General features: G+C 40.1%; 1 protein-coding gene across 1 annotated transcript; it reads left to right on the forward strand.

Annotated features, from left to right (window-relative positions):
• The first annotated feature begins 22,897 nt into the window (after positions 1-22,897).
• On the forward strand, positions 22,898-111,621 carry LOC114651767 (hepatocyte growth factor activator). The gene is made up of 15 exons (XM_028801723.2): positions 22,898-23,163; positions 37,981-38,053; positions 44,065-44,161; positions 52,657-52,730; positions 59,808-59,921; positions 63,801-63,932; positions 71,481-71,591; positions 73,920-74,088; positions 79,568-79,665; positions 80,737-80,793; positions 80,876-81,122; positions 82,001-82,140; positions 88,512-88,652; positions 109,382-109,530; positions 111,062-111,621. Exons 1-15 carry the CDS (start codon positions 23,098-23,100, stop codon positions 111,263-111,265), a joined length of 1,872 nt encoding a protein of 623 aa, XP_028657556.1. The 5' UTR covers positions 22,898-23,097; the 3' UTR covers positions 111,266-111,621.
• Positions 111,622-121,896: the final 10,275 nt, after the last annotated feature.

Here is a 121,896-nt window from a genome sequence, read left to right on the forward strand (position 1 = left end):
TGTCTGTGTCAGTTGGTTAACTAGCACTTGTGTGTGTGTGTGTGTGTGTGTGACAGTGGTGGTGTGCAGATGAGTGGGCCCTCCAGTGGACTGGTTGTCTCACCAGTGTTGTTTTCCTGCCTTGCTGGTGTATCTTTTGGTTTATGGCCCCTGAAATATATTAAGTGGGGCCAAGCATGTCATATTATGTTATGTTATTTTATGATTTAATTGCTCGTTAATAAAGACCTGATCAGAAAAAATGGAGCTGTCATCAACACACACACATACACAGGTATAAAGTAATTGAAGTGTGAACACTCTGTGCCTTAGGTATCATTATCCTCATGTTGACATATAATGTGTTACGTTTCACCATGCCATGAGCTTCAGTGAAGTGTAGCTTGCAGCCTTAAAAGGGAGCAATTGATAACAAAAGAGTAAAAATGGTTCAATGTGATGAGCAAAACAACGGAGGATCATTTTACTCACTCTTTCTCGTAATTGCCCATATTCTCTTTGTGTGTAATTTCACAATTGTGAAATGTGATGATGGCACGAATTTCACTGGTTGCAAAACACAATCTGTTTCACAAATTTTTTTTTAAACGGAAGCTCAGTGTTTTTGCAGCAGATTCAGTTTAGTACGAATTGTTTCAATCATCACTACTCAGTACAATGGGAATGTTTCTGAGTATGATGTTCACAGTTTAAGTCACTTTTAAATAACATTGTTGTTTATTAATTACATTTGTTGCTTTGGCATGGAACCCTGGGTAATGAGCACGTTAAAAAAGTCCCTAATAGTAGTAGAGCAAAAAAAAAATCTCATCATTCAAATATTTAATGGAAAACCCCAGCTAGTCAGTAGAAATATGCATTAGCTCAGCTCAGATAGTCTCAGAACACTGCCACAGATTTACAAATATTAAACAATAACCAAAATGTACAAAACCAAACTGAGCAATCTTTACATGCATAAGCATAGCCATTTAAATAAATATAATAGTGCTTTGTCTCAGCTGCTCCCAATGGAAGAATTTATGAAATGTCTTTGTAGTGAAGACGAGCACAGTTTAGCTGTATAACAGAATATGAAGTAACAGAAAACAAGGAAAGTCAGAACACAATAGCTGGAGATTCACAATCCTTTAGAACAAAGAGAGTCATAGTTCACTTGGTGGCCACCCTCACTTCATGGTGTTCTCCATCACAAGCCCAGAGCTGTAGAGTAGAGTATTTGTCACCATTGATGATCTTGTATGGTGGTCAGTTTGATCAAGTTAAAGAGAAGAAGACCAGAATGGAAAAGGCCAGTGAGAGATGGTAAGGATATCACCGCAGCCCTAATAAGGATACACTACACTAAATTAGTGTGTCTTCATCCTGGATATAAAAGTCTGGGACCAAAGTGGCCTCTTCTTGCTGGCCGTTGACCTCCACTAAAACTTTCCTCCACCCGTCTCAATTGACCGTCCATATACTTCGGCCTGCAACATCTGCAGCCACACCACCAGACCACCTCACCCACGGTCTCCTTGTTCATCTCCTGGGCTACAGTTTTTCTATTACCACTCTTTAGCAGTCCCTTTATAAAAATAAAAATGATGTGGATGCCTTCATACAGCAAGTCTGATGTACTCTTAATGTGTTGATTTGTGAGTCTAAAGCACTCTAGTGGTTGTCTTGGAAGTGAAGCAAGGAGTTTGTGGGAATCTGAATTTTAACAACTTCGGCTAGCTAGTGATTCTGAAAGACCCCACGTGGGTGTGGCTGTGCATGAGTTGGCCCTACAATAGATGTCTGTCTCGTCCTGAGTTCATTTGGGTAGGCTGCAGCGCCCCTCAGCACTGAACTGGATAGTTTCAAACAACCCCCTTGTCTTAATTCATTACATTTTTCTATATCAATTTTTTTCTGTCAGTATTTTGTGGCTTGCTATGTTTTAGCATCCTAGAATAGAATGCAAATTTCACAATTTTGTTTTCAGGTAAAAAGTTGGAATTATTTATCGTTATGTTTTTGTTTACCGCAATATCGTCTTGTTTTGATTGCCGTACGCATCGCTTTATAAGTCATTACTGCCTGGAGATCAGTGACTTGAAAATACTTTACATGCAAATTCTTTATGTTTCCAGTTAATAACTTAGTGATTTGTTTCTTCGATTTAGTTTCTTGATTTACTCATTGGGTTTTGTGGCAAGTTCCATGTTGCTCTTCCAGTCTGCAAGTACTTAGGATTAAATTTCATCCCTTGATCCTTCTCTTGCCATTTGGCCTGCCAAATTCCAGCTTCTGGCAGATCAGCACTGACCTCAGGGGCTTCACTGAACGCAGAGCTTCTCATTCAACTTCATGAATTTTTAATGCAGGCCAAAAGCCGCAGACTCACAAGAACGGGTGTATAATATTCTGGGAAATTTCAGTTACTTAAGAGGATCTTTAGACACACATAAACACTACTATTAAACTGATTTACTATTATTAAGGGTTGTGTTGGCAGAGAATGTGGTGCCAGTCCATCTTATTAGTTATTTCAAATTATTTTTTATGATCCTTTGTTGATGAAATCACGGTGAAAGCAAGAAGACACAGTAACAGAGGTAAAACATGACCTGTTTTGGGCTGATTGATTGATGAACTGTCAGTCATTTCATTGATTATTAGTTTTGCCCTTGGCAATGGCAGTAATTAAATGAATAATCTGATGAGGCTTTATTTACCTTACTTTTCTTTGCTGTAGTAGGGGGTCTCCAGCTGCTAGACTTATTTCATGGTAACTGAAGCACACTTGTTTTAAGAAATAGAATAATGCAATTTATTGATAAACACCCGGGTTACAAGTATATGATTAAATGCATTTATAGAAGATGGATGCAAGGCAGTCGAGACAGACAAACATATCACATAGGCAAGGCTGGCTGTCTACTGGCTAGTGAGATTGCTAATTTATGGAAACACTTTTATGATACCAAGTCTTTAAAGATGATATCTGATGTGTGGTGTGGAAGATAGGGGCATCACTGAGCCTCAAACCCTGGACACAACTGACACAGACGCCGTCACGGGTTCAAATATAATGATTTTAGTATATCCAGTACCTTTACAGGTCCTTCTGGAATCCTCAGCAGCACAATAAAGACCCCCTCCCTCCCTCCTTCTCTGTCCTACTCCTCTTCCTCCAACCAAGTGCTGTCCTCTGCCTCCTGACTCCGACTCCCTGAGGTGAGGTGGAGAGCTCCTTTTGCGCCAGATCCTTGAAGTACTTTTGGTGTTTGGACAAAGTCCAGAGGAGATACTTCCAGGCCAGGAAGAAGTGTCATAAAGTAGGGCTGGTCCATCAACAACACCCAGCAGGGCTATCCCACTGGACTATGATTCTCTGCCTACCCCATGCTCTGGAAAATGTGAGCAGTGACACATAGGTGCTGCCCTCTAGCGTATCAGGGGACTATATATTCCATACAGGCTAACCCCCCAACTGTCCTTCCATTTCTCTGGCCTCCCTTCCTGACAATGGACCGAATCCCTACCTGGTTGGGATGCCAGTGCATTGTTGCCCTTCTACTCCAGAAACCCTTCCTGGTAAGGTGCCACCTTTCCTCCTGGATGGGATGCCAGACAATCCCATATGGCACTTACAATGAACTTGTGTGTCCTTGCTCTGGGTTCAAGTGGAGGTCTCTGCCCTGCGTTGGACTGCAGTCTTTGTGTTTGGTACATGGTCCTTTGTCCCTGGAGTGGTGTGATGTTGCCTTTCTCAGCTCCGTGTTAGGCTCTTTGCTATGTCCTATGCAACTTCCTAGGGAAAAACGTTACTCTTTCTGGCACAAGAGTTCCCTTCTTGATGTAATGCTTCTCAGTCGGTGGCACCGAGCTTTGCTTGAAAGATCTTAGAGCTCGTTCAGGGTATCCAGCTCCAAGGCTCTTTGGAGAATACAGAGTAGTACCCAGGCCAAAGAAAATGTGTGAGCTTTTTTGATTTGCAGACAGTGGGTGCCTTCCCACCCCAAAGCGTGCGGATTGTCAGCTTTCAGTTTTCCCAAAGTGACAGAAAAGATGAATGTAGTTTTGAAGGAAGGTGTAACCAGTTCCAGTTCTCTTCCAGTTGCAGATCCAGTGCCTGCTTATAGGTGTGTTATTTTGTTCATCACATCCAGCCAGAGTTCAGCCTAAAATGAGTGTCCATCAGGGCACCTCTTCGTCTCAAGAAGTCCCTGCAGAGGTGTCCGCTCAACTCTGATTGGTCAGCCATCTGATAACAAAAGTGTCAAAGTGCTGCAGTTCATGCTGGACTCCAGGTAGGGTGCAGCTGCATCCCTGATAAATTTGTTATCTTAATGTGAAATTTGTGTCACTAAAAGCCTAGTAAAATGAGCAATGCCCACTTTGTCCTACACTGTGTCTAACCCGGGCTTCCCAGGTGGGGTGTGAAGATACCCAGAGAAGGCGCTGGGCACCCTGATCTCACCACAGCACACTCTCATTGTTTATTAAACATCTTACAGTTATCCGCCTAATTGTATCAGTCATTAAAACCCTAATTACATCTTTTTCCAATCACCCTTCATGAGGGTAAAGCAAAGCAAGTCATCTTCAGCTTTAGCGACATTAGGAGACAATTTGGTCATTGTGCTAAAGAATCCATTTTTTTACCTTGCAATTTATTGAACATGTGAAAAAGCAGATGTACAGAGAGAGATGTCAAGTCCAGCGTTACCGTGCATTATTTGAGCGCTGATGTCAGTGGGCTGCACTTTTTAATGTATGTTCCTCCTTCATCCAGACCCTTTTGGAGTGTCAATTTCTGTTGAGTTTGATTGTTAACAGATTTGCCCTTCTAGCTAAAGTCATTTTCTGCACATTTGGCAGGCAGTGCCTGATGTCTACTTTTATGTAGCTTATTAATCGGACGTTGTCCACGTCTAACTAGCTATTACCAATAGCTGATATCTTCCTGGTTTAATGTCATTCTGAATCTACTTTTTCCAGTTCATTGCAGCTGCAGGGTGGTGAAGGCAATGGCAGCAGCACAGATCTCGAGATGGAATAGAAGTCCACCTGAGGGCAGCGCACCCGCATGGACCTCCACTCACTGATACCGAACGAAGCGGCCTGACCGGCATGTCTTTGGTTTGTGGAAAGAGCTCTGGAGAAACCTGCACAGAGAGAGAACATGATGGCAGAGAGAGACTTCATGGTGGCAGTGACCGGGCTGAGATTCTAACCAGGCCATGATGACCAAAGGCAGTAACGCTGTTTAATGTGCCATCAGCCCCCAAGGCAGTCAGCTCGAGTAAGCAGGTATGAAAACAGAGGAATGAGGGTCTAAGCAATGTCTTGATAGTAAATACTGTCTAATAAAGACAGACAGAGCTCTACAATTCCTGGATAAAACAAGTGCTGCTGGGGCAAGCAGCACATGAAGATCATGATTAGCCAATTGACTCAGATAAAACCTGACATATTTTTGAGTGCTATTTGCATTTTTAATGTTTTACATTCCAAATGTTCTGATTTATATCACTAACAAGGCCTAAATAGCTCACTGTAAGTGTCACGGAGAGAGTGTTTGCTCAGCCGTCTGCTGGTATTCATAAAATGCGAGATCCCATCAGGCAGTGAGAAGCCAAAGCGGGCAGTTGGTTTGAAAACAGTTGGCCTGTTGTGAGACAAGAACGTGCAGTAGTAGTGTGCTTTGTAATTTGAACATTAGAGAAACTGTGACGAGAGCCATTCAAGTGTAACAGTCCTCCAAAATAATGTCAAGTTGAGATCTGAAAGAGTCCAAAGTCCTGTTTTCTATCTCACTACTTGATAATTTATTCCAATGTGTCTGCGTGCAGCATAGCAGTTAAAGCACTGGATTTCAAACCCTGAGGTCCCACTACTGACACTGTGACACCGAGCCAGTCACTTCACCTGCCTGTGCTCCAAATGTCCCAGATTGCGTCTCAAATGTTGTAAGTCGACTTGGATAATGGTGTCAGCCAAGTAAGTAAATGTAAATGGTTCTATGTGTGAAGAAAAGCTATTAAGCGAAATCTGCCCTTAACAAGTTTCCTTCTGCATCCATGTGTTTATTTTAACATAAGAGACTGAATCCTGTTACCAGACTGGTAGATATCCATCCATCCAAGTTAACCAGCTCTGTATAAGATGCCAAAATGCTGCCCTATCCAGAAGTCAAGGCTGAGGTGACACTTTTTTTTTTTTCCTCCAAATTGCCTTCTGGGCTTTTCTGGCACCCTGCAGAGCTAAAGAAGTAATCTTGCAAACAGCACTACTGATGGCTGCTCTTTCAGTTCCTGATGTAGCTTGTACCCGTCCACAGGATTGCCCTTTTGTGTGTTACTTTTATACAAATCACCCGTAAAACGTGCATGTTTTTAATGTATAATTTATAGCATCTGGGAGACTACAGTGAATGCTGAGTGAAAACCTTTTGATTAATGCCAGCACCGCTTTAAAGATATCTGTGAATAACTTGAAAATACACGCTAAACGTTTCCGGCTGCATTGTGGGGCCTTTCATGCCTCTCTTGGCTGCCTGACTTTGGAATAAAGACATGAGCTGTTGGCCTAATAAGGCTGGAGCCGCTGCCTGGTGAGGAGGTTTTATTATGTTGAGCCTTTTAAATTGGCTCATTCGGATCTGATCAGCTATCACATTCACTCCAAAAAGATGCCGGCGATGAATATCAAGTGCAGATGATAAATTACGCGGCTGCTCTGCAAATGGGCACAACACCACCTTAGAGCCGAAGCTCACTGAACAAAAACATTTCAAGTATTGAACACAGATTAGAGAGGCAATTTAGAAAGCCAATAGAATGCCAGACAAAGCAACCGAGTAAAAATGGCCACTTCCCGAGGCAATGCGTCGCTCCGGTTTTAACCCAACATGAACACCCCGGTGATTTTGATCCCTAGAGCCAGAAAAGAGCTGTAATGGAATTAAAAATGTATAAGACAGAGCAAATGGGCCTACTGTTTAATCTTAATTAGCAGCATAATCCTTTTAGCCTTGGAAGGGAGGATACTGCTGTAGGGGTTGGTTAAATGACACAAAATCATTGGAGGAGTGAAGGGAGCCGGAGCTGCGGCAGGCAGTAAGAAGAACACAAGTCAAGGACAGAGCCAGCCATTGAAATCTGACTGGAGGAACACAGCGGAGCTGAACTGAAAAGACCCTGGAAATCCCTGGACTAATCCTACTTTACTGATCTTGGTCTCCAGCTGAGCGGGAGTTTCTTTGACTTTACCTCTGCCTCCAATAAGCCCTGAACTTCTTATTCACCTGAAAGAACCAAAAAATACCTCCTTTGAAGGTCTGCTTGCAAATGAATGGTTAGAAGTTACAAAAAATGTGTATCTCAAAGAGATCAGGCATGCTTCATTTCAAATAAATCAAGTATTGAATGATCTTCTTATATAATATTCTACCGTGGCTGTCCGTTTGTCTGTCTAGGATTTTAAATCACCTGTACCTCGCAAACTGTTTGAACTATTGACCTGAAATTTGGCACACTTATACTACATGATGTCTACTATCCGCTTTCAGGGTGATGATTGCCCTCCAAGGTTATTCCTCTTTTTATTTTTATTTTATTTTATTGTAGAATCAACTCTCTGCAGCGGCCAGCAGGGTAGCTATGCGGCGCATGTGTACGGGCGCCATTCTCATCCGTACCACCTTCGCTGTCACTTGCCCTACCTCTCATATCTTAAATCATTCTTGAGGCATATTGAAGACTTAAGCGCCAGCTTAAGTGAAAAATTAAAGAAAACGTTCTAAGTAATTGAAACACAAACACTGACTTAATCAGTTTTAACGTGACAAGATGCCGATGAAAGAAGAGAAGAAGCGGGCCGCTAGGGTGGAGAAAAGAAGAGCTGCTCAGGAAGCAGCAAATTCATCAACCTCTGAGCAAAAGAATGCTAAACGTACAGAGAAAGAGGATGAAAACTAGGAATGCTGAAGTCAAGTGTATTCGTGCAGTGCGCCGTTACTGGGTCCATATAATTCAAGACTAAGCCTATGAACTGTAATTTCAAGCTGGGCCATTTCTTTGATTCTCTGTGCCTGATTTTTTTTTCCACTCCAGGGTCTTCAGAGCCAAAGCTGATTCCATCAGCACTAGGATCAAGGCAGCTATCCAGATCTAGAATCATGGGTTCAAATTGCAGCCTGAGCACTGGCTGTGTGCAGGTTAGGCTGAATGACAACTATGAGCTGGGCCGTGTTCAAGTCCTGTCTATGGCCACTTGACCAGTCTCAGCAGCCTATAATGGATTGAGCATGCTCGGTAAATGGTGTCACCTAAGCATCTGGTTAGACAAACAACCAGCTTTTATTTTATATGGTGTATTTTCTAGTGTGTACACCACCCTAAAGGCCACGTCATGTTACATGACTTTTCCAGCGATTTTTAGCCATAGCCTTAATTTATGTAATCCTAGCGAGTCAGAGGCAATTGGCCGTACACTCCCATGAAGTCAATCGCATAATCTGACTTGCCCAGTTACTCACTCCCAATTAGTCTGCAACTTGCTCTGGTTTGATTTTTATCTTTAGTTGTCGGGTGGGCTCTGAGTACATTTGAGCTGACAACCAATGAATGCTCATCTGGAAGTACAGTGTATATGATGCAGCCACGAGGAATAAGGAACACGGGTGTTTTGGACCTCACAAACAGAACAGATCCTTATCCATCTCATGTCTCGTGGTTTACATACCACAACATAATGTAAAAAAGGGACAAGATTTCCTCTGAACTCTGTTTCTCTGTTAACATTTCATACAGCACCAGCTCCATCAGACAGTACATTATTGGCTATTGCAAAAAGGGGCAAACACGACTGCGCTGGAAGGTTGGCACTCAGTCAGTAAATGTGATGTGGCCACCAGTTTCTGGTTGTGTAAACTGACATAGTCCACCCACATGATAAGCAACTCAGTCGACAAATCTGATTTGCCCCAACGACTAAAATTCATGTAACGTGACATCAGCTTAAGATGTTGTATAGGTACAGTGATATAATAACATTTTATTGTGTGTTTGTTACAGTTGGAGAATAAGCAGGTTTATGTGCTTAGTCATACAGTGTGTTTCAGGCAAGGATTGAATTGGCAACACTGAAGTTTAAAATCCAGTGCCGAAGCCATCTGACCACACCACTTGCTCGAGTATGGATACCACTAAAGGCCCCAGATGAGACCATCAGGGGAGAGGTTGAGGTACACAGGGAGACACAGAGCACCATTGTGCAAGAGGATTACACATCTACAGTGATGTCCCAAAGTAAAACCAGCAAGTGCTACAGAGAGAGAAACAGATGTTGATGCCCTGCATGGAAGTAGAAGTAGTTTATAGTAGTGGCAGTCATATCGACATGTGAACAGAGTGCTGTGATATCCTTACTTACGTGCCTGATCAGCACGCAATGTGTCCCTGTGATAAATGCGTTAGCACTATTAAACAGCAAAGTAGCATCAAAATGGCTGGAGGCAGACAGCCGGTAACCCAACAGTAGCTGACATTGCCTAAGGAAACACTACAATGAAGATAGAGAGCCTCTGGAGGAGTGTCAGGAGGCCTGCTCAAGTTCCTCCAGGCCAGCAGATGGCAGCAGGAATATCCCACATGGGGTTACATGGCATCATTCTATTATGATTGTCTTTGGCTAATGTTTAAATTACTTTTCTTTAACTTTTTTGTTCATTTCTCAATTTGGATTATATATTATGACTAGTCATTTAGCCCGTTACAATAACGGGCGCTAGAACAGTAGTGCATAAACATTAGTAGGAACAGTCTATATTAAATGGCAAGGGACTTTGACCTCATTCTTTTTGTTGGTCGTATTTTTCTTTCTTTCAGCCTTTCTTTTGTGATGTGTACTTGCTGAGCTGACCGTTCTTCGTGGGCTGCCGCCGTGTATTGTGTGTCTTTAATTTTCTGTGACAGTAATACTGTCTTGTACGTCCGCTGGCTTGTACGTCCGTAATATACCTTTAATTTTCTCTGGCGGTAATACAGACGTGCGCGTCAGTAATATGCCTTTAATCTCCTCTGACAGTAATACTGGCTTGTATGTGGCTGTAATATGAGTCACTGTATTGTGTACCTTTAATTTCCTCTCGCAGTAATACTGGTTTGTATTTCCATAAAACGCCTCTAACTTTCTCTGACAGTAATATCGCGCATCGCACTGTGCCCCGCGCATGCGCACTTCACCAGAAGACACCCACACACGGACATCTGGACACACACAGGGATTTTATTAAAGAGGATTGTTTTAGTTAATACTGTTCTTTCCATTTATTATTTAGTCATTATATTTAATATGTTGGGCGGCACGGTGGCGCAGTGGGTAGTGCTGCTGCCTCACAGTTGGGAGACCTGGGGACCTCCCTGCGTGGAGTTTGCATGTTCTCCCCGTGTCTGCGTGGGTTTCCTCCGGGCGCTCTGGTTTCCTCCCACAGTCCAAAGACATGCAGGTTAGGTGGACTGGCGATTCTAACTTGGCCCTAGTGTGTGCTTGGTGTGTGTGTGTGTTTGTGTGTGTCCTGCGGTGGGTTGGCACCCTGCCCAGGATTGTTTCCTGCCTTGTGCCCTGTGTTGGCTGGGATTGGCTCCAGCAGACCCCCGTGACCCTGTGTTCGGATTCAGCGGGTTGGAAAATGGATGGATGGATTTAATATGTTATGGTTTTTATTAAGCCTAGAATTGTTTTTTGTACTTTTTCTTTGAATGTCTTTATATTCCTTGCGGAACCTCAAGGGGCAGCCCCCAGCCATTAAAGGCAAGCTGGGAAAGCGAGTCCTCATTCGAAATTGCTTCAGAGTGTTTTGTAAGTATTACCATTTCTTTGCTTTTCCTGTTTTTTGAATATCTTTGCTTCTGTTTTTGGTTTTCTGTTTTTCCAGATGGTATATTGGGACTTGTTTGCCTCCCATTTTCCTACAGTCAGTCAGACTTATCTGGGTGAGACCTATTTTGGAGCTGTTGAGGAGGATTCTGACCTGTTTTTGTGGGTCTTTTTGAAGATCTCACCTGTTACACTATTTTGGGGCACCAGTATCATAACATATTCAGGACAGAGAAGGCAGCTTGCAATGAGTCTAGATGTTTTGACCCTTTAAGGAATCAGTTACTCTCTGGTCTCCTACTCAATGGCTTGCCCCACTGATCCACTAGAGGGTACTCTAAACTGGTGGCTCTATAACCTCAGGGGACCACTACCAACTCTGGATGTAACCCTAGAAGGTGGTGTAAAAGCCAGTTTTTCGGCCAAGGATTGATGAGTCTAGCAAAAGGATGAGAAACTAACATGGAAAGGGTAAGAGCAAGATGAGGGCAGAGAATAGAGTGCGAAATGAGCCATACAGATAGGGGTTTTATTAGTAGTACATTAGAGCTTTAAAACTTTTTTTTGACAAGAACAGGTCATTCAACCCAAAAAGCTCATAAATTCTATTCACCTAATTTTCCAAAATGACATCAAATCGAGTTTTCAAGCTCTCCAACTACTTGAACTACTTGATCATTTATTCGATCTGCCTGTAGCCCCCTTTGTAGTTTTTGTGCAGCATGTAGCCCTTAACAAGTTTCCATCTGTGCCCTCGTATCCTCATTCAAGATAAAGAATGTGATAAAGTAACAGCTGGAAACCACACTACTCATTCCTTATCTAATTTTCAACACTTCAATTTTGTCCATTCTTTGACTTTGTAGCACCTCTGTGAGAGTGTGGAGAAGTTAGGATGCGCTCTACTTGATACATTATATACCTAATGTCTAAATATTGTGGTGGAAGCACCCGTGGAGAAATCCATTGGCTTTCAGAAGCTCTGTTCTTCCGATTTCTTATATACTGTAAGCACACCACCCTGGTACAGAGTGCCCATTGATTCAGTTAAGCGAGATGACCCTTCTCTTCCTTTTCTTATTACTTTCTCTTTTGTGTTGCCAAGCTGAGTAGAGAACATGCGGAGCATTCAATCTTCTAACTGAAGGCTCCTCTAGTTTGGTGTCCCATTCAAATGCTCTCATAATAAAACCCTGTTGAACTTCCTGTGACAGCAGGCAATGGCCTTCCTCAAAGACAACATAATGAAGGGAGAAGTAAATTGGCTGAACCTTAACTTGTGGAGACTTCTATGACATAAACAAAACTGAAAATACGACTCTACATTTACTTGTCAAAGTCTGGGCTCTCTTAACATTAGGTGAAAGACTTCAGGTGACCCCCGGCTTGGACTAGCCAAGTTAATAACAGGAGCTGAACGGTAGTGTGAAAAGAGATCACGTCAATGAATCGTTCCACAAGAGACTCGCTTCAATCTGCAAACATGACGGAGTCGACCGTGTTATGTACTGCATGAGTGCACTCAAGACACCAAATCATGGATCTGTCAGTGAAGTGACGTTGTCACTTTATTGAGCTAAAACAAGTTTCGCAGGAAAGAGAAATCTGACTTACTTCCAGGCAACAGAAATGGCAAGGCCTGAAACACTTGTAAAAAGCCTGAACACAGAGCAGCCATGTCTAAATCAGGTGGAAGAGGCCAGAATTTGGAATCTGACAATAACTGAGGGTTACAAAGGAAGGTTGTGGGTTGCACAAAGTAACGAGGAATTAAAAAACACACACCACATATAAGCAAAGAACACAACCATCATGAGAGTGGAACCTTAGCCAAGTAGGCCTGTGGAGGTGAGAGCAGACGTAAGCCAACGCCTCCTGCTGGTGGGCACTGTGTCCAACACTACTGATATGTTAGTAAACCATACGAACGACGCTTATCACACTCACACTTTCATCACAGGGGATGCCAAACTCTGTGGAGTTTTATTTTTTTACCCACTTGCCAATATAAATCTTGAATTTTGTTAACCCTGAATGACGTACTTCTGTCTCATTGCTGTCTGCTCTGTTTCATCTGGTGGTTGTATGTTCTTGGACTGCACTCTTCATTTACAGGTATTACTATTTTTAATCTGTTCCTGGAAGATAAAAACACACGTAATGATTTCAACATACTTTAACTTTTACAGATGATAAATAACATTTAACAATGAACTAATGGCCCACAGATTATTATTTAATTGCCCTTATTGTAATCATACATAGGCTGTAACACAAATGGCCTGCATGTAGCAACACGCAAGACTCTCCCACTAAATGGCTTTAATTATATTTGCTTGATGACTTTGGATCCTTCAACCCCATTTTTTTTCTTTAATAATTAATGAGGAGCTCCCGGCCTGACAGGTTTATATTCCCTTTGCACTGAAGAGTGGAGCCTATGTAGGTTTGTCCAGTCGATTTCTTTCTTTGGTTCGTTGAATTTTCCATATTATAAAAGGTGCTTGACGTGAGCATTGTGTGTAAGTGTGTTGTCTGTTTGGTGTGTTTTATTGAATGAAGAAGACCTCTTCACTTTTTATTTACATGACTTATTGATTCCACTTCAGTAACTACACTTTAGATCTCGCTCTATGGTTTTGCATCAATATAGTTTACTGCATAAGTTAAAGTATATCCATTGAAATTAGCTTGATAATAAACAGAAGAAAGAGGAAGTCTGCTTAACTGTAAAATCATGTTAAAATAAAAACCACAGAGAGAGCAATTACTTGATAGAGAAATATAACATCAGTAGACAGGATTATCCTCTGCCTGTCAGAATCCAATTACAAAGGGGCCTGATCTGCATTTTGTGGCCAGTAGAAAGCGACAAATCCAAGACATAACTTGAGTCCCTGGTTCAAATGACTTTTTATTAGCACAAATTTCTTGTATAGATGCTAATCAATGCAGTCACAATACATTTTGTTTCCTCCTCCTCTCCTGTCATGAAAACTTTGTCCACTTCCTCTCGACTCAGACTCTTTGAGGAAGGTGTAGCGGCCATTTTTATGTCAGACCCAGAAGTCCGTCCAGTGCCAGAGTACGAAGAACTTCCAGGGTCAGGTGGTACAACTGTGAAATAAGGGAATCTTCTTCCAGCAGGGCTCCCAAAGTGACCCAGCAGGGCTGTCTTCCCGCACTACAGTTCTCATGAACTCCTGCAGGACTCCAAACTGGAGATAAGCCAGAGGAGCACTGCCACCCAGCGTATATTCACACTTGTCTGTCGATTATTCCTGTTTAACACCTGAGGCAGGCAAGAGCACCCATCCTGGCTGGGGTGCTCATCCATCCCAGCTTTGCACCCATAACAGTCACCTCCTGGTCGGGTAAGGCAAGACATTCCATCCCAGCAGGGTTTCAGTCCATCCATATCTATCATCACAATTGCTTAGGTTTTGCATTTATTACTTCTGTTACAGTTGTTTTTATTGCACAGAATCTCGTTTGACAACTAAGTCATGAGAGTTCAAATTGTGTTCTAGCGTCTTCTCGGAACATGCAAATTAAATGAGCCAACGGCATGTGACATGTGACATCATCACACTGTGGCTCTGAAAGGAACTCGCGCTCGAGCATTGGAAAAATAACATTGCAGGTGTTGTTGCACATGATGGCCTCATGCAGTCCCTTTAAAACAGTAATGCAGATATTCATGAATTGGACTCTCTTGTGCTTCAGTTAGAGGAGCTCAAACTAAATGGCTGAAAGTACCTTACAGCTTGCTCTCTCATGACTCTGAGTTTCATTTTGGTGTATTAGGCTTTACACAATCAGGGCTATTCTGACCATTTTCCCTGAGCCTCACCTCATCTCAGCCTATCGTCCCCCTTAGCATTACATTGAACTACAAGGTGCGTCCATTACGACCTCAGCATTAGGACCCTGCCTGCCTCTTTCAGTGCGACTTTATCTTGTGCTTCTGGGTAATCAGCTCATGTTCCCCTTCCCCCTGGTATTATATTGCTGCCTGCCTCTTTGTCTTTGATTATTGCCTACTCTAATGTGGCTTCATCTCCCAATGAGGAAGATCACCTTCTTTGATCACCCTGAGATCGCAACAGTTAAGATCTCACTAGGACTCTAATGTTTGAATTTGGTATAAAAAGCGTTAGGGAAAGCCAAAACACAACAAAAACAAATTAAAGAAATGTTCAGTTTGGTAACAACTGCAAATGGAATTTGCCTCCAATTTCTGAGTAACATTTTGCTTTAAATAATGGATTCAGTAGACTAGGTGGTCTCAGATCCTTCCTTGCTTTGTGACACTTTCCTTGTTTTGCTCAGAAAAAAATAACAAGACTATATATCCCTGCTGCTCGGACAATTGATTATCAGTTCTGAACAAAAACAAACACAACAAATTTATTTTTTCTGGTTTTTTTTTGTCTTTTCCTTGCTTTGATTTTATACTAAATTATATTGTTATTTATTTTATAAATTAAGAACCAAGTTTCATGAGTCTTGGACTGTGATTCACAATTGCCCACCTTGTGAAACCACTAAGTATAGTTCAGTGACCTTACTGCTTTTAGAAAATAAAAGGCTCAGCTCTGCATTTCAGGTTTTGTCAAGGTCTCCGCCATCTTAAATGTCACTTCTATTTATGGTTAAGACTCCTGTTTTCTGTTTATAATGTTGTTTTTGACAATGTTATTACTTTTAGCTTCATTTTTGCAACTTATTTTGTTACTATTTTGCATATTTTTCAATAGTAAAGGTTGTGTTATTTTGTCTGTTACTGGGTTGATTGCCATCACATGACCTGATGTTGTTGTCATTTTGCTGAAACTATAAAAGATTGTGGAAAACTTTTACTGATATTCCACCTTGGATCAAAGAAATGCCAAAACAATAAATCAACTTCTGATTTCTGATTCTGTTAATCATTTTGGTTTTGACCTTAATTTTGTTTTATTTAAGATTTGGATTTTGGTTCTCCTCTTGGTCTTGACGAAGGACATCCTGAATTCCCAATATATGACTGACTGCAATTTTGATTTCTCCCCAGGTCAATTACTTTTATTTCCTTGTTATTTTGTCTCTCTAAAATAAATTGATGAACACCTTGTATGTGTCTAAAAAACACATGGATGTACGAGAATTTAGCCCTCCTATCAACAAGAGCAGGGATTCATCAGAGAAGGCTCTTTGTGTCTTTTCTTACTGTGGTGTTTGATGTTCTGGGATTATAAGGAAGTTCTGTTTTGTGTTTTTTCCTGATGCTAGTGTGCTTACGGCTCCCTACCACCCTACCAAGTTACCCTCCAAGCTATCTGTGTTATGTATTGTAGCAAACTCCTTTAACTATCCTCAGGTGCCCAGTGTTCATGTTCCTTAACCCGCTGTAGCCCCACCTTATTGTTTTTAGCTGACAAGACCCATTTGGGTCAACTGTTTCCATATCTTATCCATGACAAGTTGAGCTCAGCTGTTAGTCACCTGACAGTTGAGCCAGCCTCCATTGTTTCATTACATCAGGGGTTTGTTTTAGACTACAGGGCTGTCATTGGCTGCATGCTGACCTATTCTCAATACAACTTGACAGGCAGTTATATGTGAAGGCCCCACTGTTCCTTCACACCACTATCTCCACCATGACAACTACTGTACCTTATGCTAGTGCCTTTGCTGTGTGACTAATTACACAATAGACAGTGTGACTTTGCTGACTTATATGAATTGTACTTCCAGATGAACATTAATTGGCTGTCAGCTCTCCTGCACACAGAGCCCACCCTTATGACTGAGGAGATATTTTATTGGGGCAAGTCGCTGGATATGTCAGACTAGATAGACTGACCTTCACAAGAGCGGCACCACGACTGCCTCCAACTCACTACGATAACGTAAATGAAGACTACAACTAAAAATCACTGGAAAAGTTGTCTAATGTGACATATCGGCCTGCACAATTTAGGGCTACAGTTCCATATTTAGACATTTTGCTGCCACTACGATCTCAATGGCCCCTCTAAATATATGTTTATCTACATTGTAGACTTAGTACAGGAATCCAAAGGCAGTCTCAGCCAGAATGGGCACAAGGCAGGAACCAATCATGGCTGTGATGCCAGTCACACATATCCCTTAGACCCAGCCAGCTTAGTCGCATTTATAAACCAGGCAGTTGGAAACTGAACCAGCATCCACACTCTGTAGCAACATTTCTTACTGTTTCATCATCCCCTTATATACTGTACGTGTGTAATTTAAAACAACAAATGTCATTATGTTTGTTGCCTGCTGATTAATTAAACAGTCTTTGTAAAATAAACTCTTTGATGCTGAATACAATTCTATACTCATCTACTAACCTTTGCAGGAATTCCTGTAAACTGTAATAATTATTCACTTTTGAGACCCCATTTGAGAAACATCAAAGCAAGCACAGCACCCACATGAAGCCCGTCCAGTGACTACTGCAGTGAGAGCACTTAACAGGAGCGAGACGTCAGTTTGCTTTGAATTAGCAGCATAAAAGGGCCTAAAGGGTGTGATGGGAATTTCAGTTGTCAAGGCTAAATCAGACATGACTTTGAAATTGTAATCAAAATCACTATTACAGCACTTGGCATCCATCATCAGTCAGGTCTGTTTTGGGCAATACCATGTTTTGTCAAGTTTCATCTTTGGAGAGAGGCCAGCAGAGGGCACTGTAGCCTGCAGTTTGAAAGCAAAAAGGAGACAAAATTACCACAAACAAATATTTTTAGTATATGATTAATGAAGAATTTCATTCAGTTCAGAGTCACTAATATGTAAGGTCCCAAGTGATGACCAGCAAATTTTTTTTGTGATCATTTTGTCAGCATATTCCTATAGCAGCAAGAAATATGTATTTATAAGAAATAACAAATCCAAATGGGGAACCACCCCACCCCTGACTCAAGATCTGCACCAAACCATCAGGAGCAGCAGTGATGCCAGCTCACAATGCCACACCCAGATGAAGGAGCCAACGTATCATATATTTCTACCAATAAAGGATTTTACCAGTGAAGCAGCATAATTCCAGTTTTCTGTGGAGTAACTGGATGCTTGTTATCTTGTGGTCAGAGAGCTTTAGATGGATCAAATTACAGACAGAGGACAGCCAGTTCTTCTAAGTGATTAGCTCAGGAGTCTTCCATCCAGAAGAAAGAAGCAATTTAGCTGCCAAGAACTCAATCAGGTGGCTCTGCAGAGAGACAAAGAGGCCTGTGAGGTCTGGGAGAATAAAACATGGTGGTAAAGGGGGAATCGTCACTGTCAACATCAGAGAGCCTGAGCAGATAATCATAGACAGGAGGACAACACCAGTACACATGCATGAATGTGCTGGCAATGCTGGGGGGCGAACATGGCAAAGAAGCTGTAGTTTGTGATGGGAGAGATAAATCTGATATTTTTGAAAATGGTATCTCAGTTAAGAGGCATAGATAAACAGATATCCTGTTACATAGCAGCACTTGAGGCTGTGCAGAGGAGAGCCACCAAGTGTATCCCAGGACTTAAGGGCCTGTCCTACTCTGACAGACTCTGGGAATTAAACCTGTTTAATCTCGAGCAGAGGAGACTGCATGGGGATCTAATCCAGGTATTTAATATCCTGAAAGGCATTGATAAAGTAGATTAGGCAATATTCTTTCAGTTTAAGGGTGAATCATGTACTCATTGTGTCACACACGTGCACATGGCTAGGCAGCTAAAAGGACCAAATGAAGGTAATTCCACGCCAGGCCAGGGGGTGGCGGGGTGTGCTAACCCTTTCTCTGTTATCTCTGCAGACCAAACACGGGAAATTCTGCCTGATTCTGGCGATGAAGACGTCACTTCCAGGTCCAGCCACAATGATGTCACTTCCAGCTCTCTGCCTTTAAACCCAAACCACATCCTATGTTTGTTCAGTTCAATGGTGGACTCGAATCTGAACACATCACTGCAGGGCTAATGTACACGGGTGGCTGCCCCAAACCTTCTTCTGTGTGTCGAGGCTATTTATTTCGCAATGGACATCAGTGCATTTAAGACTGAAGCCAGTAAGTCCTTCTTTACACAAAGAGTTGTGGGAATCTGAAACAAACTACTGAGACATGTAGTTGAAGCAGAAACCCTGACAACCTTTAAGAAAAGTCTGGATGAGATATTAGGACATCTTAGCTATTAGCTAAACAAACGGGCTTGATGAGCTGAATGGTCTCCTCTTGTTTTCCACATTTCTTATGACCTCTTATAGAACTCATCATTAAAATAGATAGGTCTGTATGATGGCATGGTAGTAACAAAAGCCTCATTTAACTAACTTTATAGCCTGACATTGTTTCACCAGATCTGGAAAGGGCTAAAACACATGACTACGTTCATTCTTCAAAGTGGTGCCATTCAATACAGTATGCCGTCTTGGCCGTGCTTTGGGCAGAAAACTAACTTTATCATTCTTCAACACATCCTGAGGAATACTCACAATTTGTTCACTTTTTGGCACCCCTCATCCACAGGGTCGACCAGCTTCAGTTTATCTGCTCCAATATCAGTGTGCTAGGCTTCAATTTCATTGCTCTATTAGGACACAGTGGAATGTAGAGAGTGATCCTGTTTATGTGGTCTGGGGTTGTGCTGTCTTAATATTGGCAATATTTGCTCTCAGATTAGGAAATGGAGCTTAAAAATTGGCATTGAAGGATTGGGCGGCTAAGGAACACAATGGATTAATATGCATTTTGTTTAGACACTTTCTAAATAACATGAAAAAATAAATAGATTTTGCTGCTTTATGTTATATCTTAGCCATGGTTCTTCCCTTGGCTGGGGTTTAGATGTTTGTTTTGCTTTTGTTGTTCATTTTTGATTTATTTGTATGCATCACTATTTCTTTTGTTTATGATTCACAATACTCTTTACATTTTATGTAACTGTATCTAAGCCTGTGTGTTCCTCCATGTGTTTTGTGGGTGGCCTCTTAAGAGGTGGGGCGACCTGCCAATCACCACCAGAAACTGGAAAGTCTCCCACAGTTCCTGGCAGTTCATTTTGAATAAGCTTGGTAGTTTTAAAGTTTTGGATTTTTGACCCAATGCCCTGTGTTTTGACCACTCTTTGGATTCTTGTTTTAGAACTTTGCTTACATTGGATTCTTTTATTGTTTTAGGTGACTCCATTTTACATCTTTGTGCTTTTCGGATATTTTGTGATGAATAAATCTTTTAATTTTAGAAATATTCTACAAAGCCCTTTTTGTGTCTAGCCAGGGTTTTAGACAGAATTTTCCCCTCTAGTGGGTATTTTCGTGAGTGCTTTTGGAATTTAACATGCTTTAGAACTTCCCAGCTCATATATTCTGCCATTTTGTTTGTGATATTGGTGTGACCATTTTGTGCATTCTGTTTGGTCTGGTAGCCAGGCTGTTGCTCTGCAAGGCCAACCAGAAGTATGTGGTATATGACATCACCAGGTGAAAGATATAAAGCTCAGTGTCATGCATTTCCTGGGTTTTCCATATTTGTGTATACAACAAAGATAAGAGTAGTATTTTCATTAGTGTTTTAGTCTGACTTTAGACAACACATTTGTTAATTGATTTTGACTTTTGTCTTACATTGAATCATTTAGTTTTTAGACACCTGCGAAAACATTTTTTTGAATTACAATGTTGGCTTCACGTCCTGGGCTTGCTTATTAGTGTAATGTCTGCCCAGATTTACCCTTTGCCTGTTAATAAAACGTTGATCCATCTCCTGTTCCTATTCTTGTTTAAATACTGCTGATGCTCAGTGGAGTCAGTACACTCCCAATACGAGGACTTTGATTCACCAGTGGTACCTGTAGGCCTCAATGACTTCTTACATCTTTGCCTAATTCTGATGTCATTAGTTTTGACCCCACAATCCTGGATTGAATAAAGTGAGTCCAGGTGATAAATAAATGGATGTCTTAATCTAATTAGGACAGAGTTAGCCAATCACTTCAAATCCCACCCTCTTCTCCATTCTGTTAAAAAGAGATAAACAGTCTAGAAGAACAGTTCACTATTGAGAGGCATCTCATGAAGAACGTTGCACAAGAACTCTGGTGGCCAGACAAACACTTTTACTTTTATTACTGTTTACTGTGGCTCACTGAAATAATTTCTCCTGGCTGTTTCCTAATTCGGGCGGCATGGTGGCACAGTGGTAGTGCTGCTGCCTTGCAGTTAGGAGACCCGGGTTCACTTCCCGGGTCCTCCCTGCGTGGAGTTTGCATGTTCTCCCCGTGTCTGCGTGGGTTTCCTCCGGGCGCTCCGGTTTCCTCCCACAGTCCAAAGACATGAAGGTTAGGTGGATTGGCGATTCTGAATTGGCCCTAGTGTGTGCTTGGTGTGTGGGTGTGTTTGTGTGTGTCCTACGGTGGGTTGGCACCCTGCCCGGGATTGGTTTCTGCCTTGTGCCCTGTGTTGGCTGGGATTGGCTCCAGCAGACCTCCGTGACTCTGTGTTCGGATTCAGCGGGTTGGAAAATGGATGGATGTTTCCTAATTTTGTTCATTACAATGCCAGATACAGTATATTGAATGTGATACAAAGAAAGTAACCTCATTTTTTTAGGAGAAAATTAACAACTATGTCAGAGTAAATAATGTTCTAATGTTCAGTTATATTAATGGGTCGTGAGATGTCTGTAATCGGGTCACACAGAGTCGTGAATTACAGTTGAAGTGAATGAGAAACGGTTGCAAACTGTTTGTGAAACGCCTTCAATGCCAGAAATAAACCCACTGAATGACAATCGGTAGCAGTGCCCAAGGGGACCCAATACCCAGGCAATGGTCCACAGCAATTCTACAAGGGGGAATGAGATGATGTTTGGCCTCTACTTCGAAGCAATTCTGGATCATGAAGCCATGCAATAGACAAAATTGGGTCATGAGGAAAAAAGTATAAGAACCACTGTTCTAGACTAAAAAACTTACCGAAGGTCTTTATTGGCTACAAAGAGACCTCACCAGCAGGCAATAGAGCTAACACGCATTACCATTTCAGCATAACCCCTTTGTCTTTTTCCTCTTTTTTCAGTTTTTGTTTCTTCCATTTAGGAGCTAGTGTACTTAGGCAGGTACTCCTGTCCAACCACGTAGGGTCAGGTGAATGAAGCAGGCTATTGTGGATTTTATAGCTAGCTGTCTGGCTCTTTTGTCATCAGCATTAAGAGTTTGGTTTTATTTTTTTCTCCTCCCAGCTGAGTCGTGACAATCAGAATAGAGCCTCAGATGGAGGTGAACTCCAGTGACGTTAGCCAGCCCTATCCTATGTCCCTTTTTTGAAGACAGCCAGTTTATTGTGCTCCAACCGCACTATATGAAACATACTACTGGAACAAACTTTCATGTGTCAAAATAAATACTTGTGTGCTCAGGGGGTGCCACACCCCATTCAGTAAACGGTCCTGGGTAACAGCATAACACCTGCTGGCATCGACGAGCTTCCTGTCCTTTTTTCTCACCAGCTATGCACTTTAAAAAAATGGGCAAAAGATCTGGTAGAGCTCACAGACCGGACACGTCCAATGTTAACTGAAATGGAACACATCGCCTACTTCTGACCTTTGATCACACGCCAAACCACTTGGCTTGAATACTGCTTTGGTTGTTATTGCCCTTATTTTCATTTTTTTTTTAGTTGATAGAGGTTTGTAGTCCTTCAGACTTACTAGTGCTCTATAGTGGTATCAATATAGCATTTATAACCTTCAGGAATGCATCATTTATATTTTACATTCTTAGTATAAAAATATGAAAATTAGTTGCGATAAAGGAAAAAAGGCTCATGGCACTTTGTCACAGACATTTTGACATTTCTTTGCAGTAATGCAAGGCAGCCTAAACTCTAAATGCAAGCAGACACACCGCTTTTTGAAATCCCAAAGTGTGCTCATCCATGTGGATCTCAGTGCAGCTTTTTGAGACAAACCTCCATAACTTTGACTGCCCTGGTTAAATATTAGTCAAGAGGTACAAAGTAGTGCTCAACCCAGCAGACAACTTTGGTCAGTAAATGTTTTAGTTTTTGTCATCTCTGATAAAGCCTCAGTTGCCCTTTGGTACTGTTATACGTTTTATCTTTTTCGTTCCAAACTGTTTTGCTTTTTCATCTTTTATTTAAAAGCTGTCCGGAAAGCACAAGAGGAAGCCAATTTAAGTTCATTTTCTACCATTCGGGGTTTCTTGAACAAATAACAAAATAGCATGAATTTTCTTGTTTATTTGCTGTTTCTTCTGCATTCTGGCATTCTTGTCATCGGGAGAGGAAGGGTAAGTCTGATTGCACTTTGGTTACATTCATTTGATTGACTACTTGAGATTAGAAGCTTTTGATTCCTAAAACATGATCTTTTTAGCTGAATCTGAATAAATGAAAGAGTTTTTTTTAAAGACAAAATTATGGTGCATTCTCTCACGGTATTATGTAGCAAAGCCTTTTCTGAATACACATTCAATTTAACTTTGTCATACGCAGGCTGCCATTGACAAGCCGTGATGGGTTTGTTTAGTTGCATTCTGTTTGAATTTGCACTTTTCAAACCGTCTAACTCTCCTGAAATAATAAAACACTATTTTATAAATACTGGCAAAGTGTCTATAAAGTTCAAGGAACCATCGTGACACAAATTATTGTGCCTGCTAGCTATTGAATGAAAAAAGGGTAAATAAGAAAGTAAATGTTGTCTTAGGTAAGGATGATATTTGTCATCTGATGTGTTACACAATGCTTTATTTTCAAGGTTGAAAATCCACAAAAATAAACAGACTTCTCTGCAAACGGATTCTAACATTCTCTAATTTAACACACACAGCCATCCCACACAGTAAGTGTGGCTGCTCTTTTAAAACGCTGGGTTCAAGCTTTATGAACTACCTTTAGGCCTTCTGGGATTTCTTTCTTTTTGGGGTTTTCTGGTATCATGTTTATGTCTTTAAAATTTCATATGTGTGGAAAATATACAGTAGAAAGGTGTAGGGAGTATAGCTGGGGGAACTGGTTAGGAATGAGGTTGCTGACGTTATGAGACAAGCAAATGGCCTTACAAGTGAGAAATGGCAATGCACACCAGTATGAGAAACTGGGCATCACTAGGGGATGGAATGCTCGCTGAGTGGGCACTGAGTGGTACCAGACAGGGTACTCTCTTATGGCAGGGAGTGTGGCATTCTGAAAAGAACCATCCAGTGCTACCCCGGGACTCAAGAGGAAGGAAGGCAAAGGGGTTCAAGGGCTTGTGCTATATTACAGTAGAAAGATAAGTCCCAAAGCATGTAAGTACCAAAACCACTTCCAAAAATGTCCACTTGGGATTTCCCGTCAAACCCTGGCTAGATATATGGGCAAGCACAGGATCTTTATAACATAAAAGGTTTATTCTCACAAAATGCTTTGTTACACTGTGAAGCTCTGAAGAGCACAAAAGGCATAAAGAAGTTGCCAGCAACACAAGGCAATCCCAAGCAAACAAAACCGCATTACTGAATCCAAGATGCAGTCTAAGAACAGAGCAAAAGATCCAAGAAATCGTAAGTACAGAAATGTCACAGTAACTCACCAAACACTCTTAAGCTCATTTGAAAAGAACCGCCAGGGTCATGTGGAAGGCCATTCTGGATTTTAAAGGGAGGATGGCAGTTCCTGGTTGTGATTGGCAGGTGGCCCCTCCTCTTGGGAGACCATCCACAAAACATATGGAACATAACAAAGGCAGCTTACTGTATATACATAGACAAAATAAAGAATAATGCACATAAATACAATAATCAAGAATGAACAAAAGAGGCATAAACCATGAATTTGAACCCCAGCCAGGGGAGGAACCCTAGCTATGACGTAACAAAAGTGAAGACTCTGATATGATGTCTAGGTCCATTTCAATTCTTAAGGTTGCTGCAGTGCCTAAAAAGCTAGAAATTATGATATCATTTGTATGAAAATTTGCTAACACATCCTTTCAGTGTTATACAGAGCGACTGGCAGACTGGAGTGATGGCCTCAACTGCAGATTTGTGAAGACATGACTATGTGTTTCCTGAGGTGGCACACACCTTTGTCACTCTGGGTAAATGAATGCCTAGGAAATGGGCTGAAGACTCTGTTTGATTATTTAATGTCAGAGATCAGCAATGTGGAATCCCAACTAGCTGTGCCTCACCTAACAAAATCTTTGTTCTTGCAGAGAACATTAGTCCATTAGAAACTTTGCGGTGAGAACACACCATTCTGTCTAGCATCCATCTATTCTATTTACCTTGATTGTCCAAAATAACATCAAGTCGAGATCTGAAGGCCCCTAAAGGCCTACTCTCTACCAGACTACTTAGGAATTTATTCAGTGTGTCTGTAGCTCTTTGCTTAGTGAAAGACTATATAACATTTGTACAAAATCGGGCCTTAAGAAGTTTTCAACTGTGTCTCTGGTCCTTGTTGAGGGATTTATTTAACTGTAACACCTGGGATCCACTGAACTAATTCCCTTCATAATTTTAAACACTTTAATCATGTCCCCTCTTATTCTCCAGTTAGTTAAACTGAAAAGGTTCAACTCCTTCAATCTCTTATCATAGCTCATTCCTCTCAGTCCCAGAATCAGCCTAGTCGCTCCTTGGGACTTCCTCTAGATTGTCACTATGTTCTTTTTTTGTCATTCCTTTCTATATGTACTTTGTTGACTTTTAAAAAGCTGTGACAGATAGGGGGCGCTCTCGCTGCCTTGAACCCTCAGATCAGACGCCAGACACCAGATAAAAGTCCAATGTGTTGACTTTTTATTATAATAATGTGCACCAAGTATCCTCCACTCCACAATACTCAATAAATAATACACAAATCACAATCCTCCACTCCCAGACGCTTAGTCACCCTGCCTCCCAACTCAGCTCGTCTGTCTGGGATTTCCCACAGTCCTTTATAGTCCATGACCCGGAAATGCTTCTGAACACTCAGTCCATGTGACTTCCTAGCACTTCCGGGTCAGATCAAAAACTCTTCTTTTTTTATCCTGGAAGTACATCATTTCTTCTGTCCATGTGATGGGGACGTACTTCCAGGGTGTAGTGAAAATAGTCCTTAATCCTCCCTGCAGTGTCCTCTGGCGGCCCCCATGGTATCCAGCAGGGCTGTGAATAAACACTCCATTGTCCATGATTCATTGCTGGCATTCGGGGCACTTCCACGCTACAGGGAGGGCTCCACCTGGTGGCCTGAGGGTATCGGCTGGGATGAATGGCCAGCCACATCTCACAAAGCTTATGATCTTGTTGTATCTCATGGTGTCTTGTCGAAGGTATAAGTGTGTGTGGAGTTCCTGTGCCACTGCTGGGTGTCATTTAGTTCCTGTACTTTTTGGAGTAAAAGCAATGCTTGCATACTGATATTTCAGCCAGGGTTTCTTGTTTTATGTCCTTTTTGTTAATTTTTCAGTCATTTATTTATATTGTATCTTTTGTCTATTATCTGCATTGTATGCTATGTCTTGGTTATGTTCCATGAGTTTTGTAACTTGTCCCCCAAGAGGTGGGGCCACCTGACGATTGCTACCAAGATCTGCCCTCTACCGTATAAAACCAGAGGATCTTCCATAGTTACTGGTGGCTCATTGTGAACACGCTCTGGAGTGGGTATGTTCTTCTTCATAATTTGTTACTAACGCTCACCTGTTCTGTTTCTCGTCTTGGTACTCACATGTGGAACTCGGTGCCACTGCTGTACTGACAAGTTTTTTGCCTGCCTATGGGAAAAGTCATCTCTGATAAAGGAGCACTAGAATCATTGGGTAGCAGGGTCCTCTCATTAGATTGGCCAAACCAGCATTGACTCAGCTGTGGAATGGCCAGTAGGCCAGCTTGTTGGCTGAGGTCTCCGGGACACTGAACAAATCTGTATCCTCATATGTGATACTACTGTATTTAGTGAATGATTATAGTCTGTTCTTGCATTTTGGTTTGTACTGGTACTATTGTATCGTATTCTTGAGGTGGCAGTGATAGACTGGCCATCTATCTCTGGGAAGAGGATTACTTGTGTTCTGTTTTGTGTATTATATTTACCCCATTTTTGGACATCCATTGCACACCTAACCTACCTAGAAAAGGGTCTCTCTCTAATTTGCTTTTCCATTTTTTGTCCCCTACAAGGGTATTTTTGAGGTGTTTTTTTCTTGTCTTCTTAGTGAGTCAAGGCTTGGAGGCCTGTCAGAAAACAAGGCCTGCTAAAACCCATTGTGGTTTGTGTGATTTTGGGCTGTACAAGAAATACATTGTTGCTGTTGCTGTGTCTCTCTGCTTTGTACCTTTTTAATTCTGGATTTCTCGACTTTCTGCTATGTTTTTTTTTTTTTGACAATTCTCTGGATTTTGTACTGAGACTGTGTTTTCTGTGGACTGCTTTATTCTGTAGGCAACTCCTCTTTGCCTTTGTGCTCCACAGAGATTTATTCTTGTTGCCCCGTTACTAGCTGGGTTTTGACGGTTTTCCTTTTCTACTGGGCATTATTGGAAGAGCTTTTTTTTACTTTGGAACTTCTAGTTCATGACACATAATATCATTAAGTAATCTGTTTAGTGTGATTATTAGACGTAACTAATGATGTATCTTGTCTCCTCTCCTTCTCTTGTGTTTCACAAACAGAATATGGACATAGCCAAGGGTTGGGGAGCATCTCATTAGGGAGCCGAATGCTAACATCTCTACTTTTTTCCTACTGTGATCTCTGCGTGGGCACTAAATGCTTAACAGCTGAGTGCAATGCAATCAGAATGTGAATTTCCACCTCCATAGCTCAGGTCGTGGTGTTCTCCTGAAAACAAATGGTGTGTTCCCATCAGATAAAGAGTTGGCAGCTGCTCCAGTTAAAGGAGTTCTTATACCTTGGGATCTTTTTCACAAGTGAGGGTAGAGGTGGTTGTGAAATTGTTCAAATGAAATGGCAGAGAGACTGCAGTTTTTTGGCTGTTTTTCCAAGACTGGGGTGGTAAAGCAGGAATTAAGTCCTTGGCGGAATTTTTGATCTACTAGTCATACAGTAAGAGCATAAGAAATGTGACAAATGAGAGGAGATCATTCAGTCCATCAAGTCTGTTTGTTTAGCTAATAGCTAAGATGTCGCAAAAGCTCATCCAGATTTTTCTTATGGGTTGTGATGGTTTTTGCTTCAACTACATGTCTTTATAATTTGCTCCAGAGTCCCACAACTCTGCATAAAGAAATGCTTCATGGCTTCAGTTTTAAATGCATTTCCCCTTAATTTCCACTGATATCCTTGAGTATTAAGCCGAAAGCATGTTGTTATATCTGCTTTATCAGAGCCTTTGAGGTGTTGGATTAGGTCCCCATGCAGTCTCCTCTGCTCGAGACTACACAGGTTTAATTCTCCGAGTCTGTCACAGTAGGACAGGCCCTTAAGTCCTGGAATGCACTTGGTTGCTCTCCTCTGCACAGCTTCTAGTGCTGCTATGTCTTTCTTGTTCCGTGGTGACCAGAACTACACACAAAACTCCAGATGTGATCTTACTACTGCTTGTGGCCACAAGCTGTGGGTAGAGGCCAAAAGAACTGAGGCTATTACACCGAGTTACTGGGTTCCTAAACCTCACAAAGTGAAGAGTTTAGAGTAGACCCTTTCATCAACAGGCCAGAGTAAGGGTGGTCCTATTATCATGGCATTTTGGGTGCTTATTTCATTCTTCAATACCCCACTGATAAATGAAACAATTGAGTATCAGAAAGTCAAAATGAACAAGGCCTCTACCCTGCATGATGAAATGATGTTGTATTTGGGTGTCAAAAGGATCAAGGGATCTTGATGTAACTGTTGATTATCGATAAGTCAAAATGACCAAGGGGAACCCGAGCCCCCTCTGCACTTGATGAAACAATTCAGTATCTATGTGCCAAAATGACCAAGGAAGACCACTTGGAAGTGACTGAGTCTAGCACAGATACCATAAGTAAGAAATAATATGCTGCATGAAATGATTTGGTGTTCATGCACTGCATTTTTAAAAGTTAAGGAGCCAAGTCACCCAGGGGCCTGTGGGGGTCTTAATCCAGCCCTGGGACAGAGGAATTATATCTCTTGTGTGTGGCCTGGTCTAACTCAGCATGTTAACAAGGGAAAGGAGTGAAAGTGTAGTGAAATACTCAATTTGTAGACTTGACATGTGCATTTTTTCCTGATTTTGTAAAAGCACTGCTTATGCTAATGCGTGTCGTGTTTTAATTTTTAATTATTTCCTCAGTATGTGTGTTACACTTCTGTCCTCCCGTGACCTTACTTAAATAGCTGATCTGCAAATGTCCATGTTGTTATAACTCTAAAATTCCAATCAGAAGAAGAGATTGATGAAAGTTTTCTGTTTTTTGTTTTTTTTTTTAACGTGAAAGACATCCTGCTCCACCACAAACTACACACATTGAAGTTTGGTACCCAGGTGTAGTTCACTGCCTCTCTCCTTCAGCTCACACTTGACTGTATATGTATATCTTTTTTACCACAACAAATCCCCAACTGAACATTGTTTTCCAGATGTGAATTACTATCTGTCTTCAGCAGACAACACTAAAATAATCAATGAGAAAATGTCACACTTTTAATTGCTCACATTGTTTCATTACGTGTGATGAAGCAGATCTTAGACAAACCTGAAAAAGAACTGTCGGCACTCCAGTTATGCAGTGTGGCAAATGACACCAGGACTCCCAAATACAGGAGACAGCTCTAAAAGCAGGATTTGGTGCTTTTATTTAATATATACATATATGTACATATACACATGTACATATATTTAAAAAATGTTTAAAGATCCATAACGTTAGTTTTGAAATTCTACGAATCACAACTTTGTATTGGCATCAATTCCTAAAAACAGAACTGCATTATCATATAATGAACTTGATTAAATGTCTGACGTGCTCATTCATATATTTTTTCATTCTATTATCCTCAATCCAATTAACTCAGTATGCACTACAAAAAAATGTCATTCCTTTTTTCTGATCATATTTGTGCACCCCATGTAACAAAAAGTGTGTAACACTGAGCTTTGCTTAGTATTTAGAATTTGGTGACCACATACAAAACTCTAAAAAACATGCAAAACATTGAAAACTCTTAAAATGTAATGAAGTGTCATCTGTTGATTTCAAATTGTAATGTCAGGTGTGCAGAATAAAATGAATTTCTTATATGCATGTTTGACCAAGTCGCAACATGTGGCCCCTTACTTGGAGAAACAAGTGCACAAGCAGCATCAGTCTGCACTTGGAAAAGGAGTAGGTAAATATCTTAAGTTTATTACAAGTATATATATATATTGGAACAAGCTAGCCCGGCCACAGACAGACACGAACTAATGTCCAAACACATGCTGTTTATTTATACTGTTATTTACAGTGGTTCCGCCAACTCACACAGTTACTCAGTCCTTTTTCCTTTCCTCGGCTGCCTCCACTCCTCCCTAGCAAGCTCTGTCTTCCTCCTCCCCACTCCGGCTCCTCGAAGGGAGTGAGGCGGCCCCTGTTATCGTGCCCCGGATGTGCTCCAGGTGCTTGATGATAGTCTTCCGGCAGCACTTCCTGGTGTGGCGGAAGTGCTGTCTTCCAGGGCTCTGGAACCATCCAGGCAGCCCCTTGGTTGGGCCACTGACCCCCATAGGGTTGAGCTTCCAAGCTCTGTATCTGTGGCCCTTGATGGAAATCAGTGGGGCTGCCCTGTTGTGTCCAGGGGAGATATTGCCCCTCTCCTGGGGCTTCCTTGATCCAGGCGTCCAGGTGGGGCAAGATTACTGGCCGTCTGCCACAATATACATATATATATATGAAGCCATAGCAGAATGAATTATTAAACATAAAGAAAAGGACTGAAGGTAGCTCAAGGTTTAACTAAACATGGCTTAAAGCTTGAGCACGTTAGGTCTGTTTCATCTCAGAGAAACCACAAGCCTGATTGAACACCCCTCTAGAAAGTGAGGGCAAACTGATGGGAAAGCCCAAACACTCCTTCTATGAAGCGGTGATAAGATGAAAAGGGGGTATCCACGGAAAACCCTTATCAATGAGACGGCATTTAGAATAATGGGAGAGTCAACAGGAGTCCGAAAATACTGGTGGCGTTAGTTGATTGGAGGAGATGATAAAATTTTGCATATTAAGAGTCAGATGACGTGAAATATTAGATGAGGTAAAGGTAATAGAAAACTATAAAAGCAGATGAACTGTTTAATTGATTGCTCACTCCATGGAGACATTTGTGCATAACTCTGTGCAAATAAAGAAATGTTCTACATTCTTATCTGGGCTTCGTGACTGCCTTCTTTGAAGATAAGAGGTAAGATTTTTTTCCACAACACAAATCGCAAGGAAAGAGCACAGTGCTGTAATTGAGTCCACTCACAGACACGGCAGGCCTGACAATATATACAGTATATACATCAATAAACTGTTGCTTTTCTGTACTTGTGCAACATGAAGATACTGTCACACATTCAAGTTTGTACCATGGCTGAAGCCATAAGGGCAGATGAAATGTGGGATCTGACTGCGTATAAAATGATGGCATATGAATTTGGAGAGCTTGAAACGGTTTGGACAATTCCACAGAACCACTACAACACAATTTTGAAAGGTCTTTTGTTTGATAAAAGGTGGATGAAGCTGGAGCTCCTGAGAACTGACAGATTTGTTTTTACAACGGGTACTTGGCACACTTTGTGGCGTACTGCATCATGTGTTATAAGCAGGGGCAGAAGATATCCATTAATGACACTTTCTGTACTCCTGATGCCCTTTCACTCAGCACATGTCAAACAAACTTGACATGTCTGACATCACATTTTGCATATCCACTGATATAAATAACAAATACCTCATATGCTACACACTATCCCCACTGTTGGAAAAGTCTGAAATACTGGCATTACAGCTCATTGTGTCTTTAATAGGCAAAGGAAAAAGTGTCACCATTGGTAATATTTTCACTCTGTTTATCCGGGCAAATATACTAACTGCCAAAAAAGATAAAACAAAATGAGATGGCAGCTGACATCCCCCGTAAAAGACAACACGCAGAAAGATGGAAAACACAAAGAAATGAAGACCCAGTGCCAGGTGAGAAGATGCACGTGCAGCAAAATAAAGGAGAGTTACGTAAAGTGCTACAGTTTTGTGTGAAGAAGCCCCTTCCATGAATGTATGCAGACTGCTGTTGTGATCAGAGAGCTCATCGCGTGTTATTTACATTCATAGACAGTGAAATATATGAGCATAGCTATACATTTTAAACTATTTACACAGAAAAATATTACTTACTCCTTTGTTTGGTATTTTCCTTGCCCAGTTTATTGTAAATGTGTCTTTTTGCTTTGATACTGTAGTGGTTTTATGCCAAGCTGCAGCAGCGCACCTCTGGAAGGTTTTTTCTTTTTTATTGAAAACTTGGGGGCTGTTCCCCCTACTCGCTTTGCTTGCCCACCCCACAACCCCCACCTGCGGGGGCGCGCTTCATGCTAGCCACTTTGCATCTCTGCCGCTCATGTTGTGAAAGGGGGGGGCTGAACACATGCCAAAGACGGAACAGCTGCTGCCGTGCTGCATGATCTGCATGTCGTGCTGCGTGTCGATCATTTAAAAGCCTGTACAGCAGCTGTCCTTTTGTCTCACATCCTTGTCTCATGGGACGTTAAAGTGTCTCCGAGAAATTGTCTGTAAGTAGGGTGTGATATGCAAGAAGTCTAGCAGGATTTCAAAGTGTCTCTCCGAGATGATTACGTCTCGACCCAAGATTTTTTTATATAATAGATAGATGTGTGCTAACATTTTAATTGAAAATACAGAATACAAAATAATTTGTATTCCAAAAAATTATTTCTTTTTACATATACTCAAAGCTCTTCATATCGTAGGGTTTATTCCCTGGCTTGTGCTTATTTTCCCTTTTGTTTTATAAGTATTTTTCACAGTTTTACTTATTGTAATGTTTATTATTAATGTTCAGTGTCTGTAAATGTTGCACTATTCCTTATGTTTTGTGGGTGGAAGCCCAGGAGGCGGGGCCACCCTGAGGTTGTTGCTGCTGGCTCCTCCCCCTGCCTTTATATTTTAGGTTCATTGAGTTGGTCAGAGATTTTGTACGTTTGTTTGCTGTCCTTGTGTTTCCTTTTTTGTTTTTGTTTTTTTTTGCCTCTATTCTTGAATTTTGCTTGTGTATCACTTATTGCAGTGGTGGGCAGTTTCAGTCCTGGTGGGCCACAATGGCTGCAGGTTTTTGTTCCAACTTAGTTCCTTAATGAGAAGTCAATTACTGCTGAAGTGACATTTTTCTGCTTCATTTTAGTGGTCTCACTTGTTAAGATTCTCCACCCTTAATTGCTTATTTTGGTCTTAAACAGCTGCTTTTAGTGTTTTTAATGGCTAATAAGATGCAAATGACAAAGGAGCCAGTAGTTCTCCATCTACCGTGTTTCCATTTACACCTGTGTGGATTCATCATGCACTATTGGGTTTAATAAAACACTCAATAGAAAAATGTGACAGACTGATAATTATCCATAATCATTTGGATGATATCCTTGGAAAGGAACAAATCTATGGTAGAAGAATCTAAACACTGCAGACAAACAAGACATAAAATTAAATAAGGTCTGAGATTAGCAAGGATGGGTTTCTAATTAAGCAATTGTGTTGGAACGAAAACCTGCAGGCACTGCAGCCCTCCAGGTCCAACATTGTCCACCCATGACTTATTGGGATTCTGTTCTGTTTAGATTGCCTTTTTAGACACGTCCCTTTTGCCTTATTTTTTGCCCCTTTCCTATTTTTTTTGGTTCCCTTTATTGATTACTAAATAAAATCTTCATTTTATAATTATTCATAGTATGGATTTGTTACATCAAGCCAGAGGTTATTCAGTTCCCCTCCCTAGAAGGACATGTTTGTATTGTTGGTTGGTTGTTTTGTAATATTTCAAAAAAAATCCTCTTTTGTAAGTCTTTGCAGACCAAAGCCTGCGGGTGGTGATTGGAGGCTGAGTGTCTGGGGTGAGGCCTGCTTTGTGGAACTTTTAGTGAGTCTCACACCCTTTGTTGAGTTCACGTCTCCAGTTCACACCAGTGGTGGGGCAGTAGAGACGGAGAGTGAGCTGGTGGAATACAGAAGGATGGAGATGCCACCTAGCATAGTGTTAGGTGTAGTTATAGTATGGAAAAATACATTGTGGCTTTAGTGTTAATAATACAAATGTCCTTAATAGGTGAGTACGGTGATGATAAAATGACCGAAGAAAGGGCACCTCTGACAGTCTTGTAAGGAAAATGGCTACAGCCTGTGAATACATGAAAGTGTTTTGTTCATAAAGAAAGTAGAGATTACACATACACTGCTAATAGTTATCATTGACATTTGATATTTTAGCTGCGTTTATCCAAAATTATCAAAGTCCTGCAGCTTTTGGTTTGCTTCATAGGATGATTCAAGCACCAGTGAGACGTGTGATCACATAATTCCACAGACAAAATCCATCCATCCATCCATCCATTTTCCAACCCACTGAATCTGAACACAGAGGTCTGCTGGAGCCAATCCCAGGGCACAAGGCAGGGAACCAATCTCGGGCAGGGTGCCAACCCACCGCAGGACACACACACCCACACAAGGGCCAATTTAGAATTGCCAGTCTACCTAACCTGCATGTCTTTGGACTGTGGGAGGAAACCCACGCAGACACGGGGAGAACATGCAAACTCCACGCAGGGAGGACCCGGGAAGCAAACCTGGGTCTCCTAATTGTCAGGCAGCAGCGCTACCACTGCGCCACTGTGCCGCCCACAGACAAAATATCTCTGTTTTAAGTTTTAGTAAAATTTCAAAGCAAAACAGTTCACACAAAAAAATGGAAAAAAATTGATATAATAAAGAAATGAAAAGTTTTTGTTTAAGGAAGTTCTATTTCCATCCATTATCCAACCCGCTGAATCCGAACACAGGGTCACAGGGGTCTGCTGGAGCCAATCCCAGCCAACACAGGGCACAAGGCAGGAACGAATCCCGGGCAGGGTGCCAACCCACGCAGGGAAGTTCTATTTAAGGCTCATAAATCTTTTTTCATTTCTCTAAGTTTAGTCATACAGGCGATCTTTATGTAAGTTAATCACGTGAGCACTTTAGAGACAGTCACAAATATGTATGCCTTATCCTGTTTGCAAACTAATCTAATAGTCCATGCTAGCAGTGAGAATATTTTCCTACCTGACTTATTTAACACTCTGCTCTTCAGATTTAGCTAAGATAGTTAACTTACAGGGGCGTCAAAGACTATACCATATCTTAGTAACTACGAGAATCTGACATTGTATTGAAAGTAAGCAAACACAATATGCATTTAACATTAAACATTAGCTTTCTAAGATTGATTCTTACAGATACGGAATTATCAGCTGAGGACAAGCCAATGGCGTGAGTTTTGCCAACTGTGTTAGTTACAGGACAGTTAATGTGTTTATGACAAGTAAATAAATGAATGTGTTTATAAAAGAAGATAGAGACTCAGCTTTCCGTTACAAAAGTGTGTCTCGACAGTTTAGACAGGGCCTACCCTGACACTTCAGTAGCAGCAAAGTTTACTGCTGACTTTACATTCTAAAGGCTTTTCATAAGAGAGGAGCTGAGATACTGGGGCGGAGTGGTGGCTCTGAGGCTAAGGATCTGCGCTGGTATCCCGAAGGTTGCCGGTTCGAATCCCCGTCACTGCCAAAAGAGATCCTACTCTGCTGGGCCCTTGAGCAAGGCCCTTAACCTGTAATTGCTCCAGGGGCGCTGTACAATGGCTGACCCTGCGCTCTGACCCCAAGGGGTATGCGAAAACTAACAAATTCCTAATACAAGAAATTGTATAAGGCGAAATAAAAGAAACAAAAAAAAAAATACTAACAGTCAGATTCCTGCAGAATTTCAATAACGATTTTTGTGAGCCTGAAGCAACCAGGAGAAGATTTTGACACATGAAATGGTAGTCAAAAGACAAGCAAAGGTCACAGTACTAGAGAAGCCAAAACGTGAACAGTTAAAACAAAAATCAGATTGAGAAGAGCCAAAACACAAAATCCTAATGTCCGGGCGTGCTTGGTAAGAAGGCTGAATAAAGATCAAAAAGGTTTTTTAGATCCCCTTGGGATAACATAATGTGCAATTTCTGCCACATTTATATTGTAGGTTCCGTTATGTTGCCAATATGACAATAGAGGAAACATTACCTTTAAAACAGTCTTGCATAAATAAAGAAAACGAATGAAAATGAACTTTTCAATTGCAAATCCAAATATGAAAATATTGACAGAATTGAAATTCTCATGATTAAAACCCTCAAAATAAAACAGTTTTAGATTTTAGACCTAAAAACTTCAGATATAGCTGTGCCAGACGCAAGCCACGGCTTCATAATGAGTCTAATTTTGGGCACAATACCTCGTCCACAAAGCAGAAAGTACAATAATTTGTCTTCATTCCCTCTTTTTGCACCCCAGGTAGGCTTCATCCTTCTCCACTTCCAATTCTGACTCTCCTGGGTGAGATGGAAGGCTCCCGTTTAAGGCAGACATGGGAGAGCTTCTGACACATCAGGTGCCGTAACCAGGAAGACCCTCTGAGTCAGATGGAACCTCCAGATGGCAAGGCAGCCTCCACCCAACAGCACCCCTAGCATCACCCATGGACCCCAATAGGGCTGCCCTCCAGAACTACAGTTCCCATGCAGCCCTGCAGCTGTCCAAAAGGGAGCCATGCTTCCTTGGAACCCATGGTCCCTGGAGGCAGTCTCCCCATGTTTGTCCATTATGTTGGAATCCTTATTGGAAAAGGAAGCAGTGATCATCCCCACCAGGATGCCCACACATCCATATGTTCCATCTATTGTTAGGGCCTCCTAGGCGGGTAAGGGAAGATTGTCTACCCCAGCCGGAATGACACAATATAAAACCAAATGTTAACACTAAAGGTAGAAATCAGCTTGTACATGGTTCAGGGTCACTTGTCTTATCAGTTTGTATTAAAAATGTTAAATAAAAGAAAACAGTAAAGTAGACGGATACGTAGATGCCTTAGAGTCATCAAAATCTGTACTGATGGACTAAACTGATGATTTGGCAAATCTGTTAAAACTAATCTTTAGTGTAAATAAATGTAACAAGTTTCCCAAGGGAGTCAAACATATTAGACTGGTACTAAGAACATAGTAAGGGCTCGGAGATGTAAAGTGGGCCTAAAAGAAACAAGTGTGTGAATGCAGGAGTCGCTGCAACCAGGCAGCGGTGTTAGGAAGACAAATGGGATGTTGGGTGATGTAGCACATTGTGCCGAGTACAAGTCAAAATTGTTGGGGTTCTTCAGCTGTATGATGCACTCTGGGGGCCTTCTGTGTGTGATTACAAAGAGATGAAGGACCAGAGAAGAGTAAGAAGGTTTGATTTAAGGATGGCCTATGAGGAATGTTCAAAGGGTGGGGCTACTTGCTGCTTTAAAGTCAGAACATCATGAAAATTAATGTATTTAACACAAATGTTACGTTATTGTATCAAGTTGCCGTACCTTCTAGTCTACTTGAAAATAGTAGCGTCGGGTCCATTATATTTCAGATTTCTTTTTGGAAGTCATGTCATTTTCTAATCCACTTATTCCAGAACAGGGCCATGGGGTTGGAGGTTGGAACCTATGCCCTCTAGCACAGTGTGCAAGGCAGGAACAAACCATGGACAGGGCGCCAGTCCATCGCAGTCTTTTTGGAAGTAGTAAATGAAAAGCTCATGGTAATTTTTCCTAACTAAACACGTTGTTTTAATCCCAATTTTTTTCTTTTCATCCAGTACACCAGTTTTCTTCCCATATCTCATAAATAACATATGTTATGTTAACTGGCTGTGACATGAGTGTGTGTAAGCGAAACTCCATCCAGGGTTGGCTTCTTAGCTGGCCCTGATACGGTGGGATGTGCTCACAACCCTGAACTGGTCTAAGCTGGTTTGAGAACAGTATGTTCATGTCATTTTAGTGTTTGACGTCTGTCTTTCCAGCCTAATCCATTATCTATCCATCTGTTTTAGATAATAGCTACACCAGGACATGTGATTGCATCATCCAGATCTAAACTTGGTGAACAAACAAAACATCAGACAGGTAAGCAGCCTTTTTGATTTAACCATTTTATGGCCCTAACAGTGCTTAAATATGGAAAATGATGGGGACTGCTGTAATTTATACTGTAGTAAGGAAACCTTTAGTGGAGTAATAAAAACTGAACTTATGTTTCTGAGCTCAGCCTGAGACACACCACACTTTCGCTCACTTTACAACATTCATAAATGTGAATAAGGTCTTTAGTAAATTAAACTCATGTGGGGTGTAAACTATGAACTTTTGGACATTGTTATTTATTGTTCAAAAAGAGTCATCAAGAAATCACAGGTTGAGTTCAAATTCTATATTTTATTTAAGCTATTTCTTTTTTTTTTAATTTTATTGATTTTATTGGAATCATTCCATACAAATAGATCAATTTTTACAAAAAATAGGATTGAAAACAAATCAACCCCCACCCCTGAGAAAGAGAGCATGGCCAATGGAGTAAAACTTAAAGCTTGTAAAAATAAATAAATTGATTAGTTTAATAGGTGGATAAAGATAAATGGAGAAGAAAAAGAAATTGGAAGAGAATCTGCTTCCTCAGTGCTTTAAGAGCTTATTCTAAAATATTATTGATTAGATCCTGTCAGGTTTCGAAAAAGTTCTGCACAGATCCTCTAACTGAGAATTTGATTTTTTCCAATTTCAAATAATATAAAACATCAATTACCCACTGACTTAAAAGAGGAGAGTTAGGATTCTTCCAGTTTAGCAAGATAAGTCTGCGTGCCAAAAGTGTAGTGAAGGCAATCACAGTTTGTTTGTCCTTCTCCACTTTAAACCCATCTGGAAGAACACCAAACACAGCTGTTAATGGGTTAGGAGGGATTGTGATACCAAGGCTGTCTGAGAGGCACTTAAAAATTTTTGTCCAGAATGATGTTAATTTGGTGCAGGCCCAGAACATGTGACCTCGTGAGGCTGGAACTTGATTGCAGCATTCGCAGGTTGGATCTTGCCCTGGAAACATTTTGGACAGTTTTAAGCGAGACAGATGTGCTCGATATATAATTTTGAGTTGAATAATTGTAGGGCGGCATGGTGGCGCAGTGGGTAGCACTGCTGCCTCGCAGTAAGGAGACCTGGGTTTGCTTCCCAGGTCCTCCCTGCGTGGAGTTTGGATGTTCTCCCCGTGTCTGCATGGGTTTCCTTCGGGTGCTCCGGTCTCCTCTCATAGTCCAAAGACATGCAGGTTAGGTGCATTGGTGATTCTAAACTGTCCCTAGTATGTTGTGGGTGTACAGTTAGATCCATAAATATCTGGACAGAGACAACTTTTTTCTAATTTTGGTTCTGTACATTACCACAATGAATTTTAAATGAAACAACTCAGATGCAGTTGAAGTGCAGACTTTCAGCTTTAATTCAGTGGGGTGAACAAAACGATTGCACAAAAATGTGAGGCAACTAAAGCATTTTTTTAACACAATCCCTGCATTTCAGTGGCTGAAAAGTAATTGGACAATTGACTCAAAGGCTATTTCATGGGCAGGTGTGTGCAAGTCCGTCGTTATGTCATTATCAATTAAGCAGATAAAAGGCCTGGAGTTGATTTGAGGTGTGGTGCTTGCATGTGGAAGATTTTGATGTGAACAGACAACATGCAGTCAAAGGAGCTCTCCATGCAGGTGAAAGAAGCCATCCTTAAGCTGCGAAAACAAAAAACCCATCCGAGAAATTGCTACAATATTACAAGTGGCAAAATCTACAGTTTAGTACATCCTGAGAAAGAAGGCAAGCACTGGTGAACTCAGCAACGCAAAAAGATCTGGATGTCCACGAAAGACAACAGTGATGGATGATTGCAGAATCATTACCATGGTGAAGAGAAACCCCTTCACAACAGCTAACCAAGTGAACAACACTCTCCAGGGGGTAGGCGTATCGATATCCAAGTCTACCATAAAGAGAAGACTGCATGAAAGTAAATACAGAGGGTGCACTGCAAGGTGCAAGCCACTCATACACCTCAAGAATAGAAAGGCTAGATTGGACTTTGCTAAAGAACATCTAAAAAAGCCAGCACAGTTCTGGAAAAACATTCTTTGGACAGATGAAACCAAGATCAACCTCTACCAGAATGATGGCAAGAAAAAGGTATGGAGAAGGCGTGGAACAGCTCATTATCGAAATCATACCACATCATCTGTAAAACACGGTGGAGGCAGTGTGATGGCTTGGGCGTGCATGGCTGCCAGTGGCACTGGGACACTAGTGTTTATTGATGATGTGACACAGGACAGAAGCAGACAAATGAATTCTGAGGTGTTCAGAGACATACTGTCTACTCAAATCCAGCTAAATGCAGTCAAATTGATTTGGCGGCGTTTCATGATACAGACGGACAATGGCCCAAAACATACAGCCAAAGCAACCCAGGAGTTTATTAAAGCAAAGAAGTGGAAAATTCTTGAATGGCCAAGTCAGTCACCTGATCTTAACCCAATTGAGCATGCATTTCACTTGTTGAAGACTAAACTTCAGACAGAAAGGCCCACAAACAAACAGCAACTGAAAGCCGCTGCAGTAAAGGCCTGGCAGAGCATTAAAAAGGAGGAAACCCAGCATCTGGTGATGTCCATGAGTTCAAGACTTCAGGCTGTCATTGCCAGCAAAGGGTTTTCAACCAAGTATTAGAAACGAACATTTTATTTCCAGTTATTTCATTTGTCCAATTACTTTTGAGCCCCTGAAATGAAGGGATTGTGTTAAAAAAATGCTTTAGTTGCCTCACATTTTTATGCAATCGTTTTGTTCACCCTGCATCTGAGTTGTTTCATTTAAAATTCATTGTGGTAATGTACAGAACCAAAATTAGAAAAAAGTTGTCTCTGTCCAAATATTTATGGACCTAACTGTATGCATATGCGTGCCCTGCGGTGGGCTGGCGCCCTGCCTGGGGTTTGTTTCCTGCCTTGTGCCCTGTGTTGGCTGGGATTGGCTCCAGCAGACCCTCGTGACCCTGTAGTTAGGATATAGTAGGCTGGATGATGGATGGATGGATGGATGGATGGATGGATGGATGGATGGATGGATGGATAATTGTATGCTTTGCGCATATGGAGCTCGAATGAATTCTCTGCATTGCTACCTTTCACTTCTTTTCTGATATGTTGAGGGAGAGATCCTTTTCCCATTGTCCTCTTGGATCTTTGAAAGGGAGGAACTGTAAAATAATTGTATATATTGCAGAAATGCTGAGTCCTCAAAACTGAGCAATATTTTTTCCAGCATAGAGGAAGGTGGGAGATGAGGAAAATCGCACTTTCTTCATCCTTCTGGCTAGGACTTTGGAGAGTATCTTAACATCATTATTCAGAAGTGAAATTGGTCTGTATGATGCACATTGTAATAAGTCCTTATTTTGTTTAGGAAAGACGGTGATTAACGCTTGGCAAAAAGTTTGAGGTAGAATTTGATTGTCTCTAACTTCTGTAAATGTTGCAATAAGAGGGGAGCTAGCTGAGTGGAGAATTTCTTATAAAATTCGACAGGGAAGCCATCAGGGCCTGCTGCTTTCCCACTCTGAAGTGACTTTATAGCATCTAGTAATTCTGATAGCGCCAGAGGTTTATCCAATTCCTCTGCACTGAGAGTATCTATTTGTGGTATCTCTAATGCATCCAGAAATGCATTAGATTGTGTGTTGTCTTCTTTAAACTCAGTAGAATATAAGGATTTATAGTAGTCTCTAAAAGTGTGCATTATATTTTTATGGTCAATGATTTTATCTCCATTTGTGTTGGTGATTGCTGGGATTGCATTGCAAACTTCTTGCTTGTGGATTTGTTGAGCTAAGAGCTTATTAGCTTTCTCTCCGTGTTCATAGTAATGATGTCTTGATTTAAAAATGAGTTGTTCAGTTTCTTTAGTTTTTAAGAGGTTGAGCTCTGAATGCAGAGCCTGCCTTTTCCTATGAAGAACCTCACTTGGACACCTGCCATGTTCTTCATCTATTCTAGTAATTTCGCTGGTTAGCTCTGATACATTCTTGGTTTCTAATTTATTTCTGTGGGAAAGATATGAAATAATCTGTCCTCTTAAGAAGGCCTTTAGAGTTTCCCAGAGTATTCCTGCAGAGAACTTTGAGGATGTATTTGTCTCTAGAAAGAAACTGATTTGTTTTGATATAAATTCTATACCGTTCCCGTCTGCTAATAGAAGTGGGTTAAGACACTGTCTGCGAGATGAGTATGTGGGGCATAATGATTTTATCTCCAAGATCAGAGGGGCATGGTCAGAAATAACAACAGCGTCATACTTGCAGGATTTAATCGCAGGCAAGAAGTTATTATCTATAAAGAAATAATCAATTCTTGAGTAGCAATGATGCACTTGTGAGTAGAAGGAATATGTTCTTGAGTTTGAGTTTAGAAACCTCCAGGGGTCTGATAAGTTGTGGTCAGTTAAAAACTGTGTAATTGTCTTTGCAGTGTTAGATGTCATCACCCCTGTGACAGGAGACCTATCTAAGAGTGGATTTAAAATATAATTAAAGTCCCCAGCCATTATAATTTTATGAGTTTTCACATTGGGAATGGATGCAAATAGATTTTACATGAATTCCCTATCATCAACATTGGGTGCATAAACATTTATCAAAATCACTTTACAGTTAAATAAATTACCCATGACAATCACATATCTCCCTTCAGAATCAGATATTGAATCTGATACTACAAATGAGACTGTTCTATGTATAAGAATTCCCACACCTCTAGTTTTCTTTGTAAAACTGGAATGGAACATTTGGCCAGTCCAGTCTTTTTGCAGCTGGAACTGATCCTTGCTTAATAAGTGGGTCTCCTGTAAAAATACTATTATAGCATTTAGACCTGTTAGGTGAGAGAATACTTTCTTTCTCTTTAATTCGTGATTCAGGCCTTTAACATTCCAGCTCACAAAATCAACTGTCCCATCATGGAGACATTGATTCTGAATTTTTGATGTCATTTTGTAGTCTTAACTGGAAGTGAGACAACGTTAACCTTAATTTCCAGTTTTCCCACGAGTTATTGTCATGTAGCCTATTGTTACGGTGGTAATTATAAGGATTAAAAGGACAGATTAGATATAGCTTGCTCTCTTTCTCTCCCCCCCTTATCCCCCCTCTCCCCCCATTTAGCCTCCCCACGTGAGGCTGGACCACACTTCACAAATTCCCAGTCCTCTGACATACCTAGACACAGAGCACGTCCAAAACAAAACAAGCCCCCCAGCAGCGGCGTTTGAGGATTAAAAAGTAGAGATATCTATTGCCAAAAAAGTCTAAATACTATATGCATAAAATATAATCTTCAACAGTCTTGAAATATTAAGATAATAAACCCAGGGAATGGTGTTAAAAAGTGGCCCTGGATAAGCATATTAAACCCTAATGCAATAATAACAATAAACCAAGGGTATGATGTTAAACAGTCTCCTTTAGAATAGTAAAAAGAAAAAAAAAAAAACAAACAAAAAAACAAACCAGTTTAATTTCTTCCACACATACGCGTATGATTGTAATTAAAACATAAACAGAAAGCTAAAAATTTAAGCTATTTCACCAAGTTTGTACTGCACATTTTAATACTGCAAATATATTTTTGTAAAAAGATGGTGCAGTGGTAAGCTCTCATAGATCCAGCATCCAGAGTTTGAATCCCCTCTCTGGTTGCTGCTGGTATGGCGCTTTCAACTTCTTCCCAAGTCTGGGTGGGTTTTCCTCCCACATCACAAAGACTTGAACGTCGAGTCAATCAGGGATTCGAACCTGGCCTTTGTGGACTGGGTGCCCCGCTGCTTGCTGGGATAGGCTATGTCCTTATTGCAAGGCTCAATTGGGATTAAAAGAGTTTGAGGATCCCATGTTGCTACAGGGGGCACACAAAAATGCCACTTTGGAGACCCACTCTGGTTTTAGCAGCAGCAGGGGAAGCTAGCAGGGTTTTCTCCCTGTGAGAGAAAAAAATGTGCAAATAAGATCATTCTTCTGATTTTTTGTGCTTTAAATTTGCCCTCAGTTTTGACTGAAGATGGAAAAGTTTGTAAATTTCCTTTCCGGTATGGTGGCTCTGTACATCATCGCTGCATATCCAACTTATTCTCATCAAGACCATGGTAAGCTACCATTTATTTATTGTGCACAAACTGGTGAATTACTCCTTTCCTGAATATTATACAGTATTTTATAGGATTATAATGAGTATTATAACACTATTAATTATTTTAGATACTTTTTATAGCTCGTAACAAATGTAAAACTTGGGCTGTTGTTTAAAACAAAGCAGCTTTAAAAATGTTCTTTTCATGAAATTTCCAACAAAAATGTTGATCACACCTTTAATCAAAAGTATATACGTATGTATTCACGATTACCATATAGTGTTTATGAGGTCACCAGAGGTAAAGTGGCAGTATGGAGTAGATCCCACAAAAAAGGCCCAGATGAGAGGGAATACCACACTGGGAGCCTGAAAACTCACCTGACGTCAGAAGAGAGGCGCAGGAATGATTGTTGTAGATATGAAGTGCAGTGAAATTCTACCTTGACTGCACTATCAAACATGCAACTTGTCACCTCTCTCTAGCGCCACAATTAGTGTGTGTGATTACCTAACCTTGAAACATCTGCCTTCTTATCTGAAATATATTGTATAATATATATATATTAAAAAAATACTTTTTAAAAACCACACTTAAGTTAAAAAGTGTACTAAAATGTAAAAAATAAGTCTCTCATACATCACTCATAAAATAAAAGCATGGGCGCTTTTGCTATGATTTTATTGATTGATGAAAAGCACCCACGCTTTTATTTTATGAGTGATGTATGGGAGACTTATTTTTTACTTTTTAGTACACTTTTTAACTTAATTTAAGCATGGTTTTTAAAAAGTATTTTTTATATATATTATTTTCAACTATTTAGTCTTGGGTTTGTTTTAGTATAATTTTATAATCAATATTTTAACACTTCCTTTAATATTTCTATCTGTTACTAGCGCCATCTATTGGTGAAATTTTTAACTATTCTTCATATGAAAATTTCATTTCTTAATTAATATGGATTAGTTGATCAATTAGTGAAACTGATTATTGATTCATGTATTGTCATCGGAAGTGAGTAAGTGCAAAATTTCAGGTCATTTGGATAATAGGAAGTGGGTTAAATATCGATTACAAGATTTATACCAGACAACAAACAGGTGAAGTTAAAGGAAGCGTGGTAATAAAAAGTCCATGGGGAGTAGCTGCTGAGGAAAGAAGAAGCAAGAGGAAACGAAAAAAGCAAAGATAAAAAAAAAACAAACAGACAACTACGTTTTTAACAGGAAGAAAAACGTGAGGCGCAAAGGCTTTGCAAAAAGCGAAATACAACTAATAGAGAGGATTCCACACAAGAGGGTCCTAACAGGTTTATTATCCTTTTTGAAAACAGCCACAAAAATAAGTCAAGTCAATTGGGATTTATTATCATACCATCTATACTCTGACCTGGGTATACAATGGTGTAAAGATAGATTTCTGAGAGCCACAGTGTAATATTTAAACAATAAATATGACCATATAACAATTGAGAGGGGTGAATAATTTTACATAGGGGAACGTAGAACAAGGAACAACATTTGCACAAATTAGCATCATATGAAAAACAGAGATCAGTGATGACAGAAGATGAACAAGGAATGCAAAACAGCTCAATAATTAGGTAGGAGCTTAAGATAAGGGTGAAAACACAGGAATGGCCTGACTGCTCATGGGATGAAGCTGTTGTTCAGTCTGGTAGTGTTGGTCCATAGACTCCAATACCTTCTACCAGATGGAAGCAGGGAAAAGAGATTTTGGGAAGGCTGGGAGTTTATCCCCCAAAATGCTGAAGGATATATAGATGCAATGTTTTATGAATATGTCCTTGAAGGAAGGTAGAAAAGTCCTGATGATGATCTCCGCAGTGTTTACTATCCATTGTATAGACTTGGGATGAGACACATTACAGTTGCCATACCAGACAGCAGTGTGGCTGGTCAGGATGTGTTCAACGGTGCCCCTGTAAATTGTGGTAAAGAAATGATGTGGAAAGCTTGCCCTCTTCAGCTGGCATAGAGTCACTGATGTGCTTTCATGGTCAAGGAGGAGGTGTACTGATAAATCGAAGAAGGTCCTCCACCTGTTGCACACCAAGGAATTTGGTGCTTTCCACTCTATCCACAACAAAACACATCGTGTAAAGTGGAGTGTGGGCAGAGTGAGTCTTCCTGAAGTCCACGATCATCTCTTTAGTATTATTAACATTAAGAGGCAGGTTTCTACTCTTGCTCCAGTCTACCAGCTGCTCCACTTCCATTCTGTACTCTTGTCTCACAAGGGGGCTCCACCCCCTGCTCGCTTCGCTCGCCTACCCCTGGCGTTTTGAACCCGTGCCCGCTGGGTAGCCACATGTGAGGATGACGCACGTTTAATACGGAGAGCTTGCCCGTGTCACTCTGGGGCTCTCCACTGTTAACACGGAGCCCTGTACATACCTGATTATATTTTCCCTTTTTCGAGTAATAATTTTCATTTGTTTGCGATACTGTGATGTTTATCGTAATGTTAATAATGCATAACTGTAATGTGATTCACCTATGCCGTATAGATTGGATGTGTGAAGATGACGTATGTTTAATACGGAGCATTCGCCCGTGTCACTGTGGGTCTCTCCACTGTTAATACGAAGCTCTTTCCGAACTATTATGCGGTGCATTGTGGAGCACTGCGGACTCTGTAGTGTTTCCTGTTTCACTTCGTATATTGTTTAGTCGAGCTGTTTCTTTTTGGAGGAGTCTCTGCCTGGTTTGCGTCATTTCAGATGCACGTTGTAGGCAATTGCGTTCATTAATTATATCCAGGCAGGCGCGAGTTTGTATCTCGGTCACTCGAGCTGTGTCATGTTGAACCCGTGCCTGCTTTGCTTATGCAGTTTGAGACGCGCGTTGTAGGAGTCCATGTTCATTAGATCTACGCATTAGTGCCACTCACAATATGGCGGCCACACCTGCGCATTCTGTATTATGTCGGTTCTTACCATGCTGTGTAGGCGCATTTGCCTTTTGTACTTTACTGGGCTTTGTGACGCCCGATGTAGGCGCCTGAACCTTCAGGGTCCGTATCCACTGTGTGGTGTGGACGTTTAACTGTTGTTGGTTCTGCCTTTATATTCTGTATCTTGGTGTGCATGTATTTAGTGCCTAGGTGTTTTTGTAGCTGTTGCATTCCAGGTTTCATCATCTGTAACCCGCTCTCCATGTGTTCTTCCCCGTTCTTTAATCCCTTTATGAAGTTTTACTTTGTTTCGTACTCTGTGTTTTATTTCTGGCCTCGCTTTATCCTGCTTGCGGCATGTCAGACGGTTCGTAGTCTCTTTCGTTTTACTGTGGGGAGTGGGGCTTTGTTTTGTAACCTGCTCTCTGTGTGTTTGTCCCTGTTCTTTAACCTCTTTATGAGGTTTTACTTTGTTTCCTACTCTGACGGTTCGTAGTTTCTCCCGTTTTGCTCTGTTGCGGGGCAGGGGGGCTTTGTGTGGTGCTTGCGCACTATGTCTTTTGCGTCCACGGGCACGACCCTGCGTCCATATCCGGTTTACCATTCTCGTTTAGTAATATGGATAGTCATTGCTTATGAGACCCACTACCGTTGTGTCACTGGCAAACTTGATAATGCTACTGAATCTATCTGTCGCTGCACAGTCATGGGTTAGCAAGGTGATGTGGGCACAGCACGTAGCCCAGGGGGACACCAGTGCTAGAGATGTTATTGTCCATGCCGACTGTCTGTGATTTTTCTATCAGGAAATTCAAAATCCAATTATGAAGAGAAGAACTGAAGCCCAGCAGTCTCAGCTTCCCTATCAGGTTCCCCATGTTTCCCTGTACAATGAAATTCTTTCTTCGCTGTCCACACCAAATGACAAAACCAACGTATAAAGATAAAAATAAATAATAAGTAGCAGATAGATAATAAGTAACAGAGGCAGCATAAAGTATAAAAACAGAATAGAAGTATAAAGTGTAATGTGCTGGTACGTGTGTGATGGACAAGTCAAATACAGTTGTGTGAGGTAGATAGAATGAGGTGGTAGGTGAGGTGTGATAGTACTGAATGCTGAACTGAAGTCAGTCAACAGCATTCTGACATACTGTAGATGTTTTTCTTGTCCAGGTGAAGATCATGTGATTCAGGGAGTCATCTTTTCATGTGCCCCATGACCAGCCTGTCAAAGCACTTTGTGGTAATGGATGTGAGTGCTACAGAGTGATAGTTTGTCCCATATCTAGGATAGAGAGTGTCCTGTGCTGCCATTTTAAATAATGATGGCATGATAATGATACATGTAGTGCTGCTGCATATCCCATGGTTGCAAAAACAATTGAAGCAACATAAAATTAGAATGCTTGTTATACAAAGTATCACTGCAAAGGTGGTTTTACGTGACATCATCATTATAATTACAAAATAATAACAATAATCACATAAACAAAGGACAGCAATGAAAAAAAATCCCTAAAAAGTAACGCTAAACCTCATTATGACAACACCTTTTTGCCGGTGTGTGGAGTGAGGGTCTGCTAGGGAACTCTGCCTTGGGGAAAACAGTGAAAGTGCAGGAGAGTGGATCATATACAGGAAATACTGGAGACACTTCCAGGATATTAGAAGGCAGGTGATCCAGGAGATGCCAGGAGTTACTGCTCCACTATGTGGGTGGGAGAGAGGAGACAGTAAGACCTCTGCATCATTAAAGGTGAGATCATTGAGATTAACAGGAGGCCAGCAGTCTTACACCCAGCCACTGTGCTGTTGAAATTGTTAAAAGGGTACAAATTAGATAAGCTGATAAACTTTTCACTTATTTGAATTCTTGAGTAAAAAGAGATCATATACTGACAACAATTAAATAGAACTGAGGAACTTACACTTTTTAGACACAACTTAAAATTGTACCATCGTGCCAATGGACAGTCCAAGTGAAATGCTCCTGGCTCTGCTTCATATAATTTTTTGAGAGCACCAGTGAAGCAAAATGTTGAATAAGAACTGCAAATCTGCATGATTTTTCAATCTCGTACAAATGCATTATTTTAAAAATTTTTTTTATTTTTTTTTACCTACAGATCAGAGCTTCCCATCCCTCTACTACCTACAGCACTTTGTCCCACTGTATTGTCTGAATCAATACACTTTATCAGCGAGACTTGTTCATTTTATACACTCCCAAATTCTTCCTTTTTATTTGGTCAATACAAATGTCCTTCAAAGTAAATAGAGAATGTGATCAGTGTAATAACACGCTGTCTCTGGAAGATCACGGACAGTTTGTAGACAGATAGTTTGACAAACAAATTGATCGCTGCTTTGTTAGGAGAACATGTGCATATTTTGTCAAATAAAAAGTAACAAACACATCCACTGCTCTACCATGATGACACTGCAAAACAGCAATACATTGAAGAAATAGGTTTTAAAGTAAAGGTACAGCAAAATAAAGAAAAATTTCAGTTGATGTGGATTTGTATGTTTTCCTCATATCTAAATGGTTCTTCTCTGGGTACTCCATTTTTAACTCCTCCACCTCCCAAGTCAGGCTTATTAGAGGAACATGAGGTGTAGGTGGGCCCTATGTTGGTCTGGAGCCTCCATCTAGAGTAGGCTTTTGCCTGGTGTTCAGTGCTGCCAGAAACCAATGGCCCTGAATTAGCTTAAAATGGTTTGTGGATATTATAAAGCTTTGTATGTGGTATTGTGGAAAAACTTCCTTCTGTTTTCAAAGAAGTCATTCATGGGATTCTTTATTTGCACATAGATATGCACAAATGTCTCTCAGTTTATGGAGTGATCCATTAATTAAACAGTTCGATTGCTTTTATACTTTTTTACTACCTTACCTCATCTAATACATCATGTCATCTGACTCTTACAGTAATATGCATAGCTTAATTATTTCATCCAATCAACTGGTGCCACCAGTATCTTGTGACTCCTTTTGACTCTCCCATTTACCTGAATGTTGCTTTGCTAATTGGGGTGATTTGAGAATTGTACTATTGATCTTAGCATTGCTTCAAAGGTAGGGTATTTGGGTTTTCCCACTAGTTTATCCTCACTTTCTAGAGGGGTGTTGGTTACTCATTTACCTCATTCTAACCTTGGAAAATCAAGCTGGTGGTTCCTCTGAGATAAGGCAGACCTCATGAGTTCAAGCTTTAAGCCACGTTTAGTTAACCCTGAGTTACCTTCAGTCCTTTTCCTTACGTTTTAATAATTCATTGTTAAAACTTCATCTAAGTATATACTGTAATACTTTATAAATGATTATATATAATTAACTACAAATTCCATAGTGGCACTTATTCTGCACAAATAAATCTATTCAGTTCCTTCACTGCTGTAAGATCATTAGGCTCAGTTAGAAGGACAACCCATAAAAAATTAATGAAGCTGCACTCATCAGCATCTGGTGAAGCTCTCTTTATACAGTATGTGTTTGCATTTGTTATAAAGCCCTCCTCTAAACCCCTCAGCACCTCAGCAGCAGTAGTAGCACTGTTGATACGTGCCATCTGGTCAGTTAAACTGCAGGTGTTCATTGTGGCCATTCCTGTCTTAACCTGAACTCCTCCTGCCATTAAGTGACAAACCACAATGGTCACAGTAGTGCTGAACTTGACTGAAGTCTTACCCAACTTTTGAAGTGTGGCCATGTATTACTTTTGCTTGCAATAATAATACTACCATCATCTTAATTATGTTACTTTAAAGTCATCATTTTCATGGCTTTTAAATCTTTTCAATAAATAAGACACTTCAACAGCACAGTTAGTCACAGGAAAGAGTATGAGAAACAGGCAGTCTGTGCTTATGGAGCTCAGAGGAGTGGTGTGATGGGGTGACTCACTTTAGCTTGGTTTGTTCATTTTATTTATTACCTAGCATGGCGATTTAACCTTTTCATAAATAAAATATTGTATACTTTTTCTAGGAGTATACTGCTGTCATATTTTTTTACTATAGTGGTCAAATCTTTATGATATGTAATTTATGAGTAAACATTGAAGTGTCTACTTTATTATTTTTTGAAGCAAGTTAACTTCAGTTCATAGTTTGTAGCATCATAACAATTATTGTCTGGGAAAATCATCTCTCTTTGACAATAAATACATGACTCCTTTTATTGGCTAACTAAAAAAGATTACAATATGCAAGCTTTCGAGGCAACTCAACTCAACATCTTGCCTGAAGAAGAGGCCATAGGTGCTTTGGAGCTCTGCATTTTTCATTTATAGCTGGATTGATGACTATTTTGGCAGGGAAAGAGTGAGTGTGGGTATGAGGGTGATGGGCTGGCACCCCGTTTAAGGTCTGGACTTGCCTAGTGCCCAGGACTCCTTACATATCTACTTGTTTCCAATGTATTTTTAAAGTATCATTAGATCTATTTTGTTAGGCTCTAAAGAAATCAAGTATCCAATGTTCTACTAAGTTCCATGTCATTGTGCAAAAAGTGTGTTATACTGTACAGATGCTCACAGCATATGTATAAATTTCTATTGAATTTCATAGATTATGTGTTCAAAAGCACATGACATGTTTCTTTATAATATGATGTTAGTTTATTTTTTTTAATAGGTTGAAGTATTTATTTGAATAATATGCCCTTTTTCTCCACAGGCGTAGCTAGGGTTTTCAGCGCCCGGGGACAACTGAAGATTTTGCGCCCCCTCCTGTTTGCCAAAATGCAATGGGGAAGGGAAAGAAAATTTTAAAATGGCACCCCCTGGATGCTGCGCCCAGGGACAGATGTCCCCCCTTGCCCCCCACTAGCTACGCCACTGTTTGTCTCTGCTGAGGAAGTCATTCAGGGTTTCACAGTTGCTCGTCCTCCAGTGTGACTGGATGCAAATTTGGGGTCTTTTTAATATACTAGAATAGCATTTGAGCTAGTGAAGTTAAAGGAGAACTCCATCTCAACAGTCAGTCGGGCTTCTAACTACAAGGGTCCCTGTTGTTAGACTACTACATTTTTCATCCATCTATCCATTTGAAGACTCTTTTTACATTTCAGGGTTACAAAGAGACAGTGCCCATGCCACCAGCACTGGGCAAAAGGGAGGCAAGCCAGTCCTGGACTTGGAAGTAGTCCGCTGCCATGTCTGCACATACACGGAGTGAACCAATTTAGACTCATTAATAAACCTGCCGGCATATTTATGGGACATAGAAGACACAGCCATTTGGAGAAAATGCAAACTCCACATATTCATTTTGGTAATCATACTAATTGTAAAATTCAAAAGCTTTAAGGAGCTTCAAGAGGCTTTGAGGCTAAGAATCTGCACTGGTATCTGGAAGGTTACCAGTTTAAATCCTGTTACTGCCAGAAGGGATCCTACTCCGTTGGGCCCTAGAGCAAGGCCTTTAACCTGAAAATTGCTTGGGGTGCTGTACAACAGCTAACCCCAACCCTCCAAAGGTCATATGAAAAGATATTTATTACAGTGTACCAAATATCAAAAAATGACAGAATACAGCTTAAGTGTTCCTTGTTTTTTTTTAATTCAATGTGTTTATCGTTACAGGTGTGCTACTACTCATAACTTTGACCGGGATCAAGAGTGGGGCATTTGTGCTCCTCTGCCTGACACTGTTCAAGGTAACAGACTAAGATTTGTGCTTCCTAAAAGCTTTGCTTTAGAGGTCCTAAACTTTAAAACATGAAAACCTCAAAAGATTAGACCAGTTTTTAAAAATGTTTACTTATGGCATTATTGGAAAACAAAGAAAATGTGGCTTCTGACCAGTGTTGTATGAAGTACTTAGCAACCAGAGTAAAAATTGTGTTACCTTTCTGGAAAGTGACTCTAGCAGATAATGTTAAATTTGCCATTGGGAACACTAGAAGCTTAAGAGTATCTGATATTAAGTGTACTTAGGTACAAGAAAATGTACGCTCTCTCCCTGTTTTATACTGAAAAAACAACAAGATGAGAAAGAAAAATTTGGGACTCAATTTTCCTGAATCAAAGATCAAGATAAATCATTAATGATGACAATGCTCACCATTATTGATGGTCTTGACCATGGATGACCTGTCAAAGACACACTTTAAATATGGAGCTCCATCCTCTTCTAAAGCAGGTCCAACAAAGAATGTCGACCTCTGGTCAAGGATCTATTAAGTACAGTATTCGTAAGACAGGAAATAACAGGGTTTGTGCTGATCAAGTTGAAAGTGCAGTCATTCATCTTCTGGTTGCTTCTCTTTTCATTCTACTAGAAATGGAATCCATGTTAATAATGGCATGTCACTCTTTTTCTTCCCCTCAAGACAACATGAACCATTTCCCATGAGGCACTCCTCAGGCTTGCTTGTATGACAACATATACATCCTTAAAAAAATTTAGGCTAATGTCTTTTTGTGTGTGAGATGCGTTACAATCACTAAAGTGTGACTCAAGCAACTGGAACCTGAAGCAGTGACATTTAGCGTGAGTGGACTTTGTAATGATTGTATCCTAATTCACTGGATAGAGTGCTAATAGGAAAAAGGTACAGGCCTCTCCCGCTTTAAGAAGAAGTTGATCCATTCCTGAAAGTCCCTTCATAAAGTGAATTTTTATAATCTAATTTTAATTAATTTAAGTGGAACATTTTTAAGCGTTCTTTGACTACTGTAACACCGAATTACATGTAAAATGAACAGAATTAATTTAATTCATAATACTAGTCCTCAAAACAAACTGTAATAAGCCATTATACTTCATTAAATGATGCTTAATAAAGTGCATAACCTACACTTATGGATGCAACAGTTTTCTTCTGTATCTTTGGGAGGTACCACATCCCGAAGTGCAGAATAATTTTGAACAGGATTTGATTAAACTCCCTATGGTGTTCATCTTCTCAACTTATGCTCAACAGACTATCAGAATATTGTATTCAAATTTTCAAAAATACAAAAAATGTTTTGAGCCTTTACAATCTGTTAAGTTGATTCTGATGTACAGTCGTAATAAAAATTTAAAAGACATTTTGGTTCATGCTTCATGCAGTTTAAAACCTAAAAATCAATTCGCATGGGACATTCCATTTAGGGTTAAAAAGGTTATAATTAACAGATTGTCCCATAAAGATAAGCTTACACTTGATCACTTTAAGTTTCACAGTCAAAGAAATGGCCTTTCATTTTTTTCCTTGGGCGTGTCAACTATAGTAGTTCTATTTTGGAGCCATGATGCACAGGATGATGTGAGAAGACATGTGAGGACACATGACAGGGTGAGCGAACCACAGCACGTGAACACACAAGTGCGCCCCGCTGCAGCCTGTGGATCAGCATCACCTCGTATGGCGGGCTGTCATCAGGACATTAACTGGACGCAGTGGCATCAGCTGTGGAGATAAGTGAGAGTCAGATTGTGCGTCATCAACACCCAGCCCCACCCCTGGCCCCCTAGACCCTCGCACAAGTACTCTAGTCTGCAGCAACATCTAGTTGGGCTGTGGGGAAGTGTAACTGAAATGAATGTGTTACAGGCCAGACCCGATTTTAGGACAAACTAGGCCAAACCAGTTTGCCGAAGCAGATATGATGATTCTAGTCCAAACTAGATTATCCTGAAATCAATACAGAGCTCCCGGGACAAACTGATTGATCCTAGTCTAAACTAGTTTGGCATGCAATCGCACTTTCCTAGGCAAAAACCGATTTATCCTATTGCACATCTGACAAACTGGCTTGGCCTAGTCTAAACTAGTTTGTCCTAAAATTGGGTTTGGCCTATAACAAATGCATAGATAATGGAGTGTTTGCATAAGTGGCACACATTTGATTCTTCATATTCATGATTTTTTTCTGAAGTGGGAAAGCCTGTATTTAATAGGTAGGGTAGACTTTATTATCCAAAAGGAAAATCTGTTTGCGGCTGGATAGTACAAAAACATAAAACATTTGGATAACTGACTGAGTAAAACATTGTGTGTATTTGTGCAGACCAACTGTTTTCTGGTTTAATATTGCAGCCATCAGTGTGTCTAGCAAAATACATTCGAGTAAAAGCAGCCATTTGTGTTTAAAAATGTGCTGAAGTTAAAACAGACAGAAAATGTTAAATTCAAGCGAAGCAGAAACATTCTCAAAACCTACTCAAGAGCCATAACAAAGTCTACAGCACGGCGATTGAATTTGATTCTCCACACCCAATGAACGAGGGGGACATTTTACACTGAAACTTGTACTTAGACTTCATATTCGGATTCCTCCATTTTGGTTATTTCTTTTGAGGCAAATTGCAAAAGACAGAAATAAGTTTTTAGTGTAATGTGACTCAGTTTAATTTGGACATTGAAATGTACAAAAGACAACTGGTAAGATTTAGAATACATTCATAAGATTCTCACACCCACAATTCGTGGATCTGGAGGGCTGGAAACTAACTCAGCAGCAAAACCAAATCAGTTTATTTTTCATATACTTTAAAATTGACTGTGTGCACTGTTTTGATTGCCTATTAAATTTAAAGAGTTAAAAAAAGTTTCAAATTACTAATTCTTGCATTTTTTAATTTTTAATTTGATAAATTATCTCCTGTTTTGTGCGGCACGGTGGCGCAGTGGGTAGCGCTGCTGCCTCGCAGTTAGGAGATCTGGGGACCTGAATTCGCTTCCCGGGTCCTCCCTGCGTGGAGTTTGCATGTTCTCCCCGTGTCTGCGTGGGTTTCCTCCGGGTGCTCTGGTTTCCTCCCACAGTCCAAAGACATGCAGGTTAGGTGGATTGGCGATTCTAACTTGGCCCTAGTGTGTGCTTGGTGTGTGGATGTGTTTGTGTGTGTCCTGCGGTGGGTTGGCACCCTGCTCAGGATTGGTTCCTGCCTTGTGCCCTGTGTTGGCTGGGATTGGCTCCAGCAGACCCCTGTGACCCTGTGTTCAGTTTCAGCGGGTTGAAAAATGGATGGATGGATGGATCTCCTGTTTTCAAAATCAGTAATGGGTCAATATTAATTAAACAGTACAGTGAAAATGTATTTATTGAATTATTTAGTCTTTAATTTATATAATAGCATTAATAATGTTAATAATGTAACCAAGCACCTAAAAAAAAGATGGCATATAGCATACTAATTTCCTTCATTAATTGAAAACACTTCAGTCATGTCACCTTTTAATCACTGATATTTAAAGTTGAATAAAATAAACTTTGTCTCTGTTCAATTATATCTCATAACTTCAGTCCTGCAGTAAGCATAGCAGTTTTTCTCTGGATGTTCTCAAATGCTCTTCCCTACCTTGATAATACTCTGAAGACCAACATTTAGATGAGGCCTCACTTGACTTGGAGCCAAAAGGACGTGCAATGGAACACAGCTTACAGTTTGCCTTCTTCCATCACTTTCATTAGAACATTAGAACAATCTGCACGAGAACAGGCCATTCAGCCCAACAAAGCTTGCCAGTCCTATCCACCTCCACTGTATTTCTTCCAAAAAAAACATCAAGTTGAGTTTTGAAAGTTCCCAAAGTCTTATTGTCTACCACACTACTTGGTAGTTTATTCCAAATGTCTATGGTTCTCAGTGTAAAGAAAAACTTCATAATGTTTGTGCAAAATTTACCCTTAACAAGTTTCCAACTGTGTCCCCGTGTTCTTGATGAACTCATTTTAAAATAAGTCTTGTTCCACTGTACTAATTCCCTTCATGATTTTAAACACTTCAATCATGTCACCTCTTAATCTTCTTTTGCTTAAACTGAAAAGGCTCAGCTCTTTTAATCTTTCCTCATACTTTATCCCCTTTAGCTCTAGAATGACCCTAGTTGCTCTTCTCCGGACCTTTTCTATCACTGCTGTGTCCTTTTAATAGCTTGGTGACCAAATCTGCACACAGTACTTAAGATGAGGCCTAACCAGTGTGTTATAAAGCATGAGCAGAACCTCCTTGGACTTGTACTCCACACATCCTCAAAGTAGGAATACCTGCTGTTAGCAGCTCCCTCTGGCAGCACCCACAGCTCTCTGCAGGGCTGCCCAATGGAACTGCAATTCCCAGGTTGCCCTTGTGAGTATGCACATGAGTGATCTAACAAAGGGACGCTACCACTTAGCATCCTGGGGGAGTCCATAGTCCTGATAGGTGCTACCCCCCCCATCTCCCAATAACATTGATCTTCCAAGCATGTCAAGGTCCATCAATCTCTACATTGTTTGAGTACTCCTGACCAAAGGTTATCTAGTCCTAGCCATTGGTTATATGTCTAATCTTTGTAGAACTTCTATCTCTGCAATATACAAATGAATGTTTAATTAAATATTTAATTAATATTCCTTTTAGCTGCTAAAAGATTTTTGAGTTTTTCACAGGTGGAAACTTCAGATAAATATGATGTGACAGAATTATCTATTTCTTTTTTTTTGTATGTGTCCCCTCTGTTATTTACCACCTCCTCCTTAATCATTCTGTTACTGTAAAAACACAGAACAAACCATTCAGACCAACCTTGACATTTTCAGCTCCATCTTTGTCTGGCCGCTGTTTAGCATTTTCAGTGTTCTTTTTATCTGTTGTTTGACTTTCTCACATTAAATACTGTGGCTGCCTTTTATTCTAATGTACATACTCAGCCAGTATTTTCTATTGCTTCTAGATTTCAGTGAACTTGTCCTGTGCCACATGTTGCTTGTCAATGCTCCTCAGCTGTCTCTAACATCAAAAAATTCACCCAAAAGTTTCTTTAACACTTCGTTGCTTTTAACCATTCAATAACCCCCATTGTCTGAATTCCAATTGACTATTGCAGGATTTTAAGGCTTAAATGGATTCTCCTCTTGCTGATATACACTGTTAAAAATAATTTCTGATTAAATATCTGAGCCCCTGCTTCTTCACAGCCTGATTTGTTTGAAAATCGAACTCCTCCATTACCTTAACATTCCAATCGAGATCTAGTGTTTTGGTGAATATTGGCACTGTTTTGATCTATAACTCAATCCTCATGTTCTACTTCTACAATTGCAGCGTTCTATTTGAACCCAAATATCTGTGCTCATTACCTGTTTGCAAAGCAGATGTATAGTTAAATCTTCTCTATCCGTCTGCCTGTCTTTTCTAAATAAAATCTCTTCATTTATATTATAGACATCCCCATCTCTCGGATTTAGCCTTATTTAGATTTGGTTCTTGGTAAGAGCTGCAGAAAAATTTGAAACACCCCCATGCAATTATCTGTCCGCTCCACAAGGCTTATTCTCACCTGAACAAAGCTGGCAGCACTGTGAGGATTATGTTTTTTGATTTCTCCAGCGCCTTCAATACCATCCAGCCATGTTAAGGGGTAAACTCACAGATACGCATGTGGATGAGCCTATGGTGTCCTGGATAATGAACGATCTGTCAGGCAGACTGCAGTTTGTGAGATTCAAGCTCTGTGTTTCTGATATGGATGTGAGCAACACAAGGAACTCCTTTTTCTTTTCACTCTGTACACCTCAGACTATAAACATAACATCAGGTCATGTCACTTGCACAAATTCCCAGATGATTCTGCACTTATGGAGTATATTGAAAGAGGTGATGAGAGAGTATAGGAGTCAGGTGGAAAAACTTTGTTTCTTGGTGCTGAAAAAATTGTCTGCAACATAACATCAGAAAAACCAAAAAATTGTTTATTGATTTTCTCTGCATCAAAGAGCCTCTATGTCCGATCACTATTCAGGGAGCTCCTGCAAGTACTTGGGGGTCCACATCAATGGCAGGTTGGGCTTGTCTTCTAACACAGAGGAACTATATAAGAAAGGGCAGAGCAGACCCTTTTTTCTTAGAAGACTGTGTTCCTTTAATGTGGGTAGTGACATCCTTCACATCTTCTATAACTATAACTGTGATGACCAGTGCGATTTTCTATGCTGTGGTGTGCTGGGCTGGTAACATCACTTCAAAAGTGGCCCAATAAATCAACAAGCTAATTGTAAGGGTGAGTTAATTTATAGAACACGCTCAGGTAGTACAACAGGAAATAATTAAAACAAAACTGAGTGCCATTATGAACACTACCACACATCATCTGTCACACAAATGATGAAGACTTTCAGCCAACAGAGTATTCAGCAGAAGTGAGTCAAGAAATGCTACTGGGGCTCCTTTATACCAACAGCAATACATCTGCATAATGCCTCATTGGGACTGTGACAGTCAAGGCAGAACTTTCTTTTTAATTTTTATGCTTTATAGTCATCGTTGTGGATGTTCAGTATCTATCTATCTATCTATCTATCTATCTATCTATCTATCTATCTATCTATCTATCTATCTATCTATCTATCTATCTATCTGTCTGTCTGTCTGTCTGTCTGTCTGTCTGTCTGTCTGTCTGTCTGTCTGTCTGTCTGCCTGCCTGCCTGCCTGCCTGCCTGCCTGCCTGCCTGCCTGCCTGCCTGTCTGTCAATCACATACTTGGTTTAAAACTTATCAAGTCACAGAGAAAGTTGAGATTAATTTTTGATTAACACTTTACATTTTAATATAACCATCAATCTCCCCATCCTCAATGCTTAATGAAAATTCAGGGTTTTTGTGTCTTGACATGCAAACTCCACATGACCAGGCATGGGATGATTTTTAGCTCATGTTAAGAGAATGCAAAATGCAGCCACTGTTCACTACCGTGAAGTGTTTGCATTTTAAGGCTGGTCAGAGCTCCTTCTGTTACTGATACTCATTTCTCTTTTTATACAAGATTACTGTAAAAGCAAACCCTGTCTCAATGGTGGACTCTGTGTCAGTGATCCTCACTTGATGTCCTATCACTGCATTTGCACAGAAGAATTTACAGGGAAGACTTGCAAACAAGGTAGGCACATAATGTCCATTAATTCAACTTTTGATATGCTGAATTTCTAAATAACAACATGACAATAAAATGTTTCTCAGTGTCAAAGGTATTTTCCTGCTTTGTAATTTAACAGTCTTTGAAGACATTATAGAATTTACATAATAAATACTGTCTCCTCTGTTTCCTGATCAATGAAGTCCAAGATGTCTGACTTCCAGAGAAGGTCGGTGCCATCTAAATGGGTTACATGGGCTCTTCCTTTGTATGTAGTGTCATTATTTTTATAACAGTCGGCATATGCAACTGAAAAAATAAAATAATTCCACTGAATCGAATTAATGGATCAAGGTTGTCCCATTCCAACAGCATTAGACAGTAGCCAGAAACCATTGCTAGATTCTGTGTATCACAAGTATTGTTTTTTTTGTATTTCTTTAATGTTAAGATCAGTGATAACTTGTCGATAGAGAAGGCTATGGAACTGCATACTATGGCACTGTAAGATAACAAACAAACACGAAAATTGGTTTGGGACACATCCCTGTCCCCATACAATGGAAATAAATGAAAACAAAGTACAGTGGAACCTCGGTTTGCGAGTAAATTGGTTTATGAGTGTTTTGCAAGACAAGCTAAAATTTTTAATAAATTTTGACTTGATAAACGAGCAAGGTCTTGCAATATGAGTAGTATGTATATGCTTTATCTGCTGAGCGTCATGTGATCACAACTGAGCTGATGGTAGTTCTCTCTCTCTCGCTGCGGGATTGTGGGCAATCGTCTCCTATTCTCCATCTGAGTCGGCGTGCCTCACTCATATAGTCAACATCCGTACGAGCGTATACTGTTTATTACAGCATTGTGACTGTGTGTGTGTGTGTGCGCGCTGTGACGTGCGAGTCCCCGTCTTGCACCCCAAAACATGAATCCGAGTCTCAGTACTTTTGCAACACCAGCTTTATTCATCTTGAAACAGCAACAGCGCGGTTATTTATTGTAGCGGGATCTGCCGCTCTCCTATACACAGACACAGCAGTCAGGCAGGGCCGTGGCCAAGTAGTACTGTGCCCTGCGCATTTATAATGTTCCTTGTTCCTTGTATCACCCATTGACGGCAGGCGCTTATAGCATGTCCGCGATCTTTCCGGATTAGCTTTTATGGCGAACTGCTACAGCGCTGGAAAACTGCGATTGCTTTGGGACGCTCTTTTGCGTGTCGTCCTGTTGAATGGAATCCCACAAGAGTTTAGAAACTCACTCACACCAGCCATGATTCTTTTCAATAGTAAAGTGCAGGTTAATTTGTTTTATGTATTTTTACTTTATATTTTGTATTAATCATTTTTATATGAATAGTTTTGGGTTGTGGAATGAATCATCTGAGTTTCCATTATTTCTTATGGGGGAAATTTACTTTGATATACGTGTGCTTTGGACTGCGAGCATGTTTCCAGAACAAATTATGCTCGCAAACCAAGGTTCCACTGTAGTTGTTTTGCAAAGATGAAAAAGACATCCTTTCAGACAGGAGTCCAGTACAGAATTGATTCAAAAACCTCCATTCATATAGGTTGCAGGCAGAAAGGAGCGAGTCCTGTAGGATGGACAGCAGAAGTGACTTCAGAGAGGAAACGGCTGTCAGTCTTCCGTTCTGTAGAGGAAGGAAGAGATAAGACACTAGCACCCAGTACCAGACCCTGGTTTGTCAGATAATTACCGTCACCAGAGCCCTTAAGCTGCCTCTCAAGCACACGCACATGACAGCACATATGAAGATAACCTTGATTCAACAATTTAGAGTCCATACCCACATATTCTAGTACCAGATTTGGAAGGCAGAGACTCTCTCTGTAGAATTAGGTGTGTGCAATTCATTTATCTCTATTCAGTTGGCAGGAAGTTTGGTGTAGTGTTGCTCAGAAGAGCCTCCTGGTATTTGAGATTTGGGTAATGGATGTGCCATTCAAACACATGCTACAAGGTCAGGGAAAACATCTACAAATGTGTGTTAGACATGTCAGAAGATCAGATTCTTCAATACCAGACACCCTGGTAATAATTAATGATGAAGATCACTCCAGAGGGGTGAAACAGAGATAGGAAATGCAGTTTATTGGCTATTATTAATAGCAAAATACAGAAGTCAGGTGGAGGCATTGTTCTTCTATAGTTGTAGAGTATTGTATCAAATCCTGACCAGGACTGTCTGTAGGCAATGTATGCATTTCCTTCAATATCCTTTGGTTTTTCTCCAGGTGTTTCGGTTTCATGGCAAAATCATACATTTCTGCATTATGGGAATCACAAAATAGGTCCAAAGTGATTGTGGGTGAGTAAGTGTGCCCGAAATTGGACTGGCGCTGCACTCAGTGTTGGTTTCTGCCTTGAGTCTAATGCTGCCAGCTACAACAGGACCCTGAAACCCTTAAACAGAATATTTACTTTCAGAAAGCAAATTTTTGTGTTATTTATTAATTTTTACACTTTTCTAAAGAGTTTTTTGGATTCCTTGGTGACTATTCTTGGATTTCTGAGATTGAGATTGATCTATTTCATCCTGTCTTGGTTCCTGACTAAGTTGTAATTGTCAAAGCGCTATTTTGAATATTGACGGGACAGGGCCGTTTTGAAACTTTTGCATTGCCCATTGCCGAAGCAACCTCCCAGAAGTCCTTGGGAGCATGCTTGTGCGATGTCTTTAGCACATCCCTTTAAAAGTATTATTTACACAGTGTTCAGGTATCTGTGTTTTGGATAAACTAAAAGACTTATCGTGCGCTTCTCTGTATTTTTGTTCTCAATTTTCTGACTTCCTTTCTGGTTTATTATTCTGATTCTTGTCTCACATTTCTGGCTTGAAGAATGATCATTTTGTTTGTTTGGTTTTGACCTTGGTGCACACTCTGTTTTGTTCTTGTTTTATCTTCTGTTCCCGAAATAAAAAGCATTCTGCTTCAGAAAACAAATTGTTTATGGTAAACTTTCATTGTTACATAGAATTTGTAAATTAAGAGTATTAAAATGATGAAGAAAAACAGAAAAAACTGTGTAAAACAAGATGGGAGGACAAGGTAAACAATTGGAGTGTCACCACAACCATCCCTGTCTAATGGATGGAAAAATCACAAGAATCGACACATTTAGGCACTTCTGTCGAGGAGCTACGGTACTTACTGTTTGTCTCTCACAGTCGCAGGATCACAAATGAGCACCAGCTTCTGAGTTATCCTGTCTTTATATAGCAGGGACAGCAGAAGAGGCGGGGCTTCTAGTGGTTCTTCTTCACCATGTCTACAGGCTAAAAGTGTGCCCTCTGCCACTCAGGAGTAGGCATAACTTTCCCAAAAGAGCTCTGAAAATCCCCCCTACTCACACTTGTCAGACAGCAGTTATATTTTTATCATTTGTATTTTAAATAGTTTAGTTTGCTTTATGGAATATGTGCTTAGACAATGATGTGTTGTATCATTGTTAATGGCCTAAAGTACACACAGTACCTATAAAGAGTATTCGCCCCCTTGGTTTCATATAATATTGTAATGCAACTTTGAACACAGTGGATTTAATTTGGCTTTTTTTACCCTAATAAACAGAAAAAGAATATCTGATGCCAAAGTCAGAGTAGATTTTTAATGTACAATGTCATTTATGTTACTGACTGATTTAGAGATAATTTTAAAGTCAAATAATATGATATATTCATTTCTACTTTTATTATTCTTAACTGAACTTCAACACATATGAAAAAAGTATAACATCTACAAAACCTTAATTATATTAGCAAATGGCAAAACAGAACTGACTGCATAAAGATGCATACTGTAATGTGGTACCATTATTAATTTTTACTCCAAGGCACATCTGATATTTCTTATATGGCATTTGTCTTATTTTCAGCTAAATGCTATGAACCAGTTCATCTCAAATACTATGATGTGGGAGATATATGGGGAAGAATCTATGAAGGAAGAGTCGAGCAGTGTTCCTGTTCAAAAGGCATTATTGAGTGTCAAGTAGTACGCTATACAGGTGAGAAGCGACAGTATTTTATACAAAATAGTTGCCTAAAGAATATTGTGTTTTTGAATATGTTAATCCATTGACACAGTATATAAAAGAGTGGATGATTGCTGATTAAAAGCAGATGAACTAAGTTCTCTTGGAAGAATGAAGGAAAGCCTCTGTGGTACCAACTGGCGTAGGTGGAAACTGTAGCTGGAACACAGAAGCTCTTTGTTCGAATTTCAGATCATTTGCTAAAATAAGCTCTGCCTTTTTTGGCCTAGAAACTTTTGGAAGTGTTACATTCTGTGTTGTGTCCAGAGAGAGCTATTTGGCTTTGTTTAATTCTTAGCATTTTTGAAGTGTTCGTAAGGTCCAGAGAGGCAGCAGGATTCCGATTTATTTCTCTATTTTTACTACTGTTGTTTTACTGTTGTTTATCACTCTCAATTTGATTCTTTTTCTGTAATCAAGACACTCTTAGTTTGGCTTACATGGCATTGTTCCGGGTTTAGTGACACTAAGAGAGCATCCCATATCCTGTGTAAACTCAGGAAAGTTGTTTAATATTTATTTAGCTTTCTGGTTGAGAAACAGATTTCAGGCAGAAAACAACACGGTGAGTATGATGTCACATGTCAGAGGCTTCAGGCTTATGCCTCACAGAACCATCCACATCTTAGCAATGGAAATATTTTGTGCAGTTCATTCACTTAAGCAGAGTGTGGAGATTGAGGAATGAAATTACCAAATTTAAGACTAACCAAGAAAAAAAAACAGATAACAATACCCACTCGAAGTCAGTGACATTCAAAGCCTGACGCAGTGCATTTGGAGAACCTGTCTGATCTCCAGATTTAACAATATCATGCTCAATATTTTTATTGCAGTGTTGTCTAAAGTGTGGTACCATGATGAGAGGTGGTGGTCCAGCAGGGATAAAGTTAGCCTCATGAATGGATGCGGTTGAATGCTGGGAATTGCACTTTGGAAAGACTGTCTTGCTTACAGTGCCACTACAAGGCTACAATGATGACAAAATGACCATAACAACTACAAAAGCACTTACTTTATACTTGCTTGTATTAAAGAATTTATGAGTGTACTGTCATTAGGTTTTGTCCTTCACTGAACAACAGCAGCGTGAATTTTTCTGTAGCACTCTGGACAGTCTTGCCCTGTCAGTGCACAGACTGTTTTCTTGTCCAGGTGTTTCCACAGCATGCAAAAAAGTCTGAAGAGTGGAAAAGTTGCAAAAATGCAACAATTCAAATTCAAAGTCCCAAGCATGAGTGGATCAGTTATGTTGGTGCTCTGGGGTGGTGAGGTTCTCAAATGTTAGGGTGTGGTAATGCTTTTTGTATCTTTAAGATAATAATATTCTGATACCATAACACAATCAGTGTCTACCTAGGAGCTTTTCCCTCCACGCCAGAAATTTCTGGAAACAAAGAACGTTCTTAGAGTTCCTCCTGTCAGAGATGAAAAAATATTTTTCTCACAGACTGATACAGCACAATAATGAAAGCTAAAAGCAAGAATGCATAATAAAAAGGAAGTGCAAGTAATGTCACATATCTTCTTATATAATACGCTACCGTGGCTGTCCGTTTGTCTGTCCAGGATTTTAAATCACCTGTTGCTCGCAAATCGTTTGAAATATTGACCTGAAATTTGGGATACATATACTACGTGACGTCTACTATTCACTTTCGGGGTGATAATTGACCTCCAAGGTTATTCCTCTTTTAATTTTTATTTTATTTTATTGTAGAATCAACTCTCTGCAGCGGCTAGCAGGGCGACCATGCCTGTTCTCATCCCTACCACCTTCGCTGTCACTTCCCCTACCTCTTTATATCTTAAGTCATTCTTCAGGCAGATTGAAGACTTAATTGCCATCTTAAGTGAAAAATTAAGGAAAACGTACAAAGTAATTGCAACACAAACACTGACTTAATCAGTTTTAACGCGAAAAGATGCCAACGAAAGAAGAGAAGAAGCGAGCTGCTAGGGTGCAGAAAAGAAGAGTTGCTCAGGAAGCAGCAAGTGCATCAACCTCTGAGCAAACGAATGGTAAACGTACAGAGAAAGAGGATGAAAACTAGGAATGCTCAAGTCAAGTGTATTCACTGCATGTTATCGTGCAGTGCATTGTTAGTAATAAGTAGGAATGAAATATATGGTTCAGTGGTGGCTCTGTGGCTAAGGATCTGTGCTGGTATCTGGAAAGTTGCCAGATCAAATCCCATTATTGCCAGAAAGGATCCTGCTCTGTCAGGCCCTTGAACAAGGCTTACTCTAGGGATACTGTACAATGGCTGACCTTGTACTTTGACCCCCAAAGGTCATGCAAAAAGACAATTTCTCCTCAGGGATTAATGAATGTATATCAAATTATATATCATAAACATGCAATTTATTGTATATGAGTTTAAATTGTATAAGTAGAATGCACATACCCCAGTGATGCCCTGCTGCTCAGAGAGGTGCTATATAAAACAATCAACATAATTGCAAGTACTGATAATGCTAATTTCACTTTAGTAAATAATTTTGTCAGGAAAACAAACTGATATTGGCATACGGTAATGCTGGCTTTATTACTACATGCAACATAAGTTAAGGTCTAAGCAGAGGCAATCAGATTGAACTCTTAGCTTGAGTTTCTATTGTGAAGGAACCAGGCCGTCAGTGAGTCCCAAACCTGATCATGCAAACACAGCCAGGGTTCAAATAATGAGTGATTTATTAATCAAAATACCTCAAAAGCTGACAAAAGCACAAAGCACAGGTTCTCTCTCCACAATACTCTCTTCCCTCCTCTCCCTACCACACTGCCCTCCTCCAGTTGAGTGTTGCCTTCCTTCCTCCCAGCTCCGACTCACTTGGATAAGGGAATGTGGTCCCTTTTATTGAGGACCCGGGAGTACTTCTGGTGCCACTGCCCAATAGAATTACTTCCAGGTCATACGGACGTCCCATGAATTGGGGAGCGCATCTCCCTGCAGCACCCACTTGTGGCACCCACGGACCTCAGCAGGGCAGTGCTGCCAGACTACAAAACCCCCGGCATTCCTTGCTGCTGCCATCTGATTCCTGGGAGGATTAAACATTCCCCAGAGACATTCCTTCCCTGTCCTCTTCTTTTCTCATGGCCGGGGAAGGTATTAAGCCTTATGGACGCCTCTCCATTCACTTGGGGTTTCCTGCCTGGGTGAGGAACCATCAGTTCTGGCTGAGATGTCTGTCCATCCATGCGACCTCCTTACTTCTCTTGACCGGGATGCCTTTACGTTCCCTTGAGGCCACCCATCTGGGTAAGGGATCTTCCTCTCTCCTGGCTGGGATGCCCGTCCATCCTGTGTGACAACTACAGTATAAATTTAGGCAAAACAGCCACGAAAACTTTCTGATTCTGTAAATTCAAAATGACCCTTATTTAAAAAATATATTTATTTCAGATACCACCAGGCAGGTACAGGGTTTTGTCACAGGGATTACTGATTTTGTGTATACTCTATTTATGCACATATTTAAATGTTCACTTTCTGAATTATGTATTTGTGTGTAACGGGTGAGTGAGCATTAGATGTGAACTGGGTCAGCCCTGGACGTGAACCTGCATAGCCTATGCTGTGGTTCAGAATGCTAAATATTTTGTGCTTTAAAGGCCAATCCTCTTTGTTCAAGTTGTTTTATACAGTCCTGAATACAAAGTAACATCTCAGCAGCAGATCTTTGCAGGTTTCCTATGTACGTGTATAATGGAATCGGATTGTAGAGTTTGGGTTCATTTGCTTTACAATTGAGCATGAAATAGACATGGCGCACAGTTTCCTGTTTTAGTTAAGTATTATTAGTTTTCTAATGCTCATTTCAGGATGTTAATTTATTGATTCTACTTGTGCAGTGAGCAGCGTGTGGCTGTCGTTTTATGAGAGTAGCTGGCAGGGATCCGCAATGACTTTTGAAACTAGCTACGTATCCAGCAGACTCGAGCAGATATCAGCACAACACAGCTTGATGAAAACAAGCAATTTAATTGACTTTGACATTTTCTCGTTTTTCCCCCAAGAACTCTCCTTTTAAGGTGTCAGGATTGAATGAGTGTTCATGTCAGAACTGATTAAATGCAAGAGTTATGTCTTCAGGAGAAATATGTTCGTGGGTCACTTTATGTGAGTATTTTCATTTGCAAGACTGGCTGAAGCAATGACATCTGTTAGAGCTTCATACTCTAGTGCGGCTCGATCTTCACAAGCCAGTTGATTAGTTTGTGCTTCTCTAATCAAGTCTTCAGTTTCCCAGCAAATGCTAGCCTGGTGGGGCAGTCAGACTGCTCCTGAATTGAAATGGAAGGGATGAAAGCTAGGCAAGTGCAGGGGGGTGCACAGTCTGAAAACTCCAGACCTCTTTTGTTGTTTCATTATTTTTTTTGTCTGTTTATTTAGATTATTAACTTTAGCACTTATCTATGTGTTTTGCCTGAACCAGACTGCTATACTTTATTCTGTATATTATTTATTATTTGCTTGTATCAGTTGTGGCCATTTGACACAGCGGGCACCTATGTAATTTTTTCTTATTTTGATATAATAATAGGAAAATAGATAGATAGATAGATAGATACTTTATTAATCCCAATGGGAAATTCACATTCTTCAGCAGCAGCATACTGATACAATAAATAATATTAAATTAAAGAATGATAATAATACAGGTGAAAAAAACAGACAATAACTATGTATAATGTTAAATATCAGACGTGCAGTTCCCAAGACGCACATACTGAGGTCTGTCTTTAAGATAGTCCACGATCCATGCCACTAGGTATGAATCTAATCCCATCTCTGTCAGCTTGTCCCTAAGGAGCAGAGGTTGGATTGTGTTGAAGGCGCTAGAGAAGTCTAGAAACATAATTCTTACAGCACCACTGCCTCTGTCCAAGTGAGAGAGGGATCGGTGTAGCATATAGATGATGGCATCTTCCGCTCCCACCTTCTCCTGATATGCAAACTGCAGAGGGTCAAGGGCGTGTTGAACCTGTGGCCTAAGGTGGTGAAGCAGCAGCCTCTCCATGGTCTTCATCACATGTGATGTCAGAGCAACAGGCCGAAAGTCATTCAGCTCACTAGGACGTGATACCTTTGGGACTGGGGTGATACAAGATGTTTTCCAAAGCCTCGGGACTCTCCCCTGTTCCAGGCTCAGGTTGAAGATGCGCTGTAGAGGACCCCCCAGCTCCGATGCACAGACCTTCAGCAGTCGTGGCGATACTCCATCTGGACCCGCTGCTTTGCTGAAAAACATTTTATAGCATTCCAGATCCTGTCTGTTTTTCTTTTTAAAAGTTTTCCACATAGTAACCTGGGTCACCTTCCTCTATGTTTCTCTTAGCTTCCTAATGCCTTCAGATGATCATGGCTCTTTTAGTTTTGAGTACATGTAGTTTTTTCCTAAATCCTTTTTGATTTTTTCCTGGGTTTTATCTTGTGAAATCTGGAGGAATGGCTATGAAATGACCAATCAAAGAGATAACATTGCCACCCCTTGTGTAGTTCCCTTTAAATATATATTTACTATTAGGGCAAGCCCCCCTGATGCCTTTGGTGCCCATCCCCCAGTTGCGGCCAGAATATTATTAAAATCTGTAAATGTACAAAAGAAAAATGATTATTTATTGGAGCAAAAATCACAAAATTCTATAAATATGTAAAACAAAAATTAATTATTATTTAACAGAATAAAAATCATGAAATGAGAATAAAATATTTACTTTCTTACCGATTGGAGTATTCCTGTTAAACTGAAGTTCACTTTGCTCGATGAGTATTTATAAGAGACTAAATAAACGATCCATTCGTTTTAACTGACAAAAACCACGACTTTCTTGATATTTTAGTTTATAATTTAAAAATGGAATAAGAATCTGAAAATCTAACAACATCTCATTAAAGTTCGATAAATTCTGAAAAGAATGATACCAAACATATATATGTAGGTTTTAAAATAAGCCCGATTTAAAGCGTTACAAAAAACGTGACATAAAAACATTATTTTCCTTTAATCTGTTTAGGAATTGAGCCTATGGAGGTAGGGCCACCGGTTATTGCTACTTCTATAGGTACCGATCATGGTAGACAGCGGAGGTGCAATAAAAGGAGGAAGAATTCAAGACTGCTCTTGTATGTAGTGCTTTAAACATTGTAAGCTACTAGGGGGCATACCACCACCCTAAGCTGGACACACATAGGCAGGACACAGGTTCCAGAGAACCCTCAGTTTATTTACAGTAAACACACTGTGCACAAGTCACCAACACAACAATCCCTTCTTGCCATTAGTCCTTCTCCCTCCACTCCTCCTCAGGCTTAGTCCTCTCCTCCCGACTCTGGCCTCCTTATGGAGTGAGGTTGCTCCTTTTATAGGCCACCTGGGCGAACTCCAGGTGCCTAACAAGGTGGCGGAAGCGGGACCAAATAAGGCCCTGGAAAGGTCCATGTACCCCCTAGCAATGGCCATGGGTTTCAACAGGGTTGAGCTCTCATGCTCATAACCCGTGGCCCCACTGGAAACCAAGGGGGCAGCCCTCTATCAGCCCGGGGGAGAAACTGTCCTGATAATACTCTCTCCCCCAGTCCTTCCACACCTTGGGCGTCCTGGCCAGAATCCTTACCTTACTATCTACATTGAAGAAGTGCAAATACTTTTAAGTAATGAAAACAAATTGTGCCAGGATATCTACAGTGTATCTGCTGCATGTTTTTGTTGATGAGTATTTGCAATCTGGGTGCCTCTTTTCATTACCTCGCCCTATGTGGAGTCTCAGGAGCTTGTTGGACAAACTGCTATTATCAGGTTTCTGTTGTCTCTGGATTCAACATCAAAACATTGTTTCTCGGACAGTCATTCACCTTCTACCAATCAGCTTTTAAGTTTGCTTCTGACATCATAAAGCAAGGACTGTATCCACAGATTCACACAAGTTCATATTGCTTTCTTTTGGAATTTAGATAGGTAGATAGATAGATAGATACTTAAATGATGACTATGGACACTGATAATGTCCTCATATCTCATAAGTCTTATAAACAGAAGGAGTCGCTTGTTGGTTTACAGATCTTCATAATTGGAACTGTATTTGTAACACTTATTAGCACAAAAGTCATTACAAATATAATTTAATGCAACACAAAGTTGTATTTATTTGAAATTAGTTAATGCCATGAAGAGGTTGCTTCCCCTTTTTGGTGGATTAAGATCTTAAGAATAATTAATTATATTTAGTTACATAAATGGAAGACATCCATCCATCCATCCATTATCCAACCCGCTATATCCTAACTACAGGGTCACGAGGGTCTGCTGGAGCCAATCCCAGCCAACACAGGGCGCAAAGCAGGAAACAAACCCCAGGCAGGGCGCCAGCCCACCGCAGTGGAAGACATTCAATACTTATTTATATTTTAAAAGGCATGAAACATTATCACATTGGAATTTTATTTTAGATTATTTTTACTGCCTACTAGTCATCTTTTGGCATTTCTGTCCTTTTTGTTTCCAAACGTCCAGGTTGTAGTATTAATCCTTGCCAGAATAATACATCATGTCGGTGGATTGTTGCTACCAACGAGCCTGTGTGTGCCTGTAAGCCAGGATTTGTTGGATCCCTCTGCACCTTCAGTGAGTACTTTATGTTATGTTCTCACAACTTTTCTATGATGTTAGACATTTTGCTATGAAGCAAACTACACTAATTCAGATACTCCTGATCTTTTCAAACATCCCTAACCACTCACTGGTTATCTTAAATGGCAACTCCAATCTGACCCCAACATGACTGAGTGAGAGTTGTGTACACCTTGTGATGGACTGGCCCACCTGTGCTATTCTGGAGAAAGCAGTGCTTAAAGATCTCATTTTTACTGTGGGCCTCAGTCTGTTGCCCACTTTATTTGTTTCGGGTGGGCTGTATCTTCACTGTGATGCTGTGCTGCCTGTTCAGCTTACACAAATGACTAAAAAGCTGAGCTCCTTTATCTGACCTTGTGATAATATGACTAAGAACTGTAGATGCTGAAATCTGTTCCCAGATTATTCCAAAATAACTTTTAAAATCATTGCTGTAGAATAACAACTTGAACCAGGAATCATAATAACAAAATAAAACTTCAATATCAGTGTCCTCCTAAATAACAACACCTAGAACACATATCCATAATGCCTAATGACGCTGTAATAATGTGCCAGTTTTGTCTGAGTGCTCATAGACTTGACTCCATTGTCTTTCTCACTGCAGCCCTGAGTGATATTAAAAGTTGCCTGACTTCTAAGTGAGTTACAGACACCATTATACCTTTTATGAGAATGAAGTGCCCCACTGCAAACTTTTTTTAGAAACAAGAAATGTCGCATCATAAGTAAAGATGAATTCAATACATATGTTCTTCTCAACACTTGGCGGTTGACCTCTCAGTGTTTTGTTATTCGTACTGACTATAAAGGATTCAGTAGTGTGAATAATTTCTCCAGAAGTGATGTATCTAGTAGGTCCCTCAACTTTATTGTGCATCCAGGTTATCACTTTAAGTATTGCTGGACAGTAGTCAGTTCCCAAACCTGGTGTTGGGTACAGGCCGGAGCTCCATGCAAGGGCCCTCCTACAGAAGCCATTAAATCCACTTATCTTGTTGTGTTGACGGACAAAACTAACTCTATGACATATATAGTAAAATTATTAGTTACAGTATATGTATGACCAACATGAAACATGTCGCCAAACAAGAACATATAAAATTACAACAGTCCAATTAAATATAACAGCAAACAGAAATCAGCTCTGTTTCCATGTCACTCATTCAGCTATGTTCCCAGTTCCTGAAGCTTTGAGGAAGAACTGTGAGAAAAAGTAGTAGGAATAGTTCTGAGTAAAATCATTCTGCTTAGTTCTCTCTATTATAATAATATCAGCCACTACCTCATATGATGGAAAGTGAAACAAACTCTGCCTTCTTAATGGGTTCTGAACACTATCTGACAGCTGATAGTGTCGAGTCCATTACGACTTCTATATCCTTCTCATAAGGTGTACTTTTGATTTTCAGACCTCCCATTGTGTATTCAAACCTAACATTTTTACTTCCTACATGTAATACTTCACATTTACTTATGTTAAATCTAATCTGTCACAAATCTGCCCAAGCCTGTATGCTGTCAAAGTCCCTCTGTAATGATTCAATGGATTCCAGATTATCTGCCAATCCACCTATCTTGGTATCATCTGCAAACTTAACCAGCTTGCTACTTATATTTCTATCTAAATCATTTATATATATTAAAAATAGCAGCGGCATTAGCACTGACCCCTCTGGAACACCACTCTTAACAGCGGCCAATTCTGATAAGGTTCCTCACGCCATCACCCTCTGCTTCTTGTGTCTGAGCCAATTTTGCTCCCATCTACAAACATCCCCACTTCTTTTAGTTTGATGCCTAAACCTCTCATGCGGCACCTTATCAAATGCTTTCTGAAAGTCGAGATAAATAATATCATAAGCTCCATTTTGATCATACCCTTTTCTTGCTTCTTCATAGAATTCCAGCGTTTTAGTAAAACATGACCTCCCTCTTCTGAACCCACGATGACTGTTCAGACAAACTCCTGTTTCTGCCATGTATTTCACAATCTTTGCCTGAATAATTCCTTCAATTCATTTACATATGGTGCATGTTAATCTTATTGGACTGCTTGGATCTGCACTGTCACCCTTTTTATATAATAGGATAATATTTGCAAATTTCCAGTCCTTTGGAATTTTTCCAGTCCTTCAGAATTTTGGTTCAGAGAAGCCTGTTTAAGCACTAAACCATTTATGACTTTTTACAACTGTCTTTACCACACAAACATATAAGGTCTGATAAACTATATAAAATGTAAAGGTTGTTGATGATTTCTTTTTGAAAGATATGGCATATACTTTTCAGATTATGTTTTCCTTCATTCTCTTTTAGCATCAAATACTGACTGTTTTAACAATAATGGCACTGACTACAGAGGGACGGCTCACACAACTCAGCTAGGAGCCACCTGCCTTCGCTGGAATTCAGACATCCTGCACTTCAATGAAAGGACTGCAGAGCAGGCTGCACAACTCGGTTTAGGAGCTCATAACTTCTGCAGGTGAAAGAAATGAGAAAGACACATAGAATTTAACTTTGTTGCATAAAAATAATCTATACATCCTGTTTCTTATTAGGCATTACATATTTCCTATCTGTGAAATATGAATTATGTTGAGATGTAAAAAGTCAGAGAATATTCACAATGAAGGGACTTGTGGGGAGGGTTGATGTGCATAATCATGTCTTGTTTTTTTGTGTTTTGTTACCACTTCAGTATAATTTTCCACAGCAGAGGAAAGTGTTCTGTATTACTCCAATTATGTCTTCATTTTTTTATAATGTGTATCTCCCTGAAAGCCTATGTGCTGTTAGTATTGTGTAACTTGGAATTGACACCATTTAAAGAACCATCTGAATTTATTCTAACCCACTTAATTCAGTTTAGGAAACCAGAGAGCCAAAAGCACAAGACAAAAACCAGCTCTAGATGGGGTGCCAGAACTTGCTCAATCCATCTTTAAAATGGCCTGAGAGTATCTCAGAATTCTCCAGAAGCACTTATAGGAAGTTGGTATGGATAGTGTGGCCAGGTCTGCCAAGTACATGTTGCCACTTTGATCCTCCCATAAGAGGGCAAACAGCTGTAAACCTTAGGGGAAACAAAGAGTCTTTTTCAGTAAAGGATTTAAAAAAAAATTTAGAAAATTAGTCAAAAATGCTCAAAAAGTGGCAAAAAGAAGCCACCTAAAAGCAAACAAGTCCCAGTACATAATCCAGTAGCAAAATCCAAAGAGAGAACAGAAAATGCTCAAACAACAGTGGATCTGTCCACAAAAACAACAATACTGACAAAGAACTGCAGACAAACACAAGGATTTCCTGATCTGAGCTCCCTGTGTTCTCACCATAAATAGCCCCTTGTGGGGCTTCCTTGATATTTTTATCTGTTAAGCCTGATTTGTCCACCTAGCCAAGCCAAAGCTGACAGGTAATAATCTGGGGCAAATTGATCTAGGCTGAGCCTCTTCTGAACTGGTCATTGAAGATCCTGGCCAGCTCTGTGGAAATATTTTGGAGGCGTCATATCCATTTTTCTATTTTTTGTGCTCCTACTCCCAAGATAATGATCTCTTGGATCTAGGCCCTCCCTACGTTCACCTTAAATAGTCAGAAATAGACCTCAGAAGTACTGATGTCAGGGTGGTCCCGCCTCCTGGGGCCCCACTCACAAAACACAGGGAATAAAGGCACATTTGAAAGGGTAATACATAGTTACAAACATAATGGAAGACACATGAAAAAGAAAAAATAATTCAGAAATGACACAAACAACAGTACAACATAAAACAAATAGAAATACAGACATATATATATATATAACAATTAACTATTCCTATATGTATTTTTTAATTAAATTTTTCATTACCTGGGTCTCAGTAATGAAATTCTGGATTTTGAACGCAATGCACATAGTTACAAGGAGTCAGAGAAAGCAAAAAATGTACAAACATGCAAATGATATTCAAATGTTGCTTTGGCAACAGCAGTTGGAAACTATAAGGGACCAGCACTTAATATATGTGTCAAGATTAATGTTTTCGTGTCCTGTTAATTTAGTCAAACTATTTTTCAAAAAAATGTCTTCTCCTACATTACAGTGCCAGGGAAATCAGCCCTGGATGGGATGCAAATCGTTCCACAGTCATAGTCACTTCTACTCAAATAGTTCTGTTTACTTTGTCTTTCATTTTCCAGGCAGCTTTATTTTATATTCCTTTTAATTAAGTCCCCATAACCTGAATTTGATTAAACTCTTTCAAGAACGGTATGTTACTTTAATGTAATATTTATTATTTTACTACATTTAATCAGGGTCCCTACTACAGTGAACTACAATAAAAAGGTTAATTGAAAAGATGCATTTTAATGCCATTAATAACATAATTTAATGCAGGCAGTGTGGTGTGGTTGCTAAGGCAACCGTAAAGGCCGTCTGTTCACTCCACTGTGTGACCTTAAGTCAGTTGCTTACCCAGCTGTTCTCCAGTTATTAAAAAAAGACATTAACCATGTACTAAAGTGCATTGGAACAATGTTTCATTTTAAAAATGTGTTAGATAAAATAAAGATTGTTTTAAATTTATTTAACAGGCGTTGTTTCTATGTACATTTGTGTTCAGAGTTGTGATTCGATGTTGATGCATTGTTTAACTTTTGCTTTGAAATAGACAGCATGTGTAAATGCACAAAGCTTACTACCAGTTTCTTATATTAGAATAACCAAATGGTTTTGGGGTGGGGACAAAGGTTTCTTTTTCCTAATAATTTTGCCTCCTAATGACATGTCCTCTGTAGGTCATTTTGCTTTAGCATAGCTATTTGTACATATCTACAGCCAGGCATTTCACATGTTTTCTGACTATGAGCATGATGGCATGTAGACTCAACTGTCTCTGAATGTGGTGTGGTGGTTCTCCAAATTTCTTTCAAGGCACCTGATTGTAATTCAATCTGTAACAATATAATGGTGCACAACTAGTGTGGCATAAGGCAAACAATCCTTTTAAGGTTAGCGAGCCACCAGAAAAAGGCCATTTAAATAGCAGAGAATCGATCTGTTGTGGTGCTCGGTACCAACGCTACACTATAAAGGCGCCTTCAGAGAATGAATTTGGTTATGTAAAGAGAAAGCATTTCCACTCAATGTGACAGTAGCCAGGTTTCCATCCAAGGAGTTTTTGCGAAAAAATATTTAGTGCTTCAAATTTTTTTACCGATATAGCTGATGGAAATGCTAATTATCGATAAAATGTTGTACATGTCGACATAATATTTTTCCGTTTAACTTTAGCGCATAAATTCCATATCGATACTTCAGATGTTGCAAAAACTACATTGGAAACACTTTTTGTCGAAAAAAAGGGCTTTAGTGCAAATAAATGTGTCACATTTTCATCACGTGTAATCAAAACGAGAATGGCAGAGCGGTTCGCATGGTCTGATGAAGAGAGTTTTTTTTTTGATTATACGTCGTTATTTTGTATTAATTCAAATTTCAGTTTTAATTAAAAACCTTAAGGGAAGCAGGTTAATTCAGTTGTTATCGCACTGTGAAGGGATGTTGAAAGGTAGGCTCACCTGTACAGATCCGATGCTGCAAACACAGCTGCATCATGGGCACTTCCAGGAGTGCCAACGCAAATATCTCGTATCATGCACCTGTCATCAACAAGGGCCTGGAGAACAATAGATGGCCACCCTTTGCGATTAATGTAATCGCGGTAGCCTTCCGTCGGGGGAAGAATAGGCACATGCGTGCCATCCAGCGCACCATAAATCTGTGGCACAAGATGCACCAAGGAATTGCGGTATGCAATTTCATTGGCCTCCGCTACAGTCGGAAGTCTGATATAACACCGCATTAATTTTTCTTTAATAGCGGTGCACACAGCATATACACATCGATGGACGGTAGTTTTACTAACCCCGAAAGTTTCTCCAACTACTCTATACTCGGCGCAGGTTGCCAGCTTGTAAAGGGCGATGGCAATCCGCTTTTGGGTTGGAACCGGTGGTCGGTGGCAACCTGTGATGGGCGCAACATCAGGACTGATGAATCCACACAACATCTCAAACGTCGGCCGTGTCATTATAAAATGTTGCAACCAGAGATTTTCTGTTAAGTGTCTCTCCACCACCTCCTCCCAGAAGATCTTATTCCGTCGTCTCTCCCATACCCGTGGGTTTCGTCACACTGGGGTACTTTCTTCGAGCTCTAGGGCTATCAGACAAGCAACTGCTTCATTCTGCTGTCGTCTTCGGATATTATGTACAATTCCAATTATTTGTGAAACTGAAATAACAGTAAGCTGGCAAATTTCAAAAAACTGTCTGAATAATCTCTCCATTTCTTTGTTTCTTTGTTTAGTGGAGGGGGTGTAACGTGGAAAACAAAAGGTAGATAATTTGCGACATACACAAAATTATGTATGGAAACGGCTCAAGGGCAGATTTTTTTCGCAATACAACAAAAGTTATGCGACAGTTCGTTTTGGGGGGGGGATGACGTCATCACGCACACCATTTTATCGATAAAAAGCCAGTTTGATGGAAACAGGCTGGAGACAGCAAATTTCGCACATTTTTTTTACGTATATTCTGTTTGTTGATAACAAAACGTCGCAAAAAACTGGATGGAAACTTAGCTAGTGTGTCACATTGTGCATTGGGCAGCATTACAACTTTGTTTGAATGTAATTAGCAGAATGTAAAAATAGGTAATCAGATGCAGCATTTATTTTTTAACCAATTAATTTAATTTGTTGTCAATATCACATAGTACAGCCCTTATATTCTAAGTTAATTGGCCACATCTCTTATAGCATCCACTATTGCATTTTATGACTCCAGAACAACAGAAGGTCTCCTGATGGTATCCGAGGCAGAGGTGCGTGTGCAGCAGCACCATCAATGCGTGAGTTCATGTTCAGCTGTTATCTGAAACAGAATAAACAGACGGTGGGCTGCAACTCGCTTTCACATCGATTTTGATATGTGACCACTTCTTTTTTATTTTGGGCACTTTGTGACTTTCTGAAATTGAGCTTTGGAGTGTCTCCACCACTCTGTATCACTCCATCAATTTTCTTTTGTTGTTTATACCACTGCTTAAGCCAACAAATAATATGTTTTTCTTTGCCTCCACTTCGTATTCACTGAAATTCTTTATTTCCATGTGCTTTTTGGCATTGTCTTTTCAATAGTCTTTTCAGGCCAGTCTAAAGATGGATTGAGCAAGTCCTGGCACCCCATTTAGAGCTGGTTTTTGTCTTGTGCTTTTGGCTGTCTGGTTTCCTAAGCTGAATTAAATGGGTTAGAAGAAAAGGGGCTATTTATATTGATTTGCATATTAAAATATGCAAAGTTCTGGGAGGAGTCGGGGTGAGGCTGCAGGCGCGTGCACGTGTGTTAAATTTCACGTTCATTGGAATTTGTAAAGGGGTAGTGTGTGGAACTTGGTGTATGCACAGATTTATGCATTTTTGGATTTTTTTGTGCGTACACACATTTAAACTTTTTGTCCATATGTCATGTTTTAGTATGAATTCTATGCACGGCATTATACATGAGGCCCCAGATGAGGACGGGTTATCAAGGATGATTGGCAGAGCAATGTCGATTGCTTAATTGAGCCACCGTGACCCACTATGACCAAATTCACAAACTATCCTTCACCGATTAGGATTAAATACAACAGTAACATGTGACCCAAAGCCTGGTGTAGAGTGTAAAGGTTACCATCGTTTTCATTTCTTAAGTGAACGTAATTATTTTTCATTACATGTTGTATATGATTGTACACATGTTCCACCTGATCTGCTTTCATAGGCACTGCAGAATCTGTCAAAGAAGTTTTGTTAGTTCATTCTATTGCATTGGAATTCAAATATATTTAAGTATAATTCTAAGTGTTGCTGGAAATGCATAACCTGTTTTATTTTTTCTGATTGCAATATGATATTTGTTTTTGTTTTCAGGAATCCAGATAATGATGAAAGTCCATGGTGCTACATTTTAAATGGAAGGACTATTTCTTGGGAATACTGCAATATTAAGCCCTGTCAACAAACTCAACGTGAGTCTCGGGTTTTACAAATACTTTTATAAGAGTGTGTAAAATTCAAATTCTTTTAAATGACTTATCAGTAAACACCTGCAATTACAAAACTAAGGTTTATGGTAACAGTAATGAGGTTCTTTATGTATATTTCGTTCCCTTCAATGGTTCCCTTGAAACTTAAATTTGAATCCTGTGAGTATGTTTGAACTGACGATAACTTGAGTATCATCTAAACTAGTGTGTAAAGCCTTGAATCCAGAAATATAACCAAACCAAAAAATGTATAAAGTAAATCAATAAAAAATCAACAAAACATGAGCTAAAAGCAGTTTAAATACGGCCCCATTTCCTATAAAAGAAAGAAAGAAAGAAAGAAAGAAAGAAAGAAAGAAAGAAAGAAAGAAAGAAAGTTGTTTGTTCTTGCCTGGTGTTGAAGATGGATCTTGAGTCAGGATTCTGTCGGTGCAGTGTTGTTTTCACCTTTTTGCCCACTCTTTGAGATTTTCTTTATTTTAATTATCCTGTGTGGCTACTGAATAACATTCCTTTAATGCTTGTTGCAGTTTATGATAAGAATAAATTTGTTCATAACATCCCTAATATTACTTCTGATCTTGTTTTAGTACTCTTATTAATATTACTAGCGTTACTGTAACTTATTCGTAATATTAATCACACCAGGCTATTGTGTTGTTCAAAATCTGGTTATCTTTAATATTACTGAGTTCTTTTGTGTATGTGTATTTTTACTATATTATTATCACCCTTATAAATATGTTATTTTATTACTACAGCTCATATTAAAATCAGAAGCATAACTGCCATATAGGCTAGGCCATTTTTTTAAATGAATTTTTATTCTAACTTTAGTAAAGGTCTAATACAGACCACTTTAAGGAATCAGGAACAATGGCAGCTAATATTTATTTATTCTGTGTAGGCTTTGTAAATACAATATGTTCAGTCTAAATGAGATCGTGTTATATTGAATAGATCATGGAGTCCTAAAGGCAATACACTGGAATAATTACAAATGTAAAAGTAATTATTCTGCCAATTTTCAAATAATCCTTTTGTTCTTTTCAGAAATAGATGTCACAATGACTGTGCAGGCTGTTGAAGACCCTTCTGGAGACCCCTCAGGTACAAGTGAATCAAATGCATTAATGGCCTCCTAAACATTGAACTTTTTTGTCTTGCCAAGTGACCTTACTTTTTTTTTTAGAATCAGAAGTTCCACAATTATTTGTAAGAGTTCCAATTACTGAGACTACCCAGTCAAAGACTGGGCCTGCCTGTGGCAAAAGACACAAGAAGCGAAGGGCTCCGGCTGGGAGAATCATAGGTGGAACATCTTCTCTGCCCGGTGCTCACCCATGGCTTGCTGCTCTTTATATTGGCAAAAACTTTTGCTCAGGAAGTCTTATAATGTCTTGCTGGGTTGTGTCTGCAGCACACTGTTTTTCCAACAGGTATGGTTTATAACAGTTAGGTGGGCCTCTTCTGGACAATTTATTTTTATCTTCATTTACTATATGTTTGGTTTAAGACTTAAGACTTTTCTATATATTTCATTAATTTTACTGGTTCATTTCAACATTTTGCTCCATAATGATGCCAAAAGTGAAAGATTTTTCTTTTCAGCTTAGCTTCCATATTAGACAGAACTCTTAACATAACATCTTCCAACCCACTCAGCCTGATTTGGGCTCTCAAAGTCTATCATTGCAGCATCAGGTGTTGGGCAGGCACAGTTCTGGAGAGGTCCATTATTGTGTCTACACACACACACATACACACACGCACACACACACACACACACTCGCACACACACACACACACACGCACACACACGCACACACACACACACACACACTCTTAGAGTCAGTTCATTCTGGGGCATAAACACAATGCATGCAGACACAGATCTGGTCATTTGAAAAGCATGAATGGACTATCATTTTGAATTATTTGTAACTGTAACAAAAGAAAGGAGTTTTTTTATTGAAAGAAAAAGAACAGAGAACATACAAACTCAAACCAGAAAATATCCCAGCTAGGAAATAAAGTATGGTATGGTATGACATATACCACTCATTTTATAAACTGCCATTTTTGCATATTTTGAAACCTTGATTGGGTTTAGCAAGGATGTATATTTTGGAATTATACTTTAAATGTTTAAGTTTTAATTTTTCTTATATTTTAAATAACTAAATGGATGGCCTGCTAATCCATGCACTGTAATAGTGATTTTTTTTTTTATCTGAGTTGCAGTGACAGAGACACCTTAACCAGACTAAACGAACAACCACTTACTGTATACGTTTATTTTTATCTGGTTTTGCAGCCCTCTAAAGTCAAGTATTCGAGTTGTTTTGGGACAGCATTTTTTTAATGACACAGGTCCTAACGTGCAGACCTTTGAAGTGGATAAGTACATCTTTCCTGATAAATTCTCAGTTTTTAATGAAGCTGAACATGACATTGGTGAGTATGCTGTGGCACTGTAATACATTTAAATATATATCAATTAATATCTAAGTTTAATCCATACTGTTTTTATTAGGTGCTTCCCATTATATCTTTTGACTGGGTGGAAAAGCTAAGAATGAAAGACAACAATGGAAATGTCTTTGGAGCTTTGGCGTTATACAGTTATTTTACTCCACTCTAAAGAACCATTCTTCTCATCTTCAGTTTTTACTTTTCTTAATGTTCTCAAAAGTGGTATCTTCTAATCCATTCCTTTAACTGTATGATCTGTTGTGTTTGCAGTGTGTCTAGTGGATCTGTATTAATACTAAGACTTTTTCAATGATTTCAGATTGTATCGTTTTAGCATGGTAGCCTTTTTAAATATATTTTCAACTATTCTTTTGTCGGGACATTATAAAAATTGAACTAAACATGCATATTTTAGGACCACAGTTATTTAACTATAATATATGCTTATAAAGAATAATTAACATAATGCCAAATTTAATTTTTCTTTTTTTCATTTTCAAAAATGAGTATTACAATGTAATTTGTTAGAACCTGAGAAAATTTTGTTTTTTTGCAGCAGTAATACTGAGCAAATTATTCTATGCAGGATATGACTTCTTGGGCAACACAGACTACAAAAATAACATATATATATTGTACATTTTATTTAAGAAAGAAGACAAGTGAGAAAGAGGTATTCAGTCCATCAGCTTATCTGGTTAGCTTCTGGCTGAATGTTCACGTATCTGATCCAAAAACTTCTTTAAAAGTTTTCAATATTTCCAGTTCAACTGCATGACTCAATAGTTTATTCAAGATTCCCACAAATCTTTGCATTTCAGGGTTGTGTTAAAAATGTAATTGCAGAAATTTTTAACATGTTAATCACACACGTTAATGGTGATTAATCAGCAGTTCTACTATTTCATTTTAACAGTATTTCAATAATGAAACTACATCACCAATTTGAATATTGTTTTTCTAAACAGTTGGAGCTGTTTTGTGTGCTGGTCTCTTGGGAATCACCATATATAGTTATTAGTTACCACATCCACTCCTGGACACATGGCCATTGTGTATGATATCATCATACAGCCATTAGAAAAGATATTGATGACCATGGACTGATATCTGAACTTTGAACAATATCTAAGGAAAGACTTAGTGTAGAACAGCCTTACAGGACTTCTAAAAATCAAACTTTTGTAATGTAGGATTTTGTTTTTGAATTGTTTTTCTTCTCAACTTTACACTATGGATTTTTTTTTCTTTTGGATATTGTCTTATTGCGCTTTGACTCTTTCCAAGTACTCCTTTGAATATTCCTTTGTAAGATATTAATTTTCCAGTCACAAATTAATTTTAACATGTCCATGATATGTTTGGACTCCAGTTGTGATCACAATAGCAGTTATGAGCTAATGAAGCACTCCAGCAGATTTTCACTTATTGAAGTGCCCACAGCATTGCCATTTGGTGTGTTATTTTCACAGATGCCACCATGTTGTTGATAGTAATGTCCTCTGTTACTAGTCACATTTGCCAACATCAACATGGTGTGTAATGTCATTCAACTGCTGCTGTAATAGGTGGTAGTATACAGTAACTGATGTCTTAACTTTGTGAAAGAACAAAAGATACACTAGTGATTGTTAACAAGAGCTCCTTCAAAAATTATTTTGGGTTCTGCTTGGTGATGACTTTGAACACGTTTGCAGACTTTGAATTTAAAGTTTGGTTTGGGAGATTAAATTCTTGACTTTTGCCTGTTTTTTGACTAGTCTTTGGACTCCCGCTAAAAGCTACTACAGTATTTTTTCTTGAAATAAAATCTGCAGATTTGTTTGGATCAATCTGCTTTTCCAACAGACATTACAACATGCTGTGTTGAGTACATTTCTAAGGAGGATATTGTAATCTGCATAATGCACTAGTGAGAACTCCTCTGGAAAATTGTGTGAGGTTTTGGACTGTTATAACTGTGCCAGACAAATTCCAGAGAAGAACAATGCATGAATGAAGTGCTCAAAATTATGAAGAGAATTATTATGGTGGATTCCAGCCATTACTTTAAAATGATTTCTTCAACAATGCTAGTACAGTGTTCTTCAACAGATGGAGGCTGGTAAAGGGTATAAAAATATTCACACTATTTTATTGTGTTATCAGATCTCCTGTGGCACACATCCAACACCAATGGTACAAACTAACCTCTTTGGTTCTTCTTTCATGGGATATTTGAAGAAATGTCTAAACTAGCAATGTAATTGTTATCTATAACCTCTTACCTGTCTCACTATTCTTATTGTATTCTATATATTCAACACTGAGGATCTCTAATGGCAGGCTGCTTGCTGACCGGAACTGTCTTTTATTTTCATTCCTTTACATCAGACCTGTTTACCATAATTAAAGGATTTCACAAAGGAGTCTTCACAACCCTTAGGGGACATCAGCTAGACAAGAATGATTAATCAGCACTCAGCAATGCTAGTAATCAATAATCAGACAGAGACATTGAGTTTAAGCTTTTACTTAAAAATTATATTTTTTGTATCAAAGCCAATAGCAGATTATATAAGCAATACAAAGAATTACATAATATGGGTAGGTTAACTTAGTCGTCATGCAGTCCCAGATGACATTCCCCAGATTGTCCAATTCCTTAGTTACTGATTATGTTTCCTTAATCGAAAAATGAAAATGAAGATCTCTTACTGGAGACAGAGCTCCTCGGAAAGTATGCAGCAGCTAAGCAGACAGCAAGCTCCAGTTAACACTAGAATTACCAAAGGTTACGAAAAAACTCGTAAACCCAGCCCACCTTAAATCAACTTGCACCTTTCTGTCAGCGTCTTTTGTCTTGTAAATGTGTCGATAATCCCAAACAGCAAGGAGCCTACTATCCCATCCTCCCACTGCCGCAGAAATGGCAAAAAACTCTCCCAGCTCAAGCCTTGTTTATCAGGGAGTCAGGTACCTAGAGCTGTATAGGCTAAAAATATGTTGTTATTTGAAACACATGCATTTCATGTGTGTTCTGTGTCTACAAAGATCTATGTAAGTGTAGGATGACAGGAAATGCAAGAAATGTTTAACACATACCTAAAAGACAAACTTTTTTTCCATGTTTTAGTACAAAAACGACAACGACAAAATTTTGACATGAAGTGTATAATGTGTGAAGACTGAAGTCCAAATATCAAAATAAGCACTTTCACAAAAGGTACAATATAACAGAACAAGTGCGCTTTTATTCAAGACTATAAAAAGAAAAAGAAATCGAGTTAATGTGGCTTGTTGTCGTAACTCTTTGGTAGTATAGCGGTAAGAACTGCTGACTCCTATTCAAAAGGTCGCCGGTTTGAGCCATCCCGCATCTCAAAATAAACGTTTTGAGTAGTGAACTGCTCTAATTGTTACTATTATACAATAAAAACATACATTTGATTTGATTCTGTAACAGCTGGTGTAAATGTATGGCACTTGTAAAGGTTAGCGTTTTTTTTTTTTATTCAGTTTTATTCTCTAAGTCATTTTCATGCTTGCCCCAATCTGACACTGTTAGTTTTCAAATAAAGACGTGCTATAAAACTCGGATGAGGATGATGGTTCTACATCGAAGAAAGAGAACAGAAGCCCCCCCAACAAACGTCCACTCACATATAAGAACAATGCAGCTACACCTGGCGTAAAGGCGAAAGATAGCACCGTTTGGTTGCAGCAAAAGGTTGGGCATCATCCTGCCAGTCAGTCTGTCCCACACCTGTCCTCCAACGAAGCAGCACGGCTTACAGAGCTTGCCAACGTATCATGCAAAGTCGTGTTTGTGATTATGTTTTGTGATGGTGTTTACATAAGAAACATTTATATGGAGAGGTGCAAGCGGAGTTTAAAGTGGGCTTGATTTACAAGTTTTTTTGTAAGCTTTGGTAATTCTAGTGTTAAACGTCCATGACTTATCTCAAAGTGTCAGAAAAGCAGTAACCAAAAGCTTCACTTTTACAACGAACAATGGAATTGAAAACAAAAACTTCTAATACAACGTGACCACTCTCTCCCCCTTTTGCCAAAATTAAGTGCCACACATCTGGCTTACTGTCTTCCATTTTTACAGTTTCTCAAAACACAGAAAAGATATCACACAAGCTCAAGGACGATTCTCATGGGAAAATGTAACTGTTTTCTGGAACAATAATGACCTCAAAATGTGTGATTAGCAGTTCAGTGAGTTAAGAGCACATACTGTATATTCTAAAGTGAAACTAACTCAGGCAGTCTTCATGAACAGAACTTTAATATCTGATATTTCTAAATTGTACAAGTGGCATATTTCCTCTGGAAAAATTCTAGATGAGATACTGAGGTGAATATACAATAGATGAAATAATCTGTATATTTCAATACACTTTCACACCTGATCTTACATATTTATTGCCGATATGGAAACACTCTACATTTCTCATCTGTAAGTACATGCCAAGTGCAGTTCTGCAAACTTGAAGCACAGCCGGAAACATCCAGAAATAACCGAAGGAGACAAGATCCTTTACTAAAAGTGGCCACACACAATGTGCATAGTAAGTACATATATTTGTACTAAAGAAGGGGCATCTAATGGTGAGGTTTTGAATTTATGTAATGCCTGCAGTACACATTTGTTGACCATGAGCAGTAAAGATGTGTCAAAATTACACTTTTGCATGTTTCTGGTGTGGTGGAGTAATGGTGATATTTAAAAAAAAACAAACTTACATTGACATTCTGCCTGCCATTTCCTGTTCACATAATTTATCCAAAATAGCGTCAAACTGAAATCTGATGATACACAAATTACGTCTTTCAACTCCACAAACTAGGTAACTAACTTGTTGTGTCTCTGTTCTCTAAAGAAATATATCCTAACATTTATGCAAAATGTGCCTATAAACAGCTTCCATATGCTTCTCCTTGTTCTTCCTGAAGAGATAATTTAATCGAATAGATGATACTAAACATTTTATTTCCTTCATTAATTAAAACAATTTGTCATTTATGTTAGGTTAGTGGTGTGGCCTAGTGGTTTAGCCCATGTCCATGTCACTGAGCAATTAATTAAACTTCTTGTGCATTTGTTTCACAAACATCTGTGGGTAGAGCTGTACAGTAATCCCTCGCTACTTTGCGGTTCACTTTTCGCGGATTCACGACTTCGCGGATTTTATATGTAAGCATATCTAAATACATAACGCGGATTTTTCGCTGCTTCGCGGGTTTCTGCGGACAATGGGTCTTTTTACTTGCTTCCTCAGTTGGTTTGCCCAGTTGATTTCATAAAAGAGATGCTATTGGCGGATGGCTGAGAAGCTACCCAATCAGAGCACGCAGTTAAGTTCCTGTGTGCTGCTGATTGGCTCAGCGACGGAGTGTTGCATTAACCAGGAAGTCTCATCTCACTCATTCATCATTAACGTGCTAATGCTTCAGGGGCCGTGTCCAAGCACCAACAGAAGATGCAAATGATTGCAGAAAAGGTAAAAGTTTTGGATATGTTGAAGGAAGGGAACAGCTACACCGCTGCAGGACATCGATTCTTTTTATTTAAAAAGGAGGAAAAGCATATAAGATCTACGGCCGCAGTGTCCTTTAACCAGGGTGCAAAATGAGTTGCAAGTGGACATGATAAGGCAGTAGTCTGGATGGAATCTGCTTTAGGAATCTTTGCAACAAGGTCGACGACGTCATGACCGCCTACAAGCTGCTACGTGTACTTCGCTATACAGTAAGTGTAAACTTATCTACCGATTTCATATTGTTTAGCAGTTGTCCCTGTTTTTAGTAGAGTAAATGGTGGGTTGTAAACAATACAGGGAGGGTTTAAAAACATCCAAATACACGTTAAATAATTAAATAAATATAGTGTCCCTACTTTGCGGAAATTCAGTTATCGCGGTCGGCCTTGGAACCTATCTCCCGCGATAAGTGAGGGATTACTGTACTACAGCTTTGTACTCGGAAAGCTCCTTTCCAATGTTCACTACTGCTGGACTCGCTGCAGCTGTTAACTCTTTATACAGTGCTGGCTCTGTCAGGCACCACCATATTACCTGTCAGGAAAAGGGGTGAGTACAGCTGTGCTGGAATGTCGCCACACAGTCGTGTCATTTACATGTCAACATCGACATGGTCCAACAATGAGATCAGCAACTTCAGCTGTCAAGTCTGACATACTTTTTAAAGCACTTAATTTAAAATAAATGTGCTTTCTCATCTCTGTTTCATGTCTGCCTTTTATATAAAGCTGTGTTAACACTGTCTCTTTGTGATATGTGGTATTTTGTAGAATACAGAGAGCTGTACAAACTTCTTTCAATCCTGTTAATTCTGTATTTCAGTGCTTATCAAACTGAAAAAGAAAGATAAACACTGTGCAAAAAGGACTCAGTTTGTCTCTACAATCTGCTTACCAGAGCCAGACATCACTTTCATTCCTTCCACCTACTGTCATATTGCTGGCTGGGGACACTCAAAAGAAGGTAAATATTATCATTATTGGGCGAATATGCTGTATATCTTTTCAGATGTGTCTGTTAATAAAAATCTTTTATTACTTCTTTTGATGAAGCTGTTTTTTTACAATGTTGAGTGCTAATGGATCATTTAGAACTGCCAAGTTATTTTTTGGGGGTCTGATAGCACAGCTATTTACAGATTCTTCACAAAGCAGCTTATTGACTGCTTTTCTTGCCAGATATTTATGAAAGCTTTCTGACAAGTACATTCAGCAAGAGAAATATCTGAGCATTATATTTGAAAATACTGATAGGAAGGCATCTCGGCAATGACAGTTATTTTCTGCAAAATGGAATTGATAAATTCAGACAATATAGGGTGATTGGCTAGAGCAACATTTCTGAATATTTTTATTTTGTTGATTTTATCAATGAGCATTCAATCTGTTAGACACAATTCAAATATATAAGTGATACTACTTTCCAGACTTTTGGGTTTCACAGTAGATGAATCAAAAGCCTCTCCTCAGCCAAAATGAAAAAGTGATGTGAACTGACAGCTCAGTATGAAATTGTCCCTTATATATCTTAAAAAATCATGATAAGATTAAACAGAAAAAGTGTTAAACTATTTCTCACAGAGAAAATGAGATTTTTTTTGTAATTTTGAATAAAATTTGACATCCTTTTCCCACTAATTTGTGGAGAATGTCTTAGGATTCTTCCAGTGGAGTAGGATACACAAGTAAGCAATGAAGTGCAAGATATCACAAAGATTTTTATGCCATCTGGTGTTACTCTGAATGATGCTATTAGAGGATGAGGAGAAACTGCATATCCAAAATTATCTGACATATACGCAATGTTTTCTTCATTATGATCTCACCGTAAGGCATTACCAAAATGTGACCTTAGAGAGGCAAGTGCTGCATGACATCTTTCACAAACCAGATCTTTTCCCAGATATAGTTTGGGTAATTTTGTCAAGACAGATATATAATGTTCATCCTTCTACTTAATTACATTATGCTTTGCAGAAATTGATGAAGAAAATCCTATTCATCATTTGTAATTCTAATTGAAAGGACCCCAGCTCCATTGATGCTTATCTTCTGATGGTGGACACTTTTAAATAAGTTTGTAGGGCCTGGAAATACTGCCTATATCTTCACCATCATTGTAAAATATATTTTTAATTATAGACATTGGAAAGGAGATTAATAAAGTTGAACAGGTTTCTTTTAACAAAATTTGTACTTGTAACCTGTACATGGTAACAGTAAAGTATTACTGGAAGACTGTATCTGAAGTAAAATCAAAGGGTGATTGTATATATTTAATACAGAGTTGTCTAAAAGTCTAGATACCAAGTGAATTCCATTAGTTAAATACTGTATAGTTTAAAGATGGCTGGCATATATGACTACTGTGCATGGGTAGAACTAACACTAGAATCTTGGCCTTTTTGACCATTACATTATTGGTCAACAAAAGATAATTAGTAATGACAGGAACACAGACAAGGTAAATAGAGGTTGATTTCCTTTTCAGGGCTAATTATGCAATTATCTGTTTGCTCCACAAGCTTTTTCTCACCTGGACAAAGCTAGCAGCGCTGTGAGGATTATGTTTTTTTATTTCTCCAGTACCTTCAGTACCATCTAGCCATTCCTGTTAAGGGGTAAATTCAGAAATAACAACTTGGATGATCCTATGGTGTCCTGGATAATGGACTATTTGTCGGGCAGATCACCGTTTGTGCAACTCAAAGACTGTGCTTCTGATTTGCATGTGAGCAACACTGGAGCAGCACAAAGAACAGTCCTGTCTCCTTTACTCTTCACTCTGTACACCTCAAACTATAAATATAACACCAGGTCATGTCACTTGCAAAAATTCTCAGCTGATTCTGCACTTATGGGTTGTATTGATAAAGGGGATGAGAAAGAGTATTGGAGTCAGGTGGAGAATTTTGTTTCTTGGTGCAGAAAAAGTAGTCTTTTAACTACTTAACATCAGCAAAAACAAGGAACTGGTTATTAACTTTCAGTGCACTAAAGGGCCTCTATGTCTGGTCACTACTGAAGGACTGGATGTAGAGGTTGTCCACTCCTACAAATACTTGAAGGTCCAATCATGACAGGTTGGACTGGTCTTGTAACACAGAGGGACTATAAAAGAAAGGGCAGAGCAGGCTCTTAGTGGCATCCTTTACATGTTCTACAACTCTGTGATGGCCAGTGCAATTTTATACACTCTGTTGTGCTAGGATGGTAACATCACTTCAAGTGAGGCCTACTGAATTAACAAGCTAATTAAAAAGACAGGCACAGTTATACGACACACTCAGGACCCCCTGGATGTTGTAGTGAAAAAGAGAATTAAAACAAAGTGCCATTATGGACAAAGCTGCACATCCACTGTCTGACACACTAACGATGAGGACTTTTAACCAACAAATCATTCAGCAGAAGTGTGTTAAGAAACGCTACTGGGGCTCCTTTATACCAACAGCAATACGTGTGCATAATACCTCACTGTGACTGTGACAGCCAAGGCAGAACATTTCTTTCTTTTTACGTTTTTCTTACTTTTTAATCATTCTGGTGTGTGTTCAGACCATAGTGTGTGTATATATTTATTTATTTATAAATACATACATAATGTATACACATACTGTATCTAAGCATGAATACATTTATTTAAAGAGCTTCTGTAAAAAGCCAAATTACCTCCTGGGCATAAATAAACTTCTATCTATCTATCTATCTATCTATCTATCTATCTATCTATCTATCTATCTATCTATCTATCTATCTATCTATCTATCTATCTATCTATCTATCTATCTATCTATCTATCTATCTATCTATCTATCTATCTATCTATCATTATGTTCCGCTTCCTTCCATAGACTCAAAGTACGTTTATTCACAACCCAGTACTAAACCGGAAATTAGGCAGTGTCATGTGCCCCTCTGCTTTAGGTATTTGCAAAGCTGATTTATAAGTACATTTATATCCTAGCCTAGATTGCTGACAGAGTTGAGAAAAATTAGTGCACATCATGTTGCCTCTGACCCCAAGTGAGTGGTGTAAGGCAGACCTGGTAGCATGAACATTTAGGCATGAGATGTGGCAGAAATAAGATAATTGGAACCACACAGAAGGAGTTGTGGAAGATCAGATTGGCAGCAGTGGCATTGGAGAAGGGCCGAGGAAGGAGATGGCCTCTAGTAAACTTTGCATGATGGAGTGAAGGACAGGAGATGCATTTTACAATGTTTTAGTCTGTCAGAAGTGGTGATGATAAAATGTTGTCCAGTTGGAAGACAAGTAATGGCAAAGGACTTTGGTAGCCTACCAACTTATAATCAGGCAAAAGTAATCAAATGATTAATCAATACGGTTAGGTTCAATCTATTAGTCTTTGCCTTGATTGACAAGTGACAAAACCATCATGAAAAGAGGCATTATAAAAATAGTGTTAGTATTTAAATCTATCCATCCATGCATCCATTCATCCATCCATCCATCCATCCTTGGTACAGTGTCATGATGTTCCGCTTCCTTCCATAGTCTTGAAGTACCTTTATTTACAACCCAATAATAAACTGGAAATTAGGTAGTGCCATGTGCCCCTCTGTTTTAGGCATTTGCATGCTGAGATATAAATATACTTTTATATCCTAGCTTAGAGTTGACAAGAGTTGTGGAAAATGAGTGCATATTGTGCAACCTTAGACCCCAAGTGAGTGGTGTGAGGCAGCCCTGTGGGGGCAGATGTGGTTGTGTTTTTATGGTCCAAAGACTGGAAATGGTGGACTCTGTTGCCCTAGCTGGATGGTTTCTCTCCGAATGTTGGAAGAAAAGGAAGACTAAGACAGTTAACATCAGCGCTCCATCTTGGTCTGGGGTGGAACCACATGCCTGGCAGGAATTTGGACTGTGACCTTTTGACACACATAAGTGACAATATATGAGCAGTATATATTTGATCACAAAAAAGGAAGATGCAGGGAAAGAAAGCTGGAGGGCATAAAAATCAATGGGGTACAGAGTAAATAGCCAAAGAGGACCATAGGATATACACAGTCTGGAATAAAAAAACACAAAAATAAAAGTGAGGGACAAGTGAGCATTAGGACCACTGCACTCTGCATATGTCATATGCTTAGATTTGTGCAATTAATGGCGTAAGAACACAATGGCTCAGGACAAACAAATATTGTAATATAAGAAAAATGGTGCTGTGAAAGGGAATATAATTTATAGGCTATGAAAATAACAGAATTTTGCATTTTAGTTTTGTTAAAGGGGATTTTAAAGTGGCTATTAAATGTAGCAATCAACTATATAACTATGTCTTAATTTTTTTTTATTTTGTGTTAAAACCAATTCAATTTTCTATGTTAAAAATATATGCTACCTAACTAGTGTGTATGGTAATGGTTTCTTTGGTTTCGTCCTGCTGTAAATGTGCAAAACGTTTTACATGTTGAAGGCGTACGTTTGCAGATACAGAGTTCCTGCTCAGGTTTCAGTAAATAAGTTGGTTCAAAACGCTGCCAGCTTCCACCCACTCTCCTGCTTCTTCCCACTCATTGTACTTTGCTCTCTTTCCCTGTGCCACAATGCTCTGGTCTTGCTGCTTGCTGGTGGTTATTCATTTAAAGCAGTCATGATCAGCTTTGTGTTGTATGATTTACTTTCCAAAAGAAATGGATTCTGAGGCCCTCATTGAGGTAGAGAAGGCCTGCCTTTAATAGTAACTGTCTGTCTCATGGACTTCTTAAAGCTGGAACTACCAAGAGGATTGTAGGCTAACTCTGACTTACTAGTTACAAGATCCCCATGGGGTTGATAAAAGAATAGCTCTAAGAGATGGAACCTGCTGAGACTAGAGATGGGCAGTGACATTTGTAAGAGTTCAGTAGGCAAAGCACATTGAGATTTGTTTTAATGAGTGACCTGAGACTCTATAGAGAGGCACAGTGTGCCTGCAGGGCTTGTTTTCCATTAACTCAGTGCTCATTTGCGCTCTCCTTCATGGCATACACAGTATAAAGAATGTGCGAGTGTAGATGGGTGTGCATGTGTTGTGTGTGTCTCCGCAGGGATCAGAATGGTGCTCATTTTTATAAAGGAACATGTTTCATCTACTGTCAGGCCTGGGTTGTATAATAACGTGTCACTCTACATGATGCATTTTCAGACTTCATTTTGTTCTTGTGTGTCTCAAATACAGCAAACAGCAAATACTGTAAAACATTATTTTCATACACATGAACTCCCAATGACCATTTATATGCTTTAACTTTCCAAATAATCCCCTACAGTTAATTGAGTTCATCAGTGATATAACTACTTGTCTCTGGCCCCCGACTAATACCTAAGTATTTAACTCAGAAACATCTTTATTAGAACATGGTGTTTATTGCCCAAATTTCTAGTATAGGTTTGTTTTGTCTTTTGTTTGTTAATGCTCAAAGTTATTAGGAGTTTTTTTTATCTTAATGAGAGTTAACAAGGAGTTGCAGACTGCAATGTGTTTACCAGACAAACACTGAACTTGGTACCATCAAAACCTGTGTTTGTTCACCATGAAAGCAGCTGTTCAAATAAAACGATTTACAAAGAAATACTGAGGGTGACAAGCAGAAAAGCTAACAATCGAATTCAGTCCACAAAATATTTTCTTTATTCAATTTCTTAGGATAATATTATAATAAAACACATGAACATACACAAATAAGCAACAGACAGAATCAATGTCAACAAGAAAATTTAAGAAATAACTTTCCTAAAGTCCGGCCAAACTATTAAGATTATAGAAAGTTAGGTGCATTGTATGCAACTAATAATCGTTCTTCACCTCATTTAATTTTTACTCTTATCTATGGCTATTATGTATGGAATAATATTTTTGTTAAAAATGTAATAATTAAAATAGCAATTAGGAACTATGATGCTATATTATCAATGTGTCAAAAAATGCATAATTAAATAAAAGTCAACTAATTTTTATCATTTGATTTTGGTTCAATAATGTAGTTACCATGCACTTAATTATTGCAGTTTTTGTTTTCAAAATTTCCCTTTTGTAAAGCCTGTTTTTATCCAACAAAGGAACTTTGCTGAATATAGCATTTTTATTGGCTTTTTAAATACCAGCACTATTTTTAATGCCTCTCTTCATGATGGTTTTGTCACTTGTCAATCAAGGCAAAGACTAATAGATTGAACCTAACCCTATTGATTAATCATTTGCTCTTGATTACTTTTGCCTGATTATAGTTGGTAGGCTACCGAAGTCCTTTGCCGTTACGTATCTTCCAACTGGACAACATTTTATCATCACCACTTCTGACAGACTAAAACATTGTAAAATGCATCTCCTGTCCTTCATTCCATCATGCAAAGTTTACTAGAGGCCATCTCCTTCCTCTGCCCTTCTCCAATGCCACTGCTGCCAATCTGATCTTCCACAACTCCTTCTGTGTGGTTCCAATTATCTTATTTCTGCCACATCTCATGCCTAAATGTTCATGCTACCAGGTCTGCCTCACACCACTCACTTGGGGTCAGAGGCAACACGATGTACACTAATTTTTCCCAACTCTGTCAGTCAATCTAGGCTAGGATATAAATGTACTTATAAATCAGCTTTGCAAATATCTAAAGTAGAGGGGCACATGACACTGCCTAATTCAACCATTCACTTGGTTGGCTGTTGTGAAGGGGTTTCTCTTCCCCATGGAAATGATTTTGCAATCATCCACCACTGTTGTCTTCTGTGGACGTCCAGGTCTTTTGCGTTGCTGAGTTCACCAGTGCTTGCTTTCTTTCTCAGGATGTACCAAACTGTAGATTTTGCCACTTGTAATATTGTAGCAATTTCTCGGATGGGTTTTTTCTGTTTTCGCAGCTTAAGGATGGCTTCTTTCACCTGCATGGAGAGCTCCTTTGACCGCATGTTGTCTGTTCACAGCAAAATCTTCCACATGCAAGCACCACACCTCAAATCAACTCCAGGCCTTTTATCTGCTTAATTGATAATGACATAACGACGGACTTGTCCACACCTGCCCATAAAATAGCCTTTGAGTCAATTGTCCAATTACTTTTGAGCCCCTGAAATGAAGGGATTGTGTTAAAAAAATGCTTTAGTTGCCTCACATTTTTTTGCAATTGTTTTGTTCACCTCACTGAATTAAAGCTGAAAGTCTGCACTTCAACTGCATCTGAGTTGTTTCATTTAAAATTTATTGTGGTAATGTACAGAACCAAATTAGAAATAAGTCAAAATAAGTCACCCCAACAATATCAAACAGGTTTGAGTTTGTCTTTAGTCATAGGGATGGTCTCTGTTTGCATGAGAGCTGACAACCATTGAATGCTCATCCGGACCCCACAAACAGAAGAGAATCTGTGTGAAGTTTTGTGTTTTACATACCACAACAGAATTGAAAAAAATGAGTGAACTCACTGTACATGTTAACCCTTTGTACATTACCATCTGTGTCAGTCAGCATGCTATTGGCTTTAGAAAAAGGAACAAGCACAACTGTGTTGGAAAGTCACCATGCTGTTTTAGGATGGACAAAATGAATTTTAACTTGCCCACCCAGAGACAGTCATAATAATGGAGGAAGGAGGAGAGTTTTAACTCAGTTAATTCATTATCATTTTGTCCTTGGCAATTCTGGTAAATAACTAAATAATTTGTAAGGCTCTTACTTTATTTACCTTACCTATCTCTGTTGTTGTTGTTGCTCTGAGCAGAGTGGTGGCTCTCAGGCTAGGGATCTGCACTGGCAATCAGAAAGTTGCTGATCTGAATCCCGCAAATGCCAGAAGTGACACTTGAGCAAGGCCCTTATCCTGCAATTGCTTCATTCTGTGTATGACGTTAATCTGCATCCAGCCCTGCAAACAAGTCCTCCAACATACAGGGAAAACGTGGTGGTTCCAGTGTGGTGCTGAGGTGTCACCCACTGCACTTGGGTCCCAATCCAGATGGTCTGTTGTGTGGTGGGTGTGGCAAAACACTATCAGCACATGCTCCCAACCTCTCTGTTGTAGGTCTTTGACTGCTAGACTTATGTCACGGTAACTGAGGCATAACTAATTTTAAGATACAGAATAACACAATTTATTGATAAACAAAGGGATTATAGAAATATGATTAACTGCATATATATGTATATGTTAATATATAAGACAGAACACAGGCAGAATAAATAGACAAGCAAATAACATAGGGAGGCTGGATGCTTACTGGTTATTTAAAGTTCTAATTTATCTTGGCACAGATAGTTTTATAATACCAAGTCTTTAAAGGTGTTGTCCGATGTTGTGTGGAGTTGTTGCTGCTCTTGCTGCTCCAGGTTCAAGTGGAGGATTCTTCATGCACTGGAGTGTGCTCTTTCTCTTTGCTGCATGATCATTTGTCTGTGGTGTTCAGTGCTTCACTCAGTTAGACCCTTTGCTTAGTCACCTGCAACTTCATAGAGAAAGGCATTACTCTTTCTGGCACAAGAGTTTAGATGCCAAAATTCCCTTCTTGAAGTTAAACCTGTCTGTCTCAGTGTTCTGACTACTAGAACACAGCTTTGGCAAGGCAAACTGGATCTCATCTTTCTGCTCCATAAAGAGGAAGATACTGTCAGTTTAAGCAGCCAAAAGACATTGGTTCTATACATCAGAGGGGTGAAGAATGGAGATGGTCAAACAAAATATGACAGGACTGTTTGTGTACTATTTTATTTTCAATTATTTACATTTGTTTATTATTTTAGTGATTTAAGTTGAAATTTCAGTCAACATGTGTTACCTTTCTATTTTCTACTAGTATGTGCACTCACCGGCCACTTTATAAGGTACACCTGTTCAACTGCCTGTTAACACAAATATCTAATCTGTTAATCACATGACAGCAATTCATCGTATTTTGGCATGTAGACATTGTGAAGACTATCTGGTGAAGTTCAAACTGAACATCAATATGGGGAAGAAAAGTGATTTAAGTGACTTTGAATGTGGCATGGTTATTGGTGCCAGATGGACTGGTCTGAGAATTTCAGAAACTGCTGCTCTACTGGGATTTTCATGTACAACCATCTCTAAGGTTTACAGAGAATGGTCCATAAAAGGGAAAAAATTCAGTGACCAGTAGTTCTCTGGGTGAAAATGCCTTGTTGATGTCTGATGTTAGAGAAGAATAGCCACACTGGGACAAGCTGATAGAAAGGCAACAGTAACTCAAATAACCACTCGTTACAGCCGAGGTATGCAGAAGTGCATCTCTGAACTCACAATACATCGAACCTCGAAGCAGATGGGCTACAGCAGCAGGAGACCACGTCAAGTGCCACTCCCGTCAGCTAAGAACATACAACTTGGGCTATAATAATACACATGGTCAACAAAATTGAACAATAGAAGAATGGAAAAATGTTGCCTGGTCTGATGTGTCTTGATTTCTGCTGTGACATTTGGATGGTAGGGTGAGAGTTTGGCATCAATAACATGAAAGCATGGATCCATGCTGCCTTGCGTTAACAGTATAGGCTGGTGGTGGTGGTGTGGGGGATATTTCTAGGCACTCTTTGGGCTCCTTAGTGCCAGCTGAGCATCGTTTAAATGCCACAGCCTACCTGAATATTGTTGCTGACCATGTTCATCCCTTTATGACCACTGTGTACCCGTCATCTGATGGCTACTTCCAGCAGGATAATGTGCCATATCACAAAGCTCAGATCATCTCAAAATGGTTTCTTGAACATGACAATGTGCTCACTGTATTCAAATGGCGTCCAAAGTCATCAGATCACAATCCAATAAGAGTACCTTTTGCATGTGGTGGAACAGGATTTTCACATCATGGATGTGCAGCTGACAAATCCGCAGCAACTACGTGAATATTTACGATGGTTCTGAGGGCAAAAGTGGGTTGAACCCTGTACTACCAAAGTGTATCTAATAAAGTGGCCGTTGAGTGTATATTGGTGCTGATGCCATTATAATATTTTTTTGGTTCAATTTATACTGGTGCCTAGAAATAGAGAAAGAAATATTGATTATTTTTGGCACATACACATCTATATAGCCACTAACACGTCTGGTAGCTTTCTTTAAATGTCTTAAATGTGACTATCCATTTTTGAAGTTGAAATTTATCAGTGTAATAGTGTGAGAAAACAGGTACTTTTATTTTGAAGTCTTTGCAAACTGCTCACAAGCCTACACGTTAGCATCTTATGCCAGAAAATAAAATTCTAAAGACCTTATTTACCAATACCCTGTGCCATACTCCAACCTGTAACATATAAATATTTTACCAGCAACAGTCAAAAAAAATCATACATGGATTTTAATGTGTAACATAAAATAACAACTTTGGAGAATTAGAGAGGAAATGAGAATAAAAGAGCAAAACATTTTTATACTTTTAAGAACCTAGCAATAGCAAATATTAGGGATGCCTGCTTGATTAAAAAATGTAATCATGATTAAATGATGAAATCCTTCATCCATGCCTACAGAGTAGTCAGTGCATCAACAGCTGTGCATTTGAGGACATTGGTGAGGTGCTATAGTCCTTCTCACAAACTCAGGTCTGCCAGTGAACAGGTAATCAGTAGGAATAATATGACATTTTAGTATATATTGTTATTATCAATATTAGATAGAAGTGAAAAACGTAACATCTGGGTAGAGACACTTGGCACTACACTATAGTTTGGACGTTCCTGTGAAGTTATGTGTGTAGAATGGGTGTTGGTCCAATGTTTGCAAGCAGTGTGGTGTAGTGGTTATGGCTTTGGACTTCAAACCCTAAGGTTGTGGGTTCAAATCCCACTACTGACACTGTGTGACCATGAGAAAGTCACTTGACCTGCTTGTGCTCCATTTGGAAAACAAAAAGAAATGTAACCAATTGTATCACAAATGTTGTAAGTCGCATAGGATAAAGGCTTAAGACAAATAAGTAAATATATACAATTTTCATTTGTTTACGCTGTTCACTCAAGCACAGTATTTCTTTTCATAGTTTTCGTCAGTTGCATGTAGTCCCCTTTTAAAGTCCACAGATTTGAATGTTCATGTATAGTGACACATTTGAGATCCTGAGTTACACAAAAAGACATTCAGAAGAGAACTGGGAGAAGAGACTTGTATTCTCACATGTTAAGGTACAGCATTGGAGCTTTATTCAAACACATAGTAAACATGGCAACTTTTTAGTTGTTTTGCTCCAGTGGTGATTCCTTCAGATTAAAACAACTAAAATATATTCTCCTTCAGTTGAAGGAAGGCAGGTAGTCTGCACATGGCAGAAAACAAAATACTATGTAAGTGAGCTGGCTTTAAAGCCTCATAACATCGTGTGATATATGAGCTGCATGTTACTGTCTGAAGTTGATCCTGCATGGATAATCTTTTGAGTTGTTTGAAATTGTGTTTTTCGTTTACATCTGCCTTGTCCTCCCTTAATGTTTTAAGCACCAAGATCAAAGTTCGGGGGGTGGAAAGGGGGGTCAGTTTTCAGTTCCGCGGCTGAGGGCTGGTGGTCGATGGAGCAAAGTGGATAACCAAGAGGAGAACTGTCTCAGTAGTTAACATCAAAAAACAGAACTTGCTAACCATTGAAGTTTGCTTCTTTCATGAGCTTTGCCAAAATCTTTTCATCTTACAAGATCAGGCCTCTTTTTTTCCATGGACACCATCCTGTCTTCAGTTATTCATTCACCCTATTGGTTACTGGTGCAATTCGCGTGGCCCGAGTATCACTTCTGCTGCATTGTTCATTTTCATTAAGCATGCTCTCAGCCTGCAGTGGGCTGGCACCCTGCCCGGAGTTTGTTTCCTGCCTTGTGCCCTGTGATGGCTGGGACTGGCTCCAGCAGATCCCCGTGACCCTGTAGTTAGGATATAGCGGGTTGGATACATGCTCAATACAGAGCATGTAAGTTAGCATTATGTTAATAAATAGTGAAAAAAAAGACAAATAAAAACCATGTATCAGCTAAATTTCTCTTTTCTATAATATCACCAAATTTCTATCAGATCCATCAAGGAATTTTTGGGATTTTGGGGTAATTATTTTTTCTATTCTGGCAGTGTTATGACTTAATATTAATATATCAAAAATCCTTTCTCAGCATATACCTACTGCCTTAAATATACACTGCTCAAAAAATTAGGGGAACATTTAATCATCACAGTCTAACACAAAGTCAGTTAACCTACAGGGATATCAATCAGTCCAATTAAGAAGCATAAGTGATTGTGAAACTTCTCCTGCTTTGGTTCAAATGAAAGTGACAACAGGTGCGCTGGAGGGGCAACAGCAAGACACCCCCAAAAAGGGAATGGTTTTGCAGATAGTGGATACAGACAATATTGCTCTCTCCTTATCCTTCTCTAGTTTTGTATTTTGCTAGTGCCCTTGTCACTACTGATTGAATGAAGTGGTTCCTGAAGCCAGTTTAGGTTGCACAGGTAGTCCAGCTCCTCCAGGATGGTCCATCCATAAGTGCCATCACAAGAAGGTTTGCTGTGTCTCCCAGCACAGTCTCAATAGCATGGAGGAGATACCAGGAGACAGGCTGCTACAGGAGGAGAGCATGGTGGTAGAAAGGCATCAACCTAGCAGCAGGTTCGGTGTCTGCTCCTTTGTGTGAGGAAGAGCAGAAGGAGCACTGCCAAAGTTCTACAAAATGACCTCCAGCTGGCCACTGGTGTGTATGTTTCTGACCAAGTTGTCAGAAACAAACTCCATGAGGGTGGCATGAGGGCCTGGTGTTCTCTAGTGGAGCCTGTGCTCACAGCCTATCATCATGCAGCTTGATTGGCATTTGCTGGAGAATACCAAAATTGGCAGCTCCACCACTAGTGCCCGTTCTCTTTACAGATGAGAGCAGGTTGACACTGAGCACATGTGACAGATGTGAAAGAGTCTGGAGATGCAGTAGTAAATGTTATGCAGCCTGCAACATCATCCAGCATGACCAGTTTGTTGGTAGGCCAGTGATGGTTGGGAAGGCATACCTTGGAGGTTCGCAAAGACCGCCACATGTTAGGCTATGGTACCCTGACTGCTGTTAGGTACAGGATGAAATCCTCAGAGCATTGTCAGACCTTACGCTGGTGCACTAGGCCCTCATGGTGCAGGACAATGCTCTGCCTCAAGTGGCCAGAGTGTATAGGCAGTTACTGGATGACAAAGGCATTGATGCCATTGACTGACCCGCACATTCCCCAGACCCAAATCCAATTGAGAACCTCTGGAATGTTATGTAGTGCCACCAAGTAGCACCACCGACTGTCCAGTAGCTCACTGATGCCCTAATAAAGGTATGGAAGGAGATCACCAAGGACACCATCTGCCCCCTCATCAGGAGCATGCTCAGACATTGTCGGGAGTGCATACAGGCACGTGGGGGCCACACACACTACTGAGTTACATTATGAGTTACCATGATGAAATTCAAGCAAGTTGGATCAGCTGGTGATTTCAGTTTTTAACGCTGATTTTCAGTGTAATGTTAAATCCAGACCTCAATGGGTTGGTGATTTTGGTTTCCTTTGACTATTGTTACATCATTTTGTTCTCAATGAATTACACAGTGAAGATTTTCCACTTGAATATTTTGTTCATCGAGATCTGATTTGAGATTTAAGTGTTCCCTTGATTTTTTTTGCAGTTTAATAGATTTGGGTTACCGGTCCCCACAGATTTTCAGATGCCTCCTACCAATCCCTGGCACTGCCGATAAGTGATTCATATATATCGTATTAACTATAAGAAAAATAAAACTTTTACAAAGCAGAGATAATTCAGTCTGTCATGTTTGTTTGGGTCACAAAGGAAGACCGAGTTTGCCCATAGAGGGTACAACAGCTTCTCCTTCATGCTGTATTGAATTTCATCCCAATTGCTCACCCACATGCCTCAGAGTGAATAGACAAGATAGCCAACTTGCTTGCACAAATTCATCCAAACTTTTTGAACAAATGTGGCCCTTAAAATCTTATCTGCTTACATTGAAGAATCTGGATACCCGTAGTTTTAGTTTTAAGTGTTCACCATGCCATTTTTTCTATTAATGCACTCAGTTAGCCTTGTCTCAAAAGATTCTCTTTGTTTTATAGTATGACAACATTGCTCATAAAATCCTAAAAATGATCTTACTAGTGTATATACTCTTAACTGTTTAGTCAGTAGAAGGGTGTCACGCACGCGTGCTTGGGGAGCCGCAAAAAAACCCGACAAGCAGCGTAACACATCCTGCCACGGGATTAAGGCGGGGTACTAACCTTTCTTCCTCTTGTTCCCACAGAATATCAGAAACAACGCCGCCATAACTTTCCCCGGACGCACTAAAACCATACTCTGCCACTTCCGCATTCCATCCCTTCTTCTAGTCTCGCCTCGATGACGTCACAGCTCCCATAACCCACTTTGGTTCCTCCCAGCATTCCAGTCATCAGTTTCCGGTCCCTCCTTATTTAAGTTCCCCCTATGCAAAAGGACAGGGTTCTTTGTAATGACCAGATGTCAAAACATTGACCGTATTTTTTGTTTATTAATAATTTCTGTACAGTATACGGGGACGGAAACCCCAAACCGTTGTACGTTTCCTGTCTAATTATTACAGTGGTGTAGCCGGCAGGATTATTGTCCGAAAAGATGACCAAAGGACAAGACCTAAATTCGGTGTTGACCAGTTTGTCGGGCCAGCTTCAGGTCCTTCAGTTGGAGCAGGCCGCCACAAAGCAGGAGCTGGCGGAGACCAAGACACGGCTCGCGGCAGCCGAAGTGGCTAGACCGGAGCCCATGTGGCCTCCACCCCCTCTGATTGTACCGCTCACGGACGCGGACAATATAGAGGCATATTTGTCCACCTTCGAGAGGACTGCCTCGCGAAATCAATGGCCGCGCGCGGAGTGGGCATCCATACTGGCGCCGTACCTGAAGGGTATCGCGCAGAAGGCCTATCACGACCTCCCCGTCAAGGAAGCTGCCGTGTATGACCTCCTAAAGGCTGAAATCCTTAGCCGCTACGGCGTCACGTCGGACCAGCAGGCGAGTGAACGGAGGCACTGGAGGTATGACCCCGATTGCCTGGGCCAGGCCCAGGGTTTTGAATTCTGGGGCAAAATGGGGCGCTGGCTAAGGCCAGACATAAATCAACGGCGGCAAATAGTCAAACAAGTGGCCTGTGAAGGCTTTATTAACGCCATGCCAGATTATCTCGCCCAGCAGGTCCGACGACACCCCTTCAAAGATATGAAAAGCCTGTTGGACGTGCTGGAGCGTCAACTGGCGGAGAACCGAGTCGGGGGGCCGGAGAGGTCTGCTCGTGGTAGCCGGCAGGGGTGTGTCGCTACTCCTGAGCCCTTCCGCCGCACATCGGAGGCTCCCGGTAAGCCGAAAGAAAGAACCCCGGCTTTGCTGTGCTGTTTCAAGTGTGGTGAAGTCAGGCACACCCTTCCCGCCTGTCCGCAAAATGTGGAGCTGATGGACTGCACCTGGCCAAAGGAGAGAGGTACTGTGCTCTGTCTAATCCCCTGGTTGTTCCGAACAAGGGAGTGGTTTTGATTAATGGGCACTCGGTGGTGGCATTGTTCGACTCCGGGAGTAACATCACCATTGTTGCTCGCTGATTTATACTACCGTGACAGTGGGTATCCCAGCATGTGAGTGTAACGTGTGTGCATGGAAAGACCAAATCATACCAGTCCGCTAACTGTTACGTAACCTGGGAGGGTGAACCGAGATGGCTACTGGTGGCCGTGCTACCTGACCTGACCTTTCCAGTTATTCTAGGACAAGACTGGTCTGAAAACAATTGCGGTAGAAAAGTCACCACTCCTGCTGCCGGGTTGGGTTTAATTATGGACGGACAAGGCACTGTCCCCGTGGCTTCCACGCCGTGCACTTCGGCAATGAATGATGATGCAGGGGTCCGGGGGGATGACTTTTTGCTGACCCGGAAGTGCAACTAGAGTGGGTCGATGACAACCCTCCGGCTCCAACTGATCCCTTAAGTCACATGGACTATCAGTTTAAGTCCACGCCGGTGTCATTTAAAAGACAGCAATGGAATGATGACTCTCTAAAGTTTGCCCGGAATGCTATCGTTTCGATTGACGGCAATACGCCGGTTGCTCCCATACCACCGGGACCCTACTTCGTCTTAGAGAACGATCTGTTATATCAAGTCGCGGATCACGAAGGTGAGGTACGGAAGTTGTTGCAAGTCCCACGGGCCTAACGGCGGGAGGTCTGTGAACTGGCTCACGCCCACTTCCTTGGCGCCCACCACAGGGCCGAAAAAACGCTGGAGAGGATAAAGCTCCGGTTCCATTGGCCCGGGATTAATGAGGAGGTCCATCGTTTCTGTCAGTCATGTCTGGACTGTCAGAATACCCAGGAGGGACAGTGCTCCTCTCGTTCTGATTCTCCTTATTGACATCCCTTTTGAGAGGATCAGGGTCGATCTTGTAGGACCTCTGATGACTTCGACATGTGACCATAAATATATTCTAGTCATGGTTGATTACGCAACTTGGTACCCAGAGGTGGTTCCATTTTGCTCTGCTACTACAAAGAACGTCGCACGGAAATTGGTAGCCCTTTTCTCCCGAGTGGGTATACCTAAAGAAGTCCTCACGGACCAAGGTACACCCTTTACTTCGGATACATTCAGGGAGGTTGCCAAGTTACTCCACATTAAGCATCTGAAGATGTCTGTTTATCATCCCCAGACGGACGGGTTAGTGGAACGTTTAACCAAACCCTTAAACAGATGCTTCGCAAGGCAGTCGACGCGGACGGTAGGAACTGGGACCAACTTTTGCCTCTTGTCCTTTTTGCTTATCGGGAGGTACCTCAAGCCTCCACAGGTTTTTCCCCGTTTGAACTGTTGTATGGCTGCCAACCCCGGGCCATATTAGATATTGCCAAAGAAGGATGGGAAGGGGAGGCGCTTCCCTCCACCAATATTTTGGAATACGTCACGCAACTGCACGAATGGTTAGAGAAAATTCGACCTCTTCTAAAAGAGCACATGTTGAAAGCTCAAGCTGCGCAGGTGCAAAATTATAATCAAAACACCACCCTCCGGGAGTTTCAGCTGGGGGATCGTGTGATGGTACTCGTGCCTATTTCCCACTCCAAATATTAGCCCATTGGCAGGGCCCGTACGAGGTAAAAGAGATAAAGGGACTCGTCGATTATTTGGTGAAACAACGAAATCGTCGACCAAGCGAGAGGGTGTATCACGTCAACTTGCTGAAACCTTGGAGGGATCGGGAGGACCGCCCTCGCCTGGCGAACACCCTCTCCCTTTTCTCAGAAAAACCACTCCTTAACCTCGGCCCCAATTTGACGCCCCATCAGAGGCAGGAGCTGGAGAGTGCGATCCTGTCCATCCTGGAAGTAGTCAGTGAAATGCCAGGTCGTATCTCGCAGATTGAGCACGACATTGTGACAGACCCGGGGGTGGTGGTGAGGGAACGGTCTTATCGCCTCCCAGAAGCGAAACGGACCGAGGTGGAGCTGGAAGTCTAAAAGATGCTCGATATGGATGTTATCGAGGAGAGTCACAGCCCCTGGTCCAGTCCGATCGTCCTCGTTTCCAAGCCCGACGGCTCATGGAGATTCTGCAATGACTTTAGGCATCTCAACCAGGTCTCCAAATTTGACGCCTACCCCATGCTCCGAGTGGACGAGCTCATTGAGCGCTTGGGTATGGCTCATTATCTGACTACTCTTGACATGACTAAGGGATACTGGCAGATTCCCTTAATGGCATCCGCTAAAGAGAAAACAGCCTTCAACACCCCTATTGGACATTGGCAATATAAGGTCCTCCCATTTGGGCTGCACGGAGCCCCGGCGACCTTCCAGCGTCTGGTAGACAGAGTGCTGACGTAGTCATCTATTCCGGCACCTGGGAGGAACATATCTTGCAGGTTTACGCCATCCTCTTAACTCTAGCGAAGGCTGGCCTCCATATAAATCCGCGCAAATGTTTCTTTGAATTTAACGAGGCCAAATATTTGGGCTACCTGGTGGGCGGAGGACTGCTGAAACCACAATGTTCAAAAATTAAAGACATCCTGGAATTGCCCCGTCCGATAACCAAGAAACAGGTGCAAGCCTTCTTGGGGTTAGCGAGTTACTACCGCCGGTTTGTTCCCTGTTTCTCTGAGAGAGCCGCACCCTTGACAAATTTGATGAAGAAAAGGGCCCCTTTATATGTGGTATGGGATCACTTAACGGAACAAGCATTCAGTGACTTAAAGACGGCCCTGACCACGGCACCAATATTGAGAACTCCTGATTTTTCTCTCCCTTTTATCCTCCAGACCAATGCTTCAGACACAGGTCTAGGCGCCGTGCTGAGCCAGAGCATCGACAATGTCGAGCACCCCGTGAGTTACCTGAGCCGGAAACTGCTGGATCGGGAGACCAGATATGCTGCGGTGGAGCGGGAAGCCTTGGCCATCAAGTGGGCAGTAACGCATCTGAGGTACTACCTGTTAGGTCGGGAGTTTACTCTGGTGACGGACCATGCCACACTCCAGTGGATGGCTGTACACAAGGAGTCGAATCCCCGAGTTACCAGGTGGTTTTTGGACCTTCAGCCCTACAAGTTTGCCATCACTTATCGTTGGGGTAACCTGCAAGCCAACACTGATGCTCTCTCCCAGGTTTACAACCTCTCCGACACAATGGGTCTGGGCTGAGGGGTGGGTCATGTCACGCACGCCTGCTTGGGGAGCCAGGAAAAAAACCCGACGAGCAGCGTAACACATCCTGCCAGGGGATTAAGGCGGGGTACTAACCTTTCTTTCTCTTGTTCCCACAGAAAATCAGAAACAACGCCGCCATAACTCTCCCCGGACGCGCTAAAACCACGATCTGCCACTTCCGCATTCCATCCCTTCCTCTGGTCTCGCCTCAATGACGTCACAGCTCCCATAACCCACTTCGGTTCCTCCCAGCATTCCAGTCATCAGTTTCCGGTCCCTCCTTATTTAAGTTCCCCCTATGCAAAAGGACAGGGTTCTTTGTAATGACCAGATGTCAAAACATTAACCGTATTTTTTGTTTATTAATAATTTCTGTATAGTATACGGGGCTGGAAATCCCAAACCTTTGTACGTTTCCTGTCTCGTTATTACAAGGGTTAAGGAAAGTGCTAAGCTTTAAGCATGAAGAAATTGACTATTAGAACCAGGCTGGTTAGTTCTGTCATCAAAGCTCATTTCCATGTACAGTAATCCCTCGCTATATCGCGCTTCGACTTTTGTAGCTTCACTCTATCGTGGATTTTATATGTAAGCATATTTAAATATACTGTATATCGCGGATTTTTTGCTGGTTCGCGGATTTCTGCGGACAATGGGTCTTTTAATTTCTGGTACATGCTTCCTCAGTTGGTTTGCCCAGTTGATTTCATACAAGGGACGCTATTGGCAGATGGCTGAGAAGCTACCCAACCAGAGCGCGTATTACGTATTAAATAAAACTCCTCAAATATATTGTGAGCACAGGGGCTGTTCGCACCCCTAGAGGATATGGCCGCTCCTCAAAAAACGCTGAAAGATTACCTTCACATTGCTCTCTTCCTTGCTGGGCTTACTTACATGTGGCTGCTTTGTCAAGCGATATGCTTCCTGCACAGTGCTTCGCATACTTAAAAGATCAAACAGCACGTATTGCTTTTTGATTGTTTGTTTTTCTCTGTCTCTCTCACTCTCTCTGACATTCTCTGCTCCTGACGGAGGGGGTGTGAGCAGAGGGGCTGTTCGCACACTGGCCTAGAGGATACGGACGCTCCTCTAAAAAATGCTGAAAGACTACCTTTACATTGCTGCCTTCCTTGTAGCTGCTTTGTCCGGCGGTGCTTCACATACTTAAAAGCCAAACAGCCCTATTGATTTTTGATTGTTTGCTTTTCTCTCTCTCTCTCTCTCTCTGACATTCTCTGCTCCTGACGCGCACTCCTTTGAAGAGGAAGATATGTTTACATTAATTGTGAGACGGAACTGTCATCTCTGTCTTGTCATGGAGCACGTTTAAACTTTTGAAAAAGAGACAAATGTTTGTTTGCAGTGTTTGAATAACGTTCCTGTCTCTCTACAACCTCTTGTGTTTCTGTGCAAATCTGTGACCCAAGCATGACAATATAAAAATAACCATATAAACATATGGATTCTACTTCGCGGATTTTCACCTTTCGCGGGGGGTCCTGGAACCCAACCCCCGCGATCGAGGAGGGATTACTGTAGTCACGTTCTTGTAATAACTGTGGTAACCACTGTGCTAAACAGTTATGTATAAGCTGCCATATCACCATTATTGTAATTTGTCTGTGATCTGAACATTTTCAGGCAAGGAAGATAGAAGTTTTAAAATAACATAATTACATTCACTGAGCACAGTGCCAGAAAATGGTGAAGTATTGCATGCTGATTAGAAAATATAAGTAAGAATTTAAAAGTACTGTGTACAGGTAATAATAATGACTCTATAAAGCTATAAACATAAAGTGCATCATTTAAGAACCTGGATTTTTAAAATGATACTTAATGCACACACTGCTCTGTTTTCAGTATTATTGTAGCACTTTGAATATAAAAGGTTTATTTTGTGGAGGAAATATATAAAGTGTCCTATAATAGCTAATCAAATATAAATATACTTTTGTTTTCTTCATTTTCCTTTTAAGGTGCACAGACCTATGAAAATCACCTACAAGAAACTGTAGTTCCTATAATTTCTTCCAAACATTGTAGCAGTCCAGAAGTCTATGGTAATGCCATCACTGAAAATATGTTATGTGCGGGACATCTTGACTGCAGGAGAGATGCCTGCCAGGTAAGTTTAGTGAAAATAATATAATGTATGCTGAATTAACTGTTTATATACCTAGAAAAAAAATTATACCAGTAAACCAGAAGTTCAGTATAAGTGAGATGATTAAATCAGTATATATTCTAACTATATGAAATGGCACATCTATCTATCTATCTATCTATCTATCTATCTATCTATCTATCTATCTATCTATCTATCTATCTATCTATCTATCTATCTATCTATCTATCTAGACCAAATGTGCTGCCAACCAAGGTTGAATATTACAGGAACATAAAAATGAACAGAGAAAATATCCACATATGAATGCAATTTGTTATCCTCACATCTCATCTATCTGCTTTTCAAAAAGGTTTATTTGTAGATGGGTTCATGGCTGCCATAGTGGAATGCAGTGGTTTTCTGATTACCTGGTGTCTTTCAGATGTTGCTCTTCTTGTGCCAAGGGGCCTAGTTTCTCCACAAAAATACATCCCACATCATTCTACTATCATTATCATCTTCCATTGTTGAAGCATACCATGCTTAGTTCAAAGACATTAAAACCCTTAGCCTTGCCTTTTTCTCCCTCTCCATTAAACACTAGCACTTACTATTTCACATACTTGTCAAAAAGTAGGTATAACCATGAAATATTTTTTAAAAATAGATTTGATATTCTTTTAAACAGTACCTTTAAATAACACCTTAAATTTAAATTTGCAATAATATATTCAATATAAAATGAACAGATATGCCTTTTCCATTTGTGGAAACATTAAGTCCTCCCTTGACTCTAATAGCTGGAATTGTCCCCTTTGGCAGAAACAACTTCAATTAGGTGTTTCCTATCGACTGCGGAAAAGTTTTTCTCACTACTCCATGCAGAATTATTTAATCTGTGAGATGTTTGAGGGGTGTTTTGTGTGCACATCCCATTTTAAATCCCCCATAGAAGCTTGATAGGATTCAGATCCAGGCTATGACATGCCCATTTCAGAACCATCCATTTCTTTCTTTTCAGCCATTCCTTATCAGGGGTGCGATCGCTATACTTCACGACCAGAGAGGGAAGTGGACAATGTTCGAAAGATATATTAGCATTAAAAATATTCGGTCTTCAACCCCTCTTTCCCCATCTCCATGCCTTGAAAGAAACTGAGATGATAGTTAAACTGATTAAATATGCAAGTGTACTGTATTGTAATCCAGAATCTAGTGTTTATACATGTACATGAAAGGTGACTGGGTATTCGTTTTGTGATCCCTTTTACCCCAGACACCCTCCCCAACCTCCCTACCCACAGCTGCCAAACACTTAACCTCTGGTACGATACACACACAAAAAGACAAGGAAATCAAAAAAAAAAATGATTAAGCATAGTCTGTGTGAAATAACGATGAATCTGGTCTTACAGTTGTATGATGTTGGAAAAAATAGACAGCAGTTATAACACTGCTTAATAATCTTTATTTCTTTGATGTAGTTAATTTCTCTACAAAAAAACATTTCATTGTTGTTTGTTCAATTTTTTTTCTTTTAAAACTCCAGGGAGATTCAGGGGGACCACTGGCATGTGAACAGAATGATATCTTTTACTTGCATGGAATCATCAGCTGGGGGGATGGCTGTGCCAGATCAAACAAACCAGGGGTGTACACCAGAGTCTCCAGATATATGGACTGGATTAAAAGTAGCATAAAACCAAAGCCTAAAGCCAACGAGGAACAAATGCAACAAATTCCGCTGAAGTGATTTGTACAGTAGTTAGAATTTGTGTGCATTGCATGGATGTAACAAAACCTTTCAAACTCATCTTAAATTGTTGATGTCATGTATTTACCTGTTTTAAAACCACAAAACTGCAGTTGTATGTTAAAAGAAAATATCTGCAATTTTGCTTAGATTTTTTATTTTAGTTAAATGCCTTTATTTTGTTTTGTGTTTGTAACAGAAAAATGCATGTTTTAAGGTGGATGTTTCTTTTGTTGTCAATTTACGAACAAGTACCATATTTTTATCAGAAAAAAATGGGGAAATCAAAAGGTGTCATGCATAAGATAAATCAGTCAGTCCATTGATTGGTAAATTCCTATAAAAAGTGAACAAACCTTGTTGGCAATTTCATTCCAAAAGATGGCGCATCACAAACATTTTGGTAATAAAATGCATTACATTTGCCATTCATACAGGTGGCACATCACAAACCTTAACACTACTTTATGAATCCCATACCAAATGGCATATAACGGAGACAATAACTCAATAATATCAGAAGTAGTTATTCGGTATCTTACTCCTGAATTTCTGATGTGTGAAATGCAACACATATTTCTAGACTATGTTTACACTGCTTATTTAGTCAGTAAATCACAATTTTCTTTTTAAAATGATTAAACTGACATTATATTTCAGGAGATTGCCTGTTGTGCAATTTGGGCATGAAAAGGAATGAGCATGCATTGTCCAGATAGGGGACATCCTGAAGACACTGTGTATTCTAGTTACATAAAGGAACTGGTCAAGATGTTTTGTTAATCTTCTAGTAGCTAAGGCACAAATATGAGTTGCTATCCTTCCATGTCAACATTTTCAGCAAGACATGCAAGATTTTCACATCTCTACCCCTCAACATACATTTCTTTCTTTGACACTCTATAAAATAGCACTGACATGATTGGCATAATATCATACTTAGATTATATTTGTTTCAACTTCTTAAAAATGAAAAACACAAAATGGATAACTTGAATGTTGTTGAAGGTCAAAAAGTCCAAACTCAAACAAATGATTTGGAATTCTCCTCTGGTCAGTGTTGTCTTAATCATATTAAGTGTGTTGTGGCACGCAGCTGGGGGTGGTACCCAGCCTGGACACCCAGGAGGACCGGAGGAGGGTTTGTGCCTCCTCCAGACCACGAGGGAGCGACCACCCTCGTTGCTTTGGGGTCCACGGGTACAGAGCTGTGAAGCTCAACCCTATAGGAGGCCGTGGTCACCGCCAGGGGGCGCCCTGATACCTTGGCAGCCCTGGACCTCAGCACTTCCGCCACACCTGGAAGTGCTGGGGTGAAGAGAAGCAGGGACACCTGGAGTGCTTCCAGGGATGCAGCCGGCACTTCCGCCACACTGGGGAGTGTCAGTGGAGGATTGCCGGGAAACAACAGGAGCACATCTGGGGGACAATAAAAGGGGCCGCCTCCCTTCATTCGAGGCTGGAGTCGGGTGGAAAAGGACGAGGTCTGGGAGAGGAAAGAGGTGGCCTGAAGAGAGGAAAGGCATTGTGTGTTGGCCTGGACTTGTGGGGTGATTGGTGCTGCGGCACTGGGTTGTGCACTTTAATATTTGTACGTATTGCAAAATAAATGTGTGTTGGGTGACATAACGATGTCTGTCTGTCTGTGTCCGGGCTGCTTCCCATAGTGTATATAAGCACAAGGAACTCCAGCTTCCTTATTACATTTTGCCTGAAGAAGGGGCCTGAGCTGCCTTAAAAGTTTGCATATTGTAATCTACTCGGTTAGCCAATAAAATATGTCATTTTGCTTTACTTCTCATTGCAGCTATTATATTTAAAAAATAAATTAGTTAGTTTGGTCCTCCCCACTCCTTGGCACACTGGGCAGCATGTGCTCTCCTATGGACTCGATCAGCTGCAGCGAGTTCATCTTCATCCAGTGGTAGGTCGACAATTTTCAGGTCCCCCAAAAGAGTTGAGCTCTTAAGTGGTACATGCCCTGCCTGGATTTATGTCCTCTTTGTTGGTATCTAGTGCATGGTGAGCTTTAGAATGTGTTTAGTGGGAAGACGTAACATATATCCAGCTAAGCACATTCTGTGTTCTGTAACGATGTCTTCCAGTGATCTCAGGCCACTTTGCTTCAGCATTTCATCAATTGTAACATTTTCTCTGTATGAGATGCTGTGTATTTGTCGGAGGCACTGCCAGTGAAAGACTTTGAGCTTGTGAGCAATCTGTTTCATGTTCCTCCAGGTTTCACTGGCACAGGTAGCAGTTGGGATGACAATCATCATGTACAGTCGTATTTTTAATGCTGTACTAACAGATGTGTATAACCAGATGTGGTTTAAACGCTGGAACACACCAGTCACCTTATCATGTCCCTTTCCACGTTACTGTTATTTGCACCCTTGATTTATGGTTAACTCACATGACCTTAGACTTATCTGAGCTGATGATTAAGCCGACTCTCCCTGCTCCATGGTTTGTGTTCATAGCTTGTAGTGCAGTTTTAGCTAAGGCCAATAGTACTATGTCATCAGCAAAATCAAGATCTGTGAGTCGCTTGGCCTTTGTCCACTGGATAGCACCTCATGTGTCTGTCATTGCCCTCCTCATAATGAAATCCATGACAAAGAGGAGCGGAAATGGTGAAAGAATGCAACCTTGCCGTACACTGGTTTCAATAGCAATGAAGTTGGTAAAATATTCCTGTCTTTATATAGCAGTTGGAGTTGAAATATAAATTCCTGAAGATGTTGACATATTGCATGGGGATTCCATAGGATCGCACCACTTCCCCATAGTAACATTAGGTAGATGCTATTGAAGGCCTTTTTGAAATCAATTAACTTTTATACAAGTGGCTATTGAAATTCAACACATTGTTCAACGATGTTCTGTAATGTTGAGATATGTTCAATACATGAGTGCCCTGTGTGAAACCCTGCTGTTCCTCGCACACCAGCTGGTTCACAGCATCCCATAGGTATTGCAGCAGTACATTGCAGAAGACCTTGTTTGGAACAGAGAGTATTGTGATACCTTGCCATTTATTACAAGCAGAAAGTTTGCCTTTCTCTGATAGCTTGACTATCATAACCTATCTGCCAGTCGCAGCAGACCTGTTGAACTTGCCAACACTTTCTGAACAAATTGGCAAGCATAGTTACTAAATCGTCTCCACCACCCTTCAATAGTTCTGGTGCAATCTCGTTGAGTCCAGGAGCCTTACTGTTTTTCAGTAAGTGAATGGCCGCTTTTATTTCTTTGGCTGTGATCATGTCCATATGGCAATGGTGGACAGTTTTGTTAGTATAAATGTGTAGATATAAAATTTGCCACTTAGCACACATTTCCTTTAATGGTTTTTCGACTTGGTGATCAAAATTGTGTTTGGTTTTACTTATTTATTAACTCTGCTTAGGCTACTATAACTAGAAAGAATCTGCTCATCTCTGTATCGTTAACCTGTAATCTCAAACACCTTTTTTCATGCTATGCTGAATTTTTAAACAACAATTACAGGTTAAGGGCGGCACGGTGGCGCAGTGGGTAGCGCTGCTGCCTCGCAGTTAGGAGACCTGGGTTCGCTTCCCAGGTCCTCCCTGCGTGGAGTCTGCATGTTCTCCCCGTGTCTGCGTGGGTTTCCTCCCACAGTCCAAAGACATGCAGGTTAGGTGGATTGGCGATTCTAAATTGGCCCAAGTGTGTGCTTGGTGTGTGGGTGTGTCTATATGTGTCCTGCGGTGGGTTGGCACCCTGCCCAGGATTGGTTCCTGCCTTGTGCCCTGTGTTGGCTGGGATTGGCTCCAGCAGACCCCCGTGACCCTGTGTTCGGATTCAGCGGGTTGGAAAATGGATGGATGGATGGATTACAGGTTAATAAATGCTAGTCTATATTTGTTTATCTTTATAGTTTTAAGTGCTGATCTTAACTTGCCTTTAAACCTTTTGCAATGAAACCAGGCACAGGTTTGTCATTGTGTAGCTTTTGCTTCTTCAACTCATAAGTAATAATATTTTATAGTTATTTTTATATATTATCTTAAACCTGTTGGGCAGCACGGTGGCGCAGTGGATAGCGATGCTGCCTCACAGTTAGGAGACCCGGGTTTGCTTCCCAGGTCCTTCCTGCGTGGAGTTTGCATGTTCTCCCCGTGTTTACGTGGGTTTCCTCCAGGTACTCCGGTTTCCTCCCACAGTCCACAGACATACAGGTTAGGTGCATTGGCGATTCTAAATTGTCCCTAGTGTGTGCTTCTTGTGTGGATGTGTGTGTGTGTGCCCTGCGGTGGGCTGGTGCACTGCCTGGGGTTTGTTTCCTGCCTTGCGCCCTGTGTTGGCTGAGATTGGCTCCTGCAGACCCCATGTGACCCTGTAGTTAGGATATAGCGGGTTGGATAATGGACCATTTTTTATGAGCCTGCAAAGTGTGAATGGTGGATATCATAAGAAGAGTTGCAACAGCTTTTAAAAACTGTATATGTTACAAAGCAATATTGCTGAGGATATTCAATGAGTCAAGAATAAAAAACTGTCAGCTATTTTATTTTCTATACTTGATATTTTCAGTTAGTTCACTCACATGATTTTCAGCTGTTTTATTTTCTACTGAGAAAAAAAAGAAAGAAAAATTAACCAAATTAACCAATACAACATTTATGACCTCCTGAAATATTAGTATAGTGTGAGCTGGTGGGCTGATCGCACCCCTACAGGTTAAAAAAAAGACGCTGAAAGACTACCTTCACATTGCTCCCTTGCTTGCCGGGCTTAGGCTGATCTATCGCGCGATCCGTGCGGTACTTCACAGACTTAAAATTCCGAACAGCACCTGTTGATTTTTGATTGATTGTTTGCCTTTCTCTCTATCTGTCCTTCCCTGCTTGTGATGCGCACTCATTTGAAGAGGAAGATATGTTTGCATTCTTTTAACTGTGAGACGTAACTGTTATCTCCATCTTGTCAAGGAGCACTTTTAAACTTTTGAAAAAGAGACATGTTTGTTTGCAGTGTTTGAATAAAGTTCCTGTCTCTACAACCTCCTGTGTTTCTGTGCAAATCTGTGACTCAAGTGTGACAATAGAAAAGGATTAGTCCCAGATTAGCTACAGTAGTAGCACTGTTTGTATCTTATTGAATTTTATGTTCTGCTTTTATGTTATCCTCAGTTATCTGATGTACTATCCAGATTGCACTCTGTATACCTACTATTATTATGCATAAATACAGTAAAATGTAGTTTCCTTCTATAGTGATATGTTTAGGCTCTCAGTAATGCCATTTATGATTGAGTGAACTGTGGGACTATATAACATAATGACTGGCTGACCATTAAGTGCTCTTTCTAGCCACACTATAAGGTTAGATGATGAAGATGCTCCTGTACTTGAATAACTTTGTTTTCTTGTCACACTAAGAATTCACATGTATGGGAAAAGTTATCTTAGAACTCTTTTTTGTTTATTCAGTTAAATAATACCACCTTTTCTTTAATAATTTGCCTCATACCAGAGAACTAAAATAACAAGGCAAGTAAAACATAATTCTATTACTCTCTCGGTTGATAAAAAGAAAGGGGTGCTCAGACCGCACAGAAGGTTGAAATGATTGATTATGCCATGTATATATTTTGCTCATTACACTTTACTATTTCCAACTTAGCTAATTTAAAATGATCAAAATGCCCATATCTTTGAAATGGTAATAAAGAGTAACTTTTACATTAAGCCCCTGTGAGTGGTTTTGACAGGTTTACATAGAATAAATATCCAAGATGCACAGCTATAATAGAGTGAAACCAAGAAAAAAAAAACGAATGTGATAAAGTTTAAATCATGTTACAATTTAATTCAATTTTTTGCTGGAGTCTCTCCATGTTTAGCTTTGATTTTTGTCTCTTAGTATGGTTTTGAGTGTGACAAATTCAAATTTGCCATTAGTTTTTGCCTTTGAAATTATGGTATTTAAAGTGGATAAAATTATTTTACTCCATTTTCAATTCCATTTTCCTTTATTTATGGGTGCTGCCATTCTATGATTGGTGTAGTTAAGATGTGGACCCTGGTTGTCAAGGGTTATCATCTTGGAAGTCAAGGTGTGATGTCAGAAGTGCGACAGGTTAAAACATTGGTGATAACGTACTATCCGAGATTGCAAATATTCACATAAAAAAACCTCTTTATTTACAGACGTTTCTCTTACCTTCTCTTTTCTCTAACTTTTTCTGGTTATGACATTTAAGGCACAATTCTTTGACTTTGATTATATTTTGCATTTTAGGCTTTGGTGTTTCTTTGTGTGACCTTTTCTTCATATTCAACAATGCCTCTTATCATGATCCTTTGAACTTGTATTGTTATTTTGAATCTCTTACTATTACAAAAAAATCTGTCATAAAGGCTAATTACAGTCTTCTTCTTTTGGCTGCTCCCGTTAAGGGTTGCCACAGCGGATCATCTTTTTCCATATCTTCCTGTCTTCTGCATCTTGCTCTGTCACACCCACCACCTGCATGTCCTCTCGCGCCACATTCATAAACCTCCTCTTAGGCCTTCCTCTTTTACTCTTGCCTGGCAGCTCTATCTTTAAAATCCTTTTCCCAATATACCCAGCATCTCTCCTCTGCACATGACCAAACCAACGCAATCTCTCATCTCTGACTTTGTCTCCCAACCGTCCAACCTGAGCTGACCCTCTAATGTACTCATTTGTAATCCTGTCCATCCTCGTCACAACCAATGTAAATCTTAGCATCTTTAACTCTGCAACCTCCAGCTCTATCTCCTGCTTTCTGGTCAGTGCCACCGTCTCCTACCCATATAACATAGCTGGTATCACTACCGTCCTGTAGACCTTCATCTTTCACTCTTGCTGATAACTGTCTGTCACAATTTACTCCTGACACTCTCCTCCACCCATTCTACCATGCCTGCACTCTCTTTTTCACATCTCCTCCACAATCCCCATTACTCTATAATGTTGATCCCAAGTATTTGAACTCATCCACCTTCAACAACTCTACTCCCTGCATCCTCACCATTCCACTGACCTTCCTCTCATTCATATACATGCATTCTGTCTTGTTCCTACTGACCTTCATTCCTCTCCTCTCTAGGGCATATCTCCACTTCTCCTGGTTCTCCTCAATCTGCACCCTACTCTCGCTACAGATCACAATGTCATCAGCAAATCCATGGTGACTCCTGTCTAATCTCATCTGTCAACCTGTCCATCACCATTGCAAATAAGAAAGGGCTCAGAGTCGATCCCTGATGTAATCCGACCTCCACGTTGAATGCATCTGTCACTCCTACTGCAGACCTCACCATTGTCACACTTCCCTTGTACATATCCTGTGCCACTCTTACATACTTTTCTACCACTCCCGACTTCCTCATACAATACCACATCTTCTCTCAAGGGACCCTGTCATACAGTTAGGTCCATAAATATTTGGACAAAGACAACTTTTTTCTAATTTTGGTTCTGTACATTACCACAATGAGTTTTAAATGAAACAAGTCAGATGCAGCTGAAGTGCAGACTTTCAGCTTTAATTCAGTGGGGTGAACAAAACGATTGCATAAAAATGTGAGGCAACTAAAGCATTTTTTTAACCCAGCATCTGGGGCCTCATGTATAACGCCGTGCGTAGAACTCACACTATAACATGGCGTAAGCACAAAAGCGGGATTGTGCGTACGCACAGAAAAATCCAGATGCAGGAATCTGTGCGCACGCATACTTTCACGTTCTTCTACTACATAAATCCCGATTTGCGTGAAAAGTAACGCACGTGCACGCGCCTTCTGTCCCGCCCCAACTCCTCCCAGAATTACGCCTCTTTGAATATGCAAATCAATATAAATAGCCTTCTGTGAAAAGACAATGGGAAAAGCACGGGAGAAAATATAAGAATTTCAGCGAATACCAAGTGGAGGCAAATGAAAAACGTACTATTTGTTGGTTTAAACAGTGGTATAATCAACAAAAGGAAGCTGATCGAGTGACAGTGTGTCGGAGAAACTCGAAGGCTCAACTTCACAAAGTCGCACAGTGCCCGAAATAAAAAAGAAATCACATATCAAAGTCGCCGTGAAAAAGCGAGTCGTAGCCCACCATCTGAGTGTCATATGAAAGCTTATTAGGGTACAGACAAAAAAAAAGGCACACAGTGGGGAAAAAAGCACGAAATGTCAACTTTAATCTCGAAATTTCCACTTTAATCACGTAGTTTATTTTGCCATTAAAGTAGAACATCTTAAACTTCATCTTAAAATCGTTTAATTTACTAGTTTCTCAAATCCTATTGTAACTAAAGTGGCATGTTAAATGCTTTGTTCTGTATTTGATCTTCTATGTGCTCTATGTGTATGAATCACTACCTGCTTTTTAAACGGGCTTTCTCTTTCTCCGACGGGACACATACTCCATTACATTCTTGATATTACAGCTCTCTGAATAATTAAAATACTGAGATGTATACGTGATATCTTTTTCATGATGATAGGAATGAAAGCATGTTATTAAACATGGGAACACGGTGGCGCAGTGCTTGTTCATGTCTCACGCAAGAGGCTTGCTGCGCCATGCGCAACCTTCAGTTAAATAATTTATCACAGCAGTACTGTCTCTTTCAAACGTACTAACCTCCAATTCCTGTCCTTACTTTTCTTTCTCCAAAAACTCAATCGCCACACAATAAGCTATGTAATAGACGTGAAGCCATCTGTAAGCTTAGAACTTCGATTCTTCAAAACTTTTAAGGAACATTGAAATATCTTAGTAGTACATGTTTAATTATTATATCCGTCTATCTTTCCAGTGTCGCGTCAGCACCAGCAATAATACAGCGCAAGGCAGGAACAATTACTGAACTAGCTAGCGCTGCGGCACCGTGTCCTCACATGTTTAATTATTAACAATACAGATTATTTAAATGAAGTTAAAGTTTTATCTGTATAATATAATCAACATGTTTTGCTGCATTTCGTCTTAGAAATGAATACCGTCATCACATGTAAATACGCGCTTTATAAAGTGGCGCAGGTTGTGCAATATTATAACTGTAGTGCAAGTTTACAGTGGGGTAATTGTACTTATAAGTCCAAATATTTCTACAAGGAGCACTTGATGGACTGATTTAGTGTGTTTAGAGTTCTTGGGATGAAACTGTTTCTAAACCGCGAAGTCCGTACAGGGACTAAAGCGTTTGCTGTGGCTCAGGCAGCATCTGCTTCATGCTGTGTACCGATAATTCTCTTTCCAATCAGCTGCTGCTGTGATTTCCCACTCAGATACAGTAATATAAATACTCCGAGTGGTGCAGTGAGAGTAATGTGGAAAAAGATGATCTGCTGTGGCAGCCCTTAACGGGATCAGCTGAAAGAAGATGCAGTGAGAGTTACAACGCTAAAGCAGTTATGGTATTTGGAATACTATGGCTATTCCCTGGACCATTATATTGCTACAGGTTAATTACAATCAGATGCATTACACTAATAAACAATATGCAGTTAATTTCAGTGTATTTATAAAGCCGCGCCAGGAATGTGGATTTAAGAAAGAAAGAGTGATCACACAGGAACAGTAGCACTGCTTTGACACTGGGTGCCGCCAGTCTGCAAAACCGGGCGGATAAATTGCGTACGCCAAGGAATGAGTTACCGTGGAAATGTGCGTGGCTTTACGCCAAGTTTAGGTTTTATACATCGCGATTTGAGCGTGCAAAGGTTCGTACGCAACATTTCTGTGCGTACGCACCGTTTATACATGAGGCCCCTGGTGATGTCCATGAGTTCAAGACTTCAGGCTGTCATTGCCAGCAAAGGGTTTTCAACCAAGTATTTGAAATGAACATTTTATTTCCAGTTATTTAATTTGTCCAATTACTTTTGAGCCCCTGAAATGAAGGGATTGTGTTAAAAAAATGCTTTAGTTGCCTCACATTTTTATGCAATCGTTTTGTTCACCCCACTGAATTAAAGCTGAAAGTCTGCACTTCAACTGCATCTGAGTTGTTTCATTTAAATTCCATTGTGGTAATGTACAGAACCAAAATTAGAAAAAAGTTGTCTCTGTCCAAATATTTATGGACCTAACTGTATGCTTTCTCCAGGTCCACAAAGACACAATGCAACTCCTTCTAGCCTTCTCTATACTTCTCCATCAACACCCTCAGAGCAAACATTGCATCTGTGGTGCTCTTTCCTGGCATGAAAACATACTGCTGCTCACTAATCATCACCTCACTTCTTAACCTAGCTTCCACTACTCTTTCCCATAACTTCATGCTGTGGCTCATCAGTTTTATCCTCCTGTAGTTACTACAGTCCTGCACATCCCCCTTATTCTTAAATATTGGCACCAGTACACTTCTTCTCCAATCCTCTCACTTTCCAAGATCCCATTAAACAATCTGGTTAAAAACTCCACTGCCATCTCTCCTAAACACCTCCATGCTTCCAGAGGTATGTCATCTGGACCAACGGCTTTTCCATTCTTCATCTTCTTCATAGCTGTCCTTACTTCTTCCTTGCTAATCTGTTGCACTTCCTGATTCACTATCTCCACGTCATCCAACCTCTTCTCTTTCTCTCGTTCTCTTCATTCATAAGCCTCTCAAAATACTCTTTCCATCT

Source organism: Erpetoichthys calabaricus, chromosome 5 (genome assembly GCF_900747795.2).
Source record: "Erpetoichthys calabaricus chromosome 5, fErpCal1.3, whole genome shotgun sequence".
NCBI lineage: Eukaryota > Metazoa > Chordata > Cladistia > Polypteriformes > Polypteridae > Erpetoichthys > Erpetoichthys calabaricus.

What these genes read in the sequence shown, in the direction of transcription:
- LOC114651767 (XM_028801723.2), top strand. Translation starts at nt 23,098, where the DNA reads ATGAATTTTCTTGTTTATTTGCTGTTTCTTCTGCATTCTGGCATTCTT. An exon ending in TTATTCTCATCAAGACCATG is followed by an intron (nt 44,162 to 52,656) that starts GTAAGCTACCAT and finishes TTATCGTTACAG; the next exon opens with GTGTGCTACTACTCATAACT. An exon ending in GCACACTGTTTTTCCAACAG is followed by an intron (nt 81,123 to 82,000) that starts GTATGGTTTATA and finishes CTGGTTTTGCAG; the next exon opens with CCCTCTAAAGTCAAGTATTC.